We start from the raw sequence: 144,179 nt of genomic DNA on the forward strand, positions 1-144,179 counted from the left end.
TGGCTTGTATCTTCTGAAGCTGCAGGTCTAGTCAAACCTGGGGCCAGTTTAGCTACAGCTGGAGCAACTGGAGGGAGCAGTGTTCCAAGGTGGTATAGGGCAGCAGCAACTTGGGTCTGTCCCCAGGAACAATTTGGTCCTACTAGGCCTCCGAGCCTGTGATGGGAGGGGAGACCTGCAAGACTTATCAAATGCCTTCGGGACCTTTCTCCCATTGTCTTGGCTATTAGCACCCACCTGGCTGCCTCATAGACATGCTAATGTCTCTAGCAATGAGTCCAGTCTCGCCTCTGTACTTTTGGATTTTTCTCCTGAAAATGCTCTCTCTTTCTCTACCACAAGACCAGGCTGCTGGGAATTTTCCAAATCTTTACACTCTGCTCCCTTTAATTACAAATTCTGGCTTTACGTCATGCCTCTGCCACCATAACTGAGCATAGGGTGTTATGAGTAGCCATGTAGCATCCTTAATGCTTTGCTGCTTAGAAATTTCTTCTGCCAAATATTCTGGTTCACAGCTTTTAAGTCCCACTTTCTACAAAGTCCTAGGGCATGGACACAATGCAGCCAAGTTCCTTGCTGTGGTGTAGCAAGGGTGATCTTTTGTCCAATTCCCAATAAATTCCTCATTTCTATCTGAGACCTCATCAGCATGGCCTTTACTGTCCACATTTCTATCAACATTCTGGCCACAGCCATTTAACCAATATCTGAGAAGTTCCAAACTTTCCTTCATCTTTTTGTCTTCTTCTGAGTCCTCTAAACTCCTCCAACCTTTGCCCACTACCCAGTTCCAAAACCACATCCACATTTTCAGGTAACTATTTAGCCACACCCCACTCCTTGGTACTAATTTTCTGTGTTAGTCCATTTCTGTTGTTTATAACAGAATACCTGAAACTGGGTAATTTATAAACAAAAGAGATTTATTTGGCCCACAATTCTGGGACAGCTGCATCTGGTACAGGCCTCAGGCTGCTTGTACTTGTGACAGAAAGCAGCAGGGCAGCCAGCAGATACAAGTAGATCACATGGTGAGAAGAAGCAAGAGAGAGAGGAGAGGTGCCAGGGTCCTTTTAAACAACCAGCTCTTGTGGGAACTAATAGAATGAGAACTCACTCAGAGATCCACACCCTATGACCAAAATAGCTCCCAACACTGCCACATTAGGGATCAGATTTTCACATGGGCTTTGGGGGAACAACATACCCAAACCCTATCAATTGCCTTGGAAAATGATTTGGCAGTTTCTAATTAAGCTACCCATATACTTACCCTATGATATATGCTCACCAGCCCCCAAATGAAAGCTTCCTGAATACCCCTTGTAGGATGGATAGATTATGGTATACTCACATGATATAGTGGGGAAAGAACAATCTACAACTATATGAAACAATATGGATTAATCTTATAAATATAATGTTGCATGAAAAAAACCAGACACATATGAGTTTGTATATACATTTTGTATAATTTTACTTACACAAAGTATAAAAATGATCAAAACTCATCTGTGCTGTTAGAAGTCAGACTAGTGGTTACCTTCATGATAGTGACTAGAAAGTGTCCTTAGTGTGGCTTCTGGAGTGCTAGCAATGTTCTGTTTCTTGATCTGGAAGCTGATTCTATAACTGTGTTGAATTTGTGAGAATTTATCATTCTGAACACTTATAATATCTGCACAATTCTGTATGTATATAATACTTTGATGTGAAGTTAATGAGACAGATTTTAGAAAGAAAGAAATTGAAATTATGCAAATGAAAAATAAAATATATGAACTTAGAAACTTGATTGACAGATTAGTTATAGCCGATAAGAGAAAACTGTACAGAATGCTTTATAGAGAGACCCCAAATGAGGAGAGGGGGTAGAGTAGGAAAACATAGAGGGTAGAGTAGGAAACTGTATCATACGTTTAGCCAAAATCCCAAAAGTCTAGGGAGAAAGAAGAGGGAAGAGAGAATATCAGGAGAGATTTTGACTAAGAATTTTTGAGAAATAATGAGAGACATCAATCCACAGATTCAAGAATTCAAACAAATCCCAAGTGGGATAAATAAAAATAAATCGATGCCTAGACACATAATGATAAAATTGTAGAATACCATAATCAGTTATTACTCAGAGAAAAGCTAGATTACTTTCAAAGAACAACAGATAGGACAGTGTCTGACTACTAAAAGGCAGTAATGAAAGTCATAAAACTGTGTAAAAAAGTCTTTCATGTGATGAAAAACCTGTCGATTATAGAACTCTATAACTGGTTAAAAAAGAATGTCCTTTAAGAATAAAGGTAACATAAAAAACATTTCCAGAGAAACAAAAATCTGAGAGGGTTTGTCACAAAGAGGACTGCAATAAGGTAATATTAAAGAGTATACTTCAGTGCAGAAGGAAGATGATCCTTTTTTTTTGATGTTTATTCATTGTGGCAGGGGGTTCACAGTCCACCGGTTTGAGACTATTGACTAACTAAGATGTTGCTATGGTTGCCAATTTGGTATGGCTATCTCTGTGACTGCTCAGTTGGCCTCTAGTGCCTTGTGTGTGTGGTTGCCTCGGGTCTTGGGCCTCTCCGGGGAGCCACCTCTCTGGTCACCTTGGACTCTGCTAGGCTGCTGGATCATGGGGTGGTACCGCAGGGTGTGTGGTCTCTGCTGAGCTTCCACTTCCCGTGCAGGACTTCTCCCTGTTCCGTGCACTCTGGTCCGGGCTGTTGGATCGTGCAGTGGTGACCCCACAGGGTGTGTGGTTTCTGTCGAGTCTCCGCCTCCCTAGCCGGACGTCTCCCCGCTCTGTGCGCACTGGGCTGGGCTGGGACGTGTCTTCTGCAGCCCTCGTCTATCAGCTGGGCCTTCAAGTCCCTGCTCGGCACCGCCTCGCCCAGGAAGTCTACCAGGTTTCTGCTAGGCGCAGACGAACGGTCGTTCTGGGTGCCTCTGTAGCACTGTGTAGATCTTTCTCGGGACTTATCACCTTCCTCCTGGTATCTCGGTTATTTGAGTACTTGTCTTATCTCCCACACCAGAGCGTGAGCTCCTCAGGGGAGGAGCCTGCAGCACATGGTTCACCTTTGAATCCCCCCGGCGCGGACTGAGTCCGGTGCCCACCTGTAGTCAGCTCTCCGGCAGGTTCAAGTGAACTTGGGAACTCTCTGCCCACACTATTCCTAACCAGAAATTGGTTAGGCGCTTTTCCAAACTGGTGGCCGCAGAGATGGTATCTGCCTCCCAGTAACAGGAAGTTTACCAGGGGCCAGAGCCCAGAGTGCAGTGGAGTGACAGTCAGCCCAGCCCGTACTTCCTTGCCCTCCCGACGCTGGCTGGGGACACCCCACGCCACCAGCCCTGCCAGAGAACCGCAGAGGGAGTGGGAAGGGAGGCCAGCCCGCAGGCCCCGGGAAGCCCCATGCCGGGGCAAGCAAGTAGGAAGGCTCAGTGAGGAGCCGAGCTGGGCGAGGAGGACAGGCTTGGCCGAGCCGGGCCGGAGCTGCCACCACCTGAGAAAATGGAGGCAGCCCCGGGGCCGGTGAGTGGCCCCGTGGGGCAGGCGGAAGCCGGACGGGTTTCCGCCCCCCGAGCAGGGCCGGGCCGGGGGTCACTTACAGGGCTGTGCCGGGTCGGGCGGCTCCCTCTCTGCCTCTGCATCGTCGCTGTCCCCGTTCTTGGCTGCCGCCACCTCGGGCTGCTCATTCAGTCCCGCGGCGCGGTTCGGGCGCTCCCAGGAATCTTCTTTTATGCCGGCCTGAAACCTCGAATCCTGAATAGGGCAGCTGGCCGCCTTCAGCATGGCACCGGCCTCCGGGATCCTGTCTGCATCCACAGCAGCCCCGGCGCCGTGTTCCCTGTTTAGAGACTTGCTTTTGCAGCTAAGAAACAGTTCTTTTCCTTCTCCATACTTCAAAGCTGTTGCCTGTAAATGAGGCAGCCTCTCCTGAAAAGGGCAAAGTGGCGGTCAGCCCCCACGACGAGCCACTGGCAGCGGTCCTCCCTTAAGAGACGGCAAGGGAAAGGTCCACAAGATTCCCGGCTGCCTAAGGCCCAGTGGCCGCCTTTTCCACCTCAGCTACTCCATGCCAACCACTGCAGTCACCGCCATCTCGGGATCCTCACAGAAGGAAGATGATCCTAACTGGCAGGTCAGACCTGAAAGAAGGAATGAAGAGCAAAGATGTTAGTACATATCTGGATAAGTACAAATAAATATTGGCAGTATAAAACGAATAATAATTATTATATAAGAATGCCATGGGATTTAATAATACATAGATTAATTAAAATACATGACAAAATAGCATATAAGTAAGGGGTAAGTCAGTGGAGTTAAAGTGTTTTATGGACCTTCTACTGTCTGGGAGGAGAGTAATATAATTCATTGATATTAGAATTTATTAATGTTTAGGTAATCACTAAAAATATATAACTTCCAAACTATTAAAAGGAAAAAAGGAATAATAATAAAAAATAAAAATGTTACAAAGGATGGAAAATGGAGCATAAGCTAGGTGGGAAAAATAGAAAGTACAAAATATGGTGGTAGATATAAACACATATATCAACAAATACAATAAATATAAATGGACTAAATGATCCAATGAAAGACAAAGATTGTTGAACTAGAGAAAAAAACAAAATCCAACTATATACTGATTTAAGAGATACTTTTAAAACATAAGGATACAGAAAGTTTGAGAGTACAATAATGAAAAAACTTACTCTATTTAACTAGTAAACAAAAAAATTGATATATACAGAATAGACTTTAAGGCAAAACAAAAAGCATTACTTAAGATAAAAAGAGTCCCTTCATCTAGAGAATAGCTATCTGGAGAACAGAATGGAGTGGGTCAAAACTAGAGACAGAGAAATTTTTTATGAAGGCATTACAATTATTCTGACCAGTGATGATGGTGGCATAGACCCAGGCAGGATTAGTGAGAATGAAAAGAAGAAAGCACACACAAGTAAAATTGTGATGCATTCACCAAATATGTATTGAAAGAATGAATATGATTATCTCAGAAGATTTCCCCCTAAAACATTTCATGGAATAATTCCACTTTTATGAACTTATCCTAAAGTTGTTTCAAATTATCCACAAAGATTTATGTAGAAGATATTCATAATCAGTGCTGAATTAGGTTTTTAGAAATATTGAAAATAACCTACAGGTCCAACAGTAGAGAAATGGTTAAATTGCAGTAGAGCCCTAAAGTTAAATATTATGCAGCATTAAAAAAAATATCATGTTTTCAAAAAACATTTAATGACATGGAGAAATGCTCAAAATATAAGTAGAAGAAAAGCAAGATACAAAAGTATTGCTAATATGGTCCCGATTTTAGAAAAGATATATTTTTGAATATACATGAAAACATTTGTGTGGTGGGCTTTGTAATGTACCCTTCCCCCTCATACCCCACAACATGTCCATGTCCTGATTCCCAAAGCCTGTGGATATTTATCTCACATGGCAAAAGGAACTTTGCAGACGTGATTATGTTTAAGGACCTTGAGATGGGGAGATTTTCCTAGGTTATCTGAGTGGGCTAGATCTAATCATGTGGGTCCTTAAAAGCAGAGAATCTTACCTGACTGTGGTTAGAAGGAGAGGTGTCTGTTGAAGAAAGGCACAGAGAGGTACAACATTGCTGGCTTTGAAGATGGAGGAAGGAGTCCATTAGCCAAAGAATATGGGCATTCTCTAGAAGCTTAAAAAGGCAAGGAAATTAATTCTCCCCTAGAGTCTCCAGAAATGAATGCAGCCCTGCCAGCACCTTGATTTTTGCTCAGTAAAACCTGCATCAGACTTCTGGCTTATGTGACTGTAAAATAATAAATTTGTATTGGTTTAAGCCACTAAATTTGTGGCAATTTTTTATGGCCTTAAATAGACAAATTAACACCGTTTGGAAGAAAACAACACCAAGAAGAGTGTAATCGGAGTGACTGTCTCTGGGTAGTGGAATTATAGGTGATTTTTACTATCATGATAATATTTTTCTGAATGTTCTTTATCATCTATAATGGAAGGGAGGAGAGGAGGAAGAGGATTATTAATCTCTAATCTTGTGTATAAAACCTTATGCACATTCAATTATTTCTTTAACATAAATTTCATGAGGTAGAATTCCTGAGTCAAAGGCTACAAATATTTTTCAAGTTCTTAAAAATTTAATGGCAAATTTTCTTCAGAAAGTTGTACCAATTTATATTCCTCCCCACTATTTATTCTCCTCACTGAAACTTTGGGTAAATTGGTTATGTTGGTTCTCTTTCACTTTGTAAGCCCCAAGTAAATAAATTAAACAATACTCAATACAGAGCCAAGAAAAAGGAAGCAAAACTAGAATATAAGTTGAATTCTACATTTTCATGTTACCTTGTAACGTACATACTTGGGCCACTAAACCTTACAGAGTATGCTCAGGGGTGCTTCTTAAGCCACTCAAAGTTCTGTGACTCCAGTTTACCATTACTTCCTTTCTCCCTACTTCATTGAACTTCAGAAGGGCCAGCAGCTTCCTCAAGGTTTCAGAGTAGTCTTTCTGGAATATTCTGAAATGCCTCTCCTTTTAAAGAGCCACTTCCTTGGAATATAACCTTCCTTCTTCTAGCCTTTTTTTTTTCCTTTACTAGATCGTGCCTTTCTCCCTGAGATTCTCTCTGCAACAGGCTTCCAAAGCAAGTTTCTAAGTACTTGAGTTTTTAACAAGTCTGTACTTCTCTAGGATTTGAATCTTCTCTCGGCTTGTGGAGAGAACACCACTTTTCAGCTGATTCAAATCAAGACACTCCGGCTGGTAAATGATGTTAAGGTGTGTATTTAAGAGACAGATAAATTTTGAAATAGAAACAAAATCTATATGATCCTTATTATTTGCTGCAATGTGTTCCTGAAAACTGTCAGAAAATGAATTAAATTTCCTATAGAAACAATTATTATTGGGGTTTAGTAACTTCATTAAGGATTCCATAACTATATATATATATATATATATATATGTAACTAAAATATATATAAAAAAAATATATAAAGTATATATAGATTATATACATATAAACAATATTTATGTCCTCCAAATGTTTTCTAACTCATTTAGAGTATTTAGCATGTAAAAAATGCAGCTATCACTATCCTATCTAAATCAAAGGTGTGAAAAAAATTCAATACATATTCTACACTTAACATTTTCACGAGTGAGAATTTGGAAGACATGAGGGAATGACTTCGATAACCCAGTTGTCTTTTACAAAGCTGTGCAAGTAATTTCCAACTGATGTCTTCTTTGTCTCTTGATAAATCTCCCAGCACTAAGCAGTGACATTAAAAATCATTTCTGTGACCTTAGAACTACTCTCAAAGTACTAAGCACTCAGCAAATGTTTGTTGTTGTTGATGATGATTGCATTTATCAGACCAAAAAGTATGTTCAAATGTAAGAGCTGACCCACTGTTTCTCCCCTTCACCCTTTTCTGTGTCTCTCAGTTTATTCAAAGCTACAAATAGAGCTAGTTAACCTTGGAGTGAAGTAATGTCACCAGGAAGCACAAAGTGCTGTTAAGTCATTTTTTTATCACACTTCGCTGCCGCAGCGGTAGAGTGCCAGTTCGATTCATGTGATTCTTTCAGTCTGACCATCCTACTACAGAAGATTTGAGCAGCCCACCCGCATTCTCTGCTTTTGATCCTCTCCCAATCTCAACCTAGAAAAAACCCCTTTTCCTAACAACAAATAAAAACAAAATACTAGGTAGACTAGCTTTTAGCCAAACAAAAAATAGAAAATGTTTCCCCCACGATGATTTACCTATCCATTTAGGATATGTTTATCAACAACCTAGTAAGAGAGGTACAAAAACCTCTTAAAATTATTTTTGAGATGCATCCTGAGCGATGCACACTTTGTCGAGAGTTGTTAAAAACCAACAACAAAAACCTACCAGGTCATGAGCATCATCTTTTAAAAAGGAGCTTTCAATACTTTCTCACTTGCCAAGACAGGCATAAAACGGCGTTTGATGGTGATGGAGACTGTGGGAAACACTGGAGAAGTGGATAAATTTGAGCAGAAATAATGCCTGAGCCTTTAAAGCAAAGGCAAAGTTGGAGGAATGAGGCAGTGCATTATACTAGTTTGAGTCCCACATCTTCATCCTCTCAGCAGATGCCGTGATTCCTTCTGTTTTATTAAATAAAAGTAAGCTCTCCCCCTTCTCTTGAATTTCTCCCTGTTGCTCATTCCATTGTCCTTCTTTACTTCAATGCAAGAGAGAAGCCCTCTCATTCAACTTCTCTCTTTACAGGACCATTAAAAATTGTCCGCTTTCACTTTACCTTCACATTTCTTACATATTCAATCTCTTCTCTCCACTGGCTTATTCCACTTAGTTGTTAACCATGATCAAATCTTCTCATATCCTAAGAAAACACCAAAATATAGAAATCCTCTTTTTCAACCCTGTGATTTCTTTTAAGGTACTTATTCTTAAACTAGCACTTACTGAGCTCCTACTATGTTCCAAGCAAGCAAGTATTTTAACTCAAACTCTTTACATGAGTTCTTGCATTTACTTTTCACATCAACCTTATTAGGAAGGCAATACTATTATTTCCAATTGACATAGAAAGCTGAGGTTCCCAAGTTTAAGCAATTTGCCCCAAATTATGCAAGTATTTAGTGGTGGAGCTTGGATGTGAATCCATAACTGTCTGACTCCAGCTCTTAACCACTGGGCTGTCTGTCCTATTTCTCTCTCTCTTTCTCCTTCCCTCCTTTCCTCTCTCCCTCCTTCCCTTATCTCCTGCTTCCTCCCTCCTTTTTTTTCCATTATCCTTTCTCAAAAGAATACTCACAGCCTGTGTGATTTCTTACCTCACTCATTATCTTGTCAATGATTTTTGCTTTCACAACTACGTTACAACTACTGAGTGTTCTTTGTCCCTTGTCATTTTTCAGTCCTCATCTTCTTTGACCTTTCTACAGCGTTTAACACTGATGATCATATCATTGTTTTTTGTGTCATTTTTTTCTCTTGACCACAGTAACACTGTACAATCCTAGCCCTAATTTGACCTCTCCAAAAGTTCATTTGTTCATTCATGCATTCAGTAGATACTTACAGAATACCCATCATGAGTTGGGCCTTATTCCATATGCTGGGAATACCAGCATGCGCAAAACAATGTTTCTTTCCTCAGAGAGCTTACATTTTAGAAGAAGGCGAGAGGTAATAAGCAAAAATTTTTAAAAGGAATAAAATGTATAATGTGTTCTATTAAAAAAAAAGAGGTGTATCTGGGGAGAGAACATTCAGGCAGAGGAACAGCAAATACAGAGGTTTCGAGGTAGGAACAGTATGGAAGCCATTGTAGCTGAAACAGTGAGGAAGAGGAGAGAAGTAGGTAAGCAGTCAGAAGTAAACCTGGGCCAGATCATGTAGGGCCTGATAGAACATGTGAAGACTTTGGTTTTTGCTTATGGTGAGATAGGAAGTCATAGGAAGATTTGAGCACGGTAGTAACATGATATGATTTTTGTTTTAAATGATCACTTTGCCATATTGCCAATAGACTGATGGAAAACAACGGTAGAAGCAGAAAGGCCAATTAAAAGACTGGCTATAGTATCAGTGAGAAATGATTATGATTTGAAGGAGCGTGGTACCAGTGGAGGCTGGGATATGTAACTGAACTGGGCATACATTCTGAATGTGGACCTAATAGGGTGTACTAACAGACCAACTGTGGAGTGTGAGACAGTGGGGAAGTCAAGAGTTTTGGTCTGAGCTAGTAAAGACCCAAGTGTTGTGGAAACGAGAATTACACGTTATGAATACAAATGAAAATAAGGTATAGAAGTAAATATTTATTTCGAATGTGTGGTGGCCTGCCTCCAAGATGGTCCCTAATGATCTTGTCTGTATCCTGCAGTATCTTGACTGCAATGTCATGAGAGATCCTGAGCCAAAACCACTCAGCTAAGCCATTCCTCAATTCCTGACCCATGGAAACCGTATGATGATAAATGTTTATATTTTAAGACACTAAGTGTTGTAGTAATTTTTAATGCAGGAAAAGATACAGATTTCAGTGTTAGGAATAGAGTACTACCATGATAAAAACCTAAAATATGGAGAAGCTTTGGAACTAGGTAGTGAGCAGAAGCTGGAAAGATTTTGAGGAGATGTTAGTGAAAGCCTGAAGAAGAGATTGTTAACAGAATCCTGATGTACTTTAAGGAAGCTGCAGATGAGGGCTTAAAGGAAGGTGGGAAAATGTTAATGGAAAACAAAAGAGAGAGGATCCCTGTTTTACAGTTGTTGAAAGTTTAGCAACACTGTTACCTGCGGCAATACGGTATGTAGAAAATATACCTGAGGAACTGGGTGGTCTAGCTATGGAGATTTCCAAGCAGAGTGCTGCAGGTGCCTCCTGGTTTCTTCTTGCTGTTCATAGTAAAATGTGAGAAGAGAGTGGTAAGCTTAAGGAAGGATGGTTAAACAAAAAGGAGCCAGGCTTGCTTGTTTTCAAAAGTCCCTACCTCTCCAGATGGCAGACGTTGTTAAAATGAGGGAATGACTCTAGGGCAGGGATCAAATCTAAGTCACTGTCAGAAAAACAGGGTACAAAGAAAAATCTCACAGTCTGGCTGTAAAATTCTTTGTCAAGACCTCAGGAAAATGCAAAACAGTGCCTGAGAGATTTATTGAGTTAAAAAATAAAGCTTCTAAGAGGCTTAAGATTGTTGTCCCTCAGCAGTCTCAGCAGAAGCTCAAGGTAGAAAAAGTCTGATAGAGTGAACCTTCCAAAATCTTCATAGGATATACACAAAGTATTATAAATAATTATTTAGGAAGAATCTCTGCTAGCTCGTACTGAAAGGGACAGAAAACTGCAAAATGAAAGGAGGACTTTGGACTGTAAAACTTATACAGACAGGAAGCAGGTTGAGAAAACTATGCAACTGAAAGCATGGACTCAGAGTGTAAAACCAAGAGCACAGGAGGCAGAGCCAAGGGCCATGCAAAATAATTCCTGGCCAAGTGTAGGATTTAGGCTTTATGAAGGAACTTTCAACATTTGTGCAGCTAAATTTCATAATTTATTTGGATCAGTGTGTCCCCTGTTTTTCTCCCTCTCGGATGGGAGTGTCTATAGTGGTTATCATAGCTATGCCTCTTGCACTATTGTATTTTGGGTGTGTAGAGAGCAGGTAGGTTTTCTGTTTAGTTGACAGGTTTTTAGACAAAGAGGAACTGTTCATGAGGAGATGTACTAGAGAAGCCTCATCTACCCTAGGACATGATTTAGATGAAGAGATTCTAGACTCGGAGCTAATGCAGGAATGGTATTTGCTATGGTTTGAATGTTTATGCTAAAATGAGTTAAGACTTTGGGGCTATGAGGATGGAATGAACTTATTTGTATGTGAGAAGAACACGAGATTTGAGGTGCCAGGGGAGGAACACTATGGTTTGAATATTTGTCCCTTCCAAAACTCATTTTGGAACTTAATACCCAAGGTGGTAATTAAAAGGTGGAGCCTTTAAGATGTGATTGGGTTGTGAGGACTTTGCCTTCATGAATAGATTATTCCATTCATAGATTAAAGGGTTAAAGGTTTAATGGGTTGTCAAGGACTGGCTCTGGTGGCTTTATGAGGAGAGCAAGTGAACATGTTAACACATGCTCTCACCTAACCCTCATTATATAATACGCTGCATTGCCACAAGACTCTGTAGAGAGTCCCTACCAATAAGAAGGCCCTCACCAGATGTGCCCCCTGGACCTTGGACTTCACAGCCTCCAAAACTGTAAGAAGTAAATATTGTTTCTTTATAAATTACCCATTTTCAGGAATTCTGTTATAAGCAACAGAAAATAGACTAATGCACTATTAAATTTTGGGAACCTGACAGTGAGTGTATTTTTCATATGGGAGGGGCATACATTTTTGGTGACCAGAGGAAGGACTATAGTAGCTGGCCTCTAAAATAATCTTTAGTGAGTCTTCTTGCTGGCACTTATGCCCTTGTATGGTCCCTTCACACCCTAAATAGAACTGACTGTGTAACCAGTACAATAGTGCAGAAATGACAGTGTATGATTCCTGAGGCTAAATTATAACAGACATCATGACTTTTACCTTGCTCTTTTTAAAATCATTCACTCTGGAGGAAGTCAACTGTCATGTTGTAAATAAGCTTATCAAGAGTGTTACAGGGGAGAAACTAAGGCTTCCCACCAATAGCCAGTATAATTTGCCAGTCACATGAGTAAGCTATTGCAAAAGTGGATCCTCCAGCCTCAGTCAAGTCTTCAGATGACTGCAGCCCCAGCCAACATCTTAACTGCAGTCTGTGAGAGACTCTGAGTGAGAACTACCAACCTAAGGCACTTCTGAATTCTTGACCCACAGATACTGTAAAATAATACATGTTTTATTGTTTAAGCCATTAAATTGTGGGGTAATTTGTTATGCAGCAATAGACAACTGTTACAGACTGAGAAACATCACAATAAATCATTCATTTTTTAAAAAGCTGCAAATACTGCAGACATGGCACAAATCCAGGAAAATAACATAATACTTTTATTAATTAACTGACTGATACACTACTATACTGTCTTTTTCCCTATGGCTTTTGTTTGCATACTCTTTGAGAAGAAGTAAATCTTCTCTCTAGCATAGTTGATCAACTTTTTATTACTGATAGTTTTATACATTTCTTTTAGCTTCACAACATATTATTGGTAATGTCATGTATAGTTTTAGAAGTTTTGTCAAGCTTGGGGAAACGTCTATCAAATCAATTTGTGAGCTGTAAGATTTCAGAGTATTTCAACTTTGCTTGTACAGTGACTAATATGAAATACTATTTGACTTGATGATACTCATTAACCACTTCTGAGTTAATGTGCTTGTTGTAGTGGCACTATTATGAATTTTATGTTATCTTAATCAAGGACAGTACTTTATGTGAAATCAGTAAGAAATTTAAATCTTTTCCCAGTTTATTCATATGATTCACTTCTCTTCATTATTTGGATTCTTAAACAATCCAAGAGCCTATTTATTACTTCTATTCAAAATTTATCTCTTCCTCTTAATGAATTACTGCTTTTGGCATAATCTGGAAAACTATTGCATTTCTCAATGTCAGAATAATTTTTACTGATTTCATCACTCATCTTTATCAGTTTTGCCTCATGTTTCATTAAATTTTTATCTGAATTTTCTCTGTGCTTCAATAAATAAATTTAAAGATGACAAAAGAAATACCTTTCATATTCAATCAGCAGTCTGTAAATTTTCACTTTTTTTACTGAAACTTTCTGTGATGGTTAATTTTATGTGTCAACTTGACTGGGTAATGGGATGCCCAGATAGCTGGCAAAACATTATTTCTGGGAGTGTCTGTGAAGGTGTTTCTGGAAGAGATTAGTATTTGAATCAGTAGACTGAGTAAAGATCTGCTATCACCAATATGGGCAGGCATTATCCAATCCATTGAGGGCCCAAGTAGAACAAAATAGCGGAGGAAGGGTGAATTCTCCTCTCTCTCTTCTTTAATTTGGATATCCGTCTTCTCCTGCCCTCGGATATTGGAGCTCCTGGTTCTTAGACCTTTGGACTCTGGGACTCACACCAGTGCCATTCCCCTCCCGACTCCCCCCCACCCCCTGGCAACTCCAGACTAGAAATCACATCATCACCTCCCCTAGTTCTCAGGCCTTTGGTCTCCAACACACCATCAGCTTTACTGGTTTCACAACTTGCAGGCAACATATGATGGGGCTTCTCAGCCTCCATAATTGCATGAGCCAATTCCCGTAATAAATTTTCTCTTACATATCAATATAGGTCTTATTCGTTCTGTTTCTCTGAAGAACCCTGACTAATACACTATCTAAAGCATATTTTCACATCTGCTTCTTAACATCAGAATAATTTATATCTTAATTAATACATTTTACAAAACCATATGACTATGTGAATACATTGCTAAGACCCACACTTAGAGTCTTAGAAGGGCCCATGAAAGTAAGGAGCCATGAAGCCTTTGTTAGCTACATAGTAAATCCACTTCTGATTCTGAGAAATTGTGTGAATGGTGGTGCTCTATATTAAGATGAAGAAGAATGTGGGAAGCTTGGGAAAGGACACCAGGAGTTCATTTTTGGACATGTTTAATTTGAGATGTTTACCTATAGTAGGGTAACCATATAATTTCTTGTCTAAACCATTACACTTTTGAGTGAAAGAGAACACTATGTATAAACAATAGTTATAAATTGAGACTGTCCCAGACAAACTGAGATGTATAGTCATCCTACCTATTGAACATCCAAGTAGAGATATTGAGTTGGCTTATAGAAGGTTAGAGTTCAGGAGAGAGTTCTGGCCTGGAGATATAAATTTGAGTTTGGGGGGCATTAGTATTAAATGTTACTTAATGTTATGGAACTACATGAAATCATTCAGAGAAGGAATGTAAACAAACTAGATAAGAACACTGAGATCTGAGCGCTAGCATATGCAACATTTTAGAGGTCAGAAAGACAAGGATTAACCAGGTAAGGAGTCATGGGTTTCAAGAGCGTCTGATCAATTGAGTCAAATGCTGCTAAATTTAGACAAACGAGAACTCAGAAATGACCTTTGGGCTGAACCAGCTGTATAATTTGCTGGGTCCAGTGAAAAAATAAAAATGAGGGAGCCTTTGTTCAAAAGTGATTAAGAATTTCAGGATGACAACAGCAGAGCAATTAAATGAAGCATGAGGTTCTTCTAAGCATAGAGCCCTGTGTGACTATGCAGGTTGCATGAACACCATGAAACTGGCCCTGCCTTTGGATCTTACAACCTGGGGGTAACTGGTGACAATTCCAAGAGCAGTTTTGGTAGAGTTTTCTGGACAAACAACTAACTAGATTGGTTTCTAGAGAGAGTGGTAAGAGAGGAAGTCTAGATATCAAAGCAGATAACTCTCATGTTTTTATTTCTTTAAAATTTTTTTTTAATTTTAGCAGAGAAATGGGATGGTGTCTGGAGAGAGTGTTGAGCTCAAGGGAATGTCTGAATAAGATGATAGAATAACAGAATATTTGTGTGCTGATTAGTATGATCCATTAGAGGGGGAAATTTTGATGATGCAGAGCAATTACAAGAGTGATGTACTCGAGGAGGTGATGGGATGGAATTCAGAATATATGTGAAGGGGTGGACAGGTCTTCCATTTTAACAGGAGAAAAAGCAGAATATATGGTAGAGGATGCAGTGAGGTTAGTAGACTTGGAGGTGGAATTGTGATGAAGTTCTCTTCTGATTGCTTCTGTTTTCCTAGAGAAAACTACCAGTTGAGAGCCAGGAGGAGTGAGTGAGGTTATGTTGGAGATGTGTGGAATGAGGAAAAGGTGTCTTTTGTTTACTGTTGTACAATCTACATTAGCATGGTACTGGTATGTATTAAGTACAACTGCACACATAGAGTTATCAAATTCTATTCTTTATACTCTCAGGATAACTCTCAACTCTATTTCTTTCTTCACATTCTCACATTAACCACTCTATTTTAGGCCTGCATCTTTCCTTGCATAACTGGTCTCCCATCTTTAGTTTTTCCCTCCTCAAAACTATCCCCCTCACCGAGATATTATTATACCTGCATGCCTCAATAAAAATGCTGATTGAATGAATGAACAAGTAAATGGTTACACAAACATCAACATTTGACAATTACAAACACAGTGGATTTCTTTACAGAGTCAAGCTAAACATAATGTGAAATGGGCAATCTCAAGCTTGGATTTATAGAACTTTCTCATATGAGTATAAAGGCCATATACCTTGACAGACAGACAGACAGACAGACAGAGAGAGAGAGAGAGAAAGAGAGAGAGAGAGAGAGAAAGAAAGAGAGAAAGTATAAAAAGCAAAATTCTGTCACTCTTGGCTTTACATCAGGATAACTTTTGTTTTGTCTCTAGAAAATTAAAGATAAATGATAAAAATAAGTCAACATATATGTTACTCATCCGAAAATAAGCAGAATTTTTTAATTTCAAGACTTTAAAAGATTATTTGTTATTGTTTTCTAATAGAAATTCAAATATAAGTTCATTGAAGAATATTTGAGACACAGAAAAGTGCAAAAGATAAAACCACTGCCCAGAGATACTCACTTCTAACATTAACATTCACCTTTTTTTCTAGTCGTATTTCTAAACTGACCAATTTTCTCACAGTGTATTCTGCTATTTTTATTCATTTGTATTATAAACATTCTCTCTGTTATTAAATATTTTTCTAAGGCATTAATTATAATGGCTGCTGTGTATTATATCATACGGGTGTATCATGATTTAAGCGTTTCTTAATTGTTGATCATTCATGTTAAGACTTTCTTTTTGGATAAGCTAAAACTATCATGAGACCAAAGTACGGTCATGATCATTAGCTTTCCATCATGTGATGACTTGATCCAGCAGGCAGTTATCAGCTTCCTCCTCCTACTTGATCTTTGTCATCTCACCTTATATCCTCTATCTACAATAAAGTTTATACCTTTTCTTCTAACGAGTAATTTCAGGGAAGATTCCACATTTTTTAAAACATCTGAGCTCTGGAGCGGGCACAGTTTTGCTACTGTATGCCCTTCCCCCCACCTTTTTTAATCCTTTAAGATAACACAGTAAAAACAAAACACTTGAAAGAAAAAATACTGCTATAAAAGCTACACAATCTTTTTCAGACACGTTCCTAGGCCTCTTTTGAAATTGGACTCTACTTGTAGTTTACATCTTGTAGCTGAGTGTATTAAGATCCCATGGAGAGGGAAGTAACATGCAGAGCTGAGAGTATATACCTCCTACTTTCCTTGTCTCTACTTCTATTCACAGATAACTTGAAAAATTCCCAAATTATAGAGAATAAAAAAACTTTGTATTATGGAGTTTGAGAATTCCCAGAACACCTGTTTAAAGGCGTGCTGCTCTGGTGATGAATCACCCAAGCTTTGTAAAATGATTCATCATTAATCATTACAAAAAATAGGCTTAACAATTCATAAGCTCAAAATAATGCTATTTTATTAGCACCATATTTATTAAAATTATATTACTTTTACAAAGTTTGGAAACAAAGAAAATTCAAAAAGTTTATTCCTGAAAATGACAGACCTTTCCATTCCTTCAGTGCCCTATTTAGCTATATCCATCAAGGTGACATTTTTTAGCAGAGGAAAAATTTGGTAAATGACTTTTTCCCTAAAGGGTAATAGCATTTCTAGGTCTTTGCTCCATGTTTCTGCATACAGTATTATAGAGAAAAACAAACTTTTTTTCCCTTCTATAGTCTCAACACTCAACACAGAATACTTCTGTGACCACATGTGTGGAAGTTTCTCCTACACCAGTCAATTCTCTGACACCAGCTAGGTGTCCTACAATTGAATTCTAATCTGACACTGACCAGAGTTAGTGCAGACCTCAGAGGTTAAGAGATTAGTCTCACAAGGCTCTCCCCTCCCTCACTTCAGAAGCCAATCATTAGTATTAGGTTCTCACTGTTTACAAGAAGACAAAAGAAAACAAGCATTGGTGAGGATGTGGAGAAAAGGGAGCACTTCCACACTGTGGGTGGGAATGTAAACCAATACAGCAATTATAGAAAACAGTATGGAGGTTCCTCAAAAAATTAAAAATAGAACTTCCATATGATCCAACAATCCCACTACTGGGTATATACCTAAAGGAAATGAATCAGTATGTCAAAGACATAGCTGCACTCCCATGTTTATTGCAGCACTATTTATAATAGCCAACATATGCTGTCAACCTAAATGTCCAACAACGAACGAATGGATAAAAAATGTGGTATACATACACAATAGAATACTATCAAGCCATCAAAAAGAATGAAATTCTATGATTTGCAGCAACGTGGATGGACCTGGAGGACATTATGTTAAGTGAAGTAAGCCAGGCACAGAAAGAGAAATGCCACGTGATCTCATATGTGAATCTAAAAAAAAGTTGATATTATAGAGGCAGAGGATAGAATAGTGATTACCAGAGACTGGGGAGGGAAGAAAGAGGGAAAACAAACAGAGGTCAGCCAACAGGTTGCTACAAAGTTACAATTAGATAGGAGGAATAAATTCTGGTGTTTTATTGCACAGTAGGGTGACTATGGTTAACAGTTAAGTTTAGTATATTACATTCTAGCTAGGAGAGAGGCTTTTGAATGTTCTTGCCACAAGGAAATGATAAACGCATAAGGTGATATATACAGTAACTATCCTGACTTGATCATTATACAACATACATATGTATCAGAATATGAAATTGCATCCCATAAATATGTACAATTACAATGTGTCAATTAAAATAAATAAATTAATTAAAAAATAAGTATTAGGTTCCTAGGTTAACTACAACTTCTGTCAGACTTGGTAAAAATCAGAGGTTCCCATGACCCCCTTTTCAGGTTGAATTTACAAGAGTGGCTCATAGAACCCAGGAAAAGAATTTATTTACATAGCCAATTTATTACAAAAGATATTTTAAAGGATACAAATGAACAGCCAGATGAAGAGATATATAGGGTGAGGTTGGAAAGTATCCTGAGTGCAGAAGCTTCTGTCCCCATGGAGTTGGGATACAGCCACCCTCCTGGCATGTGAATGTGTCCTTGTTCACATACTTGGAAGCTCCTGCAAGCCCCATGTTTTGGGGATTTTTATGGAGGCTTCATCGCGTAGGCATTGTAGGGGTTGAGGGAAAACTTCCCCGCCCTCTGAAAGTTTACTGAAAATAAACTGACAATAGGCAGATTAATAGGAGTAAAAGGCATACAAATTTATTTAAGGTGTATAAGCACATGAGAATCACAGGAGAATGATTATCCAGTAACCCATTGGGATCTAAATGCTTATATACCCTTCTTCATAGCAGAAAGGGAAATACGGGCAATGTGGACATTTTAAGGGGTAGTGATTTTTAGGGGGAATGAATGGGTCTGTTGCTCAGACAATGGTCAGTAAATCATTCTCTTTGGGAATCGAATGGGACCAGAGAGCAGACAATAGTTTGGGCTCTAGGTGTGGTGTTTAATTTTCAATCTCTTCCTCTATGATATGAATTTTAGTCTTCTCTGGTAAATGGAATTTCAGGGATGGGATCAAAGGCAATTGTGTTCCTCTTTGGTGGGTCCTGTTTCTAGGCAGATAAGGGAACTTCAGAGAACAGCCTTGTCCTGTGCTTTGGAAGAGACAGAGGACTGAGAGACAGTGTGTGTGTTGGGCAGGGGGAGATAGAGATACCCTGAGGCTGCTTCTTTAGTTCAGCATGTCTAAGCACTATATTTTGGGGTATCATTTTCTGAGCCCCAACAGCATGAGCAATTCCTAACTCCATTTCCAGCCCCTCTTCCCTCTCTGGAGTATAAAGTTCCGAACTTCCAGTCATGACTTGGTCTTTCTGATGACCAGCCCCCATCCAAGAGCCAGCCATGATGCCTCATTAGAATAAAAGATGCTCCTATCACCCAAGAAATGACAAGGGTTTTAGGAGCTCTGTGCCAGGAGCTAGGGGCAAAGACCAATATATAATTTCACAAGCACATACTTAACTCTATACAGATCTATGTGTTGTTGTTCATCAAGCATGAGAGTCTAGGTTCTTGAAATTTCCTGTCACATGGGTATGTTTCCAAGTATTCCAAATCTCCACTTCTAAGTCACAGATGAGAAAACTGAGGTCTGCATGGTTCAGTGGTAAGATCAAGGTCACATCTGTGTTCACACAAAGCTTTGAGAAGAACTAACAGCCCCTGGGTTTCCAATCTGTTGCTGAGCCAGTGAGTGAATCTGTTCTCCAGGCACACCTCTTCCACACCTGCCTGGGGCTCTTGCTAATCAGTGTCAGACCAGGAGTTTTAATTCTAACACCCATAGACTGGTGTATGTTTTGCTTTATGTGCCTTAAAATCATGCTGTATACAGGGGAAGCTGTATACTGGGAGTGGGTGAATATATGGGACTCTATAGGCTTTGGAACCGCTTTGGAGTAGCTCTGCCACTTACTGGGGCAAATCACTTAACCTCTTTGAACCTTAGTTGCCTCGTATTTAAGATGGAAATGTCATAGTTCCTGTGTCTGAGGATCTTGTAGTATTCAATGAGTTCACTTAGCACCATGCCTGGCACAAAATAAGCACTCTATATTTGCTCTAAAGGAATATGCGTGCTACTCTGCTGGCAAAGCATTAGATTGCACGTCCACCTTTTTCATTGTTGTTATTCTGTGAATGAATTTATAAAGGTTGCTTTGGTGTTTTCTATCATATGAACGGATGAAACACTTAGTTCCAGAATTAACATGGTAGGAGTAAGACTCCTAAATGTGGTTATTTGTCCAGGAGCCTAAATAACATTGCAGTTTTCAAAAACTACTTCAAAGTTACCCCAGAAAAAATTGTAACAGACAGAGCTTCTTTCTCATGCTTCTGTTTCATTAAGCACGAAACTAGAAATATAAAAAACACTAAGAGAAATTACCCACTCATTTTATTGAAGCTTTTTCCCCCCCAGGATGGCATCTAATTGCTTCTTGAATGGTTCCAGTGAGTTGCTTTTAAAAATGTGACTTTACTTTTCTAAAAGCATTTTCCATATCTGTGACCGGGAAGGATATGCGGTTATATCAAATTTATGCTTGCTCTTTGGCTTAAAACACGTTCTTTGTGTGCAACAGCCTAACATACATTGAAACAAATAACAAGTCCCAGATCAGAGAGAGAGAGAATTCAACCACTTTATCACTACACCTTGTTGTTAGCTGCCTTGGACCCTGGGTAATTTCTCTTAAGGGAGAAAATGTTGGAGCTGCAAGACATAGGATTAATTACTTTAACCTACTTCTATTTACGAATGTACAATTCCTGTGGCTCGGTCTCAACCCCACTGCTTCTGAATAACAAAACGGCATAATTTAGGCTCACCCACTAAGGTCCTGTCCTCGTTACCGCAAACTAGACCCAGAATGATCCCTTTCTTGATGATGGCCCTTTCCCGGCCATTTTGGTATTGTTTCAAGATCATATTTAGACAGTTTTTCACTAATTACTGAAAGACTTATTATTTCATTTCAAAAATTAGGCCAATAAAGACTTATCAAATTCTTCAGAGGAAAGGAACTCTAGAAAATATACCTACTAAAGAGGTAAATGGTGACAAGGAAAATAATTCCTTAGCTAAGAAGAAAATCAATTAGCTCTCATCTTACATGAGATGTGTTTTTCCTCCCTTTGCCTAGAAAACAACTAGAATCAACAGAATCCAGATTTTATTGTGACCATTGGAAAATGCTTCTCTCCCTGAAAAATGCGGGAAAGGTGTGTAAGGAAATGGAATTCAGGAAAAGATACAGGCGAAGAGTGGAGTGTGTCGATTTCTGGTCCCTAGGCTTTACCAAAATGAAGGATCCTACCCAACCTTAATGTATGCAATTTTTAAGTGGTAGGATTTGCAGCAAGTCCCCACTCTGTACAAACTTTTCAGGACCTTTTGCTGAAGTTTCAAGTTCCTTTGGAGTAATTAATTCCTTTTGGTTGGGGGAATTGTCTCTTATTCTAATGTAAATTTCCTGGGGGATTAAATTCAAAGGTTTTTGTTCCTAGAGGAATTAAGTTACTGGCCACTTCCTAGCAAGGTGGTGGGTGAGGTGTAGAAAGTAGAAGGACATCAAAAGGAAAGGCGGAGTAGTGATCAATCATAAGGGATGAAAAGGGTGCTTTGGCCGGTGCTAAAAACAAACTGACAAATCAGGTAGTGAAAGCTTATTCTTCCTGCAGGCAACAGGAGACCATGAAAAAAACATCTGACTTTTCAGCAGCAACCAAATGTTTCCAAAGAGAAAGTGCACTTTGTGCTGGGGTGGGTGGGTGGGTAAGGTGGTATAGGGGGAGTGGTGAGGGGGCGGGAGACAGGGGTGCACAAAGGCAATGCAGCCTTGAGGAACTGTTTTACTTTAGACAAGCTTAGATATGTGTACATATGTGTTGGGGTGAGGGTGGGGTGGGGTCTGGGCTCCATAAGGAGTGGCTGGAGAGTTAAATTCCCTTTTCCGTTTCTGGAGATGTGGTTAGTTAGATGTCTAAATTCTTTTCCAGGCTAGGGTATCACAATGTTGAGTTGTAGCTCTCTCCACCTTGGGCTTTGTATGCTAGTATGGGGAAAAGTGTCATCAACTGTAACCTGAATGTTCATTGACTTGCTGACTTCCAACTGTGTAGAAGCAGGCTCTCAGTGTTACAACCTGCAAATGTCCCCCGGTTACTTCTGAGAGCCCCCTGAGGAATGCTTTACATGTGCCTACAAACCAGCCTATCAGTTACTCCCATGAGTGGGGTGATAGAGTTTGGACATTTTGTCCCCTCCAAAACTCATGTGGAAATTTGATCCCCAATGTGGCAGTGCTGGAAACTGATTGAGTCATGGGGGCGGATCCCTCATGAATGGATTAATGTTCTCCCTGGGGGAGGAGGGATTAATGAGTGAATTCTCGCTGGCAGTTCCCGCGAGAGCTCGTTGCTTAAAAAGACCCTGGCACCTTCTCTCTCTCCCTTGCTTCTCTCTTACTTCCTCTCGCCATGTGACCTGCTTGTACTTGCCGGCTGCCTGCCACTTTCCGCCATGAGTAGAAGCAGACTGAGGCCCATTTCAGATGCAGCTGTCCCAGAATCGTAAGCCAAATAAACGTCTTTTCCTTATAAATTACCCAGTCTCAGGTAATTCTGTTATAGCAACACAAAACGGACTAAAACGTGGAGTCTTCTATGTTCTTCCTTTCCTACTCCCATTTGCTTGCCACTCAGCACAGCCCGGCAGATTTCTTCCTTTAATAAAGCTTGAACGGGGGCTGAGCCCGTGGCACAGTCGGGAGAGTGCGGCGCTGGGAGCGCGGTGATGCTCCCACCGCGGGTTCGGATCCTATATAGGTATGGCTGGTGCACTCACTGGCTGAATGCCGGTCACGAGAAAGACAAAAAAAAAAAAAAAAAAAAAAAAAGCTTGAACGGTACGGGCATTTGCTGGACTGTGCTCAGAGTGGCAGGCAGCCCCAGGCTGCCCTGAAAATCGGGACAGCACCAGGTGTGGGGGTGGTAGAGCTTATATTGGTATGTTGGCACCAAGGGCTGGCTGATACCATCAAGGAGGGTCATTATGCTAATGTGGAGAACTGTGTCCTTGCCCTTGCAGAAGCAAAAGGGGTTTCTGTTTAAGTCAGGAGGCTTCTTGTAAAGAGAAGGGGGAGGGGAGGGGAGGAGGTGGGCAGCACCATTTTGTACTTGGGCGTGTATACAGTGGCACTGATTATGTTGACTTTTCAAAAGTTTTTGAGGATTTGAAGACTTCCAAAGACTTCTAGGTTTTCTAGATGAGGAAAGCAATGCCCAGACTTTTCTCTATTTTTTTCATCAATGTTACGGTATCCTTTAGAAATTAGATGTAGTCCATGTATCCAGTTAGAGGCATACAGTAGGCACTCAATAAAATTCTGTTAAGCCCAATTGAATTGGAGCCTGGCATTTTATCTCTATGTGGCTTTTGTTCCAGCATGTGAATCAGAACAATTCAAGAGCTCAGGGTATAAGTACTGTGTATGCATTTATTCCACTTGCTTAACAATTGATTTTTTTTTTTAACAGTTTAATGTATTTTAATAGCAAACTGACAGGAACATCACAGAAGAGAGACAACATTATAAACATGTACTTGCATGTAGGACAACTCAGTTAGAAAAGTATAGTGAATGGATGGAATCTACTGTATGATAAAAATGCTACAAATACCATTTAGTTGCCATCAACTAGAAATTTGCTTGTTTTAAAAAAATCCAAATGCTAGCATTGTCCAGAAAAATTTAACAGGTTTATTTATAATTGTTATAAAGTTGAACTGCTGAAACTTGTTCACTGAAACATTTTGACTTGCATTAATGCTTTACGTCCCCGCATTTGCATTAAAAATTCACACACAAATGAAAATGGAAAAGCTGCCAATACCCGATTTCTGTCCCCTACTTTTCCACTTGCAACCATATACTTAGGTACATTTTTACCCCATGGGGGAAAAAAATATCTAACGTTCAGAACTACCAATAACAGGAAGAAGAGAAAAGAAAATTTTTTTTTGAGAATGAAACGTTTCCCATCAGAGTGGATTCTTAAGCATGTTCGTTCTCCATGTATGTGGCGTGCTAGCTGGATGTCTTCTGGCATAATTGTTACACGTTTGGCATGGATAGCACACAGGTTGGTGTCTTTGAAAAGGCCAACCAGATGAGCCTCACTTGCCTCCTGCAAAGCATCAATAGCTGCACTCTGGGAATGCAGATGTGTTTTGAAGTCTTGAGCAATTTCTCGTACCAGACGCTGGAACGGGAGTTTGCGAATCAGAAGTTCAGTGGACTTCTGATAACGTCTAATTTCACGGAGTGCCACAGTACCAGGCCTGTAACGATGAGGTTTCTTCACCCCTCCAGTAGAGGGCGCACTCTTGCGCACCGCTTTTGTAGCCAGTTGTTTCCTGGGTGCTTTACCAGCAGTTGATTTGCAGGCAGTCGGCTTTGTACCAGCCGTGGTATAGAGACCTCCTTACTGACCCCCCTTCTCCTAGGGCTGGAGCTCGGCGACCTAGAGGCGGCGCTGGCTTAGAGAGAGAGGCGGCGCGGCGGAAGCTGCGAAAGCTGCGAACACGATTCACAGTTGAAAATGTTACCGCCAGTTGAAAATGTTACCGCCGTAGACTTGTCCAAGGCAATATCACAGAAATGTTGATGGAGTACAGAAGATCGTACAGGTGCTCCTCAACTTACAATGGAGTAACGTCTCAATAAACCCCTGATAAGTTGAATACATCATAAGTCGAAAATCAATTTAATACACCTAATCTACCAAACATCGTAGCTTAGCCCAGCCTACCTTAAATGTGCTCAGAACACTTCCATTAGCCTACAGTTGGGCAAAATCATCTAACACAAAGCCTATTTTATAATAAAGTGTAATTTATTGAATACTGTACTGAAAGTGAAAAACAGAATGGTTGGATTCAAAGTACTAGAAGTTGGTTTTCTACTGAACGTGCATTGCTTTTGCTACATTGTAAAATCGAAAACCCGAGAAATCATAAATCGAACCATTGTTAAGCTGGGGGCTGTCTGTATTATGTTCTCTGAGTATAATTAAGTGGTTTGGTAGGTGGTCCTTTGCATAAGGTTGGAAGCAAGGGGCGCTATTTATAATGTCCCTGTCAAGTCTATCAGCAAAGGATGTGGATGCTTCAAACTACTGAGACAATCTCCACTTTCCAAATGTTTCAAGTCTGAGTGATGTTTTAAATTGCTTTTAGTGTATAGAAGAGAAACTGCACAGAAACTGTGCACCTTGTAAAATAAAGAAGCAAAAGAAAATCTCAAAATAAACAAGAACTTTTTAAAGGATTCTTTACCACCACTACATCCCCCCCAAAAGTCAGAAGTGCAGGGAGCCACTGTTTTTAATATAATCAAGTTTACATAACCAAAGCAGTCGCGTAGGAAGAATAAGTAAGGATGTTTGTAGTGATACTCAGAGGTTAACTAAAAATTAACAGAGCCAGACCCCAAATGGAATGATTATGGGCCAAGAAAAACTAGATGTCTGGGAGTGGAAGAAAGGCTTTAAAATGCTGAAACCTCAATAAAAGATCAGGGCGGGAAGATTGAGTTCTTAGTATTAATACCCACTAAAAAAGAAAATAAAGTGGTGTGCGCTATATTGGAAACACTTGAAAGCTGAGATTTCACTGAAACTGTCTCCTGAATGGGAGAGAACTGGTGTTTTCAACTTTTAGAAAACAGAGAAGAACATTTAAAAAGAAAAAAAGGGAGAGCTCATGGAAATGCTATTATGGTACTGCTTATTCGGGAGAAACAAGCAAAGCAAAGCTTACAGTAAAGGGAACAGTCAAGAAATGATCGCCATGATTTACTTTCTATAACTAATCCTATTACTGATAAGGAAACAAACTTTAGAGTCAAAATCTTGTAGGAGAAAATGCTGTAAAGGCTAACTGGGAGAAATGGGCAGAATTGCCTGCCATGTCACTTAGGGAGGAAAGCAACTTGACAAATGCAACATGAGAGACAAGGAATTCTGTGCAAAACATTTTTTTCTATGAATAAATACAGTAGTCTCCACTTATCCACCGGGGGTACACTACAAGAACCCCCAGTGGATGCCTGAAACTGCACATAGTACCAAACTCCTACACACCTGTGATAAAGTTTAATTTATAAATTACGCACAGTAAGAGACTGACAACAATAACTAATAACAAAATAGGACAATTGTAACAATATACTGTAATAAAAGTTATGTGAATATGGTTTCTCTTGCTCTCTCTCAAAATATGTATTGTTCTGTACTCACCTGTTTTCAGACCACGGTTGACCACAAGTAATTGAAATCTTGGAAAGCTAAAGCACAGAGAAGGTGGACTACCATACAACAAAAGGAAAAAAAATCACTGGACCAGTTTGAATGCAAGCCAAAAAATAGTGCTGAAGTGTATTAATTCAGACCTGGGGCAATGTCCTAGGCCCCTTACTTATGGTAGCTCATTTTACTCAACACACACAAGGTGGTGGTTAAGTGACTGGCCCAAGGTCACACAGCTAGGATGTGGCAGAGCTAGAAGTCAGCCCTAATCTGTCTGACTATAAAGCCTGTGTTCTTTTCGTTACATTGTCATATAGCTCGAAAGCACAAGATGACCCCTTCAATACATTCAGTAGAGTGGAGTCATCAGAAGGTTTTCATGTCCTCAATCCCAATGGTGTTAAGAACAAGAGGAGGGTTAGGACTGCTTCAAATCTGTAAACAAAACATTGCATAATTTATAAATTCTTGTTTACACAGGAGAAAGGACAGATCTGGGGATGGGCATAGAGAAGTCAAAGCACCCCATCCCCACATGCACTGTAGTTTAATAGATGATGGAGACAGAATGTTCTTAATTGCTAAAATAGCAGGAAAAACTGAATTTCAATATAGAACATTACAAAGGATGTCATTATAAAGAAGTGGTTTCTATTTTTCATAAGGCAATTCAAGCTAATATGATGTTATGAGAAATTGTCTACAACAAATAATTCCATACAACAAATGTTTTTTCTACTCTTGAAATTTGTGTTAATTATCCTTTGTAAAGAAGAGATCATATTGTGAATTTTCATATTGTCTCCCGGGAAAATGTGGAGACAGCTTGGCTGTACTTTGTTAAGTTGATGTATGTAATAAACACCCTTCCCTTCACTTCCTGCATTTCCAGTACCTCATAACTGGTTTCCTTGACTCCATTCCAGACCCCCTTAGTTATACCCTTCATACTGCTGCCAGAATAAACTTTGTAAAATGCAAATCTGGCAATGTCAGTTCTTTGCTTAGAACTTGTCAATGACACCCTGTTGCTGGAGCCTGCCTTTCCAGACTCATCTCCAGTTGCTCCCCTCAAGCACTCTTCACTTTAACTGCACCAAATTACCCACTGTTCCCAAAGGGAAGAAGCTGCACTGCTTTTGTGCATGCTATTCTCCATGTCTCAAATGTCTTTTCCTGACTCTTTTTTAACCTGACAATGCCATCTTTCCATTAACTCAAATGACACGTTCTCAGTGAAATATTCCAGAGCCCATCAGCCAGAATCATCATAGATTTTTGTGCATTTTTCAGAGTCATATTTCAGAAATCTGGATGTGTCTTATCATCAATATGTATATTTATTACGATGGTGATCCTCCACCCCACTGCAGTCTATTATTCATTAGATAGTGTATTTAAAATTAAAGAACTATTAGAGTTGTTTTCTTATTTTTGTTAACAGAGCATTGTCATTCATTCATTTAACACTCTTAAATTAAGTGCCTATGAAGTACCAGACACTATGCCAGGTGCTGGGAATACAATAGTGGAAAACACAGACATGGTCATTGTCCTCAGACCGGAAAATAAAAAAAAGGAAAATAAAACAAACAACAATAAATAAGGCTCAAGTTAATCAACAAATAAAGTCATTTCGTTTAGTAATAAGTGTTATAAAGCAAACAAACAAGGTGCTGTGATAAGGCCTCACTTTTGGCATATGTTTCTAGCTGTGGTTGTGCCAGGTGCAAGCCCCTCTCCATTCCTTTCTTGGGCATATCACTAGATTTCATTTCCCAACCCTCTTGCATTTGGGGGGGGGGGCATTAGTTCTTGCCAATGGAATGTGAACGGAGGTGAGGTGTGTCACGGCTTGGCTGAGGCAGGTAAGAACAAGTGAACCTTTTCCGTATCTCTCTCCTCCCTTGCCCTCCTGATGGGAGCAGAGGATCCACAGAGGTCTCTGAGGCAGTAGGGGATGGCAGACCACACTGTGGGAGAAGTGTGGATTCCTGAATGGCTTTGTAGAAGGCTTCCCACTGATCACCTAATTGGACTATGTGGTAAATAAGAAATAAATCTTTATTCTGTTTGGGTATTGATATATCGGCGTTCTTGGCTATAACAGTTGGACTGCCTTGACTCATACAGTGATCATAGCCTCGCATGGGTCAGGGTCAACATAAGGGTTTGAGACAGGGTGTGGGTATCTCAGAAAATCACTTTCCCCCTCATCAAAGTTGTTGTGAAGTCTTTTAGTCCGTTTCCGTTGCTTATAACAGAATACGTGAAACTGGGTGATTTATAAAGAAAATGAAATTTATTGCTAATAATTTCTGAGGCTGGGAAGTCCAAAGTCCAGGGAACACAGCTGGTGGTGGCTTCAGAGATGACAGGGTATCACATTGCAAAATGGTGGAGCAGAGAGCAAGACAGACTTTCCTCTCTCTCCTTTTAAAGCCCTCAGAACCATACCCCTGACCACCATTTTTTTTTTTTTTTTTAATTTTATTTTGTCGATATACATTGTAGCTGATTATTGCTTCCCATCACCAAAACCTCCCTCCCTTCTCCCTCCCCCCCTCCCCCCCGACAATGTCCTTTCTGTTTGCTTGTTGTATCAACTTCAAATAATTGTGGTTGTTATATCTTCTTCCCCCCCCCCCCGGTTTGTGTGTGTGTGTGTATGTGTGTGTGTGAATTTATATATTAATTTTTAGCTCCCTCCAATAAGTGAGAACATGTGGTATTTCTCTTTCTGTACCTGACTTGTTTCACTTAATATAATTCTCTCAAGGTCCATCCATGTTGTTGCAAATGGCAGTATTTCATTCGTTTTTATAGCTGAGTAGTATTCCACTGTGTAGATGTACCACATTTTCCGTATCCACTCATCTGATGATGGGCATTTGGGCTGGTTCCAACTCTTGGCTATTGTAAAGAGTGCTGCGATGAACATTGGGGAACAGGTATACCTTCGACTTGATGATTTCCATTCCTCTGGGTATATTCCCAACAGTGGGATGGCTGGGTCGTATGGTAGATCTATTTGCAATTGTTTAAGGAACCTCCATACCATTTTCCATAGAGGCTGCACCATTTTGCAGTCCCACCAACAATGTATGAGAGTTCCTTTTTCTCCGCAGCCTCGCCAGCATTTATCGTTCACAGTCTTTTGGATTTTAGCCATCCTAACTGGGGTTAGATGGTATCTCAATGTGGTTTTGATTTGCATTTCCCGGATGCTGAGTGATGTTGAGCATTTTTTCATATGTCTGTTGGCCATTTGGATATCTTCCTTAGAGAAATGCCTACTTAGCTCTTTTGCCCATTTTTTAATTGGGTTGCTTGTTTTCTTCTTGTAAAGTTGTTTGAGTTCCTTATATATTCTGGATATTAATCCTTTGTCAGATGTATATTTTGCAAATATTTTCTCCCACTCTGTTGGTTGTCTTTTAACTCTTTTAATTGTTTCTTTTGCTGTGCAGAAGCTTTTTAGTTTGATATAATCCCATTTGTTTATTTTTCCTTTGGTTGCCCGTGCTTTTGGGGTCGTATTCATGAAGTCTGTGCCCAGTCCTATTTCCTGAAGTGTTTCTCCTATGTTTTCTTTAAGAAGTTTTATTGTCTCAGGGTGTATATTTAAATCCTTAATCCATTTTGAGTTGATTTTAGTATACGGTGAGAGGTATGGATCTAGTTTCATTCTCCTGCATATCGATATCCAGTTATCCCAGCACCACTTGCTGAAGAGGCAGTCCCTTCGCCACTGAATAGGCTTGGTGCCTTTGTCAAAGATCAGATGGCAGTAAGTGTGTGGGTTGATTTCTGGATTCTCTATTCTATTCCATTGGTCAGTGTGTCTGTTTTTATGCCAGTACCATACTGTTTTGGTTATTATAGCTTTGTAGTATAGCTTAAAGTCAGGTAGTGTTATGCCTCCAGCTTTATTTTTTTTGCTGAGCATTGCTTTGGCTATTCGTGGTCTTTTATTGTTCCATATAAATGTCTGAATAGTTTTTTCCATTTCTGAGAAAAATGTCTTTGGAATTTTGATGGGGATTGCATTGAATTTGTATATCACTTTGGGTAGTATGGACATTTTCACTATGTTGATTCTTCCAATCCAAGAGCATGGAATATCTTTCCATCTTCTTGTATCCTCTCTAATTTCTCTCAGCAGTGGTTTGTAGTTCTCATTATAGAGATTTTTCACATCCTTGGTTAACTCAATTCCTAAGTATTTTATTTTTTTGGTGGCTATTGTAAATGGGCAGGCTTTCTTGATTTCTCCTTCTGCATGTTCACTATTGGAGAAAAGAAATGCTACTGATTTTTGTGTGTTGATTTTGTATCCTGCTACTGTGCTGAAATCATTTATCAATTCCAACAGTTTTTTTGTAGAGGTTTTAGGCTGTCCGATATATAGGATCATGTCATCTGCAAACAGGGACAGTTTGACTTCATCTTTTCCAATCTGGATGCCCTTTATTTCCTTCTCTTCTCTGATTGCTCTGGCTAGTACTTCCAACACTATGTTGAATAGAAGTGGTGAGAGTGGGCATCCTTGTCTAGTGCCTGTTCTTAAAGGAAAAGCTTTCAGCTTTTCCCCATTCAGGATGATATTGGCAGTGGGTTTGGCATATATGGCTTTAATTATGTTGAGATACTTTCCCTCTATACCTAACTTATAGAGGGTCTTTGTCATGAATGAGTGCTGAACTTTATCAAATGCTTTTTCAGCATCTATAGAGATGATCATATGGTCCTTGTGTTTGAGTTTATTAATATGGTGTATCACATTTATTGATTTGCGTATGTTGAACCAACCTTGCATCCCTGGGATGAATCCCACTTGATCGTGATGAATAATTTTTCGTATGTGTTGCTGTATTCTGTTTGCTAGTATTTTAGTGAGGATTTTTGCATCTATATTCATCAAGGATATCGGCCTGTAGTTTTCTTTTTTGGTTATATCTTTACCTGGTTTTGGTATCAGGATGATGTTTGCTTCATAGAATGAGTTTGGGAGATTTGCGTCCGTTTCAATCTTTTGGAATAGTTTGTAAAGAATCGGTGTCAATTCCTCTTTGAATGTTTGGTAAAATTCTGCTGTGAATCCATCTGGTCCTGGGCTTTTCTTTGTTGGGAGCCTTCTGATAACAGCTTCAATCTCCTTTATTGTTATTGGTCTGTTCAAATTTTCTACGTCTTCACGGTTCAGTTTTGGGAGCTTGTGTGTGTCCAGAAATTTATCCATTTCCTCCAGATTTTCAAATTTGTTGGCGTATAGTTGTTTATAGTAGTCTCGAATGATTCCTTGTATTTCAGATGAATCAGTTGTAATATCGCCTTTTTCATTTCTAATTTTTGTTATTTGAGTCTTCTCTCTTCTTTTTTTTGTTAGCCATGCTAATGGTTTGTCAATTTTATTTATCTTTTCAAAAAACCAACTTTTTGATTCGTTGATCTTTTGAATTGTTTTTTGGTTTTCAATTTCATTCAGTTCTGCTCTGATCTTAATGATTTCTTTCCGTCTGCTAACTTTAGGATTGGATTGTTCTTGTTTTTCTAGTTCTTTAAGGTGAAGTGTTAGGTTGTTCACTTGCCATCTTTCCATTCTTCTGAAGTGAGCATTTAATGCAATAAATTTTCCCCTCAATACTGCTTTTGCAGTATCCCACAGGTTTTGGTATGATGTATCATTGTTTTCATTAGTTTCAATAAACTTTTTGATTTCCTGCTTGATTTCTTCTTGGACCCATATGTCATTAAGTAGAATGCTGTTTAATTTCCATGTGTTTGTATAGTTTCCAGAGTTTTGTTTGTTATTAATTTCTAGTTTTAATCCATTGTGGTCTGAGAAGATACATGGGATAATTCCAATTTTTTTGAATTTATTGAGACTTGATTTGTGACCTAATATGTGATCTATCCTGGAGAATGATCCATGTGCTGATGAGAAGAATGAATATTCTGAGGTTGTTGGGTGGAATGTTCTGTAGATATCTGCCAATTCCAATTGGTCTAGAGTCTTGTTTAGATCTTGTGTTTCTCTACTGATTCTTTGCCTAGATGATCTGTCTAATATTGACAGTGGAGTGTTCAGGTCCCCTGCTATTATGGTATTAGTGTCTATTACCTTCTTTAGGTCTAATAGAGTTTGTTTTATAAATCTGGCTGCTCCAACATTGGGTGCGTACATATTTATGATTGTTATGTCTTCTTGATGGATCAGTCCTTTTATCATTAAGTAGTGTCCCTCATTGTCTCTTTTTATGGTTTTTAGTTTAAAGTCTATTTTGTCAGATATAAGAATAGCCAGTCCAGCTCGTTTTTCTTTTCTGTTTGCATGGTAAATCTTTTTCCATCCTTTCACTCTTAGTCTGTGTGAATCTTTATGGGTGAGGTGGGTCTCTTGTAGGCAGCATATAGTTGGGTCCTGCTTTTTGATCCAGTCAGCCAGTCTGTGTCTTTTAATTGGGGAATTTAAGCCTTTAACATTAAGAGTTGTTATTGAAAGGTGTTGATTTATTCCTAGCATTTTATTGGTTGTTTGGTTGTCTTAGGTGTCTTTTGTTCCTTGCTTTCTGATTTACTGTTTGGTTTCTTTGTTTGTTGGTTCCTTAGGTTGTAGATAGTGTTTTTGTTAGCTTGTTTTCTCTTCATGAATGCCATTTTTATTGTACTAGCGGGTTTAGATTTTTCTTAGGTTTTTATGGCAGTGGTAGTTATTTTTCAGGAACCAAACCCAGTACTCCCTTGAGGATTTCTTGTAAGGGTGGTCTTGTGGTAGTGAACTCCCGCAGTTTTTGTTTGTCTGAGAAATATACTATTTGCCCCTCATTTCGGAAGGATAGCCTTGCAGGGTAGAGTATTCTTGGCTGGCAATCTTTGTCTTTTAGTATTTTGAAAATATCATCCCATTCCTTTCTAGCTTTTAGGGTTTGTGATGAAAAGTCTGATGTTACCTGATTGGGGCTCCCTTATAGGTGATTTGACGCTTCTCTCTTGCAGCTTTTAAGATTCTCTCTTTGTCTCTGAGTTTTGCCAATTTGACTATGACATGTCTTGGAGAAGGCCTTTTTGGGTTGAATACATTTGGAGATCGTTGAGCTTCCTGGATCTGAAGATCTGTGATTTTTCCTATACCTGGGAAGTTTTCTGCCACTATTTTGTTGAATATGTTTTCAATGCAATCTCCATTTTCCTCCCCTTCTGGAATACCCATGACTCGGATATTTGAGCGCTTGAGGTTGTCTGATATCTCTCTCAGATTTTCTTCCATGTCCTTGATTCTTTTTTCTTTCTTTTTGTCTGCTTGTGTTATTTCAAACAGCCCATCTTCAAGTTCAGAGGTTCTCTCTTCAACTTCGACAAGCCTGCTGGTTAAACTCTCCGTTGTGTTTTTTATTTCGCTGAATAACTTCTTCAGTTCAGCAAGTTCTGCTACATTTTTTTTCAGGACATTGATTTCCTTGTATATTTCCTCTTTCAGATCCTGTATACTTTTCCTCATTTCATCATGATGTCTAGCTGAGTTTTCTTGTATCTCATTCAGTTTCCTTAGAATTATCACTCGAAATTCCTTGTCAGTTATTTCAAGGGCTTCTTGTTCTATAGGATCTAGAGTATGAGATTTATTAACTTTTGGTGGTGTACTTTCTTGATTTTTTGTATTTCTGGTGTCTTTTTTTTGGTGTTTATTCATTGTGGCAGGGGGTTTCACAGTCCACCGGTTTGAGACTAATGACTAACTAGGATGTTGCTGTGGTTGCCAATTTGGTATGGCTCCCGCCGTGACTGCTCAGTTGGCCTCTAGTGTCTTGTGTGTGTGGTTGCCTCGGGTCTTGGGCTTCTCCGGGGATCCACCTTTCTGGTCAGCTTGTACTCTGCTGGGCTGGTGGATCACGCACCACAGGGTGTGTGATCTCTGTTGAGCTTTCACTTTCTGTACAGGACTTCTCCCCGTTCCGTGTGCTCTGGCCCAGGCTGTTAGATCCTGCAGTGGCGACCCCACCGGGTGTGTGGTTTCTGTCGAGTCTCCGCCTCCCTGGCCGCACGTCTCCCCCCTCTGTGCACACTGTGCTGGGCTGGGGTGTGTCTTCTGCACCCCTCGTCTATCAGCTGGGCCTTCAAGACCCTGCTCAGCACCGCCTCGCCCAGGAAGTCTACCAGGTTTCTGCTAGGCACAGACGACCGGTCTCTCTGGGTGCCTTTGTAGAACTGTGTAGATCTTTCTCGGGTCTTGTTCACCTTTGTATCCCCCCAGTATAAACCGAGTCTAGTGCCCGCCTGCAGCCTGCTCTCTGGCAGGTTCTAGCGGACCTGGGAACTCTCCTACCACACTATTCCCAACCAGAAATTCATTAGGCTTTTTTCCAAACTGGTGGTCGCAGAGATGGTATCTGCCTCCCAGTAACAGGAAGTTTACCGGGCCGGAGTCCAGGGTGTGGTGGAGTGACAGTCGGCCCGCCCGTATTTCCTAGCCCTCCCAACACTGGTCGGGACGCCCCACACCCCCAGCCCTGCCAGAGAACCGCGGAGGGAGTGGGAGAGGAGGTCGGCCCGCAGGGTCCGGAAAGCCCCGCGCCAGGCCAAGCAAATGGGCTCAGTGATGGCCGATCAGGGCGGAGCTGCCCGCACCTGGGAAAATGGAGGCAGCACTGGGGCAGTGAGTGGCCTGGTGGTGCAGGCGGGAGCCGGGTGGGCAGGGATCACTCACAGAGCTGTGCCAGGGATCACTCACAGTGCTGTGCCAGGTCGGGCGCTCGCTCTGTCTCTGGTTTGTTGCCTTCCGTGTTCTCGGCGCTGCCGCCTCGGGCTGTTCAGTCGCGGCGCCGCTCGGGCGCTCCCAGGAATCTTCTTTAATGCCGGCCTGAAACCTCGAATCCTGGATAGGGCAGCTGGCCGCCTTCAGTGCGGCCCCAGCCTCCGGGATCCTGGCTGCATCCACAGCAGCCCTGGCGCCGTGTTCCCTGTTTCAAGACTCACTTTTGCAGCTAAGAATCAGTTCTTTTCCTGCTCCACACTTCAAAGCTGTTGCCTGTAAATGAGGCAGCCTCTCCTGCCGGGGGCAAAGTGGCGTTGAGCCCCCACGACCGGCCAGCAGCAGCAGTCCGCCCTTCCTGACCACCATTTTTAATCCATTCACTACTGCATGGTCCTACAATCTAATCACCTCTCCAAGGCTGCACCTTTCAATTACCATAATAGGATTTCCCACCCTCTTAACAGTCACAGTGGGGGCCAAGTTTCTAATACATAAAAGTTGGGGGACACAATTCAAGCATCAGTGAGTTTTGGGGGGACATAATTCAATCCACTACACAAAGGATCTTGATCCCCGTATTCAACACGTAGGTAATTCAACTCTCCTCATCACATGTCCATTGCTCAAACAAGGATGTGACTTTGACAGCCTTGCCAAAGCAAAAGAACCTGGACCTGTCCCAGAGGAAAGCTTTGCATAGTTAGATATGCAAACTTTCTAAGTGTCTTTTGTCCTTCTGGTGTATAGTTAGCTAATTATTGCTATAGACACTTTTTATAGTGCTTTAATCATTCTTATAATCACTAAATGGTATCATATGTCAATTGGAAACTTGAAGCAAAACAAGATGAAAGATTTGACCTCTGTCTTGGTGTGATGACCCTATTTGAACACACACTGCTCCAACAGGAACTAGGGTGTGTAGAAAGAAATATTCTACCTGTCAATTAATTAAGCCCATGCTTTTTCAGTACTCTTGGTTCATGACATACAGGCTAATTTGGTCAAACACTACCAATTATAGCGAAACATTTGCTGAGACCAGGGCAGAGATAATGTGGTTGCTTCCAAGTTGAGCCACACATGTTCTAGAAATAAAGAACCCAGAATATTGCCTCTAACCCACTTTGCCTAGGCTGGGTCATTTTGCTGAATGAGAAATAAAAAGTAATAATTTCATGAAATACCCATGTACCTAATGAGACACATTAAAAAACTGATGGCTTTGATAAAATTTAATGAATGTTCTTCAATTCAGCATTTGAGAATATGGATGGGGGTGACGGGGGCTTGAAATGAACAGGAAGGCCATGTGGACTATTCCTGTGAAAGAGGCCCAAATAGCATCAAAGCTTTCAATTTTTAGTGCAATTGACAATATAACATTTAGAAATTTCATTAAAAACTGAGAAAATGGACATCTGCAAGGATGATGAAAAATTGATGAATGGAGATGTGATTGTTTTTACTCATCATTTCCCTTGGAAGTAATGGTCTGCTTAGAATGCTCCAAGAATATTTCAAAACAAAGCCACACAATGTAGTCTGACTGCCGCCGAGAGAAGGACAGTACCTGGCAGCCAAGCCTGACAGGATGTCCATGGCTCTAAGCTGCAGAAGGAGGGAGCAGTGACAGATTCTTTCAGATACTTGGCTACAGACATTTACCAAACTACCAAATTTCTAATGGACTCAGTATACTAAGATTTATAGGTCCTACCCTGGTCATTCCAGGCATCTAAATCAAAGGCAGCAAACTGCTGAATAACAGCCTGAATACTGAAGTAAAACACTTGTTTTAATCCTGGCTCTATCAGTTACTACCATGTGACCATGGACATATTACTCAACCTCTCTGAGCACCTGTTTCCTTATCTGTGAACTGGGAATAAAACACCTGTTTGGTGAATATTAAATGACATGCTATATGAAAAGCATTTACTTTATTTTACTTTTCTGTTTGGTTTTTTTTTTTGGTGGGTGGCCAGTACAAGGATCAAACCCTGGACTGTGGCATTATCAGCACCACACTCTAACCAACTGAGCTAACCATCCAGCTCCTGAAAAGCATTTATTTAGCATAGTGACTAGCACAGTTTGAGAGTTCAATAAATGGCAGATATTAATCATACAGCCTTCAAGAATGAACTTCCTCTCCTTCCCTTCTCAACCTTCCCCTCTGCTCTCAATACTCTCATGGATATATGCTTGGGTAGTTTTAACAAACTGGCTAAGCAGGAGTATTGCGAAGCATATCCACAAAGTTATAGTAATTTCATTATTTCAAAATATTTCAAATCAATGCCAGAAAAAGAAAAAGACATGTTAGTAATTATGATACAATAAGATTCTGTTGATAAGTGAATTGTCTTCTTTCACAAAAGGTAAACCTGTCATCTTTGGTCTTGAACAAAATCACAGATGTGATTAAAAACCTCAGAGAATAAGTAGAATTATTTAAATTAGATTCCATAACTCTATATTTCATAATTGTGAGAAGCTGCTTATTCAAAATTATGTATAACGGCATGAATGTGGAATTTCCTTGTTAATAAGGATAAAACACTAATAAAAAGATCCATTTTTCATCAGTTCCATGATGCTTATCATGTAACCAATCTCAGTGGCATTACTTCATTAATACTAATTGAAAGGGAATAAGTTTTACGGTTCAGGTTTAAATTATGTAGAAGACTCCAAAAATAGATATAAAAAACAAACGGCTGTTCTGTTTGTTACTACAGTATGAAATATTTAATACTTTTTCATTGGCAGGCCCTATATACGGTATATTGGACATATCTCATGCACCATGTCAAATCCTCTGGTTTCATCTCCGACCCAATCATACCTGGGTGACCAAGCAAGCTTTGAGCAGCTTTAGCAAGGGCCACCCAGCAGTGCCTTGCCTTTGGCCAGCCACAAATGCCTCTCGCTTCTGGCCGTGGGGCTTCTGTGACTCCTTGGTGAGGGACGCCTCAAGAAGGCATTTGGCATTGAAGCAGGAGCAACCTGAAAGTAGGGTGGGGAAAGTTAACACCCTGTAAAGCAACCTTTAGCCAATGGCGACAGAGCTGATGGCTAAATGCTTTTTCCTCTCATTTAGATGGATGGTCTTGGGTTGCATATTATGAAGCAGATTAGATGGGCTGACGTGATTGAGCACCCATAGTGGTGACCACCTGGTAATGTATCCTTGAATTGGTTCTCTTTCCTTCCCTGTTCCATGCCCTCTGTTTCTCATTCCTGCTCCCAGCATCACACTTCCAAATAAAGTACTCACATATAAACTTCAGGTTGCATTTCAGAGTTAACTCAGGCTAAGGTCTTGGCATACCTTTCATTGCATAAAAGCAGCTCAGGGTCAGTAAGGGGAAGGTCCAAATACAGTGCATATTTGTCTGTTTTTTACATTGCTCAAAAATAAAGCAAAATTTCTATGATTTGTTTCGTTTTAATCTGTACTTAACATTTGAAGTTTGCTTTATTGCTCAAGGATACAGAATAAGGTAGGGATTGATTGCAGGGCACTGACACCCTAAAAAAGCTTGAAGTTGTAAAATCAGTGCCCTTGTTCATCTTGCATAGTCACTATGACATGTCACCTAAATCAGGAATAACTGGATTGGGTGTCTAGCTAGGTCTAGGTTAGTTTTCTAACATTGGTGCTACCATACATGGGTTGATGGTCAAGTTTGGGTGGCATTTTGACTCCATGTGATAATGGCTGTGATTCTTGAGTTACTTTCTGTATGATGAGTTTGGGCAATTTTGACACAAAGCAGAGGCAGGAGAAAGTCACAGAACAGTCACTGTTTAGAAAAGGTTCAGCTCAAAGTGAGGGCAAAGACATGTTTGGTGGGGAAGGTGTCTGTGGAACTGCTTCTAATCACCCCAGGTCATCTCTCTTCTGAGGCTCACTTGGCTCTGGAACAAGAAATTAAACTATATTCAACTGTAATAATAATTACATTTCAAATATTATAGACACTGGTTAGGTTATGCTTATGATGTCTTAAGGACACTGATGACAAATATGTTTTATCTCATAAACCAGCTCCGAGTGCTTGGTAGTAAGCTCCCGGAGCCCTGTGTTGAAGGTTTCTGGTGCTCAGTGAGAAAGAATCCACCATAAGTTAGCCCACTGAGTTTTTTCCATCCCCAATTTAAGGGTTTCAGGTTGTCATCTAAGGGATTTACTCCTCATTGAAATCTACCCAATTGATGAAGATTTTAATATAAGTATGGTATCTTACAAACTCTGGTAAGTTCATCATCACAAAAATCCAAGTAGGATGTGTTTTCTGAAAAAAAGTGTCTTGCCCAAGCTGGAGTCATCTTCAGGGAGCATGTCTTCAGATCTTACTCACTACTCTGAAGTTTCTTCCAAGTTTTAGTTTAGAAAAGCCCAGAAGAGTTAGAGAGTTACTAAATGAACTTTAGTGTAAAGCCATGTGTGTGTGTCAAATGATTTTTGTCCGTGTATTATTAATCTGATTTACTCACTAGAATTAAAAATTTGGACAAACTATTGTAAATTTGTTACCTTTTAAACCAGAAATATACCCCAAAGCTTGCAGAAAATCACTATCAAAATGTAACTCTATCAAGTTATATTCTCTCTGTCCACCTCAACCTACATCACTTGGATCCAATAGAACACAAGTTACACAGCATTATACAGAGCCTATAATGCTGTATTTATTTTAGATATTCCCCATAAATTTTATTTAATTTTATTGCAAATTTAAAATATTGGGAAAGTTTGCAGTGCAGATGGGTGATCTAGTAATTCTTGAGTGAATCCTTTCTGCTTCTTAAGAAATGCTGGCAAAAGCTGATTTAAATGTTTTCTCATATTTTTAAATTTCACTAACAACTTTAATGCAAGTTCCTTGTGGGGAGGCAGTGGTCTCTCTGCAAGATTCACGACAGGTTTACTGCTCTTTTATTATTTTTTTTCTGATGGACATGTCTACACTGCAAGAGACATAAGATCCTGGGTATTTGAAAATTAAAGAACAGCAGCAAAGGGCCAGATGCTGCAGTTATAAAAGTTGCAAAAGTATCATAAACACCAGGTGTGCTGTATAAATGCACAGGTTTTTTTTTTACCCTGCCACACTATTATCATATGGTTCCAACATCTGTTCATTCTTGTCCGGGCTTCCCACAGACAGTATTTATTAAAATCAAATACGCACTCGCTCTCACTTAAGTGCCTTGAGCAGAAAGTGCCACAGTGGCCTTATTATGGAGTGTAAGTGAGCCGATAAAAATTGATTTTTATCAGTAAACTTGCAATTATCCTTACAAGCCAATATAGTATCGTCTGGCTTTGGTGTGCCTTCTACTTGCTGTTTACTCCGTGGTTTCTGTGAGAGTGGGGCCGATACAAAACATTCCCAATAATTTTAAATAATTGGAGGATGAGAGTAGAGGCCAGTTGAGCTTTGTAAAAAGTCTATTTTAGGGACGATTACTTAAATGCTGTTTTCTTATTTTCAACTAGAGGACATATGAGAAAGTATAAATGAACATAAACAAGTAAATATTTTAATGAAAGTGTTAAAAGGCCTCACAGGCCTGTATTATAAAGTGATATATTAGAAGCAATCAAGCTAGTATAGAGGAAATTACACTGGTCTGGAAATCAAGAGTCTCATGTTCTGGTTCTTAATCTATCCCTACCATTCTTCAAGCCTTAGTTTTTTCATCTGTGAAATGAGCAAACTGGAAAATGTGTACTGTGGAATATACCAATATTTATAAAGCAAATGTATTTCACAGGGCATCCAAAGCCCTGCAGTTTCAGGTTTAGATTAACTTCTTAAAATTACATATAGAAATGTTAACCTTGCAAAAGACAGGAAACATTCCTCAGGCTAGTGTCTCTGATGTGGATGGAGCATTGTGGCACAGCAAGGTTGCTGGCTCAAGGACAGGCAAGTTACTGATTGATATGTAAAGATACTGGGAAATTGCTGTAGGGAAAAACAGTGTTTGCTAAGATCAAAATTTTGTTGGTGGATTGACTTAACCTTTTGCAAATTGCATTATGGAATGTCACTTTGCTTATTACAATGATGTTACTAGCTCTCCATTTGTTAGCCTTAATTCTGACGATATCCTTGTGTCTTTGTAATGGTTAAATCAACTGAATTTTCTTGTAAAACTTCCTTGTCTTTACAATAAAAGAGAGAGGCTAACTTGGAGGTGCTGCCACTTTCAGTTTTGCTCCTCCTAATGGAGAAATTACTGAAGTGCAGTCCATCTGGGCCTCAGTGCATACATAGTGCTTGAGTATTCACGTAATTCTTTTCTTTGTATCTGTTAAACAGGGAAAAGAGGTGTAACAGTGTACAATGTTCTCTTCCCATTTGATAACTGATGACTCTAATGACAAAAAACTTCAATGACAGAGAATTCTTTTCTCTAACCCTTGATTTGATAAATTCTTCTGTTTGTTTGATTATTTTTTTCTTAATAGGAAATATCCACATTGTTATCTGAGATATTATAAACACCAAACAAGTAGATTTCAATGAATAAGTGCTTTGACAGGTTTTTAAATTTTTTTGTTTGTTTTTTTAATCCCTAAAAGCAGAAGTAAGAAGCAATGGACTATAAAGCAAATGTTGAAAGAACTGGCTATCTATCTGAATAGGAAAATCAGAATCTTTATCTATCTCATATCGTGTATAAAAATAAATTCCAGAGGGATGAAGAATTTTAAATGTAAGAAAACAAAACCATATATATTTGTGGTGCACACTGTGAAGTATTGCTCAGATGTCTCTTTGGCAAAGGACTTACTTCCCCAGCTGCTGAGAAGAGCTGTCAGTAGATAGTCTTCACATGCCAGCGCCTTCAGTGACTGCCTCAGCTGCAGCGAGCTGCCTCATCCAAGGTCAGCCTCCATCCAATGACTGATCAAATGCAGGAATACATAGGTCTGACCATCTCAGCCCAACTCAAAATTTTGAAGGGCCCTTCTAGCCCCAGAGCTGCCCATGAGGTTGTTTGAGGTTGTCACTGGACCAGCATGGCAGCTCAGCTTCTCCCTCTGACCACTTCTGCTTCCTTTCCCTTCATTTTGCAGGTGTTGATTGCAAGAGCACTCCCTAATAAACATCCAGAAGGCTCAACTCTGTCTCAGATTCTGTGTTCTCAGAAACTTAACCTGCAACAATATATTAGAAATAAAATGTAAAAGAGTATCTACCTTTAAAATAATTCTGAGTGTGGGAGAGTTATTCTTAAATAGAACATAAAAGCCAGAAGCCATAAAGGAAGAAATGGAAAGATCTGACTAAATAAAAATTGAAAACTTCTTTCAGCATTATGAAAGACATCTTAAGCAAAATTCAAAGACACTCATTTTTGGAGAAAGTATTTTTAACATACATAATAGACAGAATTTATATCCACAATATATAAAGAACTCCTACAAATCAATAAGAAAAAAGCACCCTCCCCAAAAGGCTAAGAAATACAACAAAAAGAGATGTTACCAGTAAAATAGGAAAAGATGCTCTCAGCTTTACTTGAAATCAAAAAAGCCCTATTTGAATTTAAAAAATGTGAACATAAAGAGTAAGCTAACTTGTAAAATGAAAAAGATTGGTAATATATACAACTGGCAAGAGGGTGGGGGAAATAGGCATTCATGATATTTGTAGAACTTGGGCCGGCCTGTGGCTCACTCGGGAGAGTGCGGTGCTGATGATATTTGTAGAACTGTAAATATTTTGGAGGACACATGGGCAGTAATCTCTAAGTATTTTAAATATACATACCCTTTGATGCAACAATTCTCCTTTTAGGAATATATGCTAGAGAAATATTAACACATACACACAAAAATGTGTACAAGGAAGTTAATGGAAGAATTATTTTAATATCAAAATATTTGAAACAAGCATCCAAAAGAGGCATATGTTTAAAAATATTGTGCATCCATGCTATGAAATGTTATAGGAGATGCTAAAAAGAGTGAGGTTGATCTATATGTATTGGCATGGAAGGATGTTTGCATTGTGATATATTTGCTAACAGAAAGAGGAGTTGCAGAAAGATGCACAATATACACATACACATATACCTACATATACACATTTTATAAATGCATTGGAAAAGTTCTGGAAAAAAATGCATACTAGGAGAGGGAAAGAGGACGTTTGCTTTTACTCTAGATAACCCTAAATTATCTAATATTTTTACATGGAGCTTGCATTACTTTTGTAATAAAAACAATTTAAAAGATAAGTAATAAAATACACTAGATGAACAAGACTTGATGCTGTTCATTTATTTGTATGGCACTACTACTACCACCACCACCACCACCACTAGAGACAGTCACTTGTATGGCTTTATCATCATCATCATCATCATTATTATTACTACTACTACTACTACTAGAGACAGTCACTTGGAATTTTCTTTAGTCCAAATGATCTATAATGTTTTCCATAGAATTCTATTTTTCAAAATGATCCAATTTATATTACCTGATAGCTCTCCATCCTGATCCTCTTTCACACAAATGTCTTGAAAACCAGGTAAGTGAAGTGAGCTTCTGAATCTTGTAGAAAATAATTCATACTTTAAAATTTCTGGATTCAGGTTCACTAGATTCATTTTATTCCTCCCAAAGGCTATGGTCATTTAAAAGTGAATGAAATATCTAAAAGATGGGAATGAGCTCTGAAAAGCGGAAAGTAGGGCTTCAGAATATAAGAACATCCCTGAAGCCATTTCTTCCCAGAATAAAGTGGAGTAGAAATGTGGAAATGCCAGTGGTGAATTGGGGATGTGCAGACAACTTTGAGCTGTGGAAACGAGTTTAAAGGAAGTCAGTGCTGGAAGGTGAGGTTTACACCGTCTCCCTTTGCTCTCTCTCCAATGCTGAGTTAAATCCTTCACCCTCCAGTCAAAACCCTTGCTCTTTTGAAGCTCTTGCCCTCTGGCTACGCCACAATGAGTGCCTCTTCAGGTCCTTCACATGCTGACTTTCTGCTCACTATCTCACATTCAGGGAAGACTGCTTTCTGTTCTCCCAAATTCTGCTGTCATCTGGAGACTTCAGAGTTTGTTTGGGTAATCCTTCCGACTGCAGCTCAGGGGTTCCCAAATCAGTGTGTGCATTGGAAACATCTGTAAAGGTTTTTAAAAGGCATACGCCTGACTCCTACCTCCTACGTAAGAATCTCTCAGGGTGGGGGCCATGGCTTCCCTAACTTTTCAAACCACTGCAGATGATTCTGACACAGAACTGTGAATCACGTGAGGCCTTGCATTTTGCCTGCCTCTTTCTCTGTCTATGCATTCAACTTCTGTGGCTACAGTAGACATTTTCATTACTTGGAAGCTTACCACCTATGAAATCTTAAACTCCAAGAATTCATTCCCGGGATGTACTCTCCAAGTTTTCCAACTCATTCTTTCCTCAATTCCACTACAGCTAGTGTTTGCTGCAGTGAGATATTCACTACCTCGACAACTCCAATTTCTTCCTGTCTTTTTGCCCTTTATTGGCCTCTCAAAAGTCATGTAACCTTTCCCTTCTGCTGTACCAGTCCAGTCAAACTCCAACCATCAGGTACATACAATTGTCTTAACTCCCTGTCTTTGCCCAATCCTATTCATTCTCTAAGTTGCAGCCTGAGTAACCTTTTCAAATGCAAATTCAAGCATGAGATCCACCCCCTAAATTACTTTGCTTAAGCCTTTAAATGGCTCTCCATGGTTCTTAGGATAAAGTCCAAACTCCATAGCCTGCCATACAAGATTAGCTATAATTCGTGCCCTGTATACATTTCTGGTCTCAGCTCCTACCTCTCTCTATTTCAAACTCTATGCTTCATCCACACTGAGACGCTTGTACTTTCACCCGCACTCATCATGATATTTCTTATTTATGAGTGTGTCCTCTCTGCCTGGAATGCCCCCAGCCCACTTTGCAAGCCTAGCTCCTATTTATCTTTTGAAGACTCCTCTCAGGAGGCAACTCTTCCCTGAGGAAGTCTCAAAGGTGACATAGTTTTTAAAACTCAAATTCTCTATGCACTTTATATAATAAATTTGGTACCTAGACCCAGGGTGATATTAAAATATTGAGCAATCGGATACCAGTGCATGCTGGTTGTATATCAACCTTGCGCCGGCCATAAAGTACCGTAATATTTAAAGAGATTTTCTCCTTTCCTGTCTCCTCTTCCCCTCATTGGCTCCACTTATCAGCCGAATCCTGGGCAACTGAGCTGGGGCAGAATCAGCAGCTGAAACCCTCACTGTGCACCAATAAATATGTCAATAGAAATCTCGAGGCTTAAGTTTTTCCACCCTCACGCATCACTGCTAATAGGTTCCATCAGGCCACTTCCATATTCCTGCCTGCTCCATACTGGTGATCAGTGCCCTACATACAATGCTTTAGTCATACTTTCTTTTCAAGAAAGATGACTGATAAGAATTTCTCAGAGACACACACAAATAAATCACAACACAAAGTCAATATTTTATACAGTGATGAAAAGGAGATTTGTTGGATTGAAATAAAAATCTGAAGTTAGGTATGTGTTTCCCTTTCTTTTTTGCTTTAACTAGTTTCTATATGTACCTGTCATACCTATGAAGAATGTAATTTTTAGGGTGTTATGCCATATTTACCTCCATTCCCAGTGTTTAAGATAGTACTAGATATGTAATAATTGCTCAATAAATGTTTGTTGAATGACTCACTGAATGAAAGAATGGATGGACCATTATTTAGCAGAGATGAGCAATTATTATTTGGTGGAAGAAAACAGAAGCTAAGAAGGGTGTTATATTCCTGCTAAGAGAACTACAACAGTTGGAGGGAGCAATTTAAAGTTGAGCTAAAATTCTTTAGTATTGTTATCTCAAGTGCCACAATAAGGAATTCATTCTTTTGTACTGTGAAAACTCACTTGTGTGATACCTAGCATGTAATCCCAAACCGTTTGCATGCTGCTCAAAGAATTGTTCTGCATATAGATTGGTTTGTGTGCCCATATGTTTAAAAATTCAATTTAAAAGAACAGCTGAATTAGTCGATGAGATTGAAGCTTCTCTTCATTCAGTGTAGGTGGAAAGAAAGTAGCCATATTCATTTCTATGTTTAAGGAGGGATGCTGGGTGATTATTTGATGCATGTCTTGCAAAGAATAAACTGAATATTAACATTTTCCCTGTTTATCATTGCTCTCTGTACTGCAGATGTTGTGGCTATTTCTTGATGGTTCTCAGGCTCCAGTTCATTAAGATTACTGCAACTGGTGCCTCAATGGAGGATTTCACTGCTATCTTTTACTAGCAGGCACATAACAAGGTGAATATGCTTCTAAATCACATTTATGCTTACTTCAAAATTATAACAGCTAGATTATCTGACCTGGAACTGTCTTTGTTGTCAAATAAATAAATTAACCCCTAACCTTCTTCTGAAGCAAAGCCAAAATCAGCTTTTCTAACAATGTTCGCAAGTTAAAATACACAGGTTTCCCCCCCTGTATTGTTTTAAGCAGAGTAAAAAATCTGAATTTAAAATATTGGGAAAATATTAGACTCAACCATGAAATAAAACTGTTTTATAGTTCCCCATAGCTATCTTTTCACATGCAGTGTAGGTCTCTCTTCATTGATCAGCTTCCTTTTATTACATGGTGTTCTGGGAGAAGCAAAGCAATCTCAAGCACCAGAAGGGTCAAAGAAACTGTGAACTTGTGGATTAAACTTGCAAAAACGCTGCATTGATGAGGCCTGTTTGTCTTTCTTGGCTGCTGGTAAACCTCAATTTGCAAATTAAAACAGAACCTTTAAGGCCTTTTTGATATGAGCTTGAATTCAAAATGGGATACAATCTCCAGATTCCTTTATCTGACATTCTAACTCATTGTGCTACTGCTTAAAGCTGCCAGAACATGTTTTTCATTCCATAAGTGTCAACTGAGCCCTTAATCCTCTTCAAATTGGTTAAATAAGTCAGTGTGGGAAGTAGTGCCATGGGAGGGAGTATCATGGACTTGGAACTAAACAGATTTAAGGGGAATTAGTCAGGTCCTCCCAAGAGGGCAGGGTTGCTTTCTCTAACTGGTCACTCTTTCGGCAGGACTGGTAGAAGCTGAAAAGCAAAATGTCTCTGAACTTCTCAGTCTAGATTTCTTTATGCAGCTTAGCTCAGCCTTGGCTCATGCGCCCGCCCATCTCCATTATTAGAGCTGAAGAAGAAGAATTTTCAATGTGTGAATTTTCCTCCGGAATCAGATTGAGAAAGATAAGCAGCTGAATAGAGTTTTGCATTTACATAAGGACAGAAGACTAAAGGAGAAATGGGAACAAAAGACACACTCGTGCAAATGTGCCTTTCTTCCTTTCAGCATTTTGTCCATACACATATTGGGATCATACCATTGATTTGTATTGGACAAAGAAGACTCATATGGGTTCTCTGAAAAGAGGGTAAATCCATGTGAACTGAAACAATATTTGCCTAGAATAAGTGCAAGAGGAGATTTTGGCTACTTGTGATGCGGAATCATCTACCTCAGGGTCAGCAAACTGTGATCTGCCTGTTTTGGTAAAGAAAGTTTTATTGGAATGTAGCCAGGCTCCTTTGCTCACTCATTTACATATTGTCTATGGCTGCTTCTAAGGAGTTGTGACAGAGACTGTATGCCCCACAAAACTTTAAATATTTACTCTCTGGCCCTTAACAGAAAAAGTTTGTCAACCTTGTTATACTCAACAGAGGTCAGGAAGAGAGGCAATGGTCCTGAGGAGTGGACAATGGATTTGATCATATCGGGGAAATATTTACAGTTTATAGTATAAAGTTTAAGCTAAAAATGTTAGTTGCAGAATTATTTAGATATTGTAGTAGTATATTGGTTGTTAGTTGATTTGTTAAAATTTATATCATATATACTGTTTATCAATATAAATAATTTATACGACAGATTTATTTTATTGTGTTATACAGATTTTGTTGTCACTGGGAAGCTATAGAAACAAAGGCACTATATAAAATGCTAACACTGGTTGGGCACTCATTTGGTGCAGAACTCTGTTCCAGGCCCAGTGGGAGGCGGGGAGAGCCCCAAAGAAGCAGATCTTACTAAACAGTCTAGTTAGGAAGCTATTGTATAGTCCTGCACTGTTTTCGGAAAACTCAGCAAAGTAATATAAACCCATGAGTGCACATGAAAAGAGCTCAGAATCTAGGACGGAAGGATGAGGGTTGAATTGCTTGTGTGTCAGTCACCTGCACACTTTTACAGGACTTGGTTCTGCAGATTTGCCCTGATTCTCTCGTTTCACGAATTTGTCTAAACACAGATTTTTTACTTTGGATTTTGACTTTCATCTTGCTGATATTAGCCCATCATTGTGTTGAGATTATTTTGGAACTCGTATCTGGAGTTTAATGTAAAGATGTTTCATTCTGAAAAATATATGCATGACATGTATGTCTTCATCCAAGTGACAGCGGCATAGAATCCCAGAGGTAGCTGTGACCTTAGAGGTGATCTAGAGCAAAGCCTTCTGAAACGTTAATTTTCATCTGAATAACCTGAGGATCTTATTAAAATGCAGATTCTGGTTCAATAGGTCTGAGGTGGGTCCCTAGAAGTCTGTAGATGAGACTTTAAAAAACAAAGTGCTAGAGGATCAGCTGGTAAGAACTGGCTCTGCTATATCTGCAGATTTTCTTCTAGCTTCCATGTGAACACTCCTAATTTATATTAAGAACTCACAACCTTCAAGGCAACTTGGTTCCTTGTGGAGAACTTCAATGGTTGTAAAATCTTTATATTGTCAATATTACAGCTTGTGAAGTTTTTCTGATGAAATAAGTTTCTCGTGAATTCAGTAATGGTTGGTGTTGAATTGCCACTTTTCAGATCATCAGTTAATTTTTTCTTGTTGATCAAAATTAAGCCCACCAGGAGACTTTGTGTCATGAATGGTTGTAATGTTTGTCTTCCAAGGGAAGTAAGGTGGTTAGATTTGGAAGTTCTCTCAGTTGCTGGCTGACTATCTCCTTTTCCCTGTCTGGTCCCCTTTATTTTTCATTCTCTCCTCTTTCCTAAATCGAACACATATCACATGCACACTTTATCATACGTGCACATTGATACCAATTAGAGAGATTCAAGCCCCAGGATAACACTTATGGTTATCTGACTCAGTGGTGTGCTTGTAAATGTTTAACAACTAGCTCTGGGGGTGAGGGAGCAGAATACTAGCACTTGCCAATTTCCTTGGTGTAAATACTCCCACCATGGCCTATTTCTAACTACTAATAATTTAACCAGCTTTCAAAATTCCTGAAAATTTAACAGCCAGTAGGAATCACCAGCACAGCTCCATATGACCCCATTATAGGAAATAACAGTTAACATTTATAGAACACTTACTATATAAGAGGCACAGTGTTACATGTTGTACATATGGCCTTTAACAAAATTAAAATCAAATCCTATTCATTCATTCAACAAGTTACTAAATTTCTGTCTCGGTAGGTGCCAGAGAAATAAAGATGAATGGGAAACAACCTCTGCCCTCAAGCAATTCATGGAATCTAACAGGGGAGACAGAGATGGAAACAGATACATAAACAGATAAATTAAGTGCAGCATAATAAATAATAGAACAGATGGTGATAGTAACTGATTTAGTACCCATTCTGGTCCCTGCTGGGGTTAAGGAACGCTGAAGGGAGGCCATTTTCTTTACCTCCTTGCAAAAGCCCATGCTTACCATGTCAAAACAACTTTTGTGGATACATTTTATGTAGATATCCTTTATATTTAATGGAACTGAAAACAATATCGGTTCTTTTAAAAAGAAAATTTTGACATGTATGTTACATCTTATACTTAAAATTGGGTCTAAATTATACGTCGTATAGACTTCAGAAAGAGAATATAGAATACAGAGAAGGAACCTTTTGTGAACTGACAATTTGCAGACCTCAGGAGTATATCCTTATTCAAATTCAATTTCATTTTAGAAAGCTTGAAGGCATCAGACTATTACAGAGATTAAAAGAAAAACAAGTATTAATCCTTTGAGTTAGTATCTCATTCAAGCTGTTGAACCTGAGAAGAGTTGCAGGACACTTAATCTATTTTAAAACTAAAGATCAAGCAAAAGAAGAAAAAAGAGGGCAACATAAGGGCTACTCCTCATTTCATTATTGCTAACAATGAATGTAATTCATTACAACCACTGCTTATTTGTTTTAATGCCTCAAGTCCTTTATGGAAGCACGATGGGTAGAAATAATAAAGTACTATTTTATTTTTCTTCCAGTCTTCTTTGCCTCAGTATTCTACTGGTCCATCACTTTTATATTGGCTTACAAAGGCCAGAATTATATTTTAGCATTATGGTCAGAGTGTGAAAACAGGATTTGGGGTACATCAAAAACCAATCTTGATGTGACAGAACAGTGTGCCAGAAAACAAAGTTGTTATGCTTCTTTCTCTTCTGTCTACCCTGTGTGGACCTAGCATGAGGGAGGTGATGATTTAGTGCAGAATTCTTGATATTTCCCAAGGATCCCTACTGAGCAAGCTTGCTTTGGTTTCTTGCAGGATTATAGAAGACAGAATGAAGAATGATGCTTTGAAAGGAGAACAGTCAGGGACCTAGCAACCAGTCACAACCTTCTAATTCCCTTCAAAGCCTTGGGGGCACTCTGCTGAAATTTTTAAGTACAAAGGGACAGTAAGGCTTTACATTTTATACAGATTTAATACAAAGGGAGAACAAAAGTAAATGGGAAAAACTCAATAATTACTTGATGATCCAGTCCATTAATTGGATATATTTCTATGTCATTAAATAATTTACCTTTATGTTCATTTTACATAGTTTTCCATTTTGTTTTACTTTTCTATAAGCCTTTGTAGATGAAAAAATCTCTCTGGATCTATAATCAAAGAGGAATTTATTGACATTCTTGTGTGGCTTTTTTTTTTTTTTCCCCTGAAGAATAGTCAAATGGAGAAACTACTATAGTTTAGAGTGACCATCAAACTTGCCATCCAAACCAGGGCATTTTTAAGAATAAAAGGAGGTACTATTAATAATAGACTATAATAACTAAGCAGGAAGATCAGGAGTAAACAGGGGCTATCTCCTAGCAAAATGGGATATTTGGTCATCCTAACTAGGGGTCATTCAATCACTGTTATTTGGTGGCCATTTGGATTTCACGGAAACATCTGAAATAAATGTGAGGTCATGCAATTTTAAAAAAATTGTCTGGGATTTGTGTATGTTCATATCATGGAAATCAGAGTAGTGCCAAGGGGTAGTGATTCTGTCCCTTATGACTGAAACGAGAGTGAGAGGAAGTCCTCCAAAGTTAAATGATTCTTTTTTTCTGGTCACTTCCCCTCCGGCTCTCTTGAGCTTATGTACCTATACTCCGCAGGGCTCAGAAACCTCCCCCTACTCTATATTCCTATTACCACTGCCTGAGCCTGGACTTTTTTCATATTTCACTTGGGTTATAGCAAAAACCTTCTAGCTGATCTCCCTGCCTTCAATCTTTCTACATGTTAAATTGTTTCTTCTATATCACAGCTAGACTAGTTTATCTAAAATGTAAAGCTGTTGCTGTGGATTGATTAAATTGTGTCCCCCAAATTTCATATATTAGAAGCTTAATTCCCATTGTAACTGTTGATGGTAGGAAACCCTATTATGGTAATTGAAAGGTGGGGTCTTGAAGAGGTGATTAGATTGTAGGACCATGCCACAGTGAATGGATTAAAAGCGGTGGTCAGGGGTGTGGCTCTGAGGGCTTTAAAGGAAGAGAGTCTCTCTCTGCTCTCTCTACTTCCACCATCTTGTAATGTGAGATCCCTGGGTCACTGTCACCACCACCAGATGAACTTTGGACTTCCCAGCCTCAGAAACTGTAAGCAATAAATCTTATTTTCTTTATAAATTACCCAGTTCTGTGTATTTTGTTATAAACAACAGAAACGGACCAATACAGCTGTCTGTATTATTATCTTTCTTAAAATCTTTCAATAGCACCCACACCCTACAGTGCAAGGTCAAAACAACTTTGCAGGGCATTCATCCATAAATTCCTTCTTCAGCATCACTCCTTAGCAGTATGAAGTGTTTCCCTTTCTCCATACACACCATGGTATCTTTTACTTTACTCTTATTCATCCTTGAACCTATTTCCACTTTTAGAAAACTATGTAAAGGATCTTTTTTCCCTAAGAGAAAGGTGTTCGACTCTGAATATCTGAATCCATCACTTTTTATCATTTAGTTTTTACTTATATATAGCAAAATTCACTCTTTTTGGTAACTGTTTTATGAGTTTTGACAAATATACAGAGTTATGTAGCCACCACCACTACAATCAAGATCCAGTTCCATCACCGTCTCCTTCTCTTCTCCCTCTAAATTATTTTGTTTTTCACCTTGGTCATCAAACCCTTATCTCCTGGCAACCACTCATCTGTTTTGTACCCTTATCATTTTGCCTTTTCTAGGATATTATGAAATGGAACATACAGTATATATGTATCACCCAGCATAATGAATCGGAGACTCAGCCATGTTGTTGCTTCTATCTGTAGTTCATTCCTTTTCATTGTTGGGTAGTATTCCAGGACATCGATGTACCACATTCTGTCTATCCGTTCTGGTAAGGGATATTTGGGTTGTTTCCAGTTGTGGGGAATTATGAATAAAGGTGCTCTGAACATTCTCAAATAGGTTTTTGTGTGAACAAAGGTTTTCATTCCATTTGGACAGAAACCCAGGAGCGAGATTTCTGGGTTGTATGGTAAGTATATGTTTATGAGAGAACTGCCAAATTATTTTCCAAAGTGGCTGTACTGTTTTGCCTCCCACCAGCAATATATGAGGGTTTCAGTTCCTCAACATCCTTAACAGTACTTGGTATGATCAGTATTTTTGACATAAACCATTCTAATAGGTGGGTAGAGGAATCTCATTGTGGTTTAATTTGTAACTAATTATGAAGAACATCTTTTCATATGATTCTATGCTATCTGTATGTCTTCTTTAGTGAAATGTCTTTTCAACTCTTTTGCCCATTTCTTAATTGGGTTTTTTTATTGCTAAGTTTTGAGAATTCTTTATATATTCTTAATATAATTCCTTTGTCAGAAATACGATTTGTAAATATTTTCTCCCATTCTGTGGCTTGTTTTCCATTCTCTTAACAGTGTCTTTTGCAGAGCAAACATTTAAAATTTTGATTAAGTTCTGTTTATGAATTTTTTTTATTTTATGCATCATGCTTTCACTGTCACATCTAAAATCTGTTTACCCAACCCAAGGTGTATTAGTTTGCAAGGTGTGCAATAACAAAATATCACAGCCTGGGTGGCTTAAACAACAGAAATTTATTTTCTCACAGTTCTGGAGCTTAGAAATCCAAGATCAAGGTGTTGGCAGGTTTGGTTTCTTCTGACGTTTCTCTTCTTTTCTTGCCTCCTCATTGTGTCTGCACACCATGGTCTCTCCTCTGTGTGTGCACATGTGTATGTCCTTGTATTAGTCAGTGTTCTGCAGAGAAACACAATAGAAAACATATGTGCATGTGTGTATATATATAAACATTTATTACGAGGAACTGGCTTACACAATTATGAAGGCTGAGAAGTGCCCCTGGAGACCCAGGAATGCCAGTAGTGTGGGTCAGTCCAAGTCTGAACATCTGAGAACCAGGGGAGCCCCTGGTATAAGTCTCAGTTTGAGGGCAGGAGAAGACTGATGTTTCAGCTCCACAGTCAGGCAGAAGGGGTGAGTTCTTCCTTCTTCTGCCTTTTGTTCTATTCAGGCCCTCTCCCACATTGGGGTGGGCAATCTGCTTTATGAGTCCATCAATTCAAATATTAATCTCATCCAGAAACACCCTCACAGACAGACCCAGAAAAAATATTTAGCCAGATATCTGGGTACCCTGTGATTTGGTCAAGCTGACACACAAAATTAACTATAACAATCCTAATTTCTTCTTCTTATAAGGATTCCAGTCATATTGGATTAGGACCCATGCATATGACCTCATTTTACCTTAATGAACATTTTAAAGGCCTTATCTCCAAATAAAGTCATATTCTGGAGTACTTGGGGTTAGGACTTCAACATATGAATTTGCTGAGGGAATACAGTGTAGTCAATGACACAAAGTCATAAAGATTTTCTCCTATGTTTTCTGCTCAGTGTAAATGATTTTGATGCAGATAATTATAAAGTTACTTGGTGAGAACAGACAAATTTGCTCAATCCTGTACTGCCAATGCCTAGCACAATGCTTGGCATATAAAAATGCTTACCAAAAGCTTGTTGAATGAATGAGTGAATGAGTGTGAATCACATTCACTATTCCATTTGTACCCTCTTCATCCCAGAAAATGCTTGATATTTATCAGAACCAAATAATTGCCTAAAAATCTATCAAGAACCATTCAAAATTGCCCCAAATGGCAATGTCTACTAAAGAAAAACGTGAGCCTATTCTATGACTCATCAATTTCATTCCCAGGCCTATATGCCACAGATTAGCTTATTTATCTATGGTGATAGAACTCATGACAATTTTTAGCTTTAGGGAAGATAAAATTGGGAGGAAATATTAGGGGGTCTTTGTGATGCTGGTAATGTTCCATTTATTTATGTCGGTTGGCGGGCACACAGAGGTAGGTTGACTTTGTAAAATATCATTGAACTGTAATTTGTTATTTGTGCTTACTTGAAAAAAGTACCGCATATTAACATGGCCTTATTATTTCTGTACAAACTGTGGGTAAACTTAAGAAGGTATTTTACTGAGCTTTATTGAAAAACAAAGCAAGAAAGAATATAGATTATTTTTCTATTTTAAAATATTATCTGTCTCTTTTTTCTTTTCCTTGCATGGCTTCATTATCAAAATTCTTTGGTTGTATGGATACAAAATCTGAAAAAGGAAAGAAAACAACACAAAAGGGGAAAGTTCTTTTTGGAGAAATTCTGAGGAAACACTCAAATTAGGTCAAATTTATATGGTCTTTTCTTTTGACTGACCATAGTGTAGTCACAAAGGGCAAATCAGGCCATCACACAAAGTTGAATTTGTCATACCAGCTGCCTTTCTTACAGTTAGTCAAGCCATGGAACTATGTGCTTTTTCACTGTAAATCTATTTTTAATTTGCACTTAAATTTCACTACTGGGGAGATTTCTTTGTTAAGGGGTAGTCAGTATTACGTTTCTGAAATGTTAAAGAATGCTGTTCAAATTGTTATCCACCTGAAGAGGTGGTGCATTCTTATTTAAGGTTGCCTATTGTAAAACCATTATTTCTTGGTACTCTTAAGAGACAAGTAGAATCAATGACTTTTGAAAAGGAGGATTGTTGAACATCAAGAGATGCCCTATGTGATGGATGTGTCTGTGTGTGTGTGTGTGCACGCGTGCATGTTTTGAAAGACAAGAACATTAATGTCTGTTCTAAGAGTTCCTCACTTTGATAGATACATTTGGAGCAGTTAAGGGGATTTGTCCTCCTAAATCAATGTCTTTACTCACTTAGCTTTATGAATTAATCAACATTTTTATGAGAAAGACAGGAAAATATAAAACACCACTCTCAACTTCTAAGAGAATCATCTCTTAACCCTATTTTGAAAAGTAGGATATCATATTTGTATGTAAGCTTTTCTATGTATAGACCAAAAACTAGTAAAATTTATTTGTAATCTTTACTACAGAATTCAGTCAAGTTAATATTTTTCAAATGGGGTAATAAGCTGCTGAATCATATCATTGTCTCTTGGTATACACTGTGCCTTCATCAAATCATATTTTAATTGATTATACACAAGCAACCCCTTTTCACACGATACAGGATTTCTATCTTCTTAACACCTACATGAGATTGTCTCTAGGATGACCTAATAATTTGCTCAGAAACTTGTTGTTTCTATGGCCATGTGGAAGAAATTCAGAGATGGATTTGACATTCTGTTCATTTGATGCCAATAAGTGAACATAAAAAAAAGTCCTATCGTCAATTTGCTATCAAACTCCTAATGACGACATTGTGCAAACTCTTAATGACTACATTGAGTCCTTAAGTTCCTTTTAGACTTTTTTCAAAATGCTGAACTTCCAGTAATGATAGCAAAGTGAAGTGGTTGTGTGAAACCTTCTGCAGTTAATAGAGATTGATATATTACACATAGGGGAAGAAAAACACTGCAATGGCTGATTTCCCCAAAGAAACCACGTAGACCAAAAGACATTGGAATGACATATTCAAAGAGCTAGAAATAAAAACCAATTAGGATACAATAAATAAATAAATACAGAAATACAAAAATCTATCAAATAAGAATTCTATATTCAGAGCATTTCAGTGAAAATATCTTTCAAAAATTAAGATAAAATAAGTACAGTTCCAGATAAACACAAGTTGAGGGAATTACCAGTAGCCCTACACTGCAAAAAATGCTAAAGGAAGTTCCTTGAAGAGAAATGACATGAGAGGGCAGCTGCATTCTATAGGATTTAAAAGAAACCGAAAACTATGTATATAATTTTTCCTTTCTTCTCTTCATGTGTTGCAAATATATATGACTGCTTAAAGTGAAAATTATAAAAACATATTCTTGGGCATATAATGTTTAGATATAATTTATATAACAACTATAACACTAAGAATGCAGGTGATAATTGGAAACATGTTGTTTGAAATTTCCTATATTTTACCTGAAGTAATTTGATATTTACTCTGAGGAAATTGTGATAGATTAAGATGAATACTGTAATCCCCAGAAAGACTGCTAAAAAAAAAATAGTGCAAAGACATATAAACCAATAAAGAAACAAAAATGAGATAGAAAAAATTTATTAATACAAAAGAAGGCAAAAAAGGAAAAACAAAAATCAGATAAAACATATTAACAAAATGGCAGACTTAAATACAACCATATCAATAATTACTTTAAATGTAAATGGACTAAATATTTCTATTAAAAGGCAGAATTTGTGAGACTGGGTATGAAAAAGAACTATATACTGTCTACAAGGGACACACATTAAGTATAAAGATTTCATAGGTTGAAAGTTAAAGGATGGGAAATGATATACAAGCAGACAGTAAGTCTGAGAAAACTGGTGAGGTTAATTTACTATTAGACAAAGTAGATTTCTAGACAAGATGTATTACTAACTTCAAAAAAGCAAACAATAATTATAAAAAGGCTAATATATCCAGAAGGTATAACAACTATAAATATATAGGTGCTTTACATTAGAACTTCAAAATGTAGGAAATAAAAACTGGCAGAACCAAAAAGAGAAATAAAGAAATTAAAAAAGAGAAAACTCAACCCAAAGCAAACAGAAGGGAGAAAACAAAAATTCAATCAGAGATAAATAAAATACAAAATAGAAAAAAATTACAGAGGAAATCAACAGAACCAAAAATTTGTTCTTTTAATAGATCAACAAAATTGACAAACCTTTAACTAGACTGACAAAGAAAAATAGAGAGAACACTCAAATTAGTAAATCAGGACAAAGAGTAGACATTACTATCAACCTTATAGAAATAAAAAGGATTATAAGAAAATACTGTGAATTATTGAATGCCAACAAATTAGATAATATGGATGAACTAGACAAATTTCTAGAAAGATACAAACTACCAGAACTGAATCAAGAAGAAATAGAAAGTCTGAATAGAGTCATAAGAAGTGAAGAGATTAAATTAATAAAGCAAAAATCTTTCCACAAAGAGAAGCCTGGGACCAGATTTTTTTCATTGATGTATTCTACCAATTATTTAAGAATAATTAAAACCAATTCTTTACAAACTCTTACCAAGAAACAGAAGAGGAAGAAACATTTCCTAACTCTTTCTGTGAGGTCCGTATTACCCTTACAGCATAGCCACACGAAGCCATCAGAAGAAAATAAAACCGCATATCAATAGTCCTTACGTATGTAGACACAAAAATCCTCAATAAAATATTAGTAAATACTATCCAGTATTATAAAAAAAGGATTATATACCATGATCAAGTGGCATTTGTCTCAGATTACAAAGGTGGTTAAACATACAAAAATCAGTCTATACAATATGCCATATCAGTTGAATAAAAGACAAAAAAATTCCACATGAGCCTCTCAATAGATGCAGAAATGAAATTCACAGAATCCAACACCCTTTCGTAATAAAAAGCAGTCAACACCTAGCAGCAGAAGGGAACTTCTGGGGTTAGTGAGAACTGGTAAAGGGATGCAAAAAATGATTACATTGTATAGTGCTGAGTATACTAATTATCCTGATTTGAGCATCACATATTGCACACAGGTATGGATATTCAATGCTGTGCCCCACAGATATGTACAATCAATTATGTTTCAATAAATTAAAAAAAAGGGGGGGGGAACTTCCTCCATCTGGTAAAGAGCACCTAAGAAACACCCACAGCTAACATCACACTTACTGGTGAAAGACTGTATGCTTGTCCCCTAAGATCAGGAACAAGGTGAAGATGTCCACTCTCACCACTTCTATTTAACATTGAACTAGAGGTTCCAGCCAGGGAAATTCAGTATGAAAAAGAAATAAAATTTATACAGATTTAAAAAGAAAGACTAAAACTACCTCTATTTTGAGAAGACATGACTTTGCCTACAGAAATGCTAAGTAATCCCCCAAATTACTAGAGTTAATGAATGAGTTCAGTAAGGTTTGAGGATACAAGACCAATGTACAAAAATAAATTGCATTTCTACTCACTAGCAATAAACAATCTAAAAATTAAGTTAAGAAGATAAATTCCACTCATAGTAGCATCAAAAAGAATAAAATACTCAAGAATAAATTTAATAAAAGTGGTGCAAGACTTACACACTGAAAACTACAAAACATTATTACAAGCAATTAAGGAAGACCTAAATGAATGGAAAGAAATCTCATGTTCATGGATTGGAAGATTCAATATTGTTAAGATGGCAATACTCCCCAACTTGATCTACAGAGTCAATGCAATCCCTATCAAAACCCCAGCTGCTTTATTTTGGAGAAATTGGCCAGCTAGTTCTAAAATTCATATGGATTTACAAGGGACACAGAATAGTCATAACAATATTGAAAAAGAAGAACAAAGTTGAAGTACTTACTCTTCCTGATTTCAGAACTTTCTACAAAGCTAAAGTAACCAAGACTATGTGGCACTGGTATAAAGATAAACATGTAGATATGTCTATGGAATAGAATTGAGAGTCCATAAGTAAACTGTCTCATATATGGTAAAAGGATATTCAACAAGTGTTCCAAGAAAATTCAGAGGAGAAAGAATAGTCTTTTCAAGAAATGATGTTGAGTCAACTAGATAGCCACATGCAAAAGAGTGAAGGTATCTTCACATCTGATAGAAAAATGGACTCAAAAACGGATCAGTAACCAAATGTAAGAGGTAAAACGATACAATTCTCTGAAGAAAACTAAATGTAAATCTTCATGAACTTGTTTTACACAATGGTTTCTTAGATATGACACCAAAAGCACCTAGAACAAAATAAAAAAAAAATTGCACTTTATCAGAATTAAAAAACTTTTGTGCTGAAAAGATGAATAACAAGAAAGCATAAAGATAATCTAAAGAGTGGGTAAAAATATTTGCAAATCATATATGTGATAGGAATCTAGTGTACAGAATATAGAGAGAACACTTACAACTTAGAACAAAAGAGTCAACAATCCAATTAAAAAAAAATGGCAAGGCACTTGAAAAGACATTTATCCAAAGAAGATATACAAATGGCCAATACAGCTCAACATCATTAGTCATTAGGGAAATGCAAATCAAAACCTAAACACACCCACTAGGGTAGTACAATAAAAAAGACGGACAATAAGAATTGTGGCGAAGATGAAGAGAAATTGAAACTTTTGAGCGCTGCTGATAGAAATATAAAATGGTGTATTTGCTTTGGAAAATAGCTTGGCAGTTGCAGTTCCTTACAAAGATAAACATAGATTTACCACGTGACCCAGCAATTCCATTCCTAGGTATATACTCAAGGGAATTGAAAACACATGCTCCCGCAAAAACGAGTACATGAATGTTCATAGCAGCATTATTCACAATAGCCAAAAATCAGAATAGCCCTTAATGTCCATCAACTGATGAATGGATAAACCAAATATGCTATATCCATACAACAGAACATTATTCAGCCATATAAAACAATGAAATACTGGTTCATGATACAACAATGATAAACCTTGAAAACATTATGCTAAGTGAAAGAAGCCAGACACAGAAAGTCACATGCTATATGATTCCATTTATAGGAAATGTTCAGAATAGGCAAATTCATAGAGACGGAAAGTAGATTAGTAGTTGTTAGGGGTTGAGGAATGGATCTGTAATTTCTTTTTGGGGTAATGAAAATGTTCTGGAATTAGGTAGTGGTGTTGGTGAACAACCTTGTGAATACACTAATAACCACTGAATTGTATACTTTAAAAGGGTGAGTTTTTATGGTATGTGAATTATATCTCAATTTTTAAAAGGTAAAAATTAATAATCATAATTAAACACTAATAAAATGTGGAAGAAAAACCATATGGTCATTTCAGTTACTAGAAATAACTAACAAGAATTCAACAACTCTAGAAAAACTAAGAAGTGGGAAAGGGGCGGGGAGTAAAGGAGGAACTGGTAAAGGGACATGAAAAACGATTACATTGTAGAATGTTGAATATGCTATTTATCCTGATTTGAGCATCACATGTTGCACACAAGTATTGATATTCAACTCTGTACCCCACAGGTATGTACAATCAACTGTTACAATAAAAAAAAAGAAAGAAAAAAAAAAGAAAACTAGGAAGTGAAAGAAACTTCCTCAACATGATAAAGGTCTTATACAAAAGAAAACCTCACAACTAACATCATTTTTAATAGTGAAAGACTGACTCCCCCCCGCTCCCCCAAATTTGGGAATGAGACGAATATGTTTTCTCTCATCATTTCCGTTTAACTTTGTACTGGAGGTCCTAATCTATGCAATAAGGCAAGTAAATGAATAAGAGCCTTTGAATTGGAAAGGAAAATGTAAAATTCTTTTTATTCATGGATGCTATGATGGCAGACTTACAAAGTCCTAAACAATCTACAAAAAAAGCTACTAGAACTAATAAATGAATTTAGCAAATTTGCATGTGTAATGGGAATAATACAGCAAAGGTTGCTGCCTGGGTAGTAGAAGTAAGGCACCACACTCAAGTGGTCCAAGCTGGTGGCTAGAGATAAGAACTTAGAGGAATCTCCCCGCTTTCCTGTTGTTTCCTTTAAGTGGACCATTCAGGCATTTGCCCATGAACTTAAACTGACTAGCACCCTTTTCCCTTACATATGTGAGTACTGCTATTTGTCTCTCTCTTTCTCTCTCTCTCTGCCTGACTCTTCATGCCTGCCTCGCGTGACCTGGGGATGGAGGACTGCCCTTCTAACTCATGGAGCCCTCCCTTCTCAGGATCTGTAAGTAATAAATCTTTGAATTTATTTCCTACTGTGGTGCTGTATTAAATTTGCACCTTTTATCTGAAGAACCAGGGGCTATCCCAAGCTAGGTTTTCCCTGGAACTCCAGGGAGGACACAAGGGTGGGCTTCCAGAACCAGAGCAATGGTTAGGCAAGCATAAATTAGATATGGGCCAGACAAGACCCACAAGGGCATCTGCCAGTATAAGCAAGTTTCTTGTGTGAGGGATTCCTGGTTATGGGTCAGACAATGATGCATTAGATTGTCTACCAGGTGAAAGAAGTATCCCATGAAAAGCACATTGTAAATACACATGCCCAGCTCCCCTTCATTTTCTGTTAGGGCAGAGTTGCTAGCTGTTCTAGTACTAGAATCCCAATGTAGCTGGGGACTCTCAAGACAGCACGATACAAAGTCAACATATAAAAATCAATTGTGTTTCTATATAGGTGCAACAAATTGTTAGAAAATAAAATAAAAATATAATTTCTTTTAAAACAGTATTGAAACCACAAACTACTATAGGATAAATTTCAGAAAAGATTATATAGCTTCTACACTGAAAACTATAAAACCATTTTGAAAGAAATTAAAGAATGCCTAAATGAAATACTTAACATTCAAGTATCGGAAAACTCGATATTGCTAAGATGTTAATTTTCCCCAGCTTGATCTATAGATTCAACCCAATCCCAATCAGACTTCCAGCAAGATGTTTTATAGGAATTCACAAGTTACTTGTAAAATTTACATGAAAATGCAAATGACCTAAAATAGCCAAACAATTTAAAAAAGAACAAAGTTGGATGACTTATAACAACTGATTTCAGGGCTTATAAATCTACAACTGGCAACCGTGATGAAGATGAGAAATTTATAAGCCTACAAGAAAAATAGGTTTGGAAGAGCCATGGTGACCTATAAAAACACTTATGGATACTGTAAAATTTATAAAAATAAAAGTAGAAATACACTAACGATTACATCAGTGGTATTTTATACTTTGTAGTAAAGAATTTTCCCTTGCCCAAAGAGGTCTGGCCCCTTGTCTTGGCTCCTGGGAGGTAACCTCTAAAGCCCTGGAATTTGCTGAGTGATAGGAGGGAATAAGGAGGCACTACACTGATTCTTACAGTCTTAAAATCAGAAAAACACCTATCGTTTAGTTATAGGGAAATACACACACACACACACACACACGCACGCACACATCAAATTGTCACTTAGTAGGCATATTATTCACAACAAAGCAAAATGAATTGACCAGTGCCTGATAACTTTGAAGGAAGACCAGCGGAGCCTGAGGTTTGGAGGGCCCTCTTTTAGAAAAAGAACACAAAATGATAAATACAAAACAAGATACAAAATGCACAGTAGTCTGAATCAAATGCAGATAAATATCCTACTTTTGCAATTTTTATAAAAACATATGACTATATGAACACATTGTCTTGTGAACACACAAGCCTTGGAAGGTGCTTCTGCAAATGAGGGGTCTTGAAGCATAAGCTTCATTAGCTTCATGGTAAATTCACCTCTGAGGAAGATGATCCTTTGTGTCCAGGAAATAAGTAATGATAAATATAAATTAACTGTACAGATCTGTTTATTATTAAGTGTGTATACCTAGAAGTAGACAAACTGTGAAGTTCAAGGGCATACTCCAGACTACCTATTCTGCTCAAGACTTCTGACAACAACTACAAGGAGTTAGAGTGTTACAGCAAAGTTAGAGGGTACAGTCCCCAAGACTGCCTTCACTTCTGACATCAACTGCAAGTTCAAGGAGTCCCCCAAAATGTCCTCAGGTTTGATAATTTACAATGAGGACTCAGAGAATTCACTGAAAGCTATTACACTCATGGTTCTTGTTTATTAGAGGAAAAGGGTACAGGTCCAAAAAAGAGACACATAGGATAGAGTATAGGACGGTTCCAAATGCCAAGCTTCCATTGTGCTCAGGATGCACTACTCTTCCAGTATGGATGTGTGATAATACGCACAAAGTATTGCCAACCAGGGATGCTCACTCCAGCTTTGCTGTACAGAGTTTTTATTGGGTCTCCATTAGATAGGCATGATTGATTGATTGATTGCCCATGTGGTTGAATTCAGTTTCCAGCAACTTCCTCCCATTCCTGGAGATCAGACTGATACCTTATGGTCTGATGGGCCCACCATGAGTCACCTCATTAACATAAACTGTCAGGTGTGGTCTGATGATGTTGTATATGTGAAAGCATTGACATATAGATCAGTAATAGACTCAGTCATATATGGCCCATCGATTCGTAACAAAGGTGCCAAGGTAGCTCAATGGTGGAGAGGAGTCTTCAGAAAATTGTGCTGAAACAACTGCTTATCTGTATGGGGTGGTGGTGGTGGTGGAGAAACATTTATTCTTACCAGCAGAAAATAAGTGAGCATCTTCATCCCAGCATTACCAGCAAAACTCCTGAGATTCATTCTGATTGCCCTGGCTTCACTCACATTCCCCCCTGAATCAATCCATGTGGCTGGGGGAAGAAATGAGTTTACTGGCTTCATATGTAGCTTTTCCTTTCTAAATGTATCAAACTCAAATGCCTGTATAGACCAGTGTGTTAGTCCATTTTTGTGTTCCTATAACAGAATACCCGAAACTGGGTAGTTTATTAAAAAGCAAAATTTCTTTCTTACAGTTTTAGAGCCTGGGAAGTTCACAGTGCAGGGGGCACATCTGGTGAGGGACTTCTTCTGGGTGGGCACTCACTGCAGGACTCCGTGGTGATGTGGGCAATCACATGGTGAGGATGGCAAGAGCTCTCTCACATACTCACTTGCTCTCCTTATAAAGCCAAGAGTGCTACTCTGTGACGACCCGCTAAACCATGAACCCATTACCCCATAAATGGATTAATCCAATCACCGCTTAAAGGCCCCACCTTTCAAAACTACCATAGTCCGATTTCCCACCCTAATGCTGTTACAATGGGGATCAAGCTTCAATGAGTTTTGGAGGGACATTCAATACATAGCAGCCAGGAAGGGAATATAAACGGAGAAAATGAGCCTGACAGGAGCTCTAGTATACTGGAGAGTACATGTCTCACAGAAAGGGCTCAGCTCCTACTCAGATCCAGGAAATTGATGCCATAGAAGGAGGAACCATCGTAGGCAGGCATTACATTTTTTCAAGAGAGGTTCCCAGATTTTTATGTAAAGTTTCATGATTTGTTATCTAATTTCAAACTTTATATATACTATACCACAGGCATACAAAAAGCGTACGTGGGCTGAATTCAGACTATCAGGATGCATCTTGTGTCCTAAAAACCAGAACACAACGATCTGCTGATGCAAGGATTCTGGTCCAATGGATGATGGTCTTTCTCATTGTCCATTAATCAATTGACATTTTGGTTTTCTATTTTAGTCTCTGTGAGCTTGCTTAATGGGAATCCTTCCCTGAGGGAAAGATCCTATCTTAGTGCACCAACTAAATCAAATTTCAAAGCCTACAAGGGTGAGAATTAAACCCACAATGTAATGAAATCACTGAAGCCATTGCTTTCTTTCAGGCATCATGAAAGCCATTCCAACAGCCCTCCCTGAACCTCTGTGCATTACTTGCACCTTTCCATTTAGGTTGTAACACCTTTCCCTAAAACAAACAAACTGTACTATGAAAGACCCCCCTACAAATTTCCTCTTAGGAATGTGTTAGTTTTCATATAGTATGATTTGATTCACAAAATTTAGATTTATTCTCAACTTCTGAAAAAGACACCAATTACATAAAGCAAGGTATACCTCTATGTTTAATTCTTTTGTCCCAAGGAGACATAGAAATGTGTTATTTGTGAATATTTTTGTTGCAAGGGTCAGAAGACCAAAACAAACTAACCTAAGCAAAAAGGGAATATAATGGCAAATGTACCTGTGAAGTCGAAAGGGATTTTCATTAGCTCTACACACAGCTAGATCCAGGAGCTCTGATTCTCTCTCTGCTTGTCACTTCTTGTTTGCATTCTCATAGTGCCTCCCTCCACAGAGGCATGGGAGTGTGAGGAGGACTATCAGTCACCCCAGACTTGTGTGAGCAATTTCAGCAGAAACGCCTTGGCTAGCCTGACTTGACTCATATGCTCATCCTTGAGTCAATTGTTGGGGCCCAAGAAATGGGGTACTTTGACTGGACATACCTGGGTCATAATACCACCCCTTTGTCATAAGACGACCCTAATGGCCAGGGCAGGATTAAAATCATATAAACTGTGTTTACCCATAGGAAAGAAGGTTTCTATGTCCAAGAGAAGGGAGCAAAAGTTGTGCACAGACAAGAGCAACACAGGTACATTAGAGCAATTCACAGCCTTAGGAATTAATCCTTTGCTTTATCTACTTCAGATAGCAAAAGTACACTATTCTGCAGATGAAGAGGACATTCAGATAAGTTCTATATAAAACCTCATTAAAACTCAATAGAAGAATTTTCTATGCTAATGTGAAATTCCTTGGAAAGTATAGTGCTACTTTATTATATAAAACATAGAGATGGAAGAGACCCAGCAATGATTCAGGCCATCCATCAAGTGGTGTATTTTAAGCCCTTACTCTGCATTTCTGCTTCCCAGTCCAGTCTAGCTGGAGTTTCAAATTATGCCTCTTATGCCACATTTCTTAACTTAATAATTCTCTCAGCCAGGAAATTTTTGGCTGATTGAACAGCATTCTAAGCTCATGCGAGTCTACAGCAGAGTGAGCTATCAAGAAACTATAAAAGGACCGGGAGGGAAAATACAGGTGGTACATGTAGATTCTTGTGTATATCTGAATAAAATTTTGAGCATTTAAAGTTACAGACTGCCACGCTGTGATGACAGGCCTTCAGTGAGTGCATTCTGGAAGTCACGCAGAGATTAATGGCTTTGATTTGGCAGGCAGCAGAAGGGGGTAGTATGGGGCATTGCTACCGCATTTGGTATTCTCAGGCGTCACTTACCAGTTTGGGATTTAGGGGCAGTAGTTTAGAGTCACTAATGTGGTAAACTGAGAGCTGTTGATGGTGTTCCTCTTTGCCAAAAAAGCTCAGCACTCAGGTGCCCCAGTGTCTAAAATTCTAACTTTAGAATTCATGTATTTGGTTTAAGCATCTTCCTTTCTCCACAGTGATCACTATCCCCACTCCCACAGGTAACACTTTAAGTCTTTGTGTATATAAGTGGTGTCTATTCAATTCCTTTGCCCTCTTACAGAAGGGACACTTAGTTATACATTTTGAGACCTCTTGTTTTTTAAAAAAAATAATAACAATAATTTATTGACTGAGTGATTCCAAAGATGCTGTGGAAAATTCGATTAAGTAACAAGGGAACCTTTTCTTTTTTTTGATATATCTTTTGACTTTTTAAAATTTATTTTTTATTAGTGTATTCATTGTTACAAATCATACTTATTCATTTTGCCATTTATTCAATCTCTCCCCTTCCCCTTCCCTCTCCCCCTTCCCCCTCCACTTTCCCTTTCCCCTTCCTCCCTCCCTGTCTCCCTTCTCCCCACCTCCTCTATTAACCATAGACTTGTTCTCTCCATCTGTTAGATTAACTTTTCCTCTGTTGGTTTGTTGCCTAGATGATCTGTGACAGGTGTGTCAAGTCCTCCCCTATTATCATAGACGCTTCTTCTGTTACTCTGGAGTGTGCTTTGTGGAGAGAGAGGATCTCTTCTTTTTTATTTTTTTTGTTTCCACTGGTGCCTCTCCTTGTGTCAATGCAGTTGAGAGTCTGGTGTGCCACCTACACGGTGGCTGTGACTGCTGCTATAAAGACTAGCTGCTTTTGTGGCAGCTGTGGCAATCACAGTAGCTATGGTGTGTGGGAATGGTGTTTTTGGTGTGTTCTTTACCTGGTCGCAGCTCGGTTCGTCTTCCCCCTGCTCCGTACCTCAGGACCCTGGCAGGGCCCCGGGGTGGTGGCAGCAACTTGCTTAGTTGCGTCTGTGTTTGGCTTTCCCCAGTTTTGAGACCTCTTGAAACCTGGAGTTAGGGGTGGCACAAAAAATGTGCCAAAGACAAATTTAAAAATTGATCAGTTTTGCCAGAGTCTGGACTTGCTGCAAATCAGTTTCTCAGCTCGTCAGGTGGAGGAGGTCTCTCGAGCTCTAGTGCAGAGTCTTCTAAGATGCTGCTAATGTGTTAGGGCTGCTAGACCTGCAGGCTTTGCCCTACTGGAGTAGAGGCTGCTGGATTCTGAAAGGTGGGTGGAGGTAAAGCAGCCATACTGGCCTGGGAGTCCGGAGGAGTGTGGTTAAAACCAAGGGATAGACCACAGAGCTATGCTCAAGCCTCTTTAGTTTCAGGGGAAGATCGGTAGAGCATATCCCTTAGAGTGGAAGTTGGGTACAATTTGCAGAGCAGGAATGTTTAGGTTGAATTATATGGAATGAGAATTTGGTCAATTACATTCACTTAATGTCTCATTATCCCTCCTTGTTCTTACTTAACAAATTCCTCCTCTTTTTAGTATAGGATTTAAACATTTGTAAACTGTTATCACACCCCTGCTTAGTGATCACTTAGCAAAGCCACATTTTAAATTCCTTTCATCTTTTCTTGTAAATCAATCTCTTTCTTCCATGGCTCTTTTTGTTTCCTCATTGCTCTAAGCTTTTCTTTCTTTTTCTTTTTCTTTCTTTCTTTCTCTCTCTCTCCTTCCTTCCTTCCTTCCTTCCTTCCTTCCTTCCTTCCTTCCTTCCTTCCTTCCTTCCTTCCTTCTCCTTTTTTTTTTTTTTTAAAACCTCATTCTGGTATTAAAATACTTCAATTAAATGCAATGCTTTACCTCCCAGGCTGTATGTAGCCTTGTTCTTTGGACCTGGGGCAGATTACATGCTTTAGCTGGATTCTCCTTTTACTCTTTCTTTCAGCTTTTCTGTATCTACAGAGCTTTTATAGGAGTGGGTTCCGTCTTCTTCAATGATTGCTACAATATATTTCTGGTTCTCAAATGTTACTGTGCATCAAAATCACGTGGGGGTGTTCCTTAAAAATGTTATTTCTTTGGTTCTAGTCCCCTGATTAAGTAGCAATTCATTGATTACCTACCACTTTTTAAAACAAGAACCCATAGGTGAATCTGATGTAGGTGGTCCAGAAGCTATACCCTGAGAAACACTGCTTCAGGCCTTAGGGGAGCCAGAAACCACTCTTCATTAATCACCTATGCCAGTGCTTCACTTGAGGTGGTGGTGGTACCCAAAATGATTTCAGGTGGTCCACGGATAATACAGACTTTGTATAGAATCACATAATGAGGAAGTTTTCCCTTTTAAATTCTTTTCCAGTTCTCACTTTGGTGCAAGTTTATCCTGAACAGTTCTCTGACACATTCTGTTTCTTTTTGTTTTTGTTTTTGGCGTCTGGCTGGTAAGGGGATCAGACTCTGACACATTCTAATTCAACTTTTTAACAAAGAAAAAGCAAGCTTCAAAGCCACAGGCTAGGGAGCCTCTGCCAGGCAACAATACAAGAGCACTTCAGAAAGATCGTGGAAAAATAGAATTAAAAGATAATATGAATCTTTCCATGAGCTTTTTGAAGTAACCCTTTATTTAGCTAAATTTTAAGAATGTTATTTTGTTTTATTATGTATATTTTTACTCTTGCCTTCTCTTTATGGCAAATGATACTGGTTTCCATTTACTGTAATGAGATAAACTCTCCTTTTCAAATAAATAAGTAAACCAATTTAAGTAAATTTAAAGAAAAAATAAATTAAACAAATAATAGTAAAGGTGATATGTATATAAAGCAAAAATTGTGAAGGAAGTTTTTGATGGTATAGAGATGTAATGAAATCTGTGTAGGTGATTCACAGAAATCTCAAGTGTAAGAACCCCTAAGCTGTGCTGATGTAACACCATTAGTTTGGCTATTTTTTTTTTTTTTCTGAATCATGTGTTATCACCATCAATATTTTCAAGTAAGAAATCATTCACTGAATTGTTGTCTTTTGGTGATATTTATAATTCATTATAATTTATAATATTTGACCTATACCATTCATTTTTAATAAATTCAATCTTTTTATGGCTGTGAGTCCACAGTTTTGATATTTGAGTTTCTACTTTTGCGTGAGAACTTGTTCCTTTATTTCTGCCTTTGGCTATAGTTGAGTCACTCCCTTTTGCATATAAAACAGTGCTAGTATTAAGAGAGAAATATAAGACCCATCCTCTAGGACCTTAAACTGTAGCTAGAGAGTCAAAAGGAAAACACGTTTCTAAAGTTGGTGAAGGGGACTAGAATATGCCACCCCAAAACATGCCACTTTAGCAGAAGGATTATTTTGAGCTGAGAGCAATTGAGAATTTTCTGCTCTTCCCTTACCTACTTAAAAGCAGAGCATAAATTTCCCTTTGTGAAGATGTTTCCTCCCTGTTACAGGAAGGAAAGAGTGACACATCACCAGAGGTGGAAAGTATATATGGAGATGAGTTTGCATAAACAGACTTTACAAAAATAACCCGTATCTTCCATTAGGTTCCCATTTATTTCCTAGTCTCTGCTCCATGATTTATCATTCCTTGGAGCTCAAACCCCCTTTTCTTTGTTAAAATGGTATATAAACCCCTCAGTCTAATCACTTTGAGTTTTACTTCTTTTTCTGTGAACTCCTGTGCACATAAATATTAATCAAAATTGTGTGCCTCTTTTCCTGTTAATCTGTCTTTTGTTAGCTTAATTCACAGGCTCCCAGGTTGAGAACATGAGAGGGTAGAGGACAATGTTTTCTTCTCCACCCTAGCATTTATTGAACACTTCATAACCAGCACTTACTATACTGAGCTAAAAGCTTTTCATTCATTATCTCTTTTCATTCTCACAGCAACCTACTGAGGTAGTTATTAATGACATATTTATTGAACTTTTGCCAGGTGCTTTATATGTGTTCTCTAATTCTCACAGTGATCCTGTGAGGTCATGACAATGATCAGTCCTATTTTACTGAGGGGGGGATTGAGCCACAGAGAAGTTAGGCAATTTGCTCAAGGTCACACTGCCAGTATGTGGTGGAGCAGAGGATTTGAACCCAGGCAGTTTGGCTCCAAAGCCTGTACTCTTGCTGCATTGCTATCATCCCAATTTTACAAATGAGCATACTGATGTTTAGAAAGGAAAATGTAACCTGCTGAAGACTACATGGCTAGTAAGTGACGGAACTGAGGGCATGTGCTTTTAACCCTTAAGCTATTCTGTCTCATAAAACAATAGGTTAACAATTTAAAAGAACAATAAAGCAGTGTCATATGGCAGGGGGTGGCAATGGCAAGGTTAGCAGAAGAATTTCCAGATTTTGTCTTCTATGCTAGGAAGAAAGCTTTTATATTTGCATTGTTTCCAATTTCCTTGTATTTGCTTTTATACTTATAACAGGTTTTTTGTTTTTGTTTTTTTTCCCCCCAAATAAGGGCAACTAGTTCACCACCCAGATCCCTCGATGCTCTGGGCTAGTTGTCTTGCTGCCCTGATAATATGGATATGCTTGATTTTCTTGTGGTCCATTTACTGTTTTATCGGCACAGTTATTGATAAAAGAAAGCTCTTTGCCCGTATGCATTCTTTGGCCTTAAATTAGCTCGGTGGGCTGATATTACCTTTGGACAATTAACCCCTTTGCTAGCAAAAGCCTTTCTAGACCAACAGTACTTACGGTCTATTGATGTTAAAATCTCCAGGGCCTCCAAATTAATCTTTTCTCCAGTTTTTAAGTGGAGTGGCTTTTTGTTTTTATTTTTGCCTGAGAGGTTCCACGTTCAGTTGATATCACGGCTTTCTTTAGTTAATCAGTTTTGCTTGTCCTTTCCAAACAAACAGATAAATAAACAAACCTATTTTAAACATAGCGCAGAAAGATGAGGAGCATTTTAACTGGAGGAAGTGGTGGGTGTGGTGGTGGCAGCATTATGTGGGTGCATATGTGGCAGAAGAAGGTGGAAGTAAGAAAAAAAAAGTAAAATGGCACAGGAAACAAGTACAGAAAAATCTAATTGTAGATGGTTTGTTTGTTGCAGGTCTTCTCTTTATATAAGCTATCCATTCTAGAGATTCCCTTGAAGAGAGGTTTTGTCTGTGTTACTTCATTGAGCAGTACCGTGGGAAGAAAAGTATTCCATGAACGGTAATCTAATTAAACATCAAACCTAGACAGTAAAGCAATGCTTTTCAACCCTGAAAAGAAGGTTTTAAGTTCCTGCTCTACTTGGAAATAAAATGCATATTTCCCGTTTATGTAATAGGTTATATAAATCTTCTTAATGAAACTAAAAGTACCAGTTGAATATTGTGCGAAAATGTTCCTTTAAAAATGTTCTTGTGGAGTCACAAAGGACAGGATAATTAAAACTCCTTGCAGAGTTTAGTTCTTTGACCTCTCATTAGTTTCAGCATTATAAATTGCCATTTGTTAGAAGCCTAATTTGATTATTAGCCCCTCTGAGCTTACAGCATGCATTCTGAAGAGTGGACTCTGCGTGACTCAGAATGCATGCTGCTGCTGCCTACCCGACATGGAAAATGGAGGAGCAAATTGCCTTGCTCCTGGGTGTTCACGAGTTAGTCATACTAAAGTGGTTAAACAAAAGGAAAGCAGTCCTTTCCAACATCCACAGTTATGAATTTGATAAAAGAAACTCAATGGGTAGTGTGACAATTTCATTCTGAAAGCAGCTTTATTAGGTGCCATGGAGGAAAGAGGAGAAAGAGGGAATTTTAGTTCCTACAGTTTTATCATTAAAAAACCTGAAGGTCATATCACTTTATGTCACCCTGCATAGTGAAATAAAAACTGACTTACTTCCTCGAAGTATTTCAACAAATGATTGCTGAAAGTTAGAGCAGGGGACTACTAGCATATGCATTCTTTGTTTCTCTGGGTAGGTACTCTTGTCTCAGAATTTTGATTAATTCCTCAATATTACTACTAGGAGCCTTAGCAAGTGTAATCAGGCCTGTTGCCAAAGCCAGTGTCCATAAAATGGCCTACTTCTATTTTTTTTTAAATGAGCAAGCTGCATCAGAGTTGTGAAAAAGCAGAAAAGCACATTAATAAGAATATGGAAATTAAACACCCCACCCCCTGGGCTTGCCAAATATAAATAACTGAAAAAAGTGCTCCCACCGCCTCCATTACACTCTAGAAGATCATTTGAGGCAAGCATAAAAGTCTTCGACTTTCCCAAGTTTGAGATTATAAAAGAGGACTACATAAAGTCAGAGTTCAAGTCTGAAAAATGTAGAACGCACAATAACAATAGTAGTAGTAATAATAATAATAGAGCATGTAGTAGATTCTCTTAGTGAGCTTCCACTTACTCAGCTTACTAAATTAACTGACTCTCGGTAAGACCCAGTCATCGATGGCCACGGTTACACTAACTGCTTGTGGTTAATAGTGTGGTTAGAAACTGTGGTCACAAGTATCTAGTTTGCCCAGATGCTTCTGCTTCAACTATTTGAGTTGTATGCTTGCCAAAAATTGGTTCAGTTTGTTCCAAAGCTGTTTATTTCAGTTGTACATAATAATATAATTATGGGATTTAATTAAATATTATGTAAACTGATAAAAACAAATGCAAAGTGAGTTGTTAGTTCAATGGAATCTAGGGTGAATGCCTTTGTAAGATTCAGTAAAAGCAGGGGGCTAAAAAAAAATCTGTCAAAGTAGATGTGGGTGAGAAAAAAGTAAGATGGGGGGATTGTAATAATTTAGAAAGATTCTACATTCAGATTGTTTCACATTATTTTTATTGTAAAATAGTTGATTGTACATATTTGTGGGGTACAACATTGAATATTAATACCTGTGTGCAATATGTGATGCTCAAATCAGGATAAGCAGTATATTCAACATTATGCAGTGTATCATTTTTTGAGCTTCACATTTTTTGTGTTTTACTTTATTTTATGGAAGATTTCAAATTTATCTAAAATTAAAAATTCTCCTGTAATTAACGTGATACACTCATCACCTAGCTTCAATAATTATCCAATGTCCAATCTTATTTCATCTATACCTCGCTCCCTCTACTGCCACAATTATTTTGAAGCAAATCTCAGCTGCTATATTACTTCCTCTAATAGATCTTTTTAAGTTTTTATTCCACTTTAAAGGAACCCAAACTAGAAATTATTGTAGATGTGGCTTGTGCAAGCAAAATAGTACAAAACTGCAAAAGTCAACCAATACCCAAGGGAAAAAAAAAGGCTGGAGGGTAAAAAAAAAAAAAATCACGGCAAAATGATTTTCCATGACATACCTTTATTGGACCCTAGGAGGGCGAAGATATCCACTAATCAACCTGCTGCTCAAAAAGTGTTTGTTAAAATAAAATATTTAAGGTATACAACTTATTTTAATGATTCTTTGTTTCAATTGCTTTCTTTGGCTAAACAACAAACTACTGAGTCCTGCTTGTTCGATAAAAGAGTTTCTAGCACAAAAATGATAATGACAGTGATGTACTGTGATTGGCATGCTGAGGATGATTTGCATGTCAAGGTTAATGTAAACCAGAATTGGGCAATGCCATATTTTTGAGGCTTATTTCATTTGAAATAGAAAAACTCACAGCTTTAAGGTTTGTTTCATTTGAAAAATCATGGCTTTGAGAACGGCAAAGATGTCATGTTAATTGAATTGTCTGTCCAAATCCAACTTCTTCTTTTAGCATAGGCGGTCCAGTTCACAAGGTGGGATACTTTAGTGATTTAGTGCCCCACTCCCCAACCCCTAGACATACCTAACTGGACTAGGGATGGGCACCCCAAGATGCCAACCCATTGGCTAACCAGTATCAGTCAACTGCTCTTTCTCAAGAATTTGAGGATACATATATCTACTTAGAAAATAGGTGGATGATTGGCCTGTGTGGCTGCTTTAGCCATTTTGAGTCATATGAAAGCAGAGGAAGTGAGTCTAGAGAGAAAGAGAGGAAGCAGAGAGGCAGAGATGACAGGGCCCTTTTTTTTTTTTGACAGAGTGAGTGTATTAGTCCATTTCTGTTGCTTATAACAGAAATACCTGAAACTGGGTAATTTGTAAAAAACAATATTTATTGCTTACAGTTTGGGAGACTGGGAAGTCCAAAGTCCAGGGAACACATCTAATAAGGGCCTTTTTGGTGGGTGGAAACTATTCCCAGCAACACAGTGTCACATGGCAGATGGCAAAGCTGGGGCGGGGGGGCACTTCTCATGCACTCTCTTTTTAAAGCCATCAGAACCACACCCATGACTGCCATTAAACTATCAATAGATTAATCCACTCACTAGAGCATGATCTTTACAATTTAGTCACCTCTTCAAGGCCCTACCTTTCAATTACCGTGTTAGGATTTCCTGCCCTCTTAATACAGTCACAGTGGGGGTTAAGTTTCTAATACCTGGAACTTTGGGAGACATAATTCAATCCATAGCAGTGAGCAACCATGGTTTCTGACTTATGTACATTTCCAGTTTCTAGAGTCCTGACTGGGCTTTGTTGGTTGCCCTTGGATTCCCATGAAAATACTTGTTGCAGCCTTATATTAAATTCCTTTTTATTTAAGCTTGCTTGAGTGGGCTCCTGCTCCTTGAAATCAGCAATCATCGACTGAGAAACAGGATGGCCTCTGATATCAATGATGAAAGTAGATAATCAAAAGGCACAGGCAATAAAACACCTCATAGTTTAGTTCAAATATAGCATTAGGCTATGGTTTCTTGTGGAAAGCCCCTGTGTGTGTGTATATATGTGTTTGTGCACTTGTGTGTATGGGTTTTTATGTATGACTATTTCACATCAACCCATGCTATCTATAAAGCACCCAGGCCTTTGCCGGCTTAAGGAACTCCATTCACATATCTCACACAGGAAGAGAGAATTGTCTATTGCTAAACCCAGGCCTATGGAACAGGACAGAGTTACATTATTTTATTCATTTTTTTTACTGCTATGATCCTCTATTATTTTAAAAGCTGCTTATGAGCCTGAAAAAGAGAATTTTCTGTTTCTGTTTGATTTCATTCTCCATGAACTATTCTAGGTTGGTGCCCAAAGATAATGCTTTTCCATACATTCATACTCAACTCTTGTATATATTCAATACCTACTATGCATCGAGCACTTTTACATACTGATCTTGCACATGAGGAAATTGAAACTCAGAAGAATTGAATGTCTTCTCCAAAGTTGCACAGCTAGTAAGTGACAGAATGAGATGATCTTTCTATGGCAAGAATGGGTGTTTCTCCTCCAACCATTATTCAATAGCATTGAGTGCAAAAAGCAGAATGGAATACATGGATTAGAATAAGGCTAAGCATGGCATTCTTCCATGATGATGAAATTATTAGTAGTATTACAGATGAAATTCCTTTAATTTAGCACTCCATTAATTAATCATTTGTGCTATTAAACGAGAATATTGCTACTGAGCAAAATATGCTTTATGCAAGAAGAAGGGGAGATGATCATAGCACTATGCCCACATTGCAAGAACACACCTTGGTCCACTTGGGTTTAATTTGGATTTAGATCACAAGTAAATTTGAATCATCCCTGATTTGACCTTAGCCTCTTTTGTATTTATCACTATTACCCACAATATCCACTCTGCTTTCTTCATGAAATACTGAGTGGAAATGTCAGGAAGTATTTTGTATTGTAAGAATTTTGAGGTCTCCAGTTGGAGGAAAACTTGGAAGGGTATTCAGGAAGGCTGAGTGGAACATTATGCAAACAGCTCTATCCAAGCATATGTAGATCTAGCACTAGTCAGGTAGGTCTTTGCTTTTCTATGCACCCTCCTAGAGGAAATCACTTCCCTCACCTGGATCTCGGTTTACCCATTTGTAAATTGAGCAATGTGATCTAGATTAGCTCTTTAAGTCTCTCCTAACTAGATAATTTTGCATTTCATGAAATACATTTTCCAAAAGCAATAGCTCACTGAAACAGAATTATCATATTCTTTTTCCTTTTAGAAAGTAACTTAATTGGATGGCAATGCATTTTCTAGAAGCTGGTGAACCTAATATTTGATGGATACCAGCCTAGTTTGTACTGACATCTTGCGTGGCTTCCACTAGACATTACACAATCTGACATGACTCTTCACACAGCTCATCTGGCCCAGAGGTTAAACATGTTCATTTGCTTATTATCAGGGCCCTGCATACACATGTCTGCCAACACTTCTAGCACTTGGAAAAAAAGAAAAAAAGAAAAAAGAATTAGAGAGAGACTTGGCATTTTAACTTTTTGTTTGTTCCTGGCAGGATTGTTGATTTTCCTTTGCAATTTCATGAGCATTTTATGGTCTTTATTGAATGACTAAAATGTATTTGTTTTGGGAGTATGACAGAGAACTATCATTCTCCTTTAAAAAACCTTTGGGGATTAGTCTGTTCAATTTCTAAGGCTGCCACTCATTCAAAAATATTAAATGAATTTAAAACAGGGAAGAAGTCTGTCACAAAATTAAAGTAACTTCTAGAGAATTCCACATGGTCAACTTCTAGTTTCCGCTAGGAAATACAGAGCCAACTACGCCCCAGCTCTACCTTGATCATACAGTACAGGGCTTCTCCACAAATCCATTCACTGTAGGTTTGCTTAGTCTAACTCCTCTGTCCTCTTGAATCTACATTCAGTACGAATGACAGAACTGAAGCAGAGGTGTGAAGGGTCAGTCAGACGTGTGCACTTTTTTCTTGGAGCTTTTATATACAAACATTTAGTTTTCTGAGTCCTGAGAAAAGTCAGAACAATAAGTTTTATCATCAGTGGTATCTTCGTCTTCAGGGATAAACTTTTTGGTTTCTGTAACATCCAAATTGATGTTCCTACTCCTAAAGCATTTTCCTCTTTGTTGACAACAAATGACAATAACAACACGAATTGTCTTTTTTCACAACAGTTTTTCTTGAAGAAGCCCTTGAAGTAACTTCCATGCTGTCTTACACCTTTTCTGATAATACATATTCAATCACTTTATTACATGGCATCAGAAGACTCTATGGCTAAACTCAGTGCTACTCATTCTCTGGAAAAAGAGTTCATTTTTCCATCTGGCTGCTGAAGCAACTCCAAGGGAAAAGTAGTTCTGATTTCTTTCAGGTATTGTTATCTTGCTTCGAGCTGTTTTCTTAGACATTTCTTTGCCGTTATTATTTTTTTTTTCTCAGAGTAGAAAAAAGCTAATAAATAATGTTTTGTCTGCTGTTCTGACCTCAGTCTCCCCTCACTTTTCAAGATGGAAGTTTTGAATGAGGAATACACTGGTTTATTTGCCATATATATTTTCATTGGTTACTAAGAGGTTGCCACCTACTAGTCTTGTAGGGGATGGTGACATTTGGGACATGTATGGATGTGGTATAGATTACATTTGTAACATTTTGATTCACATGATTGTTTAAGTTATTGAAAACTTTAATGTGTTTTGAAAGGGCCAGAGAGTCACCTGCATCATCAAAATTATTCCAGTCTTTTCCAGCTTATATCACATTCTATGCAATAGTAGAAATATCAGTGTAAGAAAGCAAAATAAAGGTATGTGTGACTTTTTAAATTTCTGTTTCATCTATGAGTCTAAAGAAAAACTTAACTTTTTTGTGAAGATTTTATAAAGCACAGACTATCAAGAACTATCAATATAGAGTAGATTAGAAACATTATGTATTTGAAAAAATTAGATAGACATATTTTGGGGGGGCGGAAATGTTGTTCTTCAAATAGTGATTAATAACACAACTTGTTAGAGAGAATCGAGGCTTTACCCATGTGATGGTTTGTTGGAATTGAATGGTCACAGACCAGTTGTACTGAAGTGCCCAGTTATTTCCATCACTGCAGTTAAACTGACACCTAGTTCATCTATCAAGTTAGGGTGAATTCCTCTAACACCAGAAGAGCTGCCAAGGTGTGCCCTGCTGCCATTTTTTTTTTTCCATTTTTGCTGTAAGAAAAACACAATGTTCATTAATCATTGTGGTGCAGGCAAAGTTTTCAACATGGCTAAATCAAATCGGTGGAATCAGGCTTCTGGGGCATGAAATTGAAAGAAACAAAATGTTTGGGATTTTTGCCTTCTTCCCAAGTGAAATGACCTTAGCATTAAAGTACAAACCTGGACAAGAACCTAGCTTTAGCCATAGTACATCCCTAGTTGAGGCTCAGATATTAAGTCCCCTGCCCCTGAGTGTGGAACTGCAATGGCAAGCAGTCCCCATCTACTCCCAGGCAGGTAGGGAACAATTAACTCACTGTAGAGGCAGAGCTGATTCAATGGCTGCTTACAGACCATGGGCCCCTAGACAAGAACAGTTTATACAGCACATCAATAGGAACTATAAGAACTAAATGGCCAGCACAGTCATTGGGTGGTTCAGGGAGAAGAATTCTGAGATGATGTTTGTTTTCCCTTTTCCTTATGTATTCATCTGGTAATAGTTTCTGGTCTGACTCCATCATTCTGACCTACCATATCAGAAGGGTATGCAAACTGTAAGTACACCTGAGATCTCATAAGTGGGTGGGGAAGGCTTTAATATATGTTCCTCTACCCCAAATTCTCCCCACAGACCATGAAATTTAGATTGTGGATATTTCTTTTATAGAGCTTTTTCTCCATGTGTGGCTGCAGCATCCTCTCTAAACCATCCTGACCTCAACTTTCAGTCAAACTGATCAGCTATTGTTCTGCTTGGTGACAGGAACAGATTTTTTCCATGTCTTTGCTGCTGTGGAACAGGATCTCAGTTAATTAGTTCTGCCCAAAGTTACAACTGATGTGGTTTTATAATGATTTTGTCTTTATGTGTGTAGAAATAACCTATATCTATTTTCTTTGTGTTGCCTATTAGATCACAAGCTTCTAGGCTTTAAGAAATTTGTCTTTTATTTAAATCATGAACTGTGTCATATGATTATAATTGTGCCTGTTATTAGTTGCATATTACAACAAATATAATTTTAGCAGTGGTCCCTTTGAGCCTAAGTGGTATTCAGACATACCTGAGTGTATCTGGTTAGCTGATGGGAACAATCCACGAGTTTAGTCACTTGGGGTGAAGAGGCCTGGCATAAAGAAAAGAGGAGGGGAAGGAGGCGGAGGGGAGGTGTCAGGAAGAATATTATAAGTGGGCACCTGGTTGGCAAAGATAAGTTAGAGGAGAAAGGATGGGCAGGATAGCTTGGTCTCTGTCCCCTGATCTATTCCCAAAGACTTCTGTCTGAGCTTTTTGAACAGAAGCATTGTAGGCAGAAGCAGAAAGACCTGTGTTTACAAAGGGATTGTGAGACACATGGCGTAGGATGCCATGGTCAGGCTTCAGGTAGCCTTAATGATTCAGTAAGCAATAGAACACAGAAGTATGTAACTGTGGTGTAGTAAGAAGTTCATTCATAGTAATGGGTAGACCCTTGAATGCTGATGTGGGCACCCCCCAGGCTAAAATCATATAAAGGGTAGCAAGTTCATGACATCTGACTCCTCTAAACTTGCTGATCCCTCCTTCTGCATAGGATACACTCACCGCTGATTTTCTGACACTTGCACAAGAAACCTGAGTGTCAACTGGGAGCTGCATCATTTATAATCATATCTGGTATATCTCCTTTGCAGTCTTGTTTGCTGGTTTGGTAACAACACAAAGTGAAAGTAATTTTGAACAAAGTCTAAGTCATCATTGTTGCCAGTCTTTAATGATCCACCAATTGTGGTCAGGTGGCCAAATGTGAAACAAAATGGAGGAAAAGAGCATCCTGTGTAGACACAGTGTGGCCTCAGTTCAATGAGGATGGAAGGAACTATAACATCTCTTGGGCACCGCTAAGGGGTGCAGCTTTGAAGCATTAGGAGAACATGGCATGGATGTGGAGGGCACCATGCTAAAAAGCAGCTGGGTCACAGTAAGATGCTACCCTCGAGTAGCGAAATGGCAACTCACATTAATGAGATCAGTGAAGATGTCTAGAAAAGAGAATATGAGAAGACCCTTTATAAATTCACAAGAGAAATCCCTAAGGATGTCCATAATTTGCAGCTTGATAAGGCTTGATGTGGGGGACAGGTAGGATACCCACGCCTCCTTCATTATTTAACTTACAGTTACCATTACTCCTCCACCCTTATGGAAATAATAATCCCTTATATTTATGCAGCCTTCGTAGTTTACAAAGTGCTTTCACAAGGATTCATTCATTTAATACTCAAAGCAACCATGCGGAAGTGTAGGAGAGAGAAAAATTACTTCCCTCTACCCTCCTAGGTTCTTTGGTCTACAAATTAAATCGACCTAAAACAGATTAACAGAGAGAAAAAAAACCTACAATTTTTATTACATATGTATGTATGGGAGTCTCACAACACATCAGACTCAAGGAATGGCCAGATGATTGAAGCTTATATATTATTATTATTCCTTTCTGTAGCATCCTGACACCTACAGAAAGGAATAGGGGCTTGGGCCTTCTGGGGGGTAATAGAGGCAAATTATGGGAGGATGGGGGAAGGGAATGTATGGTGAATAAAGGTTACCTTTTACGCAGGTAAAGGTCTTTTAGGTGATAAAACTTGTCTCTGAGCAACAATCTTCTTGTTACAGATACCTTTACTAATGAAAATTTCCTTTGTAGATATAAATTTCCTTTACAAAAGGGGAGTATTTCAGAGCAACTCTTGTGTCTGCAGTTTGTCAAAATAACCAGCTCAAAATAATCAATATGCCAAAGAGGTATATTTTGGGGTTGTATATTCTGATCTCCTACAGTCATATTTTGAGGTGGCATGCTCTGAGCCCCAACATTAGCATGGTATTATAGTCATTATACAGACAAAGGAATCTATGGTCTGGAGACTTGAAAACATTTTTCCAAAGTAGCATCTCTAGAGAGCTGCTGAGCTAGGTATAGAACTCAAGCCTTCCGTGCCAGGCAGAATAACGCCTCCCCACCAAAAGATGTCCATGTCCTAATCTCTGAAACCTGTGAATAAGTTACCTTACATGTCAAAAGAGACTTTGCAGATGTGAAAACGATCAAGGATCTTCATATGCAGAGGTTATTCTGGATTATGTGGGTTGGCCAAATTTAATCACGAGTTCTTTTTTTATTGTTTATGAATATTCGTGAGATACAAAGCTGATAGTCTCCTCTCGGGCCCGAGATGTGAAGGCCAGATTCATACTGACAGCATACCCATTACCACAAATTGCATTTGTACCCCCTGTACCGCACACAGTTAACCCCAACCTCCTCCCCCTCCCCTTTCCCACCCACTCCACTTTGTATCCCTAGGCACATTCTCTCCCTCTGCAAGTCCAACACACCACTGTGGTCTTTCTTTCCTTCCTTCTTTTTCTCTTAGCTCCCACATATGAGTGAGTACATGTGGTATTTATCCCTCTGTGCTTTGCTTATTTCACTCAACATAAGTTTCTCCAGGCTCATCCATGTTGATGCAAATGGGAGAATTTCATTCTTTTTTTATGGCTGAATAGTATTCCATGGTGTATATATACCACATTTTCCTTATCCAATCATCCATCGATGGACATTTAGGTTGGTTCCATGTCTTGGCTATTGTAAACAGAGCTGCAATCAACATGGGAGTGCAGGTGTCCCTTCGACATGATGATTTCCATTCTTCTTGGTATATACCCAGAAGTGGGATTGCTGGATCGTATGGAAGATCTATCTGTAGTTGTTTGAGAAATGCCCATACTGTTTTCCATAGTGGTTGTACTAATTTACAGTCCCACCAACAGTGTATGAGCATTGCCTTCTCCTCACACCCTCACCAGCATTTGTTATTCACCGTCTTTTTGATTATAGCCAGTCTAACTGGGGTGAGGTAGTATCTCAATGTAGTTTTAATTTGCATTTTTCTGATGACTAGTGATTTTTTCATGTACCTGTTGGGCATTTGTATGTCTTCCTTTGAAAAATATCTATTCAGCTCCTTTGCCCAGTTTTTAATTGGGTTATTGTTTTTTTACTGTAGAATTGCTTGAGTTCCCTGTATATTATGGATATTAATCCCTTGTTGGATGCATAGTTAGCAAAACTTTTCTCCCACTCTGTGGGTTGTCATTTCACTCTGTTTATTGTTTCCTTTGCTGTACGGAAGCTTTTTAGGTTGATATAGTCCCATTTGTTTATTTTTTCTTTTGCTGCTTGTGCTTTTGGGCTCATGTTCATAAAGTCTGTGCCCAGACCTAGTTGCTGAAGAATTTCACCTATATTTTCCCTTAGTAATTGTACAGTTTCAGGTCTTATACTTAAGTCTTTAATCCATTTTGAGTTGATTTTAGTGTATGGTGAGAGATGCATATCTAGTTTCATTCTTTTGCATATGGATAACCAGTTTTCCCAGCACCACTTGTTAAAGAGGCAATCTTTTCCCCAATGTAGATTTTGTTGCCTTTGTCCAATGTCAGATGGCTGTAAGCCTGAGGGGTGATTTCTGGGTTCTCAATTCTGCTCCACTGGTCTGAATGTCTGTTTTTATACCAGTACCGTGCTGTTTTGGTTACAATAACTTTGTAGTATAATTTGAAGTCAGGTAGTGTTATGCCTCTAGCTTTTTTTTTGCTCAGGATTGCTTTGGCTATTTGGGGCCTTTTCTTGTTCCATATGAAAGGTAAGATTGTTTTTTCTGTTTCTGTGAAGAATGTCATTGGTATTTTGATAGGGATTGCATTGAATCTGTAGATTACTTTGGATAGTATAGGCATTTTCACAATGTTAATTCTTCTAATCCAAGAGCATGGAATATCTTTCCATAATTTTGTGTCTTCTGTAATTTCTTTCAGAAGTGGTTTGTAGTTCTCATTGTAGAGGTCTTTCACCTCCTTGTTTAAATTGATCCCCAGGTATTTTACTTTATTTTTGTGACAATTGTAAATTGGCTTACTTTATTTCTCTTTCTGTTAGTTCATTATTTGAGCATATAAATGCAATTGATTTGGGGGCATTTATTTTGTATCCTGCAACATTACTGAAGTTGTTAACCAGCTCTAGGAGTTTTTTAATAGAGTCTTTAGGTTTTTCTCTATACAGTATCATGTCATCTGCAAATAGAGACAGTTTGACTTTATCTTTTCCAGTCTGGATTCCCTTTATTTCTTTCTCTTGTCTGATTGCTCTGGCTAGTACCCCCAGTACTATCTTAAATAAAAGTGGTGAGAGTGGTCATCCTTGTCTTGTTACTGTTCTTAAGAGAAAGGTCTTCAGTTTTTCCCCATTCAGAATGATACTGGTGGTGGGCTTGTCATAAATGGCATTTATTGTGTTGAGATACTTTCCATCTATACTTAATTTGTTGAGAATCTTTGTCACGAAGCGATGTTGAATTTTGTCAAATGCTTTCTCAGTATCTATTGAGATAATCATATGGTCTTTGTCCTTGAGTTTATTGATGTAATGTATCACATTTATTGACTTCATATGTTGAACAATCCTTGCATCCCTGGTATGAATTCCACTTGATCATGGTGTATGATTTTTAATGTGTTGCTGTATTCTGATTGCCAATATTTTGTTGAGGATTTTTGCATCTATGTTTATCAAGGACATTGGCCTGTAGTTTTCTTTTTCTGTTGTGTCTTTATCTGGTTTTGGTATTAGAGTTATGTTGGCCTCATAGAATGAGTTTGGGAGAGTAGCTTCTGTTTCAACTTTTTGAAATAGTTTAAGGAGTATTGGTATTAACTCCTCTTTAAAAATTTGATAGAACTCAGCTGTAAAGCCATCCAGACCCGGACTTTTCTTTGTTGGAAGATAGCTGATTACTGCTTTAATCTCATTGCTTGTTATTGTTCAGGTTTTCTAACTCTTCTTGGTTCAGTCTTGGTAATTTGTATGTGTCTAGAAACTTATCCATATCTTCCAGATTTTCATATTTGTTGTCATATAGTTGTTTATAATAGTCTCTCATGATTCTTTCTATTTCTGTCATATCAGTTGTAATTTCTCCCTTTCCATTTCTGATTCTTGTTATTTGGATCTTCTCTCTTTTTTGTTAACCTAGCTAATGGTTTGTCTATTTTATTTATCTTTTTGGAAAAACAACTTTTTGTTTCGTTGATCTTTTCTATTGTTTTCTGGTCTCTATTTCATTTAGTTCTGCTCTGATCTTAATTATTTCTTTCTGTCTACTACCTTTATGTTTGGATTGTTGTTGCTTTTCAGGTTTGAGCATAGTGTTAGGTCGTTTATTTGAAGTATTTCCATTCTTTTGATGTAAGCTTTATTATAATCAATTTCCCTCTTAGTACTGCTTTTGCAGTGTCCCACAGGTTTTGGTATGATGTATCTTGATTTTCATTATTTTCAAGAAATCGTTTGATTTTCTGTTTAATTTCTTCTTTGACCCATACATCATTCAGGAGCCTATTGTTTACTTTCCATGTATTTGTATTGTTTCCAGAGTTTTACCTATTACTAATTTCCAGTTTTAGTCCATTGTGGTCTGAAAAGATACTTGGAATGATTTCAATTTTTTAAAATTTGCTGAGGCTAAATTTGTGACTGTTTCAGTCCATTTTGTGTTGCTATAACAGAAATCCCTGAGACTGGGTAATTTATAAGTAAAAGAGGTTTATTTGGCTTATGATTCTGGGACAGCTGCATCTGGCATGAGCCTCAGACTGCTTCTACTCATGGTGGAAAGTGGCAGGCAGCCAGCGGGTACAAGCAGACCACATGACGAGAGGAAGCAAGAGAGAGGAAGCAAGAGAGAGGAAGCAAGAGAGAGAGAGGTCTTTTTAAGCAACGAGCTCTCACAGGAACTAATAGAGTGAGAACTCACTCATTAGTCCCCCCTCCCCTAGGGAGAACATTAATCCATTCATGAAGGATCCACCCCCATAACTCAATCAGTTTCCAACACTGCCACACTGGAGATCAAATTTCCACATGAGTTTTGGAGGGGACAACACATCCAAACTCCATCAGTGACCTAATATGTGGTCTGTCTTGGAGAATGTTCCATGAGCTGATGAGAAGAAAGTATGTTCTTTAGTTGTTGGGTGAAATGTTCTGTATATATCTGCCAGGTCTAGTTGGTCTAAGGTGTAGATTAAATCCTGTGTCTCTTTGTTGATTTGTTGCCCAGAAGATCTGTCCCATACTGAGAGAGGGGAGTTCATGTCATCCACTATTAATGTATTAGGGCCTATTTCTTTCTTTAGGTCTAAGAGTGTTTGCTTTATGTATCTGGGTGCTCCAGTATTGGGTGCATATATACTTATGATTGTTATGTCTTCTAGCTGGATAGATCCTTTTATCATTATATAGTGGCTTTTTTTCTCTCTTTTTATGTTTTTTGGTTTAATGTCTATTTTGTCCTATATGAGAATAGCTACTCCTGCTCGTTTTTAGTTTCCATTTGCATGGTATATCGTTTTCCATCCCTTCACTTTTAGTCTGTGTGTGTCTCTACAGGTGAGGTGGGTCTCTTGAAGGCAGCATATACTTGGGTCTAGCTTTTTAATCCAATCAGTCAGTCTGTGTGTTTTGAATGAGGAGTTTAATCCATTCACATTTAGGGTAGTTATTAATAAGTATTGTTTAATTCCTGTCATTTAACTGCTTTTTGTTTAGATGATTTAAATATCTTTTGATCATTACTTTCCCATTTGTTTCTCTTCTTCAGTGTTAGTTGGAGATTTAATGTGGCATGATTTAGCTTCTTCATTTTTTCATTGGCAGTTTTGTTTTAACTGTGGGTTTTACTCTTTCTTGTGTATTTGTGATAGTGGTCATCATTATTCAGATTCCAGTTGAAGTACTCCCTTAAGAATTTCTTGCAGGGATGGTTGTGTGGTGGTGAACTCCCACAACTTTTGTTTGTCTGGGAAATACACTATTTCTCCTTCATTATTGAAGGAGAGCCTTGCTAGGTAAAGAATTCTTGGCTGGTAATTTTTTTTCTTTTAGTATTTTGAATATATCATTCCACTTTCTTCTGGCCTGTAGGGCTTTGGTTGAGAAGTCTGCTGGTAGTCTGATGGGGGCTCCCCTATAGGTGACTTGATGCTTTTCTCTTGCTGATTTTAGAATTCTCTCTTTGTCTTTGAGATTTGCAAATTTAACTATAATGTGTCTTGGGGAGGATCTTTTTGGATTGAATCTGTTTGGGGACCTTTGAGCTTCCTGGATCTGAAAGTCTGTATCTCTCCCTATACTTGGGAAGTTTTCTGTTATTATTTCCTTGAATAGGTTTTCAATACCTTTTCCTTTCCCCTCCCCTTCTGGAATACTCACAATTCAGATGTTAGAGTGCCTGAAGTTGTCTGCTATCTCTCTTAGATTTTCCTCATTATTTTAAATTCTTTTTTCCTTTTTTTTTTGTCTGCCTGGGTTATTTCGTAAAGACCGTCTTCGAGATCTGAAATGAAATTCTTTCTTCTGCTTGCTCTACCCTACTGCTCAAGCTCTCTGTTGTGTTTTTTTATTTCACTGAGTGAGTCTTTCATTTCTAGGAGTTCTGCTATACTCTTTTTTAAGGTATTAATTTCTTTGTAGATTTCCTACTTCATATTCTGGATATTTTTTCTTCTTTCATTGTGTTCTCTAATTGAGTCTTCATTTATTTCTTCAAGTTTTCTTAAGATCATGCTCTGAATTCTTTTTCAGACATTTCAAGGATTCCCTGTTCCATGGAGACTGAAATTTGAGCACTGCTGTATTCCTTCAGTGGTGTCATATCTTCTTGGTTATTTGTAGTTGTAGTATTTTTTCGTTGATGTTTAGTCATTCGGTAGAGGGTTTTCTTCTTCTATTACATGAGATTGGCTATGAGGATCAAGATTTTTTTCCTCTGGGGCTGGTCCATGGCTTACTTGGGAGAGCGTGGTGCTGACAACTTCAAGTCAAGGGTTAAGATCCCCTTACCAGTCATCTTTTAAAAAGGAAGACAAAACAAAAAAAAAAAAAAGATTTTTTCATTTATTTGCGGGCTTTACTGGTGACTCTTCTTCTATCAGTGTAGTTGAGTGAGCTGTAGGTTACCTGTAGAGTGGCCCCGACTGCTACTGTAGTAGTGTATGGTCCTTGCTTGAGAGTAGGTGTGATAGTGGCTATTACACCACCTTGGGTCCTGTTCCAGAATCTGTGACCTTAGAATGAGCCATGCAACTCACCTCTCAGCTGGGCGTGCAGTGGGGATCTAGCATCTCCCTCTAGGTCTGGGGGGGAGGAGCAGACCGTGCTGCCCCTCGGGTCTCCTGGACTGGGCTCACCCCTTGATGGGATGTGTCATGGGGAGCTCCACACGAGTTCTTAAAATTAGAGAACATTTCCCAGCTGAGGTTTGAAAGAGATGTGACCACAGAGGAGTGGTCAGAGAGAGATTTGATGCTGCTGGCTTTGAAGATGGAGGAAGGGGCCAGGAGCCAAGGAAGGCAAGTGGCCTTTAGAAGACAGAAAAAGTAAGGAAATGAGTTCTCCCTGTATTCATTTCCTACTCTGCTTTAACAAATTACCACAAACTTAGTGACCTACAGAAACACAAATTTACTGTCTTACTATCCTGGAAGTTAGAAGTGCAAAATGGGTCTTACAGGCTAAATTCGAGGTGTCAGCAGAGCTGTGTCCCTTCTCGAGGCTCTAGGGTAGGATCTGTTTCCTTGCCTTTTCAAGCTTCTAGAGACCACTTGCATTTCTTGGCTCAGAGTCCCTTTCTTTCATCTTTAATGTGCATCACTCCAACCTCTGCTTCTGTTGTCACATTTCTCTCGCTGATCTCTGCTTCCATTATAAGGATCTTTTAACTACATTTGGCCCACCTGCATAATCTGGATAATCTCCAGAAAGAAACCCAACCCTGTTGACACCTTTATTTTAGCCCAGTGATAGCAGCGTCAGACTTTCGACCTATGGAACCATAGATAATACGTTTGTATTGTTTAAGCCACTAAGTTTGTGATAATTCACTACAGTAGTAGTAGAAAACTCATACATTTTCTAATTCTTACACCAGGGAGTTAAAATATCATATAATATATTTCCTCTAGGCTTGAACAGCTTTGGTGCACTTGAGGAGTATCACCTTGATATCTACTAATTAGTTGAGGATGGACCTTGGGCTTTTGGAATCTAGCAGTTTTCCTCTTTGTCAAATACATTTTGGAGGGCACATTTGTTATCATTTTCAATTTATATCACATCACACACTGACATAGATTTTTACTTATGTGCCATCTGTATCCTTAGTCCCATTTTATAGATGACTCTACTGAGTCACAAGAGAGTGAAGGACTGATGTCAGGAATTAGAAACACAGCACTCATTTTCCCAGCTTGCTCCTTAATATTGCAAGTCATGCTCTTTCCTTTCATAAAACTCTATAAGCACAGCTAAAGAAAACTACTATGGACAAATATTTTGGTGGAGAAAATCATCTAAGAACACTGAAGATGAAAAAAAGCAGGGGGGATTGCAAATGTGTAAAGAGTTGTGTATATCCAGTGTTTACCAACTACCTTTCATTTTCTCTTTGGTAGTTCATCTTACTTGTTTCATAAATGGTGTAAAATATGAAGAGAAGATGAAAACTAGGATTTTAATGTGAACAAGACTAAATATGTGAAATGATTGGTTTTTATGTTTGGGTATCAGATGCATTCATACAAGCATTGACTTACAAGTCAGTAGTGCCACGAGTTTTCAGGTCCCCAAATAGCTAGTCAGCAATCCAGAAGCTGTTGCCCTATCTTGCCACATCCCCAGAAATAAGACTCAGCAGTCGCACCCCAATTGACGAAATTGTTGCTGCAGAAGATGGAATACAATTCAGTTCCCACTCTCTCATAGGAAAACTGGCTTGGCAGAGCTAACAGGAAGAGAAAAAAAATGTATTTGTCAGTAAATGAAAAAGATAGGTCTCAAAGGTACATAAGAAAGATCTGGGGGGAAAGTGAGATGTGTTTCCTATGTTGTCACTCTCTGCCAGCACAATGTTACTTGGAAGATTTCAGGCACAAGAAGCAAACTGGCCCTCCTATGCACAAGGCAGTGAATTCAACGCAACTGATTGTCCAGCATTTACTACTCTTGGAAGCAGCTCGTCAAATTCTTTTTAGGAATATATGTCTTCTGTAGACAAGATCCACCCTAAAGGATGGTCAGATTCAAAAGAAAGACAAGTAGATGACTAAATCCAACACGTACTACCAGTCTCTCATAACCCCTCATGACCAGGTCTACTGCTATTGTACTTGCAGAAAGCCTGGCATGGCAGGTGCAGACACTTTGTGTTCCTGACTCTATCAGTATCCCCATTTTATAGATGAGGAAGCTGAAGTTAGAGTCTTACACCTGTGTAACTAGTAGGTGACAGAGCTGGGACTTAAACACAGGTCTTCTTGGCTCCCAGTCCGCTACTCCTCTTGCTGTTCTATGGGGAAGTATTAATAGAGCTCGGTCAAGGGTGACATGGAGACTTTCACTGAGGAAAAAAGTTTAACACTACGACATAAAAACAGATTTTGTGTGTGGGGGCGGTGGCACAGTCCTGTGGCTCTTATCCTCCCACTGAGTAGGAATGCCCCCGCTAGCTTCAAAGGGCTGGTTCTCAGTCGGGCGCTTCATACGTCTTGTGTCATCCTTTTCTTCCTTGCAAAGAAACAAACACATTTGAGTAAAAAGCATTTCCCCATAAATTATTTTTATGGGCAAAAATGTTTTAAAGGAAATTCTATGTATTTTTCAAAATTAGGATGAATATTGGCACCAGTCAAGTTTTTAAACTTTTTATTTTGCAGTCATTGCAAACTTATAGGAAAGTTCCAGAAAAATACAGAAAATTTCTGATTACCCTTTATTCAGCTTCACCTTTCACTGATGTTTAGTATTTTTCCACATTCACTCTTTTCTCTCTCTATATATACACACACACATACACACATAGATAAACATTTATATAAACATGTTTTCTCACTCTCTCTATATAAACATTCATATAAACTTTTTTTGAACTATTTGAGAGTATACCCCAATACCCCTTAAATATTCAGTGTGTCTCTCGTAAGAACAGAAAATTCTCTTACATAACCACAATACAGTCATCAAATTCAGAAAACTTAATATTGATAAAATACTTTTATCTAATCTACAGTCCATATTCTGCTTTTGTCAATTGACTCATTAATGTCCATTTCCAGAATTTTTTTCCCTCCTGTACAGAATTCAGTTCAGTCACACATATTGCATTTAGTTGTCGTGTCTCTTTAGTCTTCTTTAATCTGAAACAGTTCCTAAGTCTTACTTTGTTTTTGCGATATTGGCATTTTTAAAGAATACAGATTTGTTTTTATAGAATGTGCTTCAATTTAGGTTTCTCTGATGTTCCTCATAATTAGATCCAAGTAAGACTGCCTCCCTCCATGCTACAAATATGCTGCTGAGTCTGTTTTCAGGAAAGCACATCAAGAGGCACACGTTGCTGGTCAGCCCCTCACGGAAGAGGTTAATCTTGATCAGCTGGTCAAAGTGTCGTGTGTTTTCTCCACTGTGTAGTTATTCTTTTCCCCTTGCAACTAATAAAGAAAATGTAGGGAGACATTTTAAGCCCATACAAATTTCCTGTTTCTCATCCGTTCCCCCCACACTGTATTTAATATCAACTTGTTGGAGCGAGCAGGACTGAAAACATGTTGGGACCTAAAATCGCATGGGCTTTAGGAAAAAAAAAGAAAGGCACACAGTTTTTTTCTTAGCATGCATTTCTCTGAGTTCTCTCTTTTCCCATAGTTATTTGATATTTTGAACCTTGGTTACAGGGCAAGCTGACTTTATTTACATAATGTAAAGTCATTTTCCAGTCAGCTGGAGCTGCAAACTTGCCAGGAGACATGTACTGTCCAGACCCTGAGAAACCAAGGAAGACATTAGCAAAGCTATGCTCATTCCACCCTGAAGCAGATCAAAATCCAACAGGACCCTCAGATAATGTCAAGGATGAGAACAGAAGCCAGACAGAGCCATGGTGAGGATTTGCACCGGGACCCTTGCACGTCCCTCTCCCTCCTGCTTTTCATTTCCCATGTTCCATTCCCTCAACTCTCTCTTGAGATGGCTTTAGCCTGGCCATTCTTGTTCAGGTTTACCAGAGAGATGGGTTAGCCTGACATTTCTCCTCAGGTCACCAGCAATACTGAATAAAAGCTGACTTCCACTTTCACCAGCATTTGACTTTTGGGTCATTTGTTTTTGTTTTGGGCAGGAAGCCAGACTTGGGCTCAGTAACAAGATTTTGGAGAGCCTCAGCCAGGAGCCAAATGCCCTGGGGTAACAAATTGATGATTCTTGCCTGAACCAAACTTTACAGTGATGGTCACAAAATGGTGACTTTCTAAATCCACCACTCTCTCCATACTTATCAGTTGACATTTTGTCTGTTTCCTTTTCTGTCTCTTTCTTTTTCTCTCTCTGTCTCCCTCACTATCTCATCACTATGGACTAATGGATTTGGTGAGTTATTATTCATTACTTTTCTTATTTATTTTGATGCTCAAATTGTGTCAGATTTGCTCAGCGGGGTCCCTTTCAAAGCTGGTTATTTCAAAATGCCCTCTCTCATTTTTTCTTTTCTTTTCTTTTCTTTTTTTTTTTTTTTGAGTACTTTCTGGTAACACAAGATAGTCCAGGCTCATCTTGTATCTTCCCTCTCCTAGCCCCGGCAGCAGTCATTTCTCCAAGGAGTCATAGTTCCTTTTAATGGGGAATGGTATTTATTTAGAAACCAAGATCTAGACACAAAATATGTTCATTGCTAATGCAGTATTATTGCTAGAGTGTCATACCGATACCTCCAATCCAAACCTTGTCTTCCCCCATTCCTCATTTCTATGTCCTGTCTTTCACAGTATGAGACCTGACTCCTTACAACAGCAACAAATTTACTCACTTACTCAATCCTACAGTGCACAGAAATGACTTCAGAATTTTTAGTACAATAAATAAACATACTAAAAAGAGTTCCAGGCAAACTTTTATTCTACGTTTCAGATATGGGTATTCTTATAAGAATTCTAAAAATAGTTGGAAGAAAAGAATAGAGTCTAAATCATCACTCTGCCTCCCATCTCTGCCTTATTAAAGTGGCAGGCCCACTAGGAAAGCAATTGCCAGTGGTGTTTCATGCCAGTCCTTTCATTAATACAATTGGTAATTTTAGACAACACATTTAAAAAAAATCTTTCTACAACAAAAAAACTTTGGGAGATATTGTACTGAGACCTCTTAAGCACCATTTGGATGTCCATGTACTGAACATTCACAGCTTTTATTAGGAAGAGCCAGAGAAGATTAAGTTTTGAAAAATGAAAAAAGAACAAGGAAAACTTATAACAAATTCAAATACTCAAAGGAGGTCCAGAGTGCTCTAGAACAGGCAACAGGCAAAGTTGGGACAGGAATACCACCCCCAAAAAGAAACAATCACATGAGAAAACTCTGAGATCAATCTTTTAAATGCAAAACGTTGCAGTAAATGAATACAAAGTAAAATGACACACCAAGCAGAACCAACCAACCTGAAAGAAAGTGATCCGAAGCACCGGGTACTGATCAAGCTTTATTAAAGGAAAAGAATCTGCTGGGCTGCACTCAAAATGGAGGACAGCACTAGGCGAGGGGGTGGGAGATCTTATATAGACTGCAGGGAAGGCTGGCGTAGTCAGGGAGGGGTTTGGTGCTGGTGTGGAAGATAAGGCTGGTGGATGCAATCAGGTGGAAGGTCGCACCCATGCACTGGTGGCTATTTTGTGGTTATTGTGTGCAGAATAGCGCCGGTCACGTCCAAGATCCATCACAACCAACCAACCAACCTGTGGGCTGCATTGCCAGAAGAATGCTCCAGTTTTGCATAAAAAATTCAGAGTGGTTTCAGAATCCCTGAAGCTACTTATATGTCTGTAGGATTCCTCAGATTATATGCTTTTGGACTACAGGTTGTATAGAATATGGGATTTAACAGGCTTCGTGATCTGCGTTCTGGGCCAGGATTTCTGTCTGTTCTGAGTACTTTTGAATCCTATATTTTAATGGCATGGAAGGACCTTTGAGTATATTTGCCCCAACACCTCTTCTTACTGATGGAGAAACCAAAGTCTACAGAGGGGAAATGACCTGTCCAAGACCGTAATGGAGGTGGGGAAAAGAGCCTGGAGGATTCTTGTTGAAGAAGGGAATTCAAGAATAGCATGGATGTTTGGATTGAATTATGTTTAGGTATGTTCCATTTCTACCCTGGAACTCTATGAGCCTGTTTTTTGATTGCCAATATAGTGATTTTTGTACTCTATCCTCAGGGGCTACTAAGTTGGGGGGATAGGAAGGGAGCTAAGAAGAGAAGTTTTGTTTTTTGATATTTTAAATATTGATCTTCCTGGAAAGATTTTTCTTGAAGAAAGGGGTTTGGGAACCATAACATGATTCAGTTGTAATGCTGTCCAGGACTACCCTGCAATGAGAAGTGCTTGCCATATGTGAGGACATCTTTCAAAATGCTGAAGTATCTTTGCAGCTAGGAAACTTGATGAATGCCAGAACTTGGCTGAGAATGTTTGTCAACTTTTGGCAGCTTTGTCATGGCTGGCCTTAGTATGCTTCTTTCTATGTCCAAGTAACTTTTTGATCAGACAGCTCACTAATGGTTCTAATCACTTCTGAAATTCTTCTGAGCAGTACAGCCTATCACTCTCTCGTCCAGTGGTGTGTAGAGCTATGACACTAATTATTCTTAGGAGAGAACCAGGCAAACACTTCTTCAAGATAGAGTAAAGCTAGGGGTCTACTTCAGGGTAGGATGCCAATATCTCAGACTACATGATAGCTGTTCTTTAACAATTTACCTAACATTTATTACTCTTGTGAGTTTTTATTCAAAATAGTCTTTTCATTATTACAAAGCAGAATGACAGTAAGTGTGTACAATTATGAGTTCAAGTAATAGCTGCTAGATGTCTTCTGTGCGTATACCCACTCTCTGCCTTCCAAGTGTACAAATGCTCCAGATCATGGTTTGAGATGCTGAAGACATTTTATGTTATAGAATGCAATATACAAAGGGGACCATCAGTTTACAGATAAGTTCCTTCCCCTTAATCCCCTCCCCCGACAAAATGCCATCATGGCAAAAGTATCCTTGTGACCACAACTAACTCTCTTACTTCCTTCCACAAATATTTACTTAATTATATGTGTCTGACACTATGCTTGATATTGGAGAAACAGTGGTAAACAAGACCTACCGACCCTCTCACCTTTTGGTGTTTAGAGTGTATAGGGATGTACATATGTAAACAGGTAAAATACTAATGATCTAAGATAGGGGGATATCTAAAAAATAAGGGGAACCTAATCCATTTATGGAAATCCTGGAAGTGACTTTTAAACTGAGATCTGAAGAATGAAGAGTTACACAGGTAAGGGAGGGCTGGGAGAGAATGTTTTCAGAGACAGGAAGAGCACAGAAAATGCCCAGAGGAGAGAAAAACAGCATGAGAAAAACAGCATATAATGGGACCACAATAGTACAATTTAGTATAAGTTTGTGAGACATAGGAAATGTGGCTAGATTGCAAATCAGTTCTCCTGAGGGCTGTAACCTTGTCTATTTTGTTCAAAATAGCATTGCTATTATCTACCACGGTTCCTGTCACACAGTAAAAATTCAAAAAATATTTGCTGAATAATACCAATAACAACAACAAAGATAAGTCATTTATTTAAATATGAGACAGAAAGCATTCTACGTGCGTTATTCATGTGCAAATTTATTAAATCCTCACAACACACCATGAGGAATATATTCTTCTTATTATTCTCATGTTACAGATAAGGAAACAGGCTCAGTGAGGTTAACGCAATAGCCCAAAGATCACCTAGCTAGTGATTGGCAGATCCAAGTTGTAAACCCAGGTAATCACAGATGCTTCTGATTCTAAAGTCTAGATCCTGCTGCAAAGAGTTTTAAATTTCCCCTAATGCAATGAGAAACCACTGAAAGGCTTAATGATTTTACTCCTACCAAGATTACTCAGGCAGCAATGTGAAGAATGGATGAATGGATTTCAGTGGGAGCAAGACTATAGGTAAGGAGATGAGCCATGAAGGTTTTCTGATAATTCATTCAACTGATGATAGTGGTTTTGACTATGGTGTCTGCAGTGCAGAGGAGAGTAAGCCAGACAAGAGAGAGAAGGGGGGGGAGAGAAAAAGGGGGGGAGAGAAAGATTTGATAGGGCTTGGTGGTTGATTGAATGGGGGTATGTATGAAGGAGACAAAAAAAATCAAGGAAGACCTTCAGGTTTCTGACCATTGAAATTGGGTATTTGGTGGTGCTACTTACTGAGACAGACAGCAGGAGGAAGAAGAGCAGGACTGAGGTAGTAGGTGAGAAGATGGCAGTTTAATTGTGGACACGATGAGTGTAAGCTATTTGGGGGGCATTCAAGTGGGCATACCCAATAGACATTTCAATAGACTTGCCTCATGCTTAGAGAAGAGATTCAGGATGGAGGAAGAGGTGCGGGAGTCACCAACACATAGCCAGCATTTGCAACTAATGTGGGTGTTTTAGTCTGTTTTGGGCTGCTATAACAGAATACCTTAGACTGGGTAATGTGTAAATAACAGAGATTTATTACTCACAGCTCTGAATGCTGGAAAGTCCGATATCAAATTGCTGGCATCTGACAAGGGCTTTCTTGTTAGAGGGCGAGACAAAGTGAGAGAGAGAGAGAGAAAAAAGGGAGCTGAACATGTCCTTTTATAAAGAAGTCACTCCCCCAATAATGAACTTACTCCTGAGATAATGGCCTTAACCTATTCATGAGAGCAGAACCCTCATGACCTAAACATCTCTTAAAGGTCTCATCTCCCAACATTTCTGTGTTAGGGATAAAGTTTCTAAGATATGAACTTTGGGGGACACATTCAAACCTAGCAATAGATAATTTTAACCATGCTGAAAAGTTGTGTACAGTGACAAAAGCAGATAATCTAAGACAGAACCCAAATAAACACCAATACCTAACTGACCGATAGGGGAAAATGACCTGTAAAGGAGATTGGAAAGGTGCAGCCAGAGGAGTAGGAGGAAAGCCAGGAGGACGAATATAAGCAAAGCTAAGGGAAAATAACTTTTCAAGGAGAAGAAAATGGTCAACAGTGTCAAATACTGCTGAGACATAGCTACTGAAAATCTTAACTGTGTTTAGAAACATGGAGGTCTTGGATAACCTTAGAAAGATCAGTTCCGCTGTGAAGGGATGTGTGTGATTTGAAGGGGATGTAAAAGTCATATTTTAGTGTGTTACAAGGTAAGTTACAGGTAAGAAAATCAAATGAAAAGTCATAAAACCAAATGCTAGTTGTTCCCATGGAAACAAGTTCCAGGGACACTGGAGGATTTGAGGTGAAAAGAGAAATCAGAAGTTCTGGGAGGATGGCGAATTCGTTTCACAGAATGGAGTTAGGAATAGTGGCATAAGGATCTAGCAAGAGGTAGTATGAGGATGGGGGATGAAGGCCAAGAATTTGCAGGGAATGTCATACTGATGAGATCTCAACCAACATGTGGTCCACTGATTAAATTGGATTCAGACCCCAAATCAGTGGATACTCAGAATGAAGTATCCACTTCATTTCAGAATGCTCTGAAAGAATCTTGCTGTCCTAATTTAATTTGAGCTAACCTGTCTGGGTACCTCCAGAAGCAATGATTTCAACGAGGCTGGTGTTGCCGTAGGTCTAATGGTGGCTCCATCTAGTTATTGTTCTCCTGAATCTTCCTAGAGAGAAAATCCACACTGTGAACATCTATGTCCTGAATACAGACCTTGGGCCATGGAGCAGTTAAGCATCCCCAAGGACAGGAGCCTTCCTTGTGTTATAAGAATCTTTAAGCTGTTCAGGACTTTTGGGATTTCCTTTCTTATGAGGAAGGCTTTTTCTTATGAAGAGGGATTTTCTCTTTTCCAGATTTCCTGTGAAGTCCTCTCTGCACAAGACTTAGAGCATCGATCTCCTGAAACACAGATATCAAGAAGTAGCACAACGTACTAAGCTATAAAAATGGGCTCTGGAGTTAGACCTGAATATGAGTCTCAGCTACACCATTTAGAGAAGTACAAAAGAATTGATTCATAAGGGCAAAGAATGAAACATTGGACTTCATTAAAATGAATACTTAATATACTTATGGATATAGTTGAATTTATACTACCATTTTATTATTTGTTTTCTGTTGGTCCTGTTATTTGTGCCTCTATTCCCTCTTTCCAGCCTTCTTCTGTATTATTTGAATATTTCCAAACTCCATTTTAATTCTGCTGTTGGTTTTTTTTAGTTTGACCTCTTTGTATTATTTTTTAATGGTTTCCCAGAGATAACAATATACCTCCTTAACTTCTCAGTCTACTTAGAGTTAATATCAGACCACTTCATGAAAAATGTAGAACCTTGAAACCACATAGGTCCATTAACCTCCCCTCCACCATCCTTTGTGTTTACAGTTGTCATAAGTATTACATTTACATACATTATAAACCCCACAAGACAATGTTATAATTTTTGCTTTAAAGTATCACATGCATTTGAAATAAACAAAGAGTAAAATGTGGTTGTTTATATTTACCTAGATTGATACCAGCCTTGAGGAACATACAGTGGCTGGTAGAGGAGAAGGAGCTGGTGAAGGAGAATGAGAAAAAGCAGGTAGACGGAAGCCAGGGGAAGAGAATGTTTCCAGAAGGAGGGAATGGTGAACAGTGTCCAAAGGTCCTTAATGGTCAAATAAGAGAAGGAATATGGTGGTAGATTTAGGTACACAGAGATGATTGGTGACAGTAAAAGGTGATTTAGTAGAGTGAGACAGGTGTAAATCAAATTGGAGCGAGTTGAGTGAATGGTAGGGGAGAGAAAATAGAGACAGGGAAGCTCGTCAAGTCTTAAGAAATTGGAAAGAAGGGGAGAGGAGAGAGAGTTTAACAGCTGGAGCAGGTTGTGGGGTCAAGCGAAGGTTTTAGTTGTTTTAATCAGACAGTCTGAGAATATATGAAAGTCAGTAGGAAGGATGCAGTTGAAAGGGTAAGGTTAAATCCATAGGATGGGAAAGTGCATAAGATAGTATAAGATTCCTGTGAAGATGGAGAGAGAAGCTACAAAGCACGGGAGAAATGTTAGCTCTGAAAGATGACAGGCTGAGCACAGAGACAGGCTGGTGTATTTGCTGTTGGGAAGATGTAGGAGTTGACATATGATAGCTTTTTCTGTCTGGAAAGTAAGAGGTGATATCATTATCATCTGTGAGTGAGGGGAGAGGAGGATGTGTTAGAGGTGGAAGGAGAGCAGAGAAGATTTGGAATAGTCGTGAGTGGAGAGTGAGTTGACCAGAGGGATTTAATAACCTCTCAGACCACATTAAAGGTGTTTTCCTATGTAAGTTCTTAAGAGACACTGTTTTTTAACTCTAGTTTTAGAAGCAGTTGGATGATTGATTCCTTTACTAAAAACACTAAAACTCTCACATGGCCTGAATACTTGCCGTGGCACTATGGTATAACAGGCATTACGGTCCTAGAGCCAAGTTGCTTGGGTTTGAATCCCAGCACTACCACTTACTACGTATCCAACTCTGGAAAAGTTACTTAAACTCTGCATGCCTTGATTTCCTCATCTGTCAAATGAGGGCAATAATATTAGTCCCTACCTCACAGGGTTGCTGTGACAATTAAAGTCAGCTAATATGTGTAAAGGCTATGTGCTTAGCCTTGTACATAGCAAGCACTCAGTAGCCCAATAATTGTTAATTATTATTATTTGCTGATCAGCTGATCCATATCTTATTGTCTAGTCTATGATGGATGCTAAATTACAGTGAAAAGATTGCTTAGTGGTTTGAAATCAGGACATGGAGAGTTAGTTAGATGATTAGACTCTGGTGTCCTCAAGCTATGATAACCTTATGTGTCCGTCACTACTACACCTGCTGCTCCTAACTGTTACTCATATTGGTGGGTCAGAGGCCTGAGAAATGTTTTGTAGAATACTGCATGTAAATGAATGCTTAATCATTGACCGATGCGATGAATTTGGATAGAGATAAGTTGACATATATCTGAGGGCAGATGGAAGACAGAATGTCTACATAATTTCATCTAGTGATAGCCAAAGTCATGAAATTGAATCATCAAAATTAAATCAGAGAATTAGAGAATCTTGTATTTGGAAGGGCCCTTTAAGCCATCTGGTCCAACTTTCCACTCAGCATTGGAATCCTCCCTACAGCATCCGTGAGAGAGAATATCAGGCCAGTTGGGAAAGAGATTATGGCAAATGATATAAAGCCGAATGGCATTTTGAACAAAATGTGGATATCTAAGCTCTGGGTAGTTTGGTTTTAAACTAGCTCCACAGAAGACACAGCACCAGGAGGAGTCCAAGTTGTAAAACGTAGAAAGCAAAGGCAGAAGCCTCTCTTGTCAGTCCTGTTGCTAACTTTTACTTGCTTGCTGACGATGGTGCTCTACTTTGAATCAATTTACCCATCTGTGGGTGTTTACAAAAAATGAGCTTAACAAAAAGACAGATATCCTAAGATGGATGGTGATGACAAAAGTCCTATCTGCGGACAAAGTGGCTTTGGGCTCGAAGTAAGGCTACCAACTTGGGTAATTCAATTTTAGGGTGAGTTTCTTGCTTGTTTTAGGGTGGAAAGTATTTCTGACATTTTTGTTGACTAGGTTAGGGTTGGTCCTACATAGAAGTGTGTGATATTAGATATATTAGAAAGACCCCAAACCACTATCTCCCTTCCTCCTCTGATCTCTTTCATCTGCTGTCAGACGCCTGAAATCTACCGTTAGAGTTTTATCTTTTCGGTTTATGGTATTGATAGCTGTTAAAATCATAATGCCCTTGGGAAGGGTAACACACTAAGTTTGTATCAGTCATTTACGCCTTAGTGGGAATGAGGAAGATTAAAAAGTTGGAACAGGAGGAAAGAGAAAGAGGACACTAAATGCCTGGGGAGGAGGGAATACTGGGGACACTGAAAGAAAATTTTGCATAGTTCACAATTGATCCTAGGGCCAGCCTTGCTCCTGGAGTAAAACAGAGCAACATGGTTGCACCTAAGCTTCCATTCCCTTATCTCCACCTCATTCCCACTCTCATGCCCCACTTATTTCCAAATTAGGAGTTGAATGAGCTGTTTTTCGATTTTATTTTTCACTTTTAAAAGTATTTTTAATTATTTTGCTTTTCCAAAGGTACTTTTGCCTTAATAAGAGAAAATGTTCAGTCCAGGCCTGCAAGTTGTGCTAACGCTCAGTCTCAGGGAACAATTCAGTTCCATTGATCTTCAGCCACCCTGATTTATTTTAAGGGTACAAAGAATCCAAAGGTATGGATTAGGATGCAATGAACATTTGGAAGTTTTAAAAGCTCATAGCAATAGCACAAAAACTCAAGAATGGGAGACATGATTAGGTTTACATTTTGATTTTCACTTTGAAAGTTAGATTTCTACCTAAATGAAAAGATGACGTGGGCTAAAATAAAATCAACATGAAGACGGTGCAGTAGGCAAAGACTGGTTCTTGTTACTGGGGCCAATCTAGCATCATCCTCTTGTGGGCTTTTAAACACCCCATACTAATGACAGTGAATGAGACACAAAGGGAAAAATAAGCCTCAGAATGACTGAATCCAAACTACTCTGACAGTGAGAATTTCTTCTTTATGGCTCACTTCCTTAAATTTGCAAGAAATCCTATTAATCCAGATGCAAAACATCTTGGCTCTAGAATATATCCACTTAAAAAATTTTATTTTCACATTTTTCAAATTTTTATTTTGACATCATTTCAGACTTAACAGAGAAGTTGCGAAAATAGTACAAGTGATTCCCACATTTCCTTTAACTAGAAGCCCATATTCCCCAAATGTTTATATTTTATCACCTCTGTAGTCTCTGTCTACATGAGTATGTATGACTATGATATACATATATTCATAAGTGTATATGTTTGTGGATCAATGTATAATTTTTATTTTTTTGAATGGTTTAAGTCACAGATATAGTGCTTCCTTTACCCCTAAATACATCAGTGTATATTTCTTAAAAATAAGGATAGTCCCTTACATAGAATAATCATCAAAATCAAGAAACTAACACTGATACAATACTGCTATCTAATTTATAAACCTTATTCAAATTTTTCCAGTTGTTTCATTAATGTCTTTTATAACCAAAGAAAAGAAACTTTGTATCTTATAATCTGATCTAGAATCACACATCAGATTTACTTGTTATGTCTCTTTAGTCCCCTTTAATCTGGAACAGTTCTCAACCTTTCTTTGTCTTTCATGACATGGACATTTTTGATAAGAACAGGCCACTTATTATGCAGAATGTTCATTAATTTGTGTTTATCTGCTGTTTCGTCTTGATTAGACTCAGTTTTTTAAAAAAATTTTTAATTTTTTTTTCAAGAATACCACAGAGGATGTGCTCTTCTCAGTATACCAGATTATTCCTTCTGTATTTATTAGTTTGAATTCTACTTCGAGGAAGAGCGTTCTCTTCTCTATTTACTTATTTGAACATCTGTTTAGATTAATATTGATTTGTGTGTTGTCATTTTATTCTGTGGGTTAATCCATTGCTGTCATTTATTTTGATGCTCACATTATCCCAGATTTGGCCAATGGAAGTCCCTTCAGGCTGGATACTGCATCCTCTTGATCCAGCCTTGTCATTCTTTGAGCACTTCCTTAGTTTCTGGCACAACAAGTTGTTTTAAAGCTAATTTTCTACTTTCTCTTTCCCAGTCCTGGAATCAGCTCCGGGGTACTCTGTTTCCTTTCAGTAGAGAATTGTATTTAGAAACTAAGATTGGACACTAATTTTGCTCATTGTTACTGGGGCATTATTGCTTCTAAGCCCTCTCAGCAGATAGCTAGGAAATATATGTACATAGGTATGTAGGCATATATGTATGTGTGCGTGTGTGTTTTTCTATCTGTGTCTTTCTGTATCTGTCTACCTTCCTACCTACCTAACTACTTATCTTAGTCCATTCAGGTTGCTATAACAAACTACCACAGGTTGGATGGCTTACAAACAACAGAAATTTATTTCTCACAGTTCTGGAGGCTGGGGAATCCAAGATCAAAGAGGTGGCAGGTTCAGCGTCTGGGGAGGGCCTGCTTCCTCATAGACAGCTGTCTTTTCACTGTAACCTCACATGGCAGAAGATGTGAGGGATCTCTCTGGGGTCTCTTTTATAAGGACACTGATCCCATTCATGAGGGCTCCACTCTTATGACCTAATCACCTTTCAAAGGCCCCACCCCCTAACACCATCACCTAGGTGTTAGGATTTCAACACATGCATTTTTGGGAAATAAACGTTCAGTCCATTGCTCTATATCTATCTATCTATCTATCTATCTATCTATCTATCTATCTATCTATCTATCTATCTATCTATCTATCTATCTATCTATATATCTATGCATCCATCCATCTGTTCTTTCTATCTTTCTATCTCATCTATGCTACCTATCTATTAGAAACCATGAGTATATACTGATACATTTACTTCCAATCCAATACCACAGAGTTCATTATATTCTACCCCCATCTTATCTCCCTTCTCCTGCAGTGAGACACTGGTTTTCATTATCCACAATATATTTACTTATTTTCTCAGTCCTAGAACATGCATAAAGTGATTTCAGAATTACTAGTTATAGTACTGTGAAAAAACAAACTTAACTAGGATTAATATTTATTTATAGTTTTTTTGTTTATCTTTAATCTGAATGTGTATAGTTAAAATACTGTGTTCAAGAGTTACATGGGTTTGTTTGTTTTGTTTCTTTTTCCATTCAGGGTGGTTATGTGTTATTCATTTGCAACGTATTTAGGTTGGTTTACTTCTGTTTGTGTTCCATTTGAACAGAATGCAGCCAAGTTCTTTGCCAGTTCATAGAAAGGGTGATCTTTGCCCCAGTTTCCAGTAAGTTCCTTCTTATTTCTATCTGAGACCTCCTTAGAATGGTCTTTATAGTCCATATTTCTATCAGCATTCTGGTCACCATCACTTAACCAGTTTCTAAGAGGTTCTAAACTTTCCTCATCAGCATCTAGGCTTTTTCTAGCCTGTATCTCCAAATTCTTCCAGTCTCTCCTCAACATCCAGTTTCAAAGCTGCTTCCACATTTTCAAGTATTTGTTATAAGCCACACCCCACTTCTCTGGTACCAATTTTTCTGTATTAGTCCGTTTCTGTTGCTTATAACAAAATATCTCAAACTGGGTGATTTGTAAGGAAACAAAATTTATTGTTTACAGTTTTGGAGGCTGGGAAGTTCAAAGTCCAGGGAACACATCTGGTGAGGGTCTTCTTTGGTGGTGACTGTACAGCAATGCAGGGGTCTCATATGGCAGAAAATGGTGGAGCAGAGAGAGAGACTCTCACGTGCCCTCCTTTTAAAGCCTTCAGAGCGATACCCATGACCACCATTAAACCATTGAATTAATCACCTCTTCAAGGTCCCACCTTTCAATTACCATAATAAAATTTCCCACCCTCTTTACACTGTCACAGTGGGGACTAAGTCTTGGGTGAACATCAATACACAATACCATTTTGGGTTTTCTCCCCCATTCTTGTTGATTTTATCTATTTATTGTTAGGCTGTGTAAAACGCTATCATAGTTCCAAAAGTCAGAACTCTACAAAGAAGTATACTCAGAGTAGTGACCACGCCAGTCCATCTCTTCTACTTTGTCCCCTTCTCCCCATCCTTTTGACCCCATTCCCATACATTCCCTGTAGGTAAACAACCACATTATTTTATGTTTTGTCTTTCCTGGCTTTCTTTTATACTAATTAGCACTTTCATGTATATTTTCTTATTCCATGGGCATAGAAGAGAGGGTGAAAGTTAACTTCTCATTTCTACCAGAAAAATGGAAACCTTAAAGAAGTACAACTGGATGGTCCCCATCTCCTGTTCTCAGGCCTGCTTTACCATGTTCATACCTCATTTTAAACTTCACTTCCTAAATTAGGCTTAGACTTTATCTCAAGATTGACACAAATCCCCTTAAACTGCTTCCATGTCTCTCCCAATTTCTGTATTATTAACAAAAATCATGCATATAATTATTTTTTAAAAAAGGAAATTTACTTTTCATTCTCTAATTGAAAAGATTTGGATGCTTTCTTAAGTAAACTCTCTGTCTAATATTCAGTAGTTTCTCTTTTTCTGGTTACCTTTAGGGCTTGAACACATGGGCAAGTTGTAATCTGCTTTTTACAGAGAGTTTAGGAAGCCATGTGGCTTTACATCTTAGCCTCACTTAAGGCTAATGTTTTCAGTGCAGATGTACACAAGCCAGCAAAGGCTGGTTTGAGGCAGAAATTGTCCAAATTAGAAGAGCTAAGCAGAATAAAAAATAAAAATCCAACTTTAACTTCATTCATAAAGAAAAAGATAAAATTATATAAGGCAAATAAAATAAATCATAAGAAATGAAACTGCTTTAGACACATGCCAATTTTCTTCTATTGAAATAAATCATTTATTTTAGCAGGGGAAGCACTTATTTCAATATTAGAAAAATAATGCTGTTTGTTTTCAGCATAAAATAACCCTCAGGTGGAATAAACTCATTGATTTTTTTTTAAATGGATTTCAAATAAATCCAATGTCTTCATAATGAAAACTTACAGCATTCACCAGAATATAGTAGTTATATAAGCCAGTGGCTTCCCAAGGAAAAAGAAAATTGCATTCCCTTCCTTTCATTGGTTTTTGTTAAATACAATTTGTCCATTCCGTTTGACTGGCCAATTTGATTGCAGCATTCTAAAACTCAGCTAGGTGCAATATAGATCTACAGGCTTGACTTAGGAAAACTGAGCCCATACAGCACAGGAATTGGGTACACAAATTAATTAGATCCAGAGATGCATCTCAGCTTAGTGTCACTGGGCTTCTGGGCTGAAGGACTCTAGAAATAGGGTGCTTTGGTGTTCTGATTGATTGTCTACAATATTTGGTACAGAGAGTAAGTATGAGAAAGCAGAACAGCTGTGCAACAGCTAAAATAAAATGCAAATACCTAGGAGTCTCCACCAGGAAATAACAAAGACAGCCGAATGATGCCCATTCTGATCAATAATTGCCAGTCTCCTGCCCATGAAAATGTTCACACACAATAATCACTATTAAAGCTGTTTCCTTTTTGCCAAATTGAAACATTCGGTGTGTAGGTATGTGGCCTGATGGCATGCAGGCTCCTGATAAACTACTAATCTTGCAGCTAAATGACCTGAGTCCCCAACCAAATCAAGTAAAATAACATCATCTCCTTGGAATTAATTCATTGAAAGAACTTTAAAAAGAGATGTGGAGAACAAAGTAGCTTATGCTGCTGCAGTGAGACCCCATTATAACAGGTTCACACTACAGCAGTATAAAATATAGATAATGCTGCCGGTAGTAATACTATGCCAGGGAGCTAACGGGTATCTGAGCATGCATCAAATTCCTTAGGTTATAGTTGCACACATTCCTTACTTTCTGCCCCTACTTTCATCCATTTAATCAGTAAATGTCTACTGAGTCCCTGCTATGTGCTGACTGGTTGCACTGTTTGCTGGAGAACACCCTTTTGACTAACATCTTACCTCTTCTAATGCATTCTAGGCATGGCTAGTAGATCAATATTGTCAAAACACACTGATGGTTTCATAAACCAGGCTCAGAACCATTTGTTGACACCCGTTGCCTACCAATATAATCCCTGCACGTGATCTTGACATTTAGATCTCTCTGCCATATCTCTTCAGCTTTAGCTTCCATTAGACTGTAAGCTCCTTGGTTGCAGTTCAGCTCATTTCAGTGAACATTTATTGAGTATTTACCATCACTAGTGACTGTGCTAGGCATGGGGATAACATGGTGAAGAAGACAGGAAGAATTCTTGTTGGAGTGGAGAAGACCGACACAAGAAATAAATAATTTTAGCATTATGTGGTTGAGTGCAATAACAAAACTGAGCACAGGGTATTCAGGAAGCACAGAGGAAGTGCTCGTAAGTGTTGTGTTTCTGTTCCTCTTCTCTGTGCCTACAATACTTTCTTTTTTCAACACCATCTTTGCCTTCCAGAAGTCTGGATCAAATGCCAGCTTCTCCATGATAGCTTTCCTGATTACTGAAACCAGCAACTAAGCATGAAATAAGATTATCCTTTATGAGAGAAAATAACTACAGTCTGTTCAAAATGGATAGCAAATGCTATCCAAAGAAGTAATTGACAAATCTGTCATTACGGTGCCCGTATCACTCAAATAGAAGGCTGTTGCCTAGACCTCTATCTACTCTGGGCCCTAAATTTGTTTATTCAACTGCAAACTTGGTATTTCCATTTGGATGTCACACAAGCAACTGAAATGCAACAGGTCCCAAACAGAACTCATTATCTTTACCATTCCACTAGTCTGTTTCTGTTCTGGTGTTTCCCATACTGATGAATAGCATCGCCATTCACCCAGTTGCTCAAGGCAGACACAAAAAAGTCATCTTTGACTCAGCCCACAACCCATATTCAATCAATTGCCAAGATTTATTGATTCTACTGCCTAAATATTTTTCTCCACGTTCACTGTTGCTGCCAATTGCCACTTCTTGCCTGGAATACTGAAAGAGCCTCCTGACTGGTCTTCCTGCCTCCAGTCTTCTTTCCTTCCAAAATACCACTCTGATCTGCAGCCAGAGTGATCCAAAAATGAAAATTTATCAGATGAGTCTCACCCTTAAAGCACCTCAGAACATTACAGTTGTCTTTAAGGTGAAGTCCAAAATCAGATGGTGGCTTACAAGGCTTCTCAGATTCATCTTCATCCCTCCCACTCTCCACCACTCTCCTCACTGGCCATGTGTTAGATTTCTCTCAGTTTGCACTGAACAATTTCTCACATCATGGCCTCCAATCATGTTGTTTCCTCTGCCCGGAACACTCTTTCCTTCAATCTTTATGTGGCTGATTCTTATCTCTCCTCTAGATGTCACTGCTTCATAAAGGCTTTCCTAGTAATTTAAAGATAGTCACTGTCTTAGTCTGTTGGGGCTGCTACAACAAAATACCATAGACTGGGTGGCTTATAAACAACAGAAATTTATTGCTCACGATTCTGGAGGCTGGTAAGTCCAAGATCAAGGTGCCTTCAGATTTGGCGTCTGGTGAGGGTCCATTCCTCATAGACTGCACCTGCTCACTGTATCCTCACATGGTAGTAGGGGCAAGGCAGCTCTCTGGAGTCTCTTTTATACAGGCACTAATCTCATTCGGATCATGTTTGCCCTTTGCTCAGACCTTAAACATACTGTGTACGTCTCACCTCCTCTATCAGCAAGCAGGGACATAATGCCTTGTTCATTTTACATAAATAGTAAATGTACAGGTGATCAGTAAGTATTTCTTAACTGTACTACAACACATGAAATAATTAGAAATGACCTATCTGACCATGTCGACTCTACTTCCTCTATTTGATGCATTCTTGCCTCTTTAACACCATTGCCACTGTTTCCAGGCCTTGTCATTTCTCCTCCTGGGTGACTGTGACAGCTTCTTAACTGGTACACATGCCCTCTAACACTGAATTCTCTTCCCTAAGGTCAAGGTGCTTAAAACAGTTGAACAGCTTTTTATGTTCTTCAGAACAACTATCACACTCATTAGAACGGCTTCTAAGGGCCTTCATGATGTGGCCCCTACTTACCTCTCAAGTTCTTGTCTGCCTCCCCTGGTACTTTTCCTGTTCTTCAGTCCTACTGATCTACTTGTTCTTTCTTCATGTTCTCTGGTCTTTCATAACCTATGTCTTTGCACATTCATCTTGGTCTATCTGGAATAACTCCCCCCCCGACATAATTTCTATATACAGCTTTCTCTCTCAGTATCTATGGGGAGATTGGTTCCAGGACCTCCCATGGATACCTAAATCCACGATGCTGAAGTCCCTGATATAAAACGTTGTCATGTTTCCATATAACTTACACACATCCTCCTATATACTTTAAATCATCTCTAGATTACTTATAATACCTAATACAAAGTAAGTGCTATGTAAATAGTTGTTATACTGTATTGCTTAGGGAATAATGACTAGAAAAAAAGTCTATACATGTTCAGCACAGATCCAATATTTTTTTCTTGAATATTTTCAATCTGTGGTTGGCTGAATCCATGGATACAGAACTCAAAATTTGGAGGGCCTGCTGTATACTTTCAGACACAGCTCTAGAGACGATTCCTCTGGAAAGCCTTCCTGGCCCTCCCTTCCCTCACTCAGTCCTCCTTACCCTCTCACTTTTGCAGCATCTGCTACTAGCTTCTATCATAACACTTACCATATCCATTCATTTCTCTGTTCGTATCCCCCCTCCTCCTAATAACCAAAACCAAACTGTGAACTCTTCAAGGCTAGGAACCATGTCTGTTCTGCTTATAACTGTGTCTCCAGGGCATAGTATAATGCCCGCTATATACCAGGTGCTCAAGATACATTTGATGAACGAATGTTCTAGGTGCTGGTGCTCTAGGCAAGGGATGAGCAGTTCCCAGGGAATTGGAACAGAACATATCCAAATGTGTGGTACCAAGACAATGAATAAGCAACTGTACTAGGCTCACAGTTGATTGTAGGACACATCCTTTAATAAGTCAGAAACTTTTCTTACCTGCTTTCCCAAAACAGTGGGGGCAGGAAACAGGAAGAAGACACACATTTTATGTTTCTAGTGATTAAAAAAAATAATAACAGCAGCCATCGCTGCAATAAAATCATTTATTAACTCCTTACTTTGGGCCCAAGGCTCTGCAACATATACTATATGTGGATTATCTCATTTAAAATCCATAGTAATTGTATAAGGTAGGCACTATTATTTTTCAGTTTACGATGAGAACACTAAAGCTCAGGATGGTTAAATATGCTTCCCATAAACGACACAGCTTGGGAATGGTAGTGCTTGGGTTCAATACCATTTCCATCTGACTTAAAACCCCAGGTTCACAACTGCTGCCCTGAATTGTCCAGAAAAGAGTTAAACTTCAGAACATAAAAGCAGACACACAGACATGCACAAATACATACACAGCACTGCTGAAGATGCCTGCAAGAAAAATCCAGAGCCTGGGATCCTCAACGAATATCCTTCCTGATACTTCCTTTAAATCTGAATGAAAAAAGACTGGAAGGAGGGAAATTAGAGTGGTCAACGTGCAGTTTCTTTTCTAACATTTGAGGCACTGAAAATGTGCTGGGAAATTTCCACTTAGGTTGTTTTTTTATATTTTTGGCTACCATCAGCTGTAGGTTCTGTGGCAAAGTGTAGAGGGGGAGCACTGGCTGCAGAGATAGAGGAGCTTGCCTGAGTCCTTTTGGGGATTGATCCCCAGACATGGAGGAGAGGAGCAGAGGTAGGGAGAGAAGGTTGGAGGGTTAAACTGTTTCTTCAAAGTGGGTGTTCTCCTGGCTCCTCCTTAAATAAGTCTTGGCTTAGAAACCTGGAAGGGAAACTGCAGTTAAATCTCCCTCTCACTCTCTTCTTTCTCTGTCACTCACTCTGTAAAATTCTCAGTATGGGCCATCTAGTCAGGTTAGATGAGGCGCTGCTGTGTTTGAGGGTGGGCACACACTTTGTACCTTCTTATTCATTCAAATCATGCCTCCTCCTTCATATTCAACTCCCATCTTCCTTGACTGTTTTAATTTTCCACTTCCCTTTATGATTTCTCACTTTTGTATGTCAGTAATATACCAGAGATTAGGTATTTATGCCATCACTTGAGCTACAGGATTTATTGTAGTGGAATGCATTTGGATGTAGGGAGGATTGCGACATGACTGTAGTCACCCAGGAGGGAGGTGACCAGAATTCAAAATAAAGATTTGATTCTGGAAGAAGAGAGGGAGAAAGGGCTGCAAAGGGCATTTTCTGGAAATCATGCTTCCATATTCTATACTGCTTATGTATTGCAGGATATCATAATTTAAAACAAGATGACCTTAACTGAGAGTATTTGCTATTCAGACTATTTACAGGGAACTCTAGATGCATGTGCAATCCTGCTGCAGCAGATGATGCTACTCATTTTATTGTGTTAGAGACGGCTGCAGTGAGTCTAGCCTCAGAGAGACCCTCAGCTGAGGACTGGCCATCTTTGTGTTTGTCTCTCTATAGAAATGGTGTTTTAATAGTATTTATTGTAACAGGAATTGCCCTGAAGCAATAAAAATGTATCTGGTGTTCCTGGGTTTGTGCTTTATTGTCTATGCCTTCGTCATGATCATTCATTTATTAATGTGCTAAAGAGGGAAGAATTTCCCATTAACAGAAGAAAATGGCAAAAAAGGGTTGCGACATTGGGCAATCAGACCTTTAATGGAGATGAGAAAGCATCAAATATTCTCCTTTCATTTGTCAGAAATGAATTCATTTTCAAATATATATACTGCTTGACTCTACTCACAGGTACTGAAATAGGGCATTTCTTGTAGGCTGTTTTGAGTACTAATTGCATTTAAACATTGGGGATGAATCACTTAACCTGAACTGTACTTGTACACAATGTACAAACACATTTCCTCCCAAGAAAAAAATGTAAAACGAAAAATATGTCTAATGATTTTTTTAAATGTATTAGGGACTGGTGACTGAAAGCAGGAATCATAACCAGAAAGATAAATCTAAAGAAATGGAAATAAGATAGAATTAAGTAGCTGAATTATTGGACTCAGAAGTTTCTATTTCAAAAAATCCATTCAGCTACCAAATGCTAATAATTACAGTATATATCTGCCTGCTCATGCTTCTTTGGCTACCTGTGACCAGTCATCATTCATATATAGACAGAAGTCAGATTCTAGCTTTGCCCTCTCGGCTGTTTTAAGTGAATTACTGGCAAAGTATGAATGCAGAGATTACAAATGACTGGAAGAAGAGATGATTGGGGAATGATAACAAGTCAGGTGAGGGTAAGATAATCATAAGAAAAGAAAAGAGGAAACATGGTGCATTAGTCAGTTTTCTGTTGCTGATAACTGAATACCTGAAACTGGGTAATCTATAAGAAAATGAAATTTACTTCTTACAATTTTGGAGGCTGGAAAGTCTAAGGTCCAGGGGATACATCTAGTGAGGGCCTCCTTCTTGGTGGGAACTCCCCAGAGTCCCGTGGCAGCACAGGGTATCACTTGGTGAGGAGGCAAGTGTACTTTCATGTACTCTCTGTATAAAGCCACCACTCCACACCTGTGATACCCCATTAACCCATCACTCCATGAATGGATTAATCCATTCATGAGAGCATAGTCCTCATGATCCAATCACCTCTTAAAGGCCCCACTTTTCAACACTGCCACATTGGGAATCAAGCTCCCACATGAGCTTAAGAAGGGACCAGCATTCAACATTTTTACTCTTTTTAAAATGTCTCGGGCCGGCCTGTGGCTCACTTGGGAGAGTGTGGTGCTGATAACACTAAGGCCACGGGTTCGGATCCCATATAGGTATGGCTGGTTTGCTCACTGGGTGAGTGTGGTGCTGACAACACCAAGTCAAGGGTTAAGATCCCCTTACTGGTCATCTTTTAAAAAAAAAATGTCTCCACCTGCCTGGACTTTACTCCTAGGCTCAAACTCAGAGACACAAGGAATATGTATCAAAAAGACTTTAAAACATGCATGCCTGTTTTAGTCTGTTTTGTGTTGCTATAACAGAATTACCTGATACTGGGTAATTTATAAAGAAGAGAGGTTTATTAGGCTTACGATTCTGGGACAGCTGCATCTGGCATGGGCCTCAGGCTGCTTCTACTCATGGTGGAAAGTGGCAGGCAGCCGGCAGGTACAAGCAGATCACATAGTGAGAGGAAGCAAGAGAGAGGAAACAAGAGAGAGAGAGAGAGAGAGAGAGATGTGGTGCCAGGGTTCCTTAAACAATCAGCTCATGGGAACTAATAGAGTGAGAACTCACTCACTACCCCTCCTCCCACAGGGAGAGCATTAATCCATTCATGAGAGATCTGCCCCCATGATTCAATCAGTTTCCAACACTGCCACATTGGGGATCAAATTTCCACATGAGCTTTGGAGGGGACAACACATCCAAATTCCATCATTCTGCTCCTGGAACCCAAAACTCACGTCACTCTCACATACAAAATACAATCATTCTATTCCAATAGTCCCAAAAGTCTTTGCTTGCTCCAGCACCAACTTAAAAGTCCAAAGCCCAAAGTCTCCTCTGAGACCGAAAGCAAAAGTCCTTCCAGCTGTGAACCTGTAAAAGTCAAAACCAAATTTATATACTGCCAAGAAACAATGGTGGAACAGACATTGGGTACACGTTCCCATTCCAAAAGGGAGGAATAGGCCAGAAGAAAAGAGAAACAGGCCTCAAACAAGTCCAAAACCCAGCAGGACAGACATTAAATCTTAAAGCTCTACAATAAACTTTTATGATTACAACTCATGTGTCCTGGGCACAATGGGGCATTTGAGCCCCCAAAGCATCAGGCAGCCTTGTTTCCACAGCTCTGCCAGGCACAGCCCAGTGGGCCACGCTGGTGCCTGTGGCTTTTCCAGGCCTGTGTCGCATGTTACCAGTGGCCCTGAAGTTCTGGGTTCCTTGTGGCAACCCTGCTGCATTGGCTCTACTAGACATTTCCCTGGTGGGGGCTATCTGTGGGGGCTCTGGCCCCACTTTCCTGGTCAGTATTGCTCTAGAAGATGTCCTCTGCCGTGGCTCCACCCCTGGGGCAAGTCTCTGCCTGGGCTCCCAGGCTTTTCCATACATCCTCTGGAATCTGGGTGGAGGCTGCCACGCCTCCACCGCTCTCATGTCCTGCTGGCCTGCAGACTTAACACAACGTGGGTGCCACCGAGGTTTCAGGCCTCTACTCTCCAGAGCTGGTGCATAAACCACACTTGAGGCCGCTCTAGCGGAAGCAGCTGGGAGGCAGGGAGCAGGATCCTGAGGCAGCTGTGCCCCAGGTCTTTCCTCTGGGACAACTCAGTCCTTCTAGGCCTCAGGGTCTGTGATGGGTGCGGCACCCTTCCAGACTTCTCAAATGCCTGGTTCCTAGCATCTGGCTGCCTCACTGCCAAGCTGTCTTTAGCAAACAGTTTATCTGCTTCACCCTTGTATTTTCCTCCTGCTCTCTGCTTCTTTACCTCATGGCTAGGCTGCAAATTTTCCAAATCTTTACACTCTGCTTCCCTTTTAAATTCTGGCTTTACGTCATACCTTCTCTGCCATAACTCAGTGTAGGCTATTAGAAATGAACATGCTTTGCTGCTTAGAAATTTCTTTGGCCAAATGCTCTGGTTCACAGCCCTTAAGTTCCAACTTCCACAAAGTCCAAGGGCATGGACACAATGCAGCCAGGTTCCTTGCTATGGTGTAGCAAGGGTGATCTTTTGTCCAATTCCCAATAAGTTCCTCATTTCTTTTTTTGTCTTTTTTGTGACCGGTAAGGGGATCGCAACCCTTGGCTTGGTGTCGTCTGCACCGCGCTCAGCCAGTGAGCGCACTGGCCATCCCTATATAGGATCCGAACCTGTGGGGTCGGCCCCCTCATTTCTATCTGAGATCTCATCATCCGCATGGCCTTTACTGTCCACATTTCTATCAGCATTCTGCTTACCACCACGTAAGTCTCTAAGACATTCCAAACTTTCCCTTGTCTTTTTCTCTTCTTCTAAGTCCTCCAAACTCCTCCAACCTTTGCCCATTACCCAGCTCCAAAGCTGCATCCACATTTTCAGGTATCTGTATAGCAACACCCCACTCCTTGGTACCAATTTTCTGTTTTAGTCTGTTTTGTGTTGCTATAACAGAAATACCTGAGACTGGGTAATTTGTAAAGGAAAGAGGTTTATTTGGCTTGCAATTCTGGGACAGCTGCATCTGGCATGGGCCTCAGGCTGCTTCTACACATGGTGGAAAAGTAGTAGGCAGCTGGCAGGTAGAAACAGATCACATGGCGAGAGAGAAAGCGAGTGAGAGAGAGAGAGAGAGAGAGAGAGAGAGAGAGGATGTGTGTGCCAGGGTCCTTTAAACAATCAGGTCTCACGGGAACTAATAGAGCGAGAACTCACTCACTACACCCCCTCCCCCAGGGAGAGCATCAATCCATTCATGAGGGATCCGCCCCCATGACTCAATCAGTTTCCAGCACTGCCACACTGGAGATCAAATTTCCACATGAGTTTTGGAGGGGACAATGTCCTAACTCCATCAATGCCCTTTGATCTAAAAATTCTACTTAGGGATTTATCCCAACTAAATTAATAAAGATATGGGCAAAAATAGGGTTGTAATAAAGTTTATTGAAGCACGATTTGTTATAGCAAACCATTGGAAACAGTTTAAAAGTATATTAAAAAAAGAATTGATTAAATAAATTATGGCATATCCATAAGATGGAATATTATGCAGCCATTAAAATTATAATGTAGTCTATTTTTATTGGCATAAAATACTACCACAATTGTTAACTGAGAAAAAAGGAATATAAAACTACCCACAGTATGATCGATTAAAAATATACATAGAAAAATCTCTGAAAGATATATAGCAAGGCACTACCAATAATTGTCTCTAAACAGTTTTTATTATGGTTGCTTTTCATTCTTTTTTCCCCTTTTTCCTTTTTCTTGTTTCTATGTTAAGATATTTCTGTCATGAATATGCATCAGTTTTGTTAACATAAAATGAATAAAACAAACTTAGTTTTCGAAGAATGGTATAGTTGCCAAGGTAACACTAATTCTAGAAGCTTGGAATAACTCTTTGTATAACTATGTGCAAGTTACATTCCTCTGTTGAGCCTCAGTTTACTCATTTCTGATATGAAATAAAAGCACCTATTTCATAAAGTTGTTAAGAGGATTAAATAAGACCAAGTGTGTAAAAGTGCCTGGCACAGTGCTCAGCACATTGATGAGTTCAATAGACACTGAATCTGCATAGATGATACCATTTTGATAGTTAGGGAAATCTGCTCTTCAAATGCAAACAAGGTAGGTTCCAGCCTGGAATATAGCAAGGCCACTCGTACACTGTTGTCTGAAGATTTAGTGGAATGTGAAAATTTGGAAGGGTATGACCAGCCAAGCTAAAATTAATCCAGGCACCCACTGCACCAGCAGACACCAAAGCCCACGACCTCCCTCACAGGAGTGTAAAGACAGAGTAGTACAACAACACATGGTTTGTTCATTCTGTGTTAAAATGGAAAACGCCAACTAAAAATAATTTTCTGTGAATACTACCATGAACAAAACCCAAGAGCTTTGAGCAAGAGCAAACAGATGTTTAAAAAGAAACTTATTTTCTAAAGCGTAACTGGGACAATATAACCCACCAAATTGCTGTGTATTCAGTTTCCAAGGCACTGATATTGGTAATTCTATATTGCTCTGCATTGGCAGTTGGAAGAAACTCCAGACTATGAATGAAGAGCATATGGCACTTCTGAGTTGGGGCAGAGTGGTTTACTCAGTGCTGGGGACTGAACTGTGTTCCCCCGAAGTCCATGCATTAGAAACTTAACCCCCACGGTGACAGTGTTGAGGGTGGGAAATCCTCTATGGTAATTGAAAGTTGGGGCCTTGAAGCAGTGATTAGATTGTGAGGACCATGCCTAGTGAATGGATTAATCCAATGATGGTTTAATGGTGGTCATGGGCGTGGTTCTGAGGGCTTTAAAAGGAGACGGCGTGAGCTCTCTCTCTGCTCCGCCATTCTGCCGCGTGAGACCCTGAGTCACTGTAGTCACCACCAGGACAAGGCCTTCACCATATGTGTTCCCTGGACTTTGTATTTCCCAGTTTTGGAAACTGTACACAATAGATTTCATTTTCTTATAAATTACCCATTTCAAGGTATTTCTGTTATAAGCAACAGAAATGGACTAATACACTCAGTCATTTAACAAATATTTATAGAGCATATACAATGTGGAATGCTCTGTGTTAGGTACTAATGGCAATGGGATTAGAACTCCTACCTTTAAGGAATTTTCCATGATGAAAGTAAATTAAGGTAGATTAGATATCAAGAAACCTTGATTCCATTTCATGTTCTGTTAAGAACGACTTGCATATACCACATAACAATGCAGTGCCTTGGTTTTTCAATTTTTAGAATATGGAAAAAAATATTTTTCTTTCTGACTAAATACATGAATAATTTGAAATTGTTTCACGCTCTTGTTGGAAAAAGCTCTTTCTGGAAAATGCTGAGATGTTTCATGCTCAGGCAATGTTGTAAGAAGTTATCTTCCTTTATCTTTTCCTTTATCTTTTTGTTAAGTCCTGGAAATTAGCAAAAAAAAAAAAAAAAAGAAAAAGAAAAAAAAAGAAAATACTTTAATTTTTAAGTCCATTTATCTTCATCTGAAGATCTTTTTTTATTTTCTTTTCTATTTTTTCATTTGTGTAGCTTGTTAATCTTCAGCCCCCATGTGTATGTTTAAATATATCATTGTGGAGTTGCAAATATGTAATTTGTTTATTTCTCTTTGCTCCCAAGTTGCTCCCCAATCTACTTTATTTTTCAAAAGCAATTTAAAGGTGCATCTTTCAACCGGGTAATCTAGGCAAGCTGTTTGTAGATTCTGTCCTCTGAAATGTTGAGTAATAGTTATTGGATTCAAAAGGGAGAGAGTTGGCTTGTATCAAACAATGTGGGCAAGACTCTCGTCACACACAGTGTGCCAGTGCACCTGGGATCCCACCAGCAGCACATTCCTTTCCATACACTCCAGCATCTCTTGGCTACCATCCACCAAGCCAGGTCCAACAGACTTCACTGATGACTTAGTGAAGAACATAAATTTATATTTGACCAAAAAAAAGGGTGAAACTCATCTTCTAAAATTGGGAGTGGCTGTTAGCTCACAAGAGCGTGGTGCTGATAATACCAAGGTCAAGAGTTTGGATCCCGTTACCGGCAACCGCCAAAGAAACAAGACAAAACAAATTTGAAGAACCAAATTGCTGTTTACAAAAATGAAAGTAACATTTTAGTTCATGTATTTTTTATGTTCAAATTTTTTATGGAGGCCTACAGGCCCAATACACTCTGACCTCCACTTTCCTACAGCTGTCAACATGTATTTCTCTCCTGCTAGTCCATTACATGTAAGCCACACTCTCTTTCTGTTCCTGGAACACACCAAGCTCATTTCCTCCGCAGGGCCTATGCTCATTTCAGTTGTTTCCTTTTCCTAGAATGGTCTCCTCTTCTTCCTCAAGTTACTTCCCCCTCCCTTCACACCCTCCCCATCAATTTAACGCCTACTTATCTTCCAGCTCTCAGCTCAAACCTCATTTTCTCTGGGAGGACTTCCCTGGCTTTCCAGATTCAGTCCTCCTCTTAAACACATTTTTATGACTGAGAAGAAAGCCAGTGTAGCTGAAGTAGTGGTGCAATTTGGGGTTGGAGAGTTAAGCAGGGGACAGACCAAGCAGGGCCTTGTAGACCTAATTGACAATTTAGTTAGCAGTAGTGTAAGAACAAAAGAAAGCCATTCAAGAGAATGACAGTGATCAGATTTGGGTTTTGAAAAGATTACTGTCTACTCTATGGAGAATCTGCTTAAATAGGGGGAAGGGGATACATAAGGAGACCAGTCAGCCGGCCATTTGTGGTAGTCTAGGAAGGAGAAAATGGTGGCTTGGACCAGGGTGGTGACAGTGGAGGTAGACAGAAGTTGGTAAATTCCAGACATATTAACAAAGTAAATCAATGGAGAGTGACGGAGAAGGTGGTGTCTAACATTATGCCTAGTCCTGGTACATGCAATTAGATGGATGGTAGACCAGCTTTTATAGGCACGTGTCTGTATGTTGCTGGGGAAGCGTGGAAAGTTCATAAGGACAGTTGTAAGGCTGTGGGCTGGCTCAAGATTTTAGTTTTAAACTAAAGTTTGTAAAGTGCTTAGTAGAATGCTTTATTATACTATTACAGCATCATAATAATTACAGCTTACACTTAGTGAACATGTTTTTGTGCCAGGTCCTGTTCTACGTGCTTTGCATATATTAAGTCGCTTAGACATCAATAAATGATAATGTTTATTATTCCATAATTATCATTATCATTATTGCAATATATAGTGCCTGTCTTTCTAGACAGAGTTAGTTAACACAAGCAATTTCTTTCGAGCCAATTCTCCTTTTTATAGACTCCATGCAGGCAACTACTACATAGCATAGGCACATTCTTCAGAGAAATTACAACCCAGTTGATAAGATTATGGCCGCCTTTAATTCTATTCTAATCCTGAGGGACTCCGCATTTCCTATGTATGTAACACATCTACAAACCTGTACTCAGAGTACTTTCATCTGTATGTTGATTCCTATTAACTTCATTCTTTTAAAGTGATTATAGCTGACATTACTCCCAAATTTTCGTGGTTACAGCAGTTTCCTCTTATCTGTGAGGGATACATTCCAAGACCCCCAGTGGCTGCTGAAACTGTGGATAGCACCAAACCCTATATACACTGTTTTTTATATCAGATCATCAGACTGCTGCTAGGTGACAAGGGCTGTGGCATCTGCAGTGTGGATCTGTTGGACAAAGGGACGATTCATGTCTTGGGCAGGAGTGAGATTTCATCACGCTCCTCAGAAGAGCACACAACTGAAAATTTATGAATTGTTTATTTCTGGAATTTTCCACCTAATATTTTTGGACCATGGTTGACTGCAGGTAAGTAACTAAAACAGTGGAAAGAAAAACCACAGATAAGGGGGACTACTGTGTTTACTAAAGCCACATACGTACTAACCAAATAATTCTTGCCCAATCTAGGACAAAGAGCTCCACAGAGTTAAAAATGAAATCTCAACTTTTTGGAAAGTCAGCTCAACTAAGAAACCCAGCTGGCAGCATTTTTATTTTATTTTTTAAAATTCAGTTTTATAAACTGAAGGCAGAAAACCTTTTAAAGCTTTCCTTTGGCCTACATGCTGACAATTTGGGGGCCTCAAAATGCTTATGTAAGGCTTATTTTAGGGGGACCTGAAAACTAGCTGGACTCGTCTACTCTGATGAAATATCAAGTTATAAGAAGTTTGCACATGTATTTTGGAAATTGATTCAGATTGGCAGGTTGCATGTTGAGGTCACTTTTGATCATCAGCACCACCTTTGCTTTATTTGGGAATAGATCTGTATTTCCCTATTAAGATAGGGAGTAAAAAAAGAGACAATGCTATTTTTATTATACAAGAAAACATTCTGAGCAGATACCCATTGCACTGCACAGGCAACAGTATGCCTTCCTCTTTCAGCTTGATTTTAGGTGGGAACACTTGGGCCAAAAAAAAGGGCCATTAGAGATGGTCTTCAGATTTTCTTGGGGACATGAAACATGGAAACATAGATGACTCTAAAGGCTTTTGACCAGTTTTCTTGGTTTCAAAATCTATTGCAGTGATTCTAGAAGTTTAAATTTTGTCAAGGGTAATGAAACAGAAAAGCAGGCATGACTAAAATGACAGACAGACTCAAGTGATAAGCAAGATTTGGGATACAGTACATTTTGTCGTGCTCAGTTCAGGCTGGCTAGGCACATTCATCCCCATTTATAAAACAACCTGGAGAAACCTCGTCTAATGAGGGATTGCCAAAGAAGACCCTTGTTGGGATTTATATGCAAGGAAAGCTCTTAGGTTCACAGAGGAGATGATACAGGAAGATGACTATAGCTGCCAAAAACAGAATAAATAGCAATTCACAATTGGACTATTTGCAGTATACAGCAACAGGAAAAGCTGCCTTATTCTCTTTGTAATGGCAGTGGCACCTTGGAGCTATCCACACCACCAAAAAAGAAAGCTTATGGAGCCCAAGAGGCAGCCTGTGCCCTTGCTCTGAAGTTGATTTGCCCAGCCAGGCAAATGCATGTGGGAGGTTTGACTTTGTCATGCACACTGGTCCAGATGGTGCTGTCCAAAGCCAGAATCTCTGGGCCACCAGAGCAGCATGGAGAAGCTTTCAGCTCCTCCTGAATCAAATTCTGGCTCTTGCAGCAGGCAAGTCATGGAAGAGTGCCAAACTTTCCCAGCCAAAAAGCTACTGAATTTGCTTTCTTTCTTACTTTCATCCAAGTCCTCATTTGAAATATTAGAGTTGTAAAATGTGAGTTAAGAAGAAACTTGTTTTTTTCATTTTAAAGACTATTTCTGATGCTTTGAATCATGACATCACCAGGAATTAAGTTTTAAAATAAAGGATGCTCTTCATTTACATTTTTCTTCAAACTGCAGCTGATTTAGAAATAAATGCCTGTGTTAGAAATGCAGAGTACATCTTGTAAATGATTTTCTTTAACTGATAAACCCATCACAATTTTACGGGGCTTGCCAACAGGGGCTGGCTGAGCTTGTCACTGGAACAGAATTTACAAGTGACCCTTCCACACCATGCCATAAGGGTTTCAAGTCACAACGTTCAGAACTGCCTTTTGCTCCCATCTACTTTGTATTACATCTGGATGATCATCTCTACCAGACGATAAGCTCCTCTGAGGGCAGGGGCCATGCCTTAGTCATTTTTGTATCTTTCTACTCTCCCTCCTCCCAACCCAGCCTAGTGCTTTGCAGTGTTTGCTGAAAGTAGATGAAATTTTATTCCAGTCACTTATTTCACCTTTAAGGCAACACATGTTTTTTTTCCCCCTTATCCCATATACCAACCTAAGAGTGTTTTATGTAGTGCTGCCTTAAGAGATTTTTCAGACAGAGTCATGTAAACCAGATAGAGAAGGGGTAGAAAATGTGCTCTCAAGTGGTTCAGGCTGATGACTCGTTTTCATTAAGTTCATTGCCACATTCTCTTTGAATTACCCCAACAACTTTGGTTTTATGAGGAAGGTCTTATTTTCTTAGATGGGAAGAGACGTCATTGCTACTGTTATTCAATTTACTAAAATTAAATAATAAAATACTGATCATTATTGTGAACATTAACATTATCCTGAGAAACTCCACAAGCCATACAGGTTTCTTCTTCTTCTTCTTTTTTTTTTTTAGCCCAGATTCAGGTGCCACCTCCTTCAAGAAGCCTTTAGGGATTGGTCTGCCCTATATTTATTTCAACCATCTATTGCACTGCACAACATACTTTAGCATTTAATGTACTACTGGGATTGTAAGCTCTTGAGGGCAAAGCTGTGTACTTTGTTCATTCCTCCACTGTCTTCTAGCATGGGGATAGACTTTATAGTAGTCAATACTTTATGTATCTTTATGTATCTCTGGAATCTATTTTCTCAGCCCCTACCATCTTCATCATGTGCTAATCTGTCTGATAGCTCCATTTGGATCATCTCATATTGTCTGCAATTTAACATAGCTAAAACTGCACTCATACATTTCCTCAAAAGAGGTTTCTTGTCTTGATTCATTAGTTTCTTTGAGCCACCTAGGCCTTAATACTCACTGTAACCTTTGACTCACCTCCTCCCACTTTTCCTTCATGTCCAATCATATCTCTAGAATACAGTACTTGCCTCAAATTTTTTCCTTCCCATTTCTTTTTTTTAATCAATAAATTTATTTCAGTTGGCCCATTGTAATTGCACGTATTAATGAGGTACAATTTACCTTCCCATTTCTATCTACTGCCAACTTCCTAATTCAGCCCTTATCATCTCACACATAGACTATTGCAAGGATCTCCTAATTTGTCTTTGTCTTAAGTCTCAACTTCATCTACATCCTGAAATCATCTCTTCACTACCAGACTTATTTTCTTAAAACAGTATGATAATATGTCTTTCTTGCTCAGAATTTTTCTCATCATCACCCTTCAAGTGGCTTGTCACTGCTCTCAAAGGTGAGGTCTAATCTCCTTGGCCTGACTTCCAAGATCTTCTATATCTAACCTTAAACAACTTTGCTAAATATATCTCATGATTCCCTTGTAAGAACCAAATGAATCTAATCAATGTCATTGGAAAATGCTCTGCATGTTCCTTTGTTGGTGCCTTCGTTTCTGCTGTTTATTTTGTTACAATTGTTATTCATCTTCCTCTCTGCCAATGTAATTATTATCTGTCCTTTTAGATGCAACTCCGGAGTTGAGCACAATGCTTGGCACAATAATGATTTGCTAAATGAATGTGTGGACTTGAGTCCCATGTCACTTAGAAACCACTCATGCTTTACCTGAGCCCCTAATGAAGTTTTTCCCCTTTTAGGGTTTCTATTGTACCCATTATCTCTGCAAATAATGTGGCACTTGGCAAATTTTCCTCATACTGTTTAATTTGCATATGTCTTTCTAGCCAACTGTACTCTAAAGTCCTTTTGGGCAAGTACTCTATCTTTTACATTTTGCACCTCTCACTTAGCCAATTGCAGAATTACACCTTTAGTCAGCTGAAAAAATACATGTGTAACTTACTGATAGGTGCTCAGTAAATCCGTGTTGCCAGATTGAATATGGAAGTAGGAATAATGAGATCTACTGAGGCTTTTTAGTCCTGTTGCCTCCTGTTAATTAGCTGACCTCTCTCTTTTAGAGTTTCTATATCTTTAAAGTAAAAATTAAAAATATTTAACATTTTTTTGGCAAAGCATTTAATTTTCTTTCTGATAATAGACTTCTAAGATGATATTATGTGAATGTCTTTAAATTATATATGACTAAATACAGCAAAAGATAAATCTACACTACTGGAAGCAACAACAGTAACAACAACAACACTAATAGACTACAGCTTAGCTGACCCTGTACTTCAGCCTCCTTCGATGACTAAACAATATATCGATTTGATCATTTACAAATCAATTGTTAAAATGGTAAAAAAATAAACAAATCACGCCTACCAAGTCTAGATACCATGCAAAATGTAACACATCCACACTTTGTAATTATATGAGGGGACTTCAAAAAGTTTGTGGAAAAATGGAATTAAAATATAAAAATAAAAATTTAAACTTTATTTCTCAACATAAATGCCATCAAATTCAAGACACTTTTGTATGCAATGATACCAGCCATTTAGTCTATCCCTAAAGAACTGAGTGTTCTGGGAATTTAACCATGTCAATGCAGTCTTTTTTACATTATTAACTGAAGAAAAATGAGTGTCATTTAAAGATTTTTTAAGATTAGGAAAACAAAAAGAAGTCGGAAAGAGCCAAATTAGGAATTTAACGTGAATGTCTAATGATTTCCCATCAAAACTCTTACAAAATTACCCTTGTTTGATGAGCAGAATGAGCAGGAGCATTGCTGTGGTGAAGGACTCTCTTGTGAAGCTTTCCCAGGTGGTTTTCTGCTAAAGCTTTGGCTAACTTTCTCAAAACTCTCTCCTAATAAGCAGGTGTTAGCATTCCTTGGACTCCCCAGAAAGGCAACAAGCAAGATACCTTGAGCATACCACAAAACTGCTGCCATGACCTTTGCTCTTGACTGGTCCACTTTTGCTTTGGCTGGACCACTTCCACCTTTTGGTAGCCATGGCTTTGATTGTGCTTTTTCTTCAGGATTGCACTGGTAAAGCCATGTTTCATCTTCTGTTGGAATTCCTTGAAGGAATGCTTCAAGATCTTGATCTCACTTCGTTAAAATTTCCCCTGAAAACTCTGCTCTCATCTGCAGCTGATCTGGGTGCAACAGTTTTTGGCACCTATCAAGTGGAAAGCTTGCTCAACTTTGATTTTTCAGTCAGAATTGTGTCAGCTGAACCAGTTGGGATGTCTACAGTGTTGGCTATTGTTTCTGCTGTTAGTCATTGGTCCTCTTCAATTAGGGCACTGACAAGATTAATTTTTTCCTCGCAAATTAATGTGGATGGTCTGCCACTGCGGGCTTTACCTTCAACATCATCTTGTTCCTTCTTAAAACAAGTTATCCATTTGTAAACTTATGATTTCCTTGGGGCATTGTTCCCATAAACTTTTCCTAGAGCATCAGTGATTTGGCCATTTTTCCACCCAAGCTTCACCACAAATTTGATGTTTGTTCTAGCTTCAATTTTAGCAAAATTCATGTTGCTCTGATAAGGGCTCTTTTCAAACTGATGTCTTATCCTTCTTACTGCCTCAGGTTAGATCCTGTTCAGACATGTTATAACAAGTTAGTATGAGTTTATTTTGGTACAAAAAATTTTTACAATCCATGCATATTTTCTTCATAAAACACAGTTTCCATGAACATTTTGAAGACCCCTCATATACTTGAATAAAAAGTGAAACATATAGTTCATTCCTAAAATGCTTTGTTTACATGTTGTTAACATCAACATAGATGGCAACACTGCTGTTCATACATAGCTAAGGAGGCACAGCTTCAAGATAATCTAGTCAGTCTTCACATTGGAACTGTATGCTATTAATTTCAATAAGTACATATGCACGGTGAACTATTAGAAATATCAGTAAGACTAAGTCAAGAAGTGTGATTTCTTATCAAGGGAGAGCCTAGTGAGGAGAGGGAAAATAAGAAAATGTATTGCAAACCTTTTGGAGCAGGTAATCCCCCACACTCATATCCTGTTGCTTTTATAGATCCCTAAGAAACATTTTAGCTGATGCAAAGAACAGTAATAAAGGTATAGTGTGGCAAAGTTTAGTAACTCAAAGTCGCCCAACATATGGAGTTCTAGAATTCTTGGCTTACAATTTAAATAGGTGTATATGTGTGTCAATATGTGAGTGTGTCGATGCATGTGTGTAGTTTGTGTGCTTGTATGAAAAAGAGAGGAAGAAAAGGAAAAAGAGCAAAAGTGTCTTAGTTATCATTCATTTGGTTATTAGTAACATAAGTCTAACAAAGTTAGCAAAAGTGAAAAGGGAAATTTATTGTAAGGAACACATTATCTCAAAAAAACTCATGGCAGAAAGGGTAGTTTTGGCCTCAGGAGTAACAGGAAACAGTGACTGGAAAACTGTCACTGGACAGCTTCTCTCTCTTTCATCCTTCTTTCTCCAAATCACAGCCTCTGAATTTTTATGCTCTATGTTCTCAGTTTAACCTAACAACAGAGGCTGAGTCACATCTCCGCATCACAAGTCCAAATTCCTAGGAGAAGGATCTGATTGGCACACTGTGAGGTCAATGTTTACCCTCATCTGATCAGCTATGGCTCAGGGGAAGGCACAGAAAGAAAAATGACCTCAGTTTAGGGTCAAATATTTCCACATGTCCAATCATCTTTGGCTCAGAAGGAGAGGTGGTATCAGTTACATGATATATACACAGCAGCTGGGACCCATCCCTGTTGGGAGATTGTAGGAAATGGGGTCATGAGATTGGCAGACACCCTAAAAAATGAACATTATGGATAGGGGCAAGATAGGGGAGAGGGGAGAGAGATAGAGGAGACAGAAGCAGAAAGAAGTAGAAAGATTTAACCATCTTAGTGTTATATAGTCATTTAGTTTTGATATATTTAATACACAATTCAGGGCAATTGCTATTTTTCATTGTTTTATTATTTATTGTTACTATTCTGCTTACATTATCTGATAAGACTTTTTTAAGCTTGATACCCTGATGATTTATGTGTAATTATAATCCAATGGCAGTTTATTACACACATAATCTAATTTTCCATCCTAAATAAAACATCTAAATGAAAACTTAAATAGGCCTTTTATATACTCATTAACACAATATATAAAATCAAGACAATGCCTAGAATTCTACATGGAGTTCCCTACTTTGGTGAGGCAGTTTATCAATTAACATCCAGTTCCCTCACATTTTTTAAAGTGTCCATATCCATTAGCTGGAATTAAAATGACATATTTATAAGATTAAATAGTTTTGCATATAGGCCTGTAGCATCCATATTTTACCATGCTCATGTGTGAAAATGCTTACTTTTCCTTCAGACTCATTTCAAGTGTGTTTTTAATTAACTGAATAGCTGCATCATCTTTCATTTCTTTTAACAATACCCTTGCAGAGGTCACTATGAATTTTGATGCTAGGCATTGAATTTTACTAGCTCTGTCAGTCTTATGGGGCAATTAAAATCTGGCCTGGCATGGGTCAGATGACAGTGACCTGTGGGAACAGAAGGGCTGTAAGGCTGGCAAAAGATAGAGGAGTAGGAATTAATAGAAAAAAATAATGAAAAGTCTTAGGGAAAAGGGTTTTACTTTATAACATATATTCAAATGTAAGTATGTGCATTAATCCATTTCTGTTGCTCATAACAAAAATACTTGGAACTGGGTAATTTGTAAAGAAAATAAAATTTATTGCTTGCAGTTTTGGAGGCTGGGAAGTCCAAAGTTCAGGGAACACATGTGGTGAAGGTCTTGATGGTAGTGACAGTGGTAGGGTATCACACTGCAAAACTGGCAGAGCAGAGGGAGACACTATCCTCTTCATTCACTTTCCTTTTAAAGCCCTCAGAACCATGCCCCTGGCCACCATTTTTATCCATTCACTACTGCGTGGTCCTACAATTTAATCACCTTTTCAAGGCTCCACCTTTCAATTACCATCATAGGATTTCCCCCCTCTCAACACTGTCATGGTGGGAATTAAGCTAATATATGAAGTTTGGGAGATACAATTCAATCCATCTGCAGCAACATGTATTGGAAAGAAGGCAGATATGCAAATCAGATGTTTGGTGGGGAGGGGACTGTGAGGGTGAGGATGAAATGGTTGCATGGAAGTGCTTTGTTTTGTTTTTTCATAACCAAGTTGGTGATGTGGAAAAAGTCCTGGGCTGGAAGTTGAGAAACCTGGGTTGTAGCTTGGGGTGAGATGTTTACAGGCTGTGAGACTTTGGGCAAGTCACTTGTGTTCCTTGGGCCTCAGTCTTCTCCTTGAAAAAATGAGAGGGTAGGATGAAATGGTCTCTAAGGTACTTTTCAGCAATTTGATCCTATGACTTAAAATGATTTGTAGAACTGCAATTCTTGATTCTGCTAATCCATGCAATTTCATCCTGTCAGGGGTTGGTATCAACAATTGATGTGATCCTATGATACCTATAAAAAGACTGTTTAGTTTGCATATCTCCCTTCTTTTCCCTGAGGTTGCATATCTTGTTCATGCTGCCCTGGCTTCTCCTTGGTGATGAGAAAGGAATTGCATCTGCAGGAAGAAGCCGAGGGAGGCTGGGCACCATGAATGAGAAGCCGTCGGAAGGGTAGCAGTCTGGAAAATGTTCAGTTCCACCTCTTTCTTTTGGCACTATCTCACTGTGCAGGAACGGTGTTAAATCGGGGACTAACATAATCCAAATTTTACACCTGTGCAGGAAAGAAAGGCAAACGAGAGGAGGTGAAGTTATCAGGAGACAACCTCTTCACTCCATTTCAGGCAAGCTTCAGGATCGTAGAAAAGGTTAAAAGTGTGAGGCAATTTGTAATTTGGAGATAGAAGAATTCATTTTCTAATAGGAAAGCTAAATTATATATATATATGTGTGTGTGTGTATATATATATATATATATATATATATATATATATATATACACACACACACATATATATATAAAGAAACTTTTATTAAAGCAGTTCCACCAGAGTGACTCTGATTAAGAAGTAGAGCAATTTTCATCATGTAAATTATGTTTTTAAATTAGATTTAAATAACAGTAATACTTTTATTCATGTTATCCACCATTTAAACAAAGTAAATAATTTGGTTAACTCCGTGCATTTTCATGAGGTGAAATTCCATCACAGTCCTTGTGTAATTGAAACTGTGGTGATTTTAGAGCCATCCAATTACAGGAATTCAGTGCAATTATTTTTCTAATAAAGTTAGTTTTCACTTACATGTGTCTGTCGTTTCCTGTCAATGTGAGAAAGTTTTAAAAAGTTTTTTTCTGATATGCCCTGGATATTATTGTACCTGTAGAGGGATATTTATTGATACTGACAGATAAATGTAGAGCCCATAAATGAAGGCATGATTATAAATTTTAGTATGTCTATTTATCTTTGTTTTTCTGCCAGCATCAATAAACAATTGTGAATGTTTTTCAGTAACCTATTGACCATAGTACATTGAATGAATGTCTGGAATTTTAAAAATAATTTAATTGAAATGTTAATGCAGACATATCCTATTTGGATAGTAATACTGTAGTAAAGATAGAATTAAACTGGACTGTTGCCTCTTAGCATTCTAAGAATTATGTCTTTTCCTGTTTTGACATAATGAAAGTTGGGGGAATTTGAGCCAATGTGATTGTGAGGCTTTGCCCTCTACTCACCCTTAACTGTAATTCCAGGATCAGAGCAACATATAAGAGCATCAGAAAAATTTAAGATCTGGTTAATTATTTAATTGATCCTGCTACAGACATTTATTCAGTGAGCCCACACATGTCCCAGACACTGTGCTAGGCCTTGGGGATACAGACATCAATTGACCTGGTCCCAACTCTCAAGGAGGTTACTGTTTCAGAATTAGTTTCTGCCTAATACAGAACAGGAAAGTTGTGAAATCACCCAGAGACTGAGTGTGTGCTGGAAGTGGGCAGTGAAGTGGTGGAGGATGGCAAGATGATAGGGACAGCTTGTGACAATTCCCACCTCAGTAAAGTCAGTTTAGTGACTTAGGTCTATAAACAATAGAAGTTAGTTTGGAAAAGCAGTTCCTTTCTCCTAGTGTCTCCCGTTCTCTTTTAACTGTGAGGAGTTAATTTGCCTCATCTTTCAGGAGTGAGAGACTGACAAAAAGTAGAGTAGAAGTTGGAAGGAAAAAGAGAGAGAGAAATCAATTTATTTAAGTCCCAAACCATGCTTTTAAACCGTGGACCCCTGTGTAGAGTTATTATAGGTCTAATATTGCTGTACTATATGTCTAAAGGTTTGGATCCCTTTTAGTTTAATGACAAAATCTACGTTTTAAAAGGTCAGCCAATGAATTAAACATATGCATGGTAGATTTTTGCATCGCTCTACTCTTTCGAAGATACAACCCAGTTGAGAAGGCAATGTACCTGACGTACAACGAAATCAGATTTTGTTATCTGGCAGGCTGTCTTGAAAACGTATATGGTCAAAAGAGAGAAAAAAGTGAACTCTGTTTTCTCTGTGTATATGTAAGCTGCAGAATAGTTGCCCTCAAAATAAAAAATACATTTAACAATGGCAAAAATTATGGATAACAATGTGTAGGATTATTGAAACAGAAACACACTGTAAATTAAACGCAGCTCTTTGAACTGAGGCCCATTGTGCAGTTGAAGTGGTGTATGTGAGGAAGATTGGTTTCTGTTGAGTGTGTTGTGAAGTGGATAAAAAGAGAAGTCTTCACATCAACAGCCCAAAGAAAAGATCTGTGAGGAGCTGCCCGAAATCGCCATTACAAGATGGCGCTGATTTCCGGTGGAGGGCAGGGCTGCTCGGTAACACGCCTGGGCCGATTAGGCAGCCACCAATAAGGTAGGAGCACGTCCTAGGCGAGGAGCAGTCTCTATATAAAGGGCGCGGGTTCCCTCGCTCGGGGTCTCCATTTTTGGCAAGCTTATGCTCTCCCTCTCAAGATGCATTAAAGCTGATCTGCAGAAGGATCCTTTGTGTGCCGCGTCGTTCTTGCTGGCTAGACGGTAGCGCGGGACAAAGATCTATGAAAATCCCTGGGCAGTAAAGGTCCGACAAAGGAATGATTACCAATGAATCCTCTGTTAGTGACCAAAAAAATCAGGAGAGCTCATTTGAACAATATCAGGTGACTTGAAAATATGGGATAATGTCAAAATAGTTTCAGATACTATACAATTTTAAGGAAAAAATTTCAGTGAGGTGCCACATAGTCTGGTAAAAGGTCGCTTTTACTTGAACCTCCTTATTAATGATCAAGGAATATGAGTTACATTGATAGCTGATATTGAATTGAGTTTTATTTATTATAATCACCACAGACATCAAAGAATTGCCAGGTGAGAAACATGGTAGAAAGACAAAAAGCAAGGCCTAATCTGGATTGATCTGGAATGAATACCATGGATGAGAAGAGAATTCTCATACACATAGAGCAGTAAAGAGATAGATATAAAAATATCTCCCTCTATCTGGCCTCTGCTAATTCCATTTGTGACCTGTGACAGCAACGACAGTGAAAACAATTACAGCAATAAAAAAGGTTTAAGGATGGTTTATCAAAATATGCAGAAGGGCAACTTCCAAGTGTAAGAAAAATAAACTCCAAATAGTAAATCCACAGTATAAGAGTATTTGAGAATGTACAAAAGTCATCGCTTGTAAAACAGTCAGGGGGTTGGCCTATGATAGGTGTGAAACCGAGGGAGACATTTTTTTTGACCAGCAAGGGGATCGCAGCCCTCGGCACGGTGTGGTCCTCACCACGCTCAGCCAGTGAGCGCACCGGCCATCCCTAAGTAGGATCCGAACCCGCGGCCTCAGCGCTCCCAGCACCGCACTCCCCCCAGTGAGCCACAGGGCCAGCCCCGAGGGGAGACTCTTCATTAGCATTTATAAGAACTGTTTTGGAGAAGATGAACAGAGGGGATTATCTGTATCTATAATTACTATTTTTCAAGAGGTCGGAGAGGGAAATTTAACTAGCAGGAGTGGCCCATTCCCCAAAATAGACCTTAACAATGAGGGGATTATCAACCATTTTCACCTCATGCTTGCTAGAGTCACAGCAATGAAGACATTTCTCCTCATGAAATGTCAACCCTTTTATAGGCATGTTATTTTAATTGCCACAATCTCAATTTCCCCTGCTCTCAGAGTTAACATTCCGATATGGTCACATTAAGGAGGAAAACAGGCTGTATTTTGAAGTACATAAACAGTAGTGAACAAATAGTTTACAACAGCCCATTCTCTGTGTGGGAGGGTGTGAGCAACCGAAGAATGGAGTTCCCACAGCAAATTGGCACACTTTCTTTGACGTAAAGTGCTCATATGTTTAAGGTAATTTACCTCTTCCAGAAAGACCGTTTTGTTCTCTGAAGGAATAATTTAGTTCAAAAAGGTACCTATTCAGTATCATTAAGCCTTTCAGGAGCTACATTTTCCATTATAAGCAAATCCTGGAGAAGGTAATTTGCCTCATTTAGATGATCACTTTGAATCCAGGAGGCAGTGTATTTTACTTACCTTACTTATAGTCATCAATTATCTTTTGATTGCCCAGGTGTGTATGAAAATGTATTATATAGTATATACAACAATAAAATAAGACCCAATCTCTTGTTCTAAGTAGTGTGTGTTCAGCAGTAACTTAGCACATGTCCCAGTTACTGGTAAACATGAATTAAGTCATCAGGACGTAACACCCTGGTCTATTGAGGTTATACAAAATATGGTTCTTCATTAAAAGGAGTTTATGAAGTTTTTATTTTTGACAGGAAGGCGCCTGGGGTAGACGATAGAACAGAGCTGGCTTACTTTCATGGATGTGGTAAAGACTGACTTTTTAACAACTACGAAAGCACTTTAAATATTAAGCCTTATGGAACCACTAATTACATTTATTATTTAAAAGGCATAATGGGAAGAAATAAAGCCAAGAAAATTTTAGGGAAAATATCTAAAATTAGTGCCTAGTAAGCAGCTCTTTCAATGGCAAAACAGTAGGTGAAGTTTACTGGTAGGAAATCTCTTACTGCAGTGACTTAAGATGGGACTACAGGAAATGTGCTGGAGGAAAGCAAAAATTATTTGGGTGCTGCAATTGAAACATTAGGCAGTGACCAGCCCGTCACCCTCTTGGCTCCTTGGTTCATAACCTGTCAGTAAATCTCACATTAATCAACACTTATTTTGCTTTGCCTCTAGAATGATCGAAATAGCCGTGCTATTCTTTTCACAGCCCTTCTTACGGTGTATCTCTGCCATTCAACTGCAAGTGGATGGAACACTAGTTTGCTTATAACCCGAGTCACCTGTCAAACCTATCGTAGACTTCCATACATCACAAACCTGGTGCTATAAGAATTGAGATGCTAGTCATAGAATAAATGTTTCAAAGTAGGAGTTTTAGTTTTACTATTCAGCAATGCATTGTACCGAAGGCGTTGCCTACCTTAACCTTCAGAATTGGCTTCAAAGGATAACCACCAACAACCAAACACATCTAGCTATATTTTAATTTGACCTTATTTAGTTCATGCAATATCCTATATGCATTTAGGAAACAGATGAAGAGAAAAATCTCTTTGATGTCTGACTTAAAAAGTTGTTTGCTGGGCTGCCCAATTAGCTCAGTTGGCTAGAGTGCGGTGTTGATAACACCAAGGTCAAAGGTTTGGATCCCCATACCAGCCATCTGCCAAAAAAAAAAAAAAAAAAAAATGGTTTCACTCTATGGGATTATATACCTTGGCAAGAATTATTTTGGTAACCTAATCACACGTCTTCATTGTTGCCATGTTCTTTTTTATGAAGTAACTTTAAGAGTCTTCAAATGTTTTCTTTAAGTCCTGTTAGAGATCTTTGTGCTGAGCACAGAATACCTTTATTGTCTGAAAGCAAGGAATTATCTTCATTAACATAAATCGAGCCTAATTTTAGAACTCTTTTTATGAAAAAGCTCAAGGGCCTATGACCCAGCAATCTTGGCATAGAAAGATATTTTATTAATTTATTTGTTAGTTGATTTTTTGTCAGTTCTAACTAAACCTGGGTTTAAAATACAGTTAATTCTTGTTATTTGCAGTAGTTACATTTTATAAAGTATTGAACCATTGCTCCTAGGGGAAATGCAAGATTAGGTTCCTGCCAGCCTCTGGTCACATTTTCATCAACCAATCAATATATAACTTTGTTTTATATGTTTTTCTTTTTAATATACCTTATTTAATATATTTTGTTGGTTTATTAACATTGGACTCAAGGCCTATAGCACTAGAACTCATGCTTGAATGATGCTTACCTAACGCATACATTTTCTTTGTAAGAAACATCACAGTCTTCTTGCACCTAAGAACATTTGACAGCACTTTAGCACTATGCTTGGAGGCCATTTTAAACAGACAAATCACCCCCCAAAAAGCACAAAAAACGCAGAAAATGTGGCACCAAATAGACCACAAATAGGACACTGGTTTACAGAATGAGAGCTGACACAAAAAGGCAGAGTGTTGCCTTGTTTGACTTCAGCTGGGAACGTGTATGGGGGGCTGCTCAAAATTTTTGCGACTCTGAACGTGTCCACTAATGACCATGGAGGCACCGTTAAGTGTTGATTTAGGCGTTTCAAATAAATTTCAGCAAGGAGACAAATTCACAAGTTCTGAATCTGCAAATAATGAGGATCAACTGTACCTATTACGTATTAACTATTCTTTATACTTTTTATTTTTAAAATGATTAAGAAGATATTCTGAACTTGCGAAGAATAAATCACTTAGAAATACATAAGATGTTGACTTAGTACTGAAGTTTCACATTTTTCCCTTGGCTATTTATTTTGGTAAATCAATTCGAAAAAACGTTTGATTTTCTCCCAATTTAGTGAAACATTGAAGTTATTTCAGTGGCCGTATTCAGAAGCTCAGTAGCCCAGAGATTATAAATCATAAAGATACATCGAAAGGTAATAACAGAAAGAGAAATCAAGGAACAAAATACTTGTTCTCAGTATCACAGTCCATAGTAAGTTTAAGGAGCAGAGACGTGCTTAATCAACACTTGTTAATGGAACTTGACAATTTCAATTTTATTTTACAGTTTATAAATGAAAATGGTCTGAGAAGCAGGTTGAATGGAAACATTTATTTGAAGATAATAATAACATTAAGTTAATTCCATGACATACTACAATGCCATTATTTGGACCATGCTTTATGTAACCTCAATTCTGAAGTACCTAGCATTGGCCAATATTTGAGAAATGAACATTTGATTCCCTATAAAATAAAAATGGTTTAACAGACATTTTATAAAGTATGCTCTTGTTGAAATGTATCATTCTGTGTTGCCAAGAGAGCATACACCTTGAATTGGAAGGGAGTGAGAAGAAAATAGGGAATGACTTCTGCATGGTGCTTTTTGGCTCATGATAGAAATAGCTCTAGTGATATGTGTTCACTCAGAAAAGTTCAAAGGGGCTTGTATCTGAGTTTGGGAAGGAAGGAGAGGAAATACAAAGCTAAGAGAATTTTTTTTTTTTTAAATTTTATTTTGTCGGTATACATTGTGGCTGATTATTGTTCCCCATCACCAAAACCTCCCTCCCTACCCCCTCCCCCCCAACAATGTCCTTTCTGTTTGTTTGTTGTATCAACTTCAAGTAATTGTGGTTGTTATATCTTCTCCCCCCACCCCCCCGGATTTATTTTGTGTGTGTGTGTGTGTGTGTGTGTGTGTGTGTGAATTTATATATTAATTTTTAGCTCCCACCAATAAGTGAGAACATGTGGTATTTCTCTTTCTGTGCCTGACTCGTTTCACTTAATATAATTCTCTCAAGGTCCATCCATTTTGTTGCAAATGGCAGTATTTCATTCGTTTTTATAGCTGAGTAGTATTCCATTGTGTAGATGTACCACAGTTTCCGTATCCACTCATCCGATGATGGACATTTGGGCTGGTTCCAACTCTTGGCTATTGTAAATTAAGGATTTAAATATACACCCTGAAACAATAAAACTTCTTAAAGAAAATATAGGAGAAACACTTCAGGAAATAGGACTGGACATAGACTTCATGAATACAACCCCAAAAGCACGGGCAACCAAAGGAAAAATAAACAAATGGGATTATATCAAACTAAAAAGCTTCTGCACAGCAAAAGAAACAATTAACAGAGTTAAAAGACAACCAACAGAGTGGAAGAAAATATTTGCAAAATATACATCTGACAAAGGATTAATATCCAGAATATATAAGGAACTCAAACAACTTTACAAGAAAAAAACAAGCAACCCAATTAAAAAATGGGCAAAAGAGCTAAATAGGCATTTCTCTAAGGAAGATATACAAATGGCCAACAGACATATGAAAAAATGCTCAACATCACTCAGCATCCGGGAAATGCAAATCAAAACCACACTGAGATACCATCTAACCCCAGTTAGGATGGCTAAAATCCAAAAGACTATGAACGATAAATGCTGGCGAGGCTGCGGAGAAAAAGGAACTCTCATACATTGTTGGTGGGACTGCAAAATGGTGCAGTCTCTATGGAAAATGGTATGGAGGTTCCTCAAACAATTGCAGATAGATCTACCATAGGACCCAGCTATCCCACTGCTGGGAATATACCCAGAGGAATGGAAATCATCAAGTCGAAGGTATACCTGTTCCCCAATGTTCATCGCAGCACTCTAAGAGAATATTTTAATGGAAAAATTTTCTAAATGCAAAGTAATTGATTGGCAAAATTTGCTGTAAAAGGAAGAGGAAAAGCAAAAATTGTGAATGTTTAAAAACAAAACGAGAGAATTGGAATGGCATATGTGAAAACCTAAAGTCACATGAAACAGCCAGTTGTTAGGGAGACAGACTGAACTGCGCATTATTACTTTCTATGCCACCAAGTTCAGACATATGCTGGAAAGACAGGTGAGTGATTTGGTCTCTCTCTTATCTTGGCTTTATCATATGAAACTATGTAACCTCTTTCCTGCCTTGTGTTTTACCTTCAGCTTGTGGCATCATACAATAGGTTTATCTTCTAGGCCACATTTATGAAAAAGGAAAGGAACCGAAGAAAAAGAAAAAAAAATTCAAGTTTTTAAAAAGATGCCAATTTTGTGTAGAAACGAAGTCATTACAGAGATAACAGGATTTAAAAACTTGTCTGAATTTCTTTTAATATATTTAAAAAGTGCACTTTCTATAACTGAGATGATCCCTATGAAAAGTAAAAATGACTTTCAGCACATTACATTGTGCCATAATAATTTTCCTGGGATTTTTTTGATACTCGTCATTAAGATGTATAAGGCCAGACCAAGGAACACAGTTTTGTCTGATAAGGTGTGTTGAAATTCACAAGCCCAGCCAATGAAGAAGAATAGTCATCACTTGAGAGAAGTTAGGGAGAAAAGGCAAAGGCATTTTTAACAACTTTTCACAAGACACTAGGGTTTTAGAAAATTGATGAGTGAGTTAGTTCCCAGAGGTGTCCTTGGTTAGAGTATTTGTCTGTCTTAAAGGGATTCTTCAGTTTCACATTGATTAAAGAGCCTTACCTCTGAGTAGTGTGGAAGGACTCTTCTCTCATTGGTCTTCCTGTACTGTACAACTGCTCAGGGGGTAACCACTCTGGCTTCCCTCATAGAGCAGGCAGGATGTGTGTTAAAATATGGGCCACCAAAATAAATCCCAAAGGGTTTAGCACAAGGTCTGAAGTTCTTACCCAACATTCAAGTCTGTACTAAACTATGATTATTGATAGCTCTATTAGTTCATTTATGTTGCTTATAACAAAATACCTGAAACTGGGTGATTTATAAAGAAAACAAAATTTATTGCTTACAGTTGATGAGGCTGGGAAGTCCAAAGTCCCTCTGGTTTTGGAGATGGTGACCCAGAGGTCTCACATTGCAAGATGGTGGAAGCAGAGAGAGAAAGACAGACTCTCCTCTCCTTTTAAAGCCCTCAGAACCACACCCCTGACCACCACTTTTAATCCATTCACTACTGCACAGTCCTACAATCCAATCACGTCTTCAAGGCCCCACCTTTCAATTACCATAATAGGACTTCCCACCCTCTTAACAGTCACAGTAGAGGCCAAGTTTCTAATACATAAAACTTGGTGAACACAATTCAAGCTACGGGGAGTTTGGGCAGGATGTAATTCAATCCACTACAATAGCTAACATTTATTGAGTGCTTACTACGTGCCAGATACTGTGTTAACCACTTTATATGTACAAATTTGTTTAATTCTCACAACAGCAGTATGAGGTAGGTGCTCTTGCTATCCCTATTTGACAGATGAGGAAACTCAGGCAAAAAGAAGCTAAATAACTTGCCCAAGGGCATGCTGCAAGGAAGTGGTGGAGTCCTGGTTCAACTCTAGTTGGTATTATTCATTAACATAATTGTCATGAATTAATTTGTCAGATTAGCTAGGTAGGTCCTTTGAAAGGCTGTAAAAGACTAGTTCTTCGTACAGACAAGTTTTAAGGTGAGAGAGTGAGACAGGGATTATGAAATGCTTCAGAGAGTGAAGAGTCTTGATGCAGAGAACCCTGGACAACCAAGAGGAATTATAAGGAAAGTGAGCACTGAGAAACAAAAGGGAAGAAAGGGGGCACTCAAAAAGGAGCTGCTAAAAGTAAAACTTTTTTATCTCACAATTTTGCCAAGGCGCAGTTCTAATAATTACCATCAGTATTGAAATACACATGTGCCTTTATATTTAGAATAGGTACAGTCCAGCAAAGTTGGTTGTAAAATAAAATTGTATCCCATGTTTGCATTCTCTTATACCACAGAGGATAGTGGAGATGTTAAAAACATTTTAGTGGAATGTGAACAAGGTATTGGGTAGCTTCTTGTTACTCAGACTCCCTGGCTTAGGTGTGATCATCATGTCAACAGTGACTAAAGCAAGATTCAGGTAAGCTGCCTTTGAGACTAGGATCTCCCAGAGCTCTGCCACACCTTTACCAAGGTACCAACAACAAGCAGAGACAACAACTGTGTTTATCTGTTAGATTGGAACTGTGTTGGTGTCCTACTGCTTTTTAAAAAAATTTTAAATTTTCATTTATTTATTTATTTTTAATTTTTTATTAATATTATTTTTTTTACATTCTGTGAAGTTGTTGTGGAGCAGTTGGGTGAGAGGGGGAGAGGGAAAAGGGGAAGGAAATGTGATGGAAGAAGGAAGAAGGAGGAGGGGTGGGATTGAGGCCTGTGGAACTCCCCTCATTCCCACAGGGCAGACCAGGGAGCTTCCAGCAGTGGCTTGGTCATTGCTGGGCTGGGTGCAGATGTCAAGGGGGTGTGGCAAAACCCCTCATTCCCCACCACCCCAGCTTGGGAACCTGGGGCCCTTCTTTCTGTGGCTCGGTGGTCATCTCTGGGCTGGTTGTGGGTGTTGGGGGTTGTGGCCAAGGCCGTCAGCCCCCCACCGCCCCGACTTGGAGAGCCTGGGGCACTTCCTGCAGAGGCTTGGCAGTCATCTCTGGGGTGGTTGTGTGTGCTGGGGGTGTGGCCGAAGCCCAAGGCCCCCACCCTTGGGACTGGTTGTGGGTATCGGAGGGCATGGTTGAGGCCCCTGGCCTTCTCTTCTTTCTGGCTTGGTAGCCCAGGAGACTTCTGGTCCTTGTAGGTGTTATAGGTGTTCTTTGGTGACATGAAACCTTTACTAGTTAATATCAAATTTTGTCTTTTGTTGTCGGTACTTTGTTTTTTCTTTCAGTTCCATGTTGGATTATTTGCTGTTCCCACCTCTTAATCTCTGAGCTGGAACTAATTTACTATCCTCTGCTCACTTCTAAAATGGGGGTACTTCCTGCGGGGACCAGTACTTGAGCCCTGTGGTTGAGCTAAATTGCTGCTTTGCTGCTGATTTCCTAGGGAAGGTTTTTTGTGCAGCTCACGTTTTAATGGTTGACTTTGTAGGTAATTCTGGGTCTAGTTAGATCAGGTGCACTTGGGTTATGTAGCAACTCCGGTCTGGGCCTGAGTCTTTTCATCAAACTGTACCCCATGCAATTCTATATTCCTGACCAGTCTCCTCTGAGTGGCCCTGTGCTGATTGGGGTGCAGATCAGCTGTCATTGTTGTGTCCCAGTGTTCCCCCGGTGGGCCTGTCTCCCCCACCGCCCATGCTGCAAACACTTCCCATGGGACAGGCCATGCTCCGGTCCCTTGTGATGACTCACCGGCCTCTGAGTGGCTCCTTTTTGTCAGTTGTTGTGGCTCCTCTCTCCTATGTGGGTCCACGGGAACCCTATCAGTGGTCTTGCTGGCCTGGGGGCCACCAAGGCCCTCTTCTCCCCTGCTGCTTCCAAGCAACTTCATCTGAAGAGCACAGCTGCCTCTTTTGCCAGCTCCTGTTTGGTGCACTCAGAAGATCCAGCCTGGAAGTGGCCGGGATTTGAAACAGTTGGAGCATTTTTTTCTTTCTCTCATTGTGGCCTTTCCCACCTTCATGCACTCCGTCTCTCTCCTCCTCTTCCCCTGAGCTCTAGCGGCCCCAGCTTGGCTCTCGTTTTTTTAGTTGTGAATTGCTTGATTTGTGGGAGAGAGTGACACTGGGGACTGTCTATTCTGCCATTTTGACTAGAAGTCCTCCTAAAAAATCTGTCCTACTGTTTTTGAGATAGAGAATTGCGATGCAATGATATTAATAAATCAGAGCTCACAATTCTGTAACTGTGAGGGTTTAGTTAAGGCATAGCAATCAATTTTACTTTTTTTATTAGTTTCATAGAGTTTATCTATGTGATTGCTTCACAGGATATAATGGTATAATACATGTAGATATATATGCACACAAACATATTTGCACATGCATACACACACATATGTATATATGAGAACATCCACACATCTCTACTTCTATTCCAAAGCACTCAGTGACTGTAGGGTAGGGGCAATTTATGTCCAGGCTGGTAATAAATGGTATAAAAAGTTAGAATTTTTACTTGCTAACTTTTGATTGATGTAACCTAACAATTTAAAATATTAACAGGTCATAAAATTTCTTTTTACTTCTAGGTAAAGTTTCTTTACTATGGGATGACTGATATTTTAAACAAATTTTCATGTAAGTAAGTCTAATAAGCTTTGAGCAGTTGGTGGTTTTTTTAGTAGAATCATAGACACTCAGAGTTGGAAGAAAACTTAAGGCAGGTCAGAATAACCACCCTTTTGATGATTCAGTTCTCTCTACAACATCCCACCAAAAACTCTCAGACAATTTGTTCCCCCTTCTTCCTTTATTCCTAAGTTCATTTGTTCAAATAATTGAGTGGCTGTTATATACCAGACACCTTCCTACATGACGCAGACAGAAAGATTAATAAGATACTCTCATCGATTTTAAGGAACTCACAGTTTAGTACAGTTGACAGACATGCAAACAGATAATTGCACTGCAGTGTGGGTAATATGAAAAAATAAGAATGTAAAAGGAGGAGGCAGTAAGATAGCAGAAGAGAGAATAATTAACTCTTGTGTGTGGATATGGTGGGGGTGGGACAGGGTTCAGAAAAGGTTTCCAGAGGAAGAGATGCCAGATCTGGTTCTTGTTGTGTGAAGTTTTCTAGGAGAACAGATGGATGGTGAGGGGAAAGGGCAGAAAGAACATTGTAGTGTGAAGGTAGAGAGATGAAAGAGTTTGGCATGTTAGAAGAATTGCAAGTAGTTTGGCATGGTTTGTCATAGTTGGGGCAAGGTGGGGAGCAAGAGAAGCTCTATCCTGAAGGACCCTGTCTGCCTTATCTGAAGATCAGACTTCATCGCGACAGTCGTGGGGAGTCATTAGAGGATTTTAAGTAACCTGTCACCATATATCAAAAGTGTATTTTACAGACTTTGAACAACTCTGGATTTACAAAGTTCTTACCTATAGAGAACTGGAATCTTTCTCACTACATCCTCTATCTTGTAATTCTCGTTCTCCTATGTGGGATCTTACAGAATAAACCTAACTGCATTCTTCTATATATGTTAAATTGAAATATTTAACAATTGTGATTGAGTCTTCATGGGTCTTCTCTGGGTTAAACATTCTTAGTTCTCTTAATCATTTATCCCCACAGGATTGTTTGTTTGCAGGAAGAGAGTCTGGGGTATTTACCCACCACCTCTCTTCTCCCATGAATTATTTTAGGGTTCCATTTGGGCTTTGAGAGTTTTGGAAACATTGGTGAAGGATCTGATACAAAGATTAGAAAGTTGTACAGCATGCATTTGAGGTGGGTGCAGTCAGCATGAGATAGCTCTAAACTCACATGGAACTGTCCATTGCAGGCTGTGGCTGAAATCAGAGGTGGGTCACCAGGTGCGACATGGGGCACCAGACGCAAATGCTACAGCAAAGGTAGAGGTTAAGCTATTTCAGCAAAGAAACCCCCAAACACAGAGGCCTAAACAGGACAGAAGCTTATTTCGTAAGTTAAGTCCATCTAGTCTAGAATGAAGGGACGTCTCTGTTTGACAAGGTCATTCTGGGACACAAGTTCCCTCCATCTTGTTACTCTGTCTTCTCCTAGGCCATTTCCTAAACTGCATGGCTGTATTAGTCCATTTTTTTGTGTGTGTGTTGCTATAACAGAACACCTGAGACTGGGTTACCTATAAAGAACAGAGGTTTATTTGGCTCACAATTCTGAGACAGCTGCATCTGGCATGGGCCTCAGGCTGTTTCTGCTCATGGCAGACGGTGGAAGGGTAGCAAGGAGATCACACAGCAAGAGAGGAAGCAAGAGAGAGAGGGAAGGAGGTGCCAGACTCCTTTTAACAACCAGCTCTCCTGGGAAATAATCCATTCCTGTGAGAGCTCACTCACTACCCTTCCACCACCTCCAGGAGGGCGTTAGTCTATTCACGCGGTGTCCACCCCCCTCACCCGAACACCTCCCAACACTGCCATATTCGGGATCAGATTTCAACATGAGCTTTGTGAAGACAAACATGAGCAAACTGTATCAATGGTCAAACCCAGGTTGCTGGCACATCTGTGTTCTATCTCACAGAAAGGGGAGAAAAGTGGGAGTCCAGTGCATGCAATTTCCTTTTAAGCAAGTGAGGCAGAAAATGGACACATCCTTTATAATCTTATTTTATTGGTAATAACTTAATAGCATGTCAACATTGTCTGCTAGGGAAGCTTTGAAATGTTGTCTCCAACTTACATGTAGTAAGAAGGGGGAAAGAAATTGGGGGCGGGGGTGGACAACTAGCAACTACCTCTCTCATATTGAGTTTTCTGTTCCATAAAACCAGTCAGCTTTATGTGCTTTCAAATTCAAATTCAAATCAGTCAGGAAGTTGCAACAAAACCCGACAAGCTCAAACCAGCCAAAGCCCTATGATAACCATTGCTTACTGCAAGCAGCTAAAGGATCTCTTGGTTGGTCTCAACCGAGAACAGTGTGGGGTGATTCTTCTATTACTATCAGTCCTATTAGGGGCCATTCAACGATGCAGAATGGGCTGAGAAGAAAGATGTGCTCCTCAACTGAGTACCACACAGTTTCCCATTTGGCAGTTAGTCTCCATGTCTGTTGTCAGGACTTAGAATTCATTATAATTCAAGGAATAATGGGAGATTTGAGAGCTTCACGTAGACTATTTTTCATCACATGAGCAAAATTTCAGAGGTACTACTTTCTGACAACCAAAGTTGCAAAGGAAAAAAATGTGTCACTACTGTTCCTGTATATCATTACTAATGAGGTCAGCTTTTGCCATGTCAGTGGCATGGGTGCTTTACAGGGGTGGAATCTGTGTCCCAGCTGTGTCATGTGCCACAGTTATTTGTATCTCTATAATATGATGTTGTACACTGCATACATTGAGTTATGTGAGACCTAAGGAGAGACAGACCTTTTGCTTCTCTGTAAGAAGAAGTATGTCTCTAAAGTCTTAATTGGGTAGTATGAGATGTTGACAATTTACCCCAACTTGACAGCCAAATCAATGTTATTGAAGGCAGCCTGTAGGTATTCGTGACAGTTTAAGGATTAATACCCTTAGTCAATTTCAAAATGGTTGCTGCACATCAGCAGGCAAGGTGTGTTGGTTTCCTGGATTCAAATCAAAGCATTTTTGAGGCATGGTCTAAGCTCTTCATATATTGTGCACAGTAAAATTAAACTGGATCAAATGTCTCAACTGCCCATAATTTGCTTACTTTTATATTGGTACCTATATTGGTGAGAACACGGAAGCTTATTCATGCCTGTTGGACCTAGCCAAAATGGAGTTAAATTTCAATAGCAGAGGTTTTCATCCCAGATACGTGAGTGGAATGACAAAGTGACTGAGTAGAAATGACTGAGGCAGAGATAGTACTCAACAAACATCCATGTGTTTCCTATGACTTCCTTCTTTTCCTTGCAGTTAGATTGGAGCCAAGTGACTAGTTGACTAGTTTTGGCGAATGGACAGGGAGCTGACGTGATATATGACATTTGTGGACTGAGTCAATACGGACCTTGCATGTTTCCTCTCTTCCTCTCTACTCCTGCTGTAATGACCTTGGAGGTTACATTTCATATGGAATAGTTACAGCATGGAGTAGAGTTTTCTGAATATCATGCTTTGTATGAACGGGAAGGAAACTGACGGCATAGCCAAGCTTAT

The 144,179-nt window shown here is 38.8% G+C and overlaps 1 protein-coding gene across 1 annotated transcript; it reads right to left on the reverse strand.

The window, feature by feature from the left end:
• Window positions 1–4,072: 4,072 nt before the first annotated feature.
• LOC134368152 (histone H3.3A-like) lies at window positions 4,073–68,096 on the reverse strand. The gene is made up of 4 exons (XM_063084701.1): window positions 68,046–68,096; window positions 67,724–67,853; window positions 24,222–24,668; window positions 4,073–4,152 (listed from the first exon to the last, which is right to left on the reverse strand). Exons 1-4 carry the CDS (start codon window positions 68,094–68,096, stop codon window positions 4,073–4,075), a joined length of 708 nt encoding a protein of 235 aa, XP_062940771.1.
• Between the last annotated feature and the right edge of the window lie 76,083 nt (window positions 68,097–144,179).

The sequence above is a fragment of the Cynocephalus volans genome, chromosome X, assembly GCF_027409185.1.
Source record: "Cynocephalus volans isolate mCynVol1 chromosome X, mCynVol1.pri, whole genome shotgun sequence".
Taxonomy (NCBI): domain Eukaryota; kingdom Metazoa; phylum Chordata; class Mammalia; order Dermoptera; family Cynocephalidae; genus Cynocephalus; species Cynocephalus volans.

What these genes read in the sequence shown, in the direction of transcription:
- LOC134368152 (XM_063084701.1), bottom strand. Translation starts at nt 68,096, where the DNA reads ATGGCTGCTTTACCTCCACCCACCTTTCAGAATCCAGCAGCCTCTACT. An exon ending in ACGAACCGAGCTGCGACCAG is followed by an intron (nt 24,669 to 67,723) that starts GTAAAGAACACA and finishes GTCAGTAAGGAG; the next exon opens with GTCTCTATACCACGGCTGGT. An exon ending in AATCCACTCTGATGGGAAAC is followed by an intron (nt 4,153 to 24,221) that starts GTTTCATTCTCA and finishes TCCTTCTTTCAG; the next exon opens with GTCTGACCTGCCAGTTAGGA.